Here is a 131,552-nt window from a genome sequence, read left to right on the forward strand (position 1 = left end):
CCCTCCCTCATGTCTCAAAAAAGATCTCTCTCTCCTCGTGCTGCAAGGCTGCCCTACCCGAATGCTGTGCTATCACTTAGACCATATCCTGGAGGAGTTTTGAGTCTCCCCCTCTCTCACATTCAGGTCTGTTGCTTTTGCTACTTGGGGTTTGTCACGCATCTCCTCCAGGCCCCAACTACCTCTCCTCTCCCAGCTCATGTTTATGTAGCTGCCTACTTTAACAGTACATGCAAGGATCTCAAGCCTAAGTGTAAACCATATATTTCATATTCTTCATTTTGTTGACTGAGTTCAAACTGCATTTTCTGATGTTTTGAGGCTTCTCCTAAGGCATATGCCTCTAGGAGATGAAGAAATACAGGATTTTTCTAACGGTGCCTGATGCTGCTACTGTCTCACTGCTCACCTGCTATTCATTCCTTTGCTTTCCCTCAACACCTAACTCCATCTTTCTGGAAAACTGGGATGCTATGAATTAGGTAGAACCAATGCAGTATAAGGTGGCAAAAATCTAGATAGACATAGTTTATTGATAAAATTTGTGGATCAGGCAAAGCTGAGGGGTATCCCAAATTCTTTAGAAATCAAGATTGAGCCCAGCCGGGCATGGCTCAGAGGTTGAGCGTTGACCTAGGATCCAGGAGATCATGGTTCGATTCCCGGTCAGGGCACATGCCCAGGTTGCAGGCTCGATCCCCAGTCAGGGGAGTGCAGGAGGCAGCCAATCAACGGCTCTCTCATCATTGATGTTTCTATCTCTCTCTCTCTCCCTCTCCCTCTCCCTTCCTCTCTCTGAAATCAGTAAAGATATTTTTAAAAAAAAAGAAATCAAGATTGACACGAAATAAGAACTTCATAGATCAGAAGTCATCCTGGCTTTAAAAATGCCATGATAAAGTACTAAATAATAATAATAATAATAATAATAATACACAAAAAAAATCTTCACATGGAAGTTGAGGGAGTTTTCCTCTAAGGAAGATTTATAAGCTCAGGTAAAAAAAAAAAAGTGAAGAAAAAATTCTACAATGCCACTCGACTCAAATATAAAATATATTAAAGTGAAATTAACACTGTGAACCTGTTATTATGGAAGTTTGTATTAATAGCAACAAAGTCATTAGTTTAGAAGTTCAAATCGTGGCTTCTCCATTTGCTGGCTGTATGACTCCAGGTAAATCACTATCCCTCCTTAGCTTTATTTTCTTCATCTGTGAAACTGGAACAGTGCCATTCATACAAGGATTTTGTACAGGTTAAATGAGATCGTGTAAGTCGGTGGCTCTCAGACAGGGACAATTTTGCTCCTCTGGGGACATCTGGCAATGTTTTGAGACATTCTGGTTGTCACAGCTTGGGGGTGCTATTGGCACCCAGTGCGTCAAGGATGCTGCTGCACATCCTACAATGCACAGGACAGCCCCCATAACAAAAAATTATCTGACCCATAATGTCAGTAGTGCCGAGGTTAAGAAACCCTGGTAAAGTACATAGCCCACCACCTGATAGGTGGTAAACATGGAGAAAATTGTAGGTACTACTTTGTAATCATTGCTACCTCTGTAAGAGTATAGAGATCTAAGCTTTATGGGAAGGGGCAAAGGAAAAAAATTGTAGGGTTGAGAAACATGCTGAAAGTGATCCTGGGTATAACCACTGAAGGTCTTTGTGGGACAAACTAAAGTGCTCATTCTAAACTTTTTACTTTAAACACTAAAAATAAAAGGTAAAAGTTTAAGCAATTAAAGAGTGATAAGACCATTAATTTTTTTCTATTGGTAGGGTGATGAGAAGCCCTTAGAAAAATTTAACCTATACAAACAAATAAAACTGGATTAAGCACATTCCAGGGTATTAAAGCTCTTAAGGTTATTAGACTGTGAAATATGCTACCAAGGAAGTGCCAGATCCACCACCTCTGAGACACTTAAAACTCAACTAACAAAACATTACAAAGTATATATCTGGGCAAAGGGAAGCAACACAGAAGAGGACGAAGCTACTAATTCAAGAGGCCTTTTTCTTTTCTTCTGATGTTTGTGCTTCAGCACTTACTTTTCAAATGGTAGGAGGCAAGATGTCAAATTGAAGCCAAGCTTCATGGGATCAAACCATAATATCCGTTACTTGATCAGTTTGGCAAAGATCACGGAAATTGGCAAAAGCTTATCTATTGAAAAAAAATTAAGGCTGTTAAAGAGGAAGAGATCTAATATATCAAATTAACTTTAGCATCTGCAAAGTAGACAACAGATTTGATTTTGAGGAAAAAATTCTTCAGATATTAACAAAACAACGTGGAAGTGGTTACATAGAAGATAACAATTTTTATCCCATCCTAGTTGCAGAGTTATTTTTTTGTTTTGTTTTTTGGGTTTTTGTTTTATTTTGCTTTGTTTTACCTCAAAAATGGAATAAGAGCTCACTAACCTTTGAAAATGTTGAAGCATACATTTAAGAAGCAGTTTGTAAACTGTAAAGTAATAGTGCACATACAGATTGTGTCTATATTCACTAAACTATGCTGCATTCTCCTTAATAAGAAAATCATTTGACAAGCATCACCTCAACTGATTAAAACAAAACAAAATGTACACAAATTTAAGAGGTAGGCAGAACATAGAAAATGCAGCTGAGTCAAGCTAGGTGACTTGCTGAAGGCAACTTAATATGTTTACAAGAGCTGGATTGACAAAATTAGATTTTGCCTCCCTGACAACTGGGTTAGTGCCCTTTCTGTTGCTTTTACACTCCCCTCCCACACACACGCTTTCAAATGAGTACAAACGAGTACAGGCATCTAAATGTTTGTTTCTCTAGATCTTAGGCTCCTAGTTCATGATTGTGTCCTACATGTAGCAGTTGGCATTTAATGAATATGCTGAATTAATTAATAAAGTTCGAGCTTTTACCAAAGAGATACACCACTGAAATTTAGATGAAATTGATATATTTTCTTAAGAATTTCTATTAGTCAAGACGATCTCTGTTGCAGGTTAGGTCTCTTTGAATTATCAACTATGAATTGCCAACCCTTAATTGTCTAAACTAAGAGTTATAATATGAGAAAATGTTTTGAAATAGAAAAAATTTATACTGATTTGTTCCATTTTCATCACCATATGCTGAAAGCCAGAATCTGTTAGTTAAAGAAAATATTTCTGAATGCACAATGGAGATGACAAGGAACACCCTAGTAATTTCCCACTGTTGGGAAAGTTGTCCTGTAAAGAGGCAGTAGGTTTACTCTATGCAGTCCATAAGGGCAGAAGTAGAGCCAAGTGCTAAAAGATTCAGGAAATTTGTATGAGGAAAGGTTGTCATCCCAAAGTGGGAATGGCTTCCTTTGGGAGAAATAATAATCTCATTTTTTGGAGTGTTCATATGGAGATGGACATTCACTCACTGGGAAAGCAGTGCAAAGATCCAGACATTGAGTAGAAATGGAGCTTAACCTAAAAAATTCCATCTGAGATTCTATTATCATGATGGAAAACTAGATATAAATTCATGAAATTGCTACCCAGCTCTTTGCCTCAAAAACTAGTCCTAGCCAACAAAAGTTGTGCTTAAAGAAAATTGTATAGACTATGTTATCAATGGGGTCACACTTTATCAAAACAATGCAGTCAAAATGCACTGATGTTCCGCCAGTCTTTTGCTATTTGGGCACATTCTTTCTAATTGAAAGTAAGATAGATGGGGTACTGAAATCTAAACAGCACCAGTAATGGCATCTAATTATTTTGTTGTAAAAACATAGGCATTCTTTCTCTTTTAATGGCTGTGTTTTCCTGCTGTTTGCAATTGAAACAGCTTCTTTCAGAAACTATGTGAAATATTTCCTAGGTACTCATTTGGCTAGCCCCAAATGAGCAATTTATGCAAAATATGCTAAATAACATCGCTAAAACGCAATGGTGCTGCCCAGTCACAGGAAAAGCGTGTGTGTGATACACTGCAATTTAACTCTCTCTGCAGGATCATTGGCGTAATCTCACTGTTGGAGAGACTGCTGACTTTCTAAAAAGGTTTGCAAATCACTGAATGACCAAGGGAGTGATAAATTCAACCTGCCAAATTAAAAGGTGAACACAACGTGGGAGATACTAGGGAGGGCTAGAAATGATTTTTCCCCCAAAAGGGCAGTTTTTCTAATAGCATACATATTTGTTAAAATACCCTTTCATGGGTTCCACTCCAAATATTCTAATTCAGTAACTCAAGGATAAGGCACACAAAAAATCCATATTTTCAACAAACAGTGTGGTGGAAGTCCAAAACAAGCGGAACATAGACTATATTTTGAGAAACACTGATAATCCTGCATCTTATACTTTCGTTTCCCCTCAGATTATGAGTTGTAACATACATGTTTTCCATGTGTGGAGGGTTTTATTTAGAGTTCTGCTCCTTAGAACACTTAAACATAAATATAAACTATTCTTTTGGAGTTGACTGCTATTTTTATATCCATTTCTTAGAGGAGAAAACTGAGGCACAGGGCATCGATCTCTATGTTCTACGGGGCCCCAAAAGAACACAGAATTGCCTCTGGCTAACAAGTTTGGCTTTTGTACTGCTAAGACTCTAGTGAAGCCCTGTCTAATAGAATTTTCTGTGATGATGGAAATATTCTTAGCTATCCAGTATGGCAGCCACTAGCCACATGTGGTTATCAAGCATGTGAAGAAATGTGGCTGCCGTAACAGAAAATTTATATAGGCACATGTGGCTAGTGTCTACTGTTTGGGGCATCACAGCTCTAGACAGGATTTCTGGGAGGTGCAGTTTCTGGAAGTAAACTCTCAGAATTGTTTCTGAGACAATGGGAAGAATGGCAAAGACATCAGGAAGATGTTGAGGGTGAATGTAGTGCATCTGGAAGTTTCTTTTTTGCCAGCCAGACGCTGGCCATTTGCCCAGTTGGGCTAAGCTACTGCGCATTCTCAGCAATCTTATATAATAAAACAGATGCCTTTAGCTTCTCTCCAACTAAATTTAGTCTGTTTTCCTGTGCTCCCTTTCTTTTTACAGATGCCGGCATTTCTGCACTGAATTACCTTTAATATACACTTACTGAAAGCACACATCCTCGCAGCTGCAAAAATTAAAATAAAGTATATTTCATTACAGTTTTAGTGACATGTCTCTGAGCAGTAGATCTTGTAAGTTCCACTTCCCAAGTCATGCTGCTTTTGATCACTTTCTCAGCTCTTTCGATGAAATATTCATTGGTAATGAAATGTCTTAGTAAGGCAGGTTTAAGAGAGAAGACGGAAAACAGAAGCTGAACCGTGATATAAGAACATCGTAAAAATGAAAAAAATCAAAAAGAGATGGAAAAAGGTAGTGTGAGTTTTTAATTAATCTATAAAGATGTTAATGATTTTTATCACATTTTTTCTTGAAAGACGTTGGTCTTTACTTTCGCCTTTTCCATTCCACATTAAGTCACACTATGTAGAAGGTTCTTCAAGTCCAACAGTTAGCAACTCTGTCTGAATATTAGAATCACCTTGGAGCTTTTAAAAGATGCAGCCATATCTCGTTTTATTGCTCTTTGCTTCATTGCACTTCACAGATGTTGAGTGGGGTTGTTCTTTGTTGTTGTTGTTGTTGTTGTTTTACAAATGAGGCAAGACCCTCCACAAGCAAATGATTGGCTTACTTTATTGTGGTACTCGACGTATTATGATACTCACTTTATTGCAGTGGTCTGGAACTGAATTCACAATATCTGCAAGGTATGCCAGTACTGATATCCACACTCCACTCTTGGAAGTTCTGATTTGATTTATTTGGGGAGGGCCTGCCATAGCATGTTTTAATATTTCTGTATTTTAGAAACCGCAAGAATTTAGAAGAGGAGGGAAATTAGAAATCAACAAATCAAGTCCTCTTGTTTTGCAGATGAGGTCCAGAGAAGGGCAGTGAATAGCCCCAGCTCATATAGTTATTTGTGCTTGAGTTAAGGCTAGAGCCAAGGGTCTGAGTCCTTGTAAAATTCTCTTTCTAGAACAGCACACTGCTTCCACTGATGTGTTTCCAACCCATGGGTTCAACCTAACTGTATTTTGACATGTTTACCACTGGTCCTACTCTTCCTAATTCCCCTTTGGCTTTCTCTATGGTATCTATTTCTAATATTCTTAGGTTCTATGATACAGTTGTACTTATTGAAGGGATTGTTATAATTACCTTTGGACAGCTTATATCTAGTTAGAATATCATGAATAGTAGGTATATAGTTGGTTAAAAATATAGCCAAAGGTATAAAAGTGGTCCTCGACTTCAGCTGCACATTAGAATCGTCTGGAAGATTGTTAAAAATACTGGTGCCTTGGCTCAATATAAATTAAATCAGTATCTTCATAGATGGGACCTTGGCATTGGCATTTTCAATGTTCCCCAGGAGATTCTAATATGCAGCCAAATTTAAGAACCTCTGATTAAAAGAAGATGTCCAGGAAGACTTAAGATTATTAAAGACTAGATGGTCAAGGGACATAGTAGTTACACTGATTATATCCACCTTGTCATTTCCTCCAGCTAATTTAATATGAATCTGCCATATTGGCTTTCACAAGGCCTCACAACTTAGGTAGTTGTCATGGTTGTCACAAATGCAAGGTCATTGTTGGGAATACAGAAAATCATTATTTCCTTCACACCAAAATGTGAGCTAGGCTGACTTTACAGACCCAGTGACATTTTTTCAGTATTTTTGAGAGGACTGCTTTATATTAGGTTTTGTTCTAGAAGTATTGTGTAGACTCTGGAGCCAAACCTGGGAACTTATTTTAAAATCTCTTTTGATGTGTGTGTGCTGGTGGTGGTTGTTTTTAAGAAATACACTTTAGAGAGTGGCATTACCAAGACGGTGACATAGGCTGTTCCTGACTTTGCTCTCCCTCACGAGAACAACTATCAATTATTCATGGACAAGACATCAGTTATTCATGGATAAGCCTTCTAGAACATGGGAGTAAGGCTGAAGCACCCTTCTTCACCATAGAGACCAAGACAAATGGCATTTGAAGGGTAAGAGGAATGGCTGCATGCTGACTGCATTGTCTCTCCCCACGGCCAGCACAGCATCATGCAGAGAGGCCTCTCCTGAGCCTATGGTTTCTACGAGGGCAAAAGAGAGCTCAGGGGTGACATCCAGCCCCCACCCCAGTACTGTGGGTTACTTCATAGGAACTCCTACTCCGGTTTTGCTCCATGGGGATTGCAGAAGAATCTGCAGTGCTCAACTGCTTGGACTCTGATAAATGACAGAGAAGGGAGAAGGTGCTGACACTTGGATATTGGCAGACCAATTTCAGAACCTCAGTACTCAAGTAGTAGTTAGTCCCGACCAGTGGCTCTGGGCATCTGAAGAACCAAGTTGGTAGTGCAGTCTGACCACAAACTTGGCAGGGTGCAGGTCTGCCTGATTCAGGCCCTCAGAGGACTTCTGTGGTGCCAGAGCCTGGTGTGACCACACCCAGGCAGAAGAGCTGAGTCATAGCGCCACCCCCTATAAAACATGGTCCCCCAGCCCCATCTGACATGAAGGGCTGAGAAGATAACCTAGAAGTTGTATAACCTAGCAAGCTGAAGCTGAGAGGTGGGTAGACAGAGCTGATCCCCGTCATAGCAAAGCCAGTGGCCCTTGTTTGACCAGGAAACAAGGCATGGTGTGGCTTAAGTCAAGAGCACGAAGAGCCTTGGTGGCCTTGGAGCTTCTCCTCCTGCTGTGCCCAGGCAGAGAAACTAATTCCTAGTCCCACTTATTGCCGAAAACAGTCTTCAGCCCTCTCAATCCGGGAAACCTACCAGAGCACACGGGAAGCTGCATAGCTTATCTAACGGTCCTGTTTAAATGCCATGATAGAGAACTTTATATAAATTCAGGTCATGTACAATACTATGAAAAATTCTTATTGAAAAAAATAGGTCCTAGAGTCATATAGTTAGTGTCTACACAGTCCCATAACAACCCGTGAAATAAGAAACACTCAAGTGGTTAGGCAGGTTGTTTCAGCTCCATTAAACCAAATGCACAATGTACAGATAAATCATTTAGGTTCTTGATTACATTGTTTTCACATTTGGTCTGGTGACATGACTTCATGATAGTAAAGCACTGGAACTCCACTGATTCTCTCAGAATGGTGCATTTATTTCTGAGGAATAACAATCTCTTCAGGTTAATCTTCCAGCGTTTCCATAATGATTGGCATTGACCTTGACTATGTTACACTTTTACATTAATTGATCATTGCAAAATAATGCCAAACTCTCATTTAAAGATGAAGAAATGTTTAAAACAGAGATTTCTGACTATTCTGAAATGACATTAAACAATGCAAAGTCGTGCCAAACTTGGGTTTTTTTGTAAATATAAAGGCTGTGTTCTTTTTAGAAAATAATTTGAAAAACTCACTTGGACCATCTAATGAGAATCATTGCCAGATATGACATTTTATAAACTTGAACAGGTTGGGTGGTTTTTCTTTGGTTGTCCACTCCAACTCTCTCTGAGTGTTTCAAGCCTGCATGGATTTCCTCGGCGTCTCTGCATGTGCCTTTTCCAGGATCGTCTGATGGTACTGCTGTGAAATGTGATTAGGGAATTTGAGAGACAAAGAAGTTGGCTGAAGGTCATTACCAATTAGATGAAAACTAAAGGCTACTGAGCTACTCAAACAGAGTAACGAATAATTATCCGAACTTTTTGAAACACATTTAGAATGTAATTTCACTGTGGATTTTCATTAAATTGAAAAATGGCAGAAATATCAAGTCTACCCACACACCCAAGTACACATGCCTCCATGGCAAGGCACTTTCCTATAACCAAGGAGGAGTGGGGAATCGGCTGAGATTGGAGGGCTGTCATCAGCAGGTACCTCAATGGATAAGACAGGCTAAAGCTAAAGCCCAAGTATGGCCCTTTAATTACTGATCCCACTGCCCTCATGGGGCTAAGAATGATAGTGGGAAGCTCTCCCATATTTTTTTTAGTTATTAGAGAAAATAAAAGGGTAGCCATCTCCTGAGACTAGCATTTGCCTCAACCTAATGGAGAGGGATTAGGTTCTTTGCTTGTTTCTCTAATGGGCTGATATAAAATACTAATTTGCCCCAGTTTAAAAGTATATTGCAAATATTCCCAGTGAGCATATAAGTGCATAACAACAATTTAATTGTTTTGAAAGGTAGAATAGAGAGTAAACAACTCTCCACAAAATCAGATCCTTTTCTCCTATATTTAATTACAGTCATTTTAACAGTTTCACCAATTGCATCTCCTATTTTTCTCAAAAGCAATGTAATTATATTTAAATAATTCAAGAAAAGATGTTACCGTGCAATCCCAGAAACATGAATAATACTTAATACTTATAATTAAGCTCTGTAACCAAAAGTGAAAATAGAGTAATGTTAAGTCTTCAGCATTAAAAAGGGAAAAGATATTCCAATACCACCAGAAGAAATTGCTTTACTTGGAATAGACCAAGAAGAGAAAATAAGAGTCAAAGAACTATCATAAAATCCTCCCTTAGAAACTGGAAATCTGAAGTTCAGACAGTGTTCAGTGATTTGGCCCAGAACGAGTGCAAGATTCTATGATGATGGTGGATATTATAGATCAGTTTTTTCCTGTTTCTGAGTTACTGAATGCTCTGTGAAATTAGGCTGTGTTGTGTCTCAGTTAGAAATGCATTGAAATGTCCAAACACATCTGAGCTGGAACTTCTAAAGAAGATAAAGCAGCCAAATGCATCCAGAGAAAATAGAAAAACTAAATTACACATCCATTCTGTGAAAGGAGCTCTCAGGCAGCTATGAATCATAAAATTAAAATTAGTTCTGTTTAACTGCAAGAAAACGAACTCCAAATTGAACTAATTTAGCATCGTCCTTTTTAAACATTAAACAAATACTGTAAAGGTAACAATCAACAGAGAGAAAAGGCAACCCATGGAATGGGAGGGGGATACTTGAAAACCGCATACCTGATAAGAGGTTAATATCCAAAGTATATAAAGCACTCCTACAGCTCAATAGCAAAATTCTATAAACAACTCGATTAAAAATGCGTAAGGGAACTGAATAAACATTTCTCCAAAGAAGACATGCGAATGGCCAGCGGGTATATGAAAAGGTGCTAATTTTTAGGGAAATTCAAATAAAAACCACAATGAGGCATCACCACACACCTGTTAGGATGGTCATTATCAAAAAATGAAAAGAAACAAAAAGTAACAAGTGTTGGAAAGGATGTGGAGAAATTGGAAACCTTGCACACTGTTGGTGGGAATGTAAAATGGTGCAGCAGCTATGGAAAACAGTGTGGGAGTTCCTCAAAAAATTAAAAATAGAGCTACCATATGATCCAGCAATTCCACTTCTGGGTACTTACCCAGAATAATTGAAATTGGCATCTTAATGAAATATTGGCACTCCCATGTCTTTTGCAGCATTATTTACAATAGCCAACGAGGTAGAAGCAACCTAAATGGATATCGGCAGGTGAATGAATAAAGAAAATGTGGTATATCCATACAATGGAATATAATTCAGCCTTAAAAATGAAGGAAAGCCTATCATATGCAACACGGATGAACCTTGAAGACATATAAGTGGAAATGAGCCAGTCACAGAAGGATAAATACTGTGTGATTCCACTTCTGTGAGGTATGTGAAATAGTCAAACTCATAGACTCAGAAAATAGCATAGTGGCTGCCAGGAGCTAGGCAAAGGGAAAAGGGAGAGTTGCTGTGCAACGGGCATGAAGTTTCAGTTGTGAAAGAGGAGTAGGTTCTAGAGGCCTGCTTTACAACATTGTGCCTGTAGCTAACACCACACTGAAAAATTTGAGTCAGTCTTGTGGTTTTTACCACAATAACAAATATTTTTAAGTGAATTCATATCAACCTATTTTGAAATCTTTTGTCCTTGGGATATAGCAGTTTTCTGGCACAAGAATATAGAAAACACCTGAGCGTCACTGTGATTGCCAGAAAAGGAAGCATGATAGAATATACGTGAGCCTTTAGTTTGGCCTCTCATTTGATAATTTATTTTTCATTTATATTGAACTATAACATATACGCAAAATCAATGTACAGCTGAATGAATTATCACAAATTAAACACACCCAGGTAACTACCGTTCAGATCAAGAAAGGAAATCACCAGCCTCCAAAAAGGCACCGTCATGCCTCCTCTCACTTGCGACCCGTTTGTCCCCAAATGTAACCACTATCCTGAATTCTAAGAACATAGGTTAGTTTTGCCTGTTCTTGAACGTGAAGAAAATGTAATCAGACAGTATCTATTCTTTAGGGGCTGACTTCCTTCAAACAACATTATTACTCATTCTTTAGTTGATGCACATTTGGTAGTGGTTTCTTTTCCAATTTTTAGTTATTTTAAATAAAGCTGCTATAAACATTCTGAACATGTTTAGTACAAATATGTATCCATTTCTATTGGTTATGTGGCTGAGAGTGGAATTTCTGGGTGATGGTATATGCATGTGTTCAACTTTGGTAAGCACTGACAGAGTTTTCTCCCAGGTCACTGAACCAATTTGATCTCCCACTAATAGTGTACAAATATTCTCCTTGCTCTACATTCATGCCTATGTTAGACATTTTAGGGGGTTTTAAATTTCTAGTCATTCTGGTAAGGGTTTAGATATTTAGTTTGCCATTTACCACTTGGGTAGCGTATATTATGAAGTGCCTGGTTGAGTCTCACGCCTGGCTTTCTGTTAGGTTGTCTTTTTTTACTATTAATCCATTAAGTATTCCTTTTGTATTCTGTATATAAGCCTTTTGTTGGAGATACGTGTAAATTTCTTCTCAGTGGATAGACTTTTTACTGTCTTAGTGTTTTCTTTTTATAAATAGAACTCTGCTTTTAATGTGGTTCAATTTACCAATCCCCTTTTTATGGTTAGGGGTTTTTGTATCTTGTTTATAAAACCTTTGCCAACTCAAATGTCATGAAAATATTCTCCTATATTTTCTTCTAGAAACTTTGTTATACCTTTCAGATTAAGACCTATGATATACCTGGAATTGATTTTTTTAAATTTATCTTTATTGTTGAAAGAATTACAGATGTCCCCTTTTTTTCCCCATTGTCCCCTTCTACCAGCACCCCCCCTACCCCCCACCCCCACCCCAGGCCTTTACTACACTATTGTCTGTGTCCATGGGATATGCATTTATGCATATAAAGTCTTTGGTTAATCTCCTCCCTCCCCCCAATCCAGAATAGTGGGGAAGGAATCGTTTTTTCAGTAAATTGTTCTAAATCAATTAGCTATCCATATATCCAAATAGCCATATTTTCAAGATGAAACTATGCCCCTAATCCAATGGAATTGATTTTTAGTTTTGGTTTGAAGTAGGGGCAAAGTTTCATCTTGAAAATATGGCTATTTGGACATATGGATAGCTAATGATTTAGAACAATTTACTGAAAAGACTTCTTTTTCCAGTATTCTGGATTGCCATCTTTGTTTTATATCAAGTATTCATATATATTAATTCTAGATTCTCTATTCTGTTCAAGTAGTCTGTCTTCTGACAGAAATCCCAGGCTTAATGCTTGATATTTTATAAAGCAAGTCCTCTAAATTTATTATTTTTCAAGAATGTCTTGGCTGGTTTTGGTTTTTAAATCTACGATTCAGAATTGTATTCTGTCAATTTTAACAGAAAAATGTTCTAAGATGTTCATTTAAGTTAATTATATGTCGATTTTGCGATTATTAACATCATTGTAGTGTTTTATTTCAATCTGAATGGTGGTAAATCTTCAGTTTGTTGATTCATTTACTTTATTTATTGAAAGAAATTTTCAGTAACATTTAAAAATTTTCTGTGTACTGGTCTTACACTTCATTAGGTCTGTTCCTAGGTGTTTAATTTATCTGAGGTTACTGTAAATTACATTATTTTCATTTCATTTTAATTATTTACTTACGTTGAAATATAATAGGTTTTTGTATGTTGACTTTGTACGCAGAATACCTGAAAATATATTAATTCTAATCATTTATCTCATTTAATTTTCAAATTTATTAATATAAACTCAGGAGGCATCTGTAATACTTTATACAGTAAAGGTAAATTTTTTAAAACATTTTTTCCAGTTTAATTACATCCTCGTCAACACCTGAGTTGACCAGTCTTTTTAATCTTAGTCATACTAATGGAGATGTAATGGTATCTCATTGCAGTTTTAATTAGCGTTTTCCCAGTAAGTTATGATACTGAGCATCTTATGTACTGATCTGTCATTCGTATACTTTCACTGGTGAAGTGTCCATTCAAATTTGCTCATTTTGAAATTGGGTTGTTTTTTACTTTAAGATTTGAGAGTTCTTTATATATTTTACATATAAGTCCTTTCTCAGATACAGTGGTGCCTCGGTTTTTGAACATCTCCGTGGACAAACATTTCTGGTTACGAGCGCCGTAAACCTGGAGGGCAATGCTTCGGTTTTCGAACCCGCCTTGGGAGTCGAACATGCCCCGCGGCTCCGGCTGAGGGCGAGGCCCTGAGGCCCAGCTGTCGGCTGTGGATCCCTCGGTTTCCAAACCTTTCAGAGCTCGAATGGGCTCCGGAACGGACTACATTAGAAAACCGAGGCACCACTGTAATTGGAATTACACACTATGTACTCCTTTCAGATTGGCTTCCTTCACTTAGTTATGTGCACTTCAGTTCCTTTGTCTTTTCATGACTTGATTGCTCATTTCCTTTTATCACTGAATAAAAGCCCATTGTCTGGGTGTATTAGAGTTTATGGACCCATTCGCCTACTGAAGGCCATACTATATTGGTCGCTTCCAGGCGTTGGCAATTATAAACAAACTGCAATAAATATCCGTGTGTAGGTTTCTGGGTAGATGTAAGTTTTTAACTCCTTTGTGTAAATGCCAAGGAGTGTAATTGCTGGATCCTCTGGTCAGAGTATGTTTCATTATGTAAGAAACTGCCCAACTGTCTGCCGAGGCGCTGTACCATTTTACATTCCCACCAACGATGAACGCAAGTTCCAGCTGCTCCACATCCTCGGCAGCGCTGGGCGTTATCAGCGTTTGGGATTTTTGCCATTCTAAGAGGTGTGTAGTGGGATCTCGTTAGTTTAATTTTGCGTATCTCTGATGACATATGATGTGAAGCATCTTTTCAGAGGCTTCTTTGCCATTTGTATATCTTCTATATCTTCTATTACAGTCTTTATGTGTTCTTTTAGAAATGTTATAGTTTTAGGTTTTACACTTAGGTCTATGATTTCTTCAAGTTAACATTTGTATGTAATGTTAGATAGGGATAAAATTTTGCATCTTTGCATATTGATATTCATATGCGGTTTTCAACCCTCTTTGTTGAAAAAACAATCTTTCCTCCTTTGTCAAAAATCACTTGTCCATGTATATGCAGGTCTCTTTCTGGATTCTCTTTTCCATTCCATTTATTTATTTGTCTATCTTTGTGCCAATACCACACGGTCTGGCTAACTGCATCTTTATAACAGGTTTTAAAATCAGGTAGTTTTTTCTAGTCCTTCAACTTTTCTTATTTTCAAAATTGTTTTGGCTATTTGAGATTTTTTTCATTTCCATTGTAGGAAAGAATTGTAGAATCAGCTTGTCAATTTGTACAAAAGAGCATGCTAAGATTTTGTTTGAGACTGTATTAAATTTATAGATCGATTGGGGAGAAGCAACATTTAACAGCACTTGGTCTTTTGACCCATAAAGATAATATATATCTCCATTTATTTAGGTCTTTTTAATTTCCCTCAACAGCATTTTGTAGTTTTCAGTATACAAGTCTCTCACATATTTTATCAGACTATCCTGAAATCTTTCATATTTTATGCCAGATGTCAGGCAGAGAAACACAAATACCGAATGACCTCACTTATATGTCAAATCTTAAAGAAAAGCAAGCTCAGATACATAGAACAGATTGGTGGTTGCCAGATGTGGGATTTGGGGTGGGCAAAATGGGTGAAGGGTTTCAAAAGGTACAAACTACCATTTACAAAATATACGAGTCATGGGGATGTAATGTATGGCATGGTGAGTATAGTTAATAATACTGTATTGCATATTTGAAAGTTCCTAAGAGAGTAGCTATTAAAAGTCCTTATCACGCAAAAAAAAATTTTAACTACAGTGTAGGATATTTACTAGACCTATTGTGTTCATAGTAACTTTGGATTCAAAAATTCCCATTTTACAGACAAAGGTAAACATATTTAATACGAATGTATGCATAGCAATTTCCAGATGTAGAATTTCATAAATTTAGTTCTATCACTGTTCTCATAGCTTATATAAGATATCTGCAATTACTTTCATAATAAATGAAATGGTGTTTTTTTCCCTTCACATACTAGAAAATGCAGCTCTAGACACAGCTCTCTTCAATGCGTAGTATTCTGGTTGGATAATAGTAGGTCTGCTTCATTATTTTCTTCAACTTGTTTCTCCTTTTTTCTATTTTTTATTGGAAAAGTTTCAAAATGCACTAAAGAACACAGAGTACAAATGAACCCTAATGGATCTATCATGTAATTTAAATCACCATATTTTGTAATTTTTAAAATCTATTCTCTTTTATAATCTATCTTGCTATAGCCTTTTTAATAACATACCAGAATTTACCCCTAAAGACTTCTTTATCTATCTCCAAAAGTAACATCATTTTTTTATACTTTTAAAAGGTTCTACCAAATATGTCTTGCTCAGATCAAACTGGAGTTCTATTTTTTTTAAAAAAAGGATTAGCCTCCCAAAAGTTCCATTCTAGGAATATGCTCAAGAAAATTGGATGCATATGGCCACCAAAATACATATATGAGAATATTCATAGCAGCTATATTCACAACAGTCAAAAACTGAAAATTACCCAGTTTCCAATAGTAGTATAACTAAATTATAGTATATTCATACAATATAGCAGACTACTGCTGTGTGCAACATGAGTGAGTTGCACTGACATAATGTTGAATCAAATTAACCAGATTAAAAATACATACTATAGTTCTCTATATAAATATCAAAAATAGGAAGAATCAATTCATGGTGATAGCCTTTAGATAAATGGATAACTTTGGGAGGGAGAGTTTCCTGGGAGGGAGCCTTCTAAGTACTGGAAATATTTTTTTGTTTTTATCTGAGTGGTGGTTATACAGATGAACACATGTATAAAATTGCATAGAATTTGTACCCTTTATTGAAGTACTACATTATACTTCAACTTAAAAATTAATTTTTAAAGAGGAGAAACAAATATGCTCTAGATCGGGAAATTTTTTGGCAAATTTTTTTTCTGTAAAGAGCCAGAGGGTAAATACTTTTAGCTTTGTGGGTCACAGGGCCTCTGTCACAGCTACTCGCCTCTGTTATAGCGTGAAAGAAGCCATACATGATACATTAACTCGTGAGCATGACTACGTTCCAATAAAACTTTATTTATGGACATCGGCATTTAAATTTCATCTAATTTTCACTTCTCATTAAATATTCTTCTTCTTGGAACTTTTTTCAACCATTTAAAATGTAAAATCATTCTTAGTTCATGAGACCAAAGCAGGCAGTGGAAATTTTTGCATTTTGGACTACATTTGGATCCCAGGCTCTAGTTTGCCAACCTCTGCCCTAAGTGTGTGTGTGTGTGATATTAGAAATGTATAGATGAATATGGGCTTGAGAACTTGGGCAGTTATGGAAAAACTGGAGGTCAAGTAGACGTGACATTCGCATGTGGAAGATTTCTTTTAGACTTTCTGCAATTGTAGGGAAAGATAACAGGAGCCAGTGCTCCATATTGATTGGTGACAGTGGTCAGTAGCAGGAATGTATATTGTTATTTTCACACTATGATTTACTGGGAAAGTAATATTGCTCTGGGATTGTTATCATTAGGCCACTCTATATGCACTTAACATTTTCTCCCCGCTGTGCTCTTTATTTACCTGATCATTTTACTGCACACAGTGGTGAGAGTAATAATTTGGGATTTCAGGGAGATGGCACTAAATGCAGGCAGCTTGTACATGAAATATCTCAAGTGAACTTTTCTCACCAGCCTATTTCCAAAGCAGATTTTTTTATGAACATGTTTTTCTGTGGCTTGAAAGTATACATGGCAGTGATCATAATAATAAGACTTGGCACTTATATGGCGTTTTCTCTTTTCAAAGTGCTTTTCTCTCAAAAAAAACCTTAAGGGTGTGTTTTAAGTCCATCTTCTTTTCAATGCAGTAGAAGCTACAATTTTTACTAACTCTAGAGAATTACGGTAGCCTTTTCGAAAACATGTACTTAGCTTGCTATCAGAAAATCCTGGCTATGGCCCGCATTTTTCCTTCAAAAACTGTGAAGTTCACCTTTTAAATTTTGTCTTTTCTGTTTTTCCGTTACACAAATTGCAACTAATTCTATAAACGAAGGTTTCTTCATGAAACCCAAGTCTCGTTGTATACTTTGGACTACTTGAATAGTTACATTAACAAAAACATATTGTTTATCTGCTTAATCTGGATAATTTTTTTACCATGCTGCCAAAATTTATTTAGTTTCATATACAGTGAGCACTAGGAGAGTGAGGAGGAATTAGATAAGAGCTTCCTCAGGGAGCTCACCATCTTGTGGGAGAGACAGGCATGGGGGTTAGGTCCCATCTCTGTCCATTATAGTTGGCTCCTGCTAACACACTACCACAAGGACATAGGTGTTAACTCCTCAAAAACGGGGGCTGTTCCAAGAATTGCCTGGGATAATGCCCTGCTTTCTTAAAGTGGATTTCTCTTCTCCCTGGCACCAAATCCCTGTCATTATCTTCTAGCCTTTTGGGTTTAACCACCTGCTTATGTTTGGCTTCTCTGGCTTACTAGAGTCAGCTTCCTGTTTAACTCAGCTATGCTTCCTCCTTGGTTTCAGCTCTGTTGAAGTGTCAGGGCAAAGAATCGCTGCATCAGTTCTCGGCGTGAAGGACTCTGATAGCCTCACTGACCTCTGGCCTGGGGAGAAGGTTCTGTACATATATCACAAATAGGGGTAATATAATTGAGTTGACAGCTCCAACATAAAAGCATAGAGGAATGAGCCAAACTTCCCTGTGTAATTGTCCCAACTTAATGGCTTCCTCAGAGAATAAATGCCTTCATCCAAAATAGAGAAAATGTAGGCAATAATCATGATTTTTTTTTACCTATTTCCAAATTCAAACATATAGTGATTTTTCCTGTACATACATAAGCAAGTATAGTTCAAACTCTTGTAATCTATAGTCTGCTCTTCCACTGATCATTTCATCAGTTGCTACATTAAAGTTTTGAAGTCTGGTGCCCTAGATGTTTGAGTAGATGGTCATTCTCTTTCTTCGAGTTCAGGAAGTTTCCCACAACTGAAAAGCTGTGTTGTCTTCCATAGGCACAGCCTACTGTTGATTGAGCTGAGCGGAGCTAGCTAATAGAGCATCCAGAAGGGTAACAGCAGTGACGTGTTCTCTTTGTGGGGCTACATCAATTCAAGCAGGAAAATCAATGCGCTTGGGGGGAGAGTACAATACTATTCCAGCATCATTAATGCTCAGGAGGCAAACTCACTCGATATTGGCCATGCAAAGAAACAACAGGAGAGGGGGCTAAGCTTGCCCTCAGACACTAAGAAGATAGTGCCCATCTGAGAGGCACTGCCATGTTTACTTGTAGTGACTAGCTACTGAAAGAAGAGCCATGTATTTAAAAAGCCATGTACTGTGGGGTTTTAAAAGTCTTTTCCATCTTTGTTTTTATCACACTTACTTTGGGAGGAAGGCTAGCTAGTGATGTTTTCCTTGCTTTCCTGGTAACAAAGCTTGAGAGATGGTGAGTTCATGAAAGAGAAAGTTGTGTCATTGAAGCCAGAAATAGACCTTGTTGAAGTGAAGAGTTCCACTCAGCTACCTTGTCTCCTGAGCTGTACAATTTCTATTACACAAAAGCTTGACTTAAAACTACTGAAAACTAACTTGAAAGCAATCCCTCTCTTGTCTCCCCCATGTTAAATGTAAAATCCAGAGCGAGCTCAGAATTATGGAGGCTAATTCAGCCTCACTCAGTAATGTACAAAGTCCTCCAAGAAAAGAGAAATTCTTCTTATATTTCCTCTCGTTTTAGTCAGCTATGCTACAATAATGGTGAGTAACAAGTTGACCAAAATTTCTGTTTCAAAACAAATCGGCAGATTGGCTCTACCTCAGTTGGTCTGGGATGGGCTCCGGGCTCATGGTTTTAGTCTCTGGATGGGACTGAGATCCCTTCCACATATCTCCACATTCTCCTTGGACCACTGGCTACCCAGACTAGATTGTTCTTATGGCCACCATAAGAAAGCAAGAGGCTAAAATCAGCCATGCCACCAGACTTGAAGTCTGCGCTTAGGTCACAGCTGTTAACACTTCATTAGCCAAAACAAGTCACATGGCTGAGTCCAAAGCCAAGAGGTGAATAAATACACTCAGCTCACCACGAAGACAAGGCAAATATGTGGATATATAAGGAAGGAAATGAACAATAATAATCCCTTGGTGTTGGTTTCCAGGACCGTCTGCAGATACCAAAATCCACAGATGCTCAAATCCCTTAGGTGGCCCTCCTCATCTGTGGGTTTCACATCCATGGATATGGAGGGTCAACTCTATTATGAGCAGTGTCTCACCTTACCCCCCCAAGTGGAAGGTATTGTCCCTCACTGGAACTGGAGAATTGCTACAGTAATAGGGAGTGATTCTCTTTTGCTCGTTTAGGGAAAAATACCTAGTTCCTCACTTGACCAGTCTCATTCCATGTTTAATGTCAATGGGGATTGACTGCTTTCATGGATCTTCATACAGTTCATCTAAGTTAAAGAGAGAGGGAACATTTTCTTCTGTGTCTTCTAAAAAGGCTAGAGCCGTGCTTGTCCAATGTGGTAACCACTGGCCATTTGTAGCTATCTGAATTTAATTATGCTCAGTGCAATAAGCCAGACAGAGAAAGACAAGTACCATATGATCTCACTCCTATGTGAGATCTAATGAACTAACAAGCAAGATAGTGACAGACTCATAGACAGAGAGCAGGCTGACAGCTGTCAGGGGTTGGGGCTGGGGGTGGGGGGAGGGATTGAGCAAAAAATAAAATAGAAATCTCATAGGCACTGACAACAGTGTGGTGATTGCTGGGGAAAGGGAGGCGGAGGAGGGGATGGGGGGATACATGGTGATGGACAGAGGCTTGACTTGGAGTGGGGAACACACAGTACAGTGTGCAGATGATGTTGTAGAATTGTGCACCAGTGTCACCCCAGTAAACTCAATAAAAAGGGAGAAAAGACTTTAAAAATAAAATAAAATAGAGTTTACTTAAGATTGAGCTCCTTAATCACACTAACCCTATTTAAAGAACTCAGTAGTCACGTGTGGCTTGTGGCTACCACACTGGACAGTGCAGCTCTATCTTATTACCCCAGTAATTGCCTTCATAGCACAAATCACACTTTAAAATCATCTTGTATATTTGCATACCTGTTTACTTTTTTTTTGAGAAATAAATTATTTTTTTTCTATCTCCATTTATCCCCTCTATGCCATCTTCCACCTCCACCCGCTCTCCCCACCTCAGCCACCACACTGTTGTCCTGCCCATGAGTTTCTCTCTCTCTCTCTCTCTCTTTTTTGCTCAACCCCTCCATATGGCCAACATCCACCCCCGAGCTGTCTGGCTGCTCTCCCTATATGAGTCTGTCTCTATTACTTTCTCTCCCTGTGGTAGACTGAATATTGACCCCCCCCAGAGATGTACACATACTAATTCCCAGAACTTGTAAATGTTACTTTTTATGAAGAAAAGGAACTTTGCAGATGTGATTAAGAATCTTGAGTTGGGAAGATTACACTGCGCCCACCTAGATAATCCCTATAAGAAGGGGGCAGAAAGGTCAGAGTCAGACAGAAGGTTATGTGATAATGGATAATAGAATCAGAGAGTCAGAGGGAAAGATATTTGAAGATTAACACATTCCTGGCTCTGAAAACACATGGAAAGGGACATGAGCCATAGCATGTAGGAAGCTTCTAGAAAGGACAAAGAAACAGATTCTTACCTGGAACCTCCAGAAGAGACACAGCCCTGTAAACCCGTCAGAGACACCTGACCTCTAAAACTGAGAGATAGTGAGTTTGTGGTAATTTGTTATAGCAGCAATGAGAAAACAATCCATTCTCCATTAACATGTGAGATCTACAGGGGAGTGACCTTGTCTGTTTTGCTCACTGTTATATCTACAGCACTAAGCATAGTGCCTCTTGAAGAGAGCGGGTACCCCGAATGAGTGAGGACTAATGGGCGTGCGCATAAAAAGCTAACGTCATCGCCAAAAGGGCCTTCTAATCAAGATGCCTTCCACAGTCATGTGCCACATATCCGCAGTCCTCGCCACTGGAGGTCATCATATTTTGCATGTCAATTCCAGAAAATCACTACTGGGAGACATCAGATCAAAATGGAGAATATTGAATGAGCAGCCACCAAAATTAATTTATCAGTTAAGCACAGAGCAGGACAGATGCGTGCAGAACAAAGCATAGTGACGATTTCAAAACACAAGAGGGAGGGAGGGAAGGGGGGAGGAGGAAGAGGAAGACAGAATAAGCCGAGTGCTTTGTGGGGGCACAGCAACAGCCGAAAGAAGGCGCCGCGCACTTCACAGCTGCAGTTCACCTTTATTTTCTCTTATGTCATTGAAACTCTGAGCGCTCTTTTTAAGTGAGCAGGCAGGTATTATTCTGTACAGACACTGAGGCTCCGAGGTGTTAACTGTCATGCTCATGGTACTGCAACTAGAAAGTGCCTTGTGTTCAAATCTCATGACCTGAAACCTAGTTTTCTTCCTGCCACACTTGAAATGACATCATGTGTAAAAGAACTGTGAAAGCACCGGAAAAAATCCACCATTTCTGTTTGCAACTTAATTTAGCATTTGCCTGCTCAGTTTGAGTCAAGGTGTCTAGAAACTGTCAAGTGGAAGACGCCTGCAAAGAGAAGCAGGCCCCACACAGAATGGCTAAATTCACAGCCCCCCCAGTCCCTGTCTAGAGAAGCAAAGGCACGCCAATTTCAGAGCTGAGAGCAGCAGCCCGCATTGAGGGGCGGCCTGCCTGCGGCGGGATAGTCGGAAGCAAAGAGGCATGATTGCTTTCAACAAAATATCAAGTTTGGTCCAGATATTTAGCCAATAAAAATAAATGGCTATATTTTAAGTGGCTATATAAGTTGCTGCGTCGTCGCCTTGATTTTGCTTCTTAGCCTGAGACGATAATATTTATTATCTTGGCCTTTAAGTAAAAGTTTGCCAGTCCTTTTCTAGATGAAAAGTGAGCCCTAGGCACTTGCTGTTTCCCTTCAGCCCTGCCAGAGGAATGAAGGGTAGAGGCCCATACCAGTCAGTACCCCACTCTACGATTTTCTATGTGCTTCTTTATGATTCAGCTCCTTCCTTCATACAGAAAAAGGCTTCCATCTCCCTGTGGGTGGGGACAAAATGGTAAGGAAGTATTTGAAATTTCTGTGGCACCTAAACTGAAGACTTAAGCAGTTTAGGAATGGAATGCCTGACACATCTCTGTCTCCGTGCTCTCTCCAGCATGGTGGCTTCAGTTTAGCCACGCTTCTTTCGTGGTTGCTCAGTGTTCCAAAGGTAAGAGTGCAGAGAGCGAGAGAGCGATAGAGAGAGCGCGAGCGAGCATGCAAGGTGGAAATTGTACGGCCTTTTTCCCTGTAACCTAGCCTTGGTAGTCATATTGTATTTCTGTGCTCATTTTCTATTATTATCATATCAAATTTAGTGGTTTAAACAACACAAATTTATTATTTTGTGGCTTGTTCCTCCACTCCCGGTCCCATCAACAATGTCTGAGAGTTGCAATTTATCCACATGCTCACCAACACAGGCATTTTTTGGGGGGTGGGGTTCATTATTATTATAGTAATCCTCATGAGTGTGAAGTGGTATCCCATTGTAGTTTTGACTTATATCTCCCTAATGACTAATGATGTTGAGCATCTCTTTATGTGTTTATTTGCCCATCTGTATATTTCATTTAGAAAAAAAAGTCTATTTAAGTCCTCTGTTATTTTTTAATTGGGTTATTTATCTTTTTTATTGTTCAGTTATGACATTTCTTTACATATTCTTGATCCTGGACCCTTATCAGAGAAATGATCTGCAGATATTTTCTCTCAGTCTATGGGTTGTCTTTTGCTTTCTTTATTTCCGGTTTTATGGAGATATATTTGACATATAACATTGTGTGAATGTAAGGTGTACAATGTGATGATTTGATGTGTATACATTTCAAAATGATCACCACAATAAAGTTAGTTAACACATCTGTCACCTCACAGAGTTACCATTTTTTGTGATGGTAAGAGCTCTTAATCTACTCTCTTAGCAACTTTCAAGTCTCCAGTACAATATGTTAACTATAGTGATCATAATGTACATTATATCCCCCAGGACTTATGCATCTTATAACTGGAAGTTTGTACTCTTTAACCATCTTGACCCATTTCCTTTATCCATTCATCTGTTGATGGACACTTAGATTGTTTGCATGTCTTGGCTACTCTAAATACTGCTACCAAGAGCATGAGAGTGCAGATATCTCTTTGTAGTGATTTCGTTTTCTTAGGCTATACACCCAGAAGTAGAATTGCTGGATAATATGAAAATTCTATTTTTAATTTTTTGAGTAATCACCTTACTGTTTTCCATAGTGGCTGTACCAGTTTACAACCCCACCAATAGTGCACAAGGGCTCCCTCTTCTCCACATCCTCACCAGCATGTTGTATCTTGCCTTTTTGGTAAGTGCCATTCTAAAAAATGCGACCTCACTGCATATTGTTGTTCTGATTTGCATATCCCTGATGATTGGTGATATCGAACAACTTTTCATGTACGGTTGGCCATTTGAATGTCGTCTTTGGAAAAATGTCTATTCAGGTCCTTTGCCCATTTTAACTGGATTATTTAGCTTTCTTGCTATTGAGTTGTATGTTTTCTTTATATATTTTGAACATTAACCTCTTATCAGGTAGACGATTTGCAAATCATTTTCTCCCGTTCCATAGGCTGACATTTCGTTTTCTTAACTCTTTTAACGTGCAGAAACTTTTTAGTAATTGATGTAAACCTATTTGTTTATTTTGTTGTGCTTTAGGTGTCATATCTAAAACATGATTGCCAAGACCCATGTCAGGGAGCTTTTTTCCTATGTTTTCTTCAGGAGTTTTGTACCTTACATTTAAGACTTTAACCCATTTTGAGTTAATTTTTGTAAGTGGTCTAAGATAGCAGTCCAGTTTCATTCTTTTGTATGTGGAAACCCAGTTTCTCCAGCACTGTTTTTTGAAAAGACTATCTTTTTCCCATTGAATATTCTTGGCTCCCTTGTCAAATATTACTGGACCTTGTATACGTGGATTTCTGGGCTCTGTTCCTTTGATCTATGTGTCTGTTTTTCTGCCAGTACCATGCTGTTTTGATTACTACAGATGTGCAGTATAGTTTGAAATCAGGAAGTATGGTGCCTCCAGCTTTGTTCTTTCTTAGAATTGGTTTGGCCATTCAGGGCTTTTGTGGTTCCATACAAATTTTAGGATTTTTTTATATTTCTGTAAAATATGCCATTGGAGTTTTGATAAGCATTGCATTGAATCTGTAGATGGCTTTGGGTAGTATGGACATTTTAACAATACTAATTCTTTTGTTCTATGAAGACAGGATATCTTTCCATTTATATGTGTCTTTTAAATTTTTTTCATCCATGTCTTATTACAGTGTACAGATCTTTCACTTCTTTGGTTAAATTGATTCCTAAGTATTTTATTGTTTTTGATACTGTTGGCCTTTTCCCTTTCTTGATCATCTCCTTTGAAGAACAAAAGCTTTTAATGAAGTTCACGTTGACTATTTTTCTTTCGGTTGCTTGGGTTTGGATCTCATATCTAAGAAATGGTTGCTTAATCCAAGGTCATGAAAGTTTGTGTTTTCTTCTAATTTTAGTTCTTATATTTAAGTCTTTGATCCATTTGAGTTAATTTTTTATTTATCTTAATTGCTGGAGTTAATATTTTATATGGTATGAAGTAGGTATCTAACTTCATTCTTTTGCCTCTGGATTTCCAGTTATTCCATCACCATTTGTTGAAAAGGCTATTCTTTTACCCACTGAACGGTCTTGGTGTCCTTGTCAAAAATCAATTGGCCCTATACCCTGGCTGGTGTAGCTCAGTTGGTTGGAGCATCATCTCCTACACCAAAAGGTGGCAGGTTTGATCCCTGGTCAGGCACATATGAGAGGCAACCCATCGATGTTTCCATCCCCCCTCATCTTCCAATATTGTTTTCTTTGAAGATTGTTTTTAGCTTATCTAAGTCACTTATATTTCTCTATAGATTTCAAGATCAGTTTGCAAATTTCTGCAAAAAAAAAAAACGTTTGCAGTTGGAATTTTGATACGTATTGAATCTGCAAGTCAATTTGGGGAGTATTGCCATCTGAAAAAATGTAAATATTCCATTCCATGAAATTAATAGCCTGTTTAAGGGGTTCTGCTGAACTGTATATTTAGGCCTCCAGAATTTTGACTATAATCACAAACCTCAGGGTCCTTTTTTCCATAGCTACCTCCATATCCTGTCAGTTTCTGTGACTGTAGAAGGATTTTATAGTCTAGTGGCTCCTTAATCAGTGAAGTAACATAAATTTAAAACTAACTCTGATACATTGGTGGTGGGAATGCAACATAGAACAGCCACTATGGAGTGGAATTTGGTGATACCCATAAAATTTACAAGATGTCATGGGAGACTTTTTCCTACCCAGGCCAGGACAGCAAGTTTATTCTGTGTCTCCCTTTTCTCCATCCTTTAACTTAGGATGTAGTCCTTTGAGAGTCGCAACTTTATGTATGTGTATTTTAGTTATTTTAATCAACTGCAATGACTTAGTAAGCCCACAGCCTTTTCTCCTATTCCCAAGAAGGCACTAAAACCCAATTTGCTAGGTTACTAAGACCAGCATCCATCTCATCTTCATCCAGGCACCTTCAGCCTCAGTTCAGGTACTTAGACTCTGGTTTTCAGTTTTCTTTTGGATTTTTTCCTCTTGAAGATTTCCCTTAATTTGTTACAAATTCAACTACCCATTTTATAAAGGTATTGACTCCCCCTTTACAACACTTCTAAGTGCTTTATAGGAAGATGATTTTTATAGTTATGTAAAACAAAAAATGCCTAAATATTCCTAAATATAAACATATAGTATTATATTTTATACATAAGTACAATAAATAAGCCTGATTGACAAATTTTATATTCCCTATGTTATTTTCTATTTCCCTCGCACAATTTTTTGGAAAATCATATACAGATCTTACTTTTGTTCACCCCAATAAATTCTAATGGTGGCCTCTTGCCTACTTAAACAAGGGGGTCATTGAATTGGCTTAATGTATTGTTGAATTTTTTTTCTCATGGAATTCTCTGAGATTAACATTTTTGGAGGTTTTTGGACATGAGTGTATTTTATCTGGAAAAATACAGAGGGTTTTTTAACTCAAAACCCTAATTATAGTAACAAAGAATTGGATTAAAATCATGTTAAGTGTTTCAATCAAAAAACTGAATGGAACACAAGGAGTAAAGACAGCCTCTTCAATAAATGGTGCTGGGAAAATTGGACAGGTACATGCAAAAAAAAACAACAAACAAAAACTAGATCACCAGCTTACTCCATACACAAGAATAAATTCAAAATGGATAAAAGACTTAAATGTAAATTGCAAAACCATAAAAATCCTGGAAGAAAACATAGGCAGTAAAGTCACAGATATCTCATATAGTGGAATTTTCACCAATGAATCTCCTAGGGCAAGAAAAACAGGAAAAAATAAACAAAAAGCTTCTTCACAGCAAAAGAAAACATCCTCAAAATACAAAGGAACCCCACAGTATCGGAGAACATATTTGCTAAGGAGACATCTGATAAGGGACTAATTTCCAAAGTGTACAAAGAACTCATACTACTCAACAAGAGGAAGACAATCCAATTAAAAAATGGGCAAAGGACCTATATAGACACACGGATGGCCAAGAGACACATGAGAAAATGTTCAACATCACTAATCATCAGAGAGATGCAAATTAAAACCACAATGAGATACCACCTCACACCTGTCAGAATGGCTCCATCAACAAATGACATATTGGCGACGGTATGGAGAAAGGGAAACCATGGTACACTGCTGGTGAGAATGCAACTGCCTTTTGACCCAGTGATCCCACTTCTAGGAATATACCCTGAGAACCCTGAAACACCAATTAGAAAGAATATCTGCACCCCTATGTTCATAGCATTATTTACAATAGCCAAGATCTGGAAGCAGCCCAAGTGGCCATCACTAGATGAGCAGATAAAAAGCTGTGGGGCATTTACACCATGGAATACTACGCGGCTGTAAAGAAGGATCTCGTGCCCTTTGGGACAGCATGGAGGGACCTGGAGAGTATTACACTAAGCAAAATGAGCCAGGCAGAGAAAGACAAACATCACATGATCTCCCTTATATGTGGAAGATTCGGTGACATGGAAGCATGGATTAGACTGATGAATCTCAGAGGGAAGGCGGGGGTGGGTGGGGAGAGATTAACCTAAGAATTTACATGCATATATGCACAACCCAAGGACATGGACAATAGTGTGGGGAAGGACTGGGGAGGGGGTCAATGGGGAGAAAGGAGGACATCTGAAGTATTTTGAATAAAACATGAATATTTTTTGTATATATATTAAACTTTTGTAATAATACAGAACATATTTATAGAATAAAGGGTTAGGAAACAAACAAAAAACCACTTTATAGACCAACAACAGTATGGTGATTACCAGAGAGGAAGGAGGATGGGGATGGCAGGTAGAAGAGGGGAAAGAGGGAACAAGTGGTGATGGAAGGAGACTTGACTTTGGGTGGTGAGCACACAATACAATATACAGATGATGAATACATCAAAACTATATAATTTTACCCCAATAAATTCAATTTAAAAAGAAAATGAAAACTGAATGGAAATGTTTCTGCTTTCAGTTCCTTTCCCAGGTGGTTTTCAACGAGATATATGACTACAAGGCAATGAAAGGCACTATATAAAGAAGAGCAGTGTCTCCAAGACAAATCTCATCTATTTTATGTCAAATTGGTCAATCAGAACAAGTGAAATTGAGCTTAACAGAGTTGCAAATACTTAAGAAGTTGGATTTAGCTCCTTACTGAGCACCTCAGCTTTTGATCATCCTCATAAAAATTCATAACTAAGAAGTAGTAAAAACAATAATTCAAGTAGAAAATATGACACTTGATTCTATTTTTAGAGCCCCATGATAACCACAAATTTCCAGTCTGTCAAACTGAGCAGGCAGTTTTTAGAATTATTTTTTTAATGTCATCTTAAAAAATAACATCTTAAACATGAAAATGAGAAAGCAGAGGATGTCAGTCAAGAAGCAGAGTCATGAATAAAGACATTGCTAAGAATTCACCAATGTTGGCAGTTTTTTGCCTTTGGGCCAAAGATGGGAGACAAAGCTGTAAAGTTACCCAGTAGACAAATTAAAATTCAATAAATATTTGATCCAATATTCTAGTTTTATTATAAATTGGTTGTAGCTTTATGTATGTCTTATATATTGTCAACTAAGCATAAATAATTCAGTAGGCTTTGGCTAGAAAAAAAAAAAATGACAAAGATTTATTCAAGGGTCTTAGAGGAGGCAAACCAGGGAAACCACCAGCCAATATGCAGAGTGTTCAGAGAAAGAAAAGTTGAGAAGAATCAGTCCTGAATTCTTAGCCTCTGGATTGTTCTCAGATGGTATTCCTCTAAGTCGCTGGTTGTCTGGATACTCGAACATTTTTTTCTAGTCCTTCAGGAAATAAACGGAGGGTTATCTGGAGTTTTGATGTATATCCAGGCATTGATGCAGGGCTGCAAAATTCAAAAGTTTAAGTTCCCAGGCTAGTTAAATCTAGAATAGAATTGTTTCCTCATGCCTTAACCTATTTGACTTTAATCATTTAGCAGCTTGACTATAGTGGTTCCATTTTCATTCTTTATTCTATTCCTCAATTCAATAAGTTAACATCAGTTGAATGGAGATGGTACTAAGGTTTATGATTATAGCCACTCGAAATTTATTTTTTTAACATTCGTGTGTCCCCACCTATCATCTCACTGTCTATTGCTGGCAAGAGTTGCTGCCCAAAGATTACTTGTGACAAAGATATTTACACAGTTCCACTAGAATATTTTATAAACCACACCATATATATCCAGTAATAAAAGGGATATCATAAACAAATTGTGGTACATCTATAAGACAAAAGGTTATGCAGCCATTAAAATGAAACGTGAAGAATACAGAAATGTGCTCTTTGAGTAGCCCCTCTGCATTTTTACATAAAACTCTTTTCCTGGGTCTCACCCATCTATATTGGAGGTATGCATGTCAAGAAAGTTGTGGGTTTTTTTTATTACAGGGGAGTCCCAGCCAAGAACCTAGAACAGTAGAGGGAAAATTAATTTTCCTTACTGACACCATGCTCCCTCCATTGCCTGTAGATGGAATCCTTGACAATTGGCAGAAGCTGGCAAAGGGTAAGAGTTCTTACCTAAATGAGCTCTCCTGAATCTCTCTCCATATAACCCAGTCAAGAGAGAAAGGTAAAAAATTTCACCTTCTCCCTTCCTTTCCAAGTTCAGATTACCAGGAGAAAATACTTATGTGAACGCATTCCTTGGGTATAGCTTGAAGTACTGGCAGGCACCATTGTTCCTTTGTTGAGCCCTTCCCCGCCCAGCTGGCAGGCGCAAGCAGGTGCCAAACCTGTGCTCTCTATTAACCTCATTAACACCATTCACCCAGCCCTGCGATCCCCTGAGACACTGACCCACCTAGCTGGGTAGCGCTGCCTGAGCCCCTTCCAGCGGCTCCTCTACACAAGCAGCCTGCCTGGGCTTGTGCTACAGACCTTGCTAAAATCTTGTAAAGGTCCCCAAACCCCAAACAAGTAGTGCCTAGCCTTGGAATGCCTTGTAGCTCTTGCTAAGTGGCTCCAAGCACAAATGGTGACTGGTCTCAACTTGCATTGTATCTCCCATTAGGTGGCCCCAAGCCTGGCATAAGCAGCAACCAGACTTGATCTGGAATGTTGCAGCTACTAGCCTTAATCTGGATACCCAACTAGTGTCCATTGATAGATGACTAGGTGGTAAACGTAGACAATGGAATATGACTCAGCCATAAAAAAAAATGAAATTTTGTCATTTGTGACAGCATGGATGGGCCTCGAGGGTATAATGCTAAGTGAAAGAAAGACAAATACCATATTATTTCACTTATATGTGGAATCTAAGAAACAAAATCATAGAACAAATTGATGGTCACCAGATAGGAAGTTTGGTGGGAAGGGTGAAAGTTAAAATGGATTAAGAAATACAAATGTCCAGTTATAAATAATAGCCATGGGGATGTAAAATACAGCATAGGAAATAGTCAATAATATTGTAGTAACTATGGATGGTGTCATATGTGGTCTAGACTTATTGGGGTGATCGCTTTATAAGTTATATAAATGTCTAATCACTGGGTTGTACACCTGAAACTAATATTGTATGTCAACTGTAATTGAAAAATTAAATAAAATCTACTAGGAAGGTCAAAGGCAAAAGTAGCAAACTCAACTGTAACTACAAAAAAGTATGTCACAGAAATAACCAAATTGCCTTGTCAATAATGAGCTCTCACCGATCTTTAACCATGGCCACATTAAAGTCTTGTTATTTACTCCGATGCTATTGCAAAAGTGCTTCATCTTCAGAGACATTCATGGAAAGGACTCCGACAAGTCAAGTGTTACATGTGACTGAATGATCTAATGAGTGTAATTATAAAAATTTTGTGCCTTTTTTTCTTTAAAGCATGTTGGTTAATATTTTGTTTTTCTGGATTTAAGGAAATCTTCTCTCTTGAGCTATCTATGCCTTATAGTAATTTGGTAAAGTATAATTTTGTGAACAAAGATAAAACAATTACTTTTTCTCCCTACCTGATCCTGTCAGGATTTGGAAACTGTTAATGAGCATTCTTACTTTCATGGCAATATCATTTTTTAATTTTTTTAATTTTTCAATTACTTTTTACATCCAATATTATTTTGTTATTTTCAGGTATAAAGCATAGCGGTTAGATAATCATATACTTTACAAAGTGGTCCCCCCAAGATTTCAGGTACTCACCTGGCACCATACATAGTTATAGCAATATTATTGACTACATTTCCTCTGCTGTCATGGCAATACTAGTATTTGCATAAATTCAATAAAAATCTGTTCTCCTGGTAACAGGACATCATTGGAAACATTGGTTAAATTATCAAGGCTTTGACTGGAATGTCATATGTAAGAAAGATGTGCATGGACTCAGATATGACCAGACAGCTTTAAGGAACTAAAGTTGACTTTATGGAGTCAATTATGCCCCTCCGAGAAACCATGTGGTACTGTGCTTACAGGGTTCCCGGCAGCCTAACCAGCTAAGTAAGGAAGTTCACTTCCTGGCAGACAGAGGAACCTCAGGATATTTGGGGAACCTCAAAAAGAAGAATTTACCCAAATCAATGCATATTACAGGCAAACTCTGATGGTGAATCCTTGGCTTAGCTTCCTGAACTTGAGTGGCGTTTAAAAGTCCAATCTGAGGTTCTTTAGGAAAAGTTCTAGGAAAAGTTCCAGCAAAGCAGACTTAAAAGAGCCTATATGATCAATCACTGTTCTTGTTCCACTTATGTAAATAATCAGGCCAAGTTTATTGAGACTAGACTTACCTTGCAAACAAATTAGTCTTGCTTTGATGATCTCTGAGAGAACGGGGGGGGGGGGGGGGGGGGGGGTGTGACTGTAGGGGGAAAATATGTTTCAGTAGAAACTATAATACACACTTGTGGATATCAGATTCTACTTCTGTTAACTGTCTTTGAGATTTTGTTATTTCCCTGTAAACGACTAGATCCTGATTTCTGGTTTCCTGCCATATCTGAGTACAGCTTTCCAAACTACCATTTCCAATTTTCTGCCACCTTTTTGACTTGGAATCTCTAAAAACAAAAGCTGCCCTTTTCCCCAAAACCCTGCAAACTCATTATGAACTGATTTGGATAGAAACATCAGAAAAATCACCACAATGACTCCTGTTTAGACAGTCTTCATGCCTGTTTTTGTGTGAGCCTCTGAGAAGGTTTACCTGAACACCCAATGACATCATCAAACTCCAAAAGATTTTTCAACCGCTGTCTAGAAATCTCTCTGACTGGCTGCCCTCAGGACTCATACTGGGTTTATAGTCTGCTCCAACCATTAAACTTTATTTTTTCTGTTGTTTCCATAGAAATGTCTTACTAAATACCTGATTGCTCATACCATATAGGCCTAACTGTAGGATCCTACCTGCATTATTGCCTCCTGAAATGAGACACAGCGTTTAACTGAACTGACCTATTCTCAAAATTAAGAGACTGGTTCAGTGAAATATGGAGCAACCTATCAACTTAGAATCTGGACTATGAAACTTCTTAGGGAAGTTTCAAAGGCAGGACTGAAGGGGAGCAGAATCTGTCACCCCAAAATGTGCCTCTTTGGCATAAAGATTATTTAGGCTGATTATATGTAAGAAGTAACTGACATGGGAGAAACTCTGAAAACTAAGTACAAGTTACCCTTTTTGACATTTGCATTTATAAGGAAATCTCCATTTGTCAGGGTGTCTTCCCATCTGTACCAGGAAGAGAAGGAAGACTAAATCTGTAGATCTTATCGATGGACTTAAATCTTCATAACAGCTAAAATAAAACGCAGGCAACAGAACTAGATTTATGGGGCAATCTCAACGTAAAAATATGCTCAGAGAAAAGTGGGAAAGGAAATATAACAAAATGTTAACGTTTGGCTTCAGATGGTAGGATTATGGATATGTTTCTTTTTTGTACTCATACATTTTATAGTTACTATACTGTATATCTGTATTTTGTAATTAGAAAATAACTAGTAAACTTCTTTTTAAACCAAGTGCACCTACACATTTCCCTCTCTTGACCTGACGCATGATTGTGACTTTTTTAACAAGTGCAGTTATGACGACATGGGGATAGTTCAAAGAGGCTTACCATGTTTAGGCTGCCCAGCTGGTTAGCAAGCTCTTCAACAATCCGTCATTTATTTTTCCCAGCAAATAACACCTCTGGACAGCATAAAGGAATCCCATCAACTATAGTCATTTGAAAGCACCTGACCAAAATAAATGAGAGTTGCCCTATTAATAAAAAGTGACTATTGATATGCTGTAAAAGGAAACTCCTATTGATCCAAAATCTTGCACTGTTACTCAGTGAGCATTTCCCTAGTGTCACTATTATTCCTAGGGGGAAGTTTGGTCTAAATACTCAGAAACCTAAGCATATACATTCTTTTTTACAGGCAAAAGGAAAGAAACCATTATGTGTACAGTTGATCCTGGAAAATATATGGAGTTTGTATGACGCTGTCTTTTAAATGCCGTCTTTTAAAGGTTAACCCTGAGTTAGGTACCTTCTCTATAGAAGCCTTACACTTCACATTATGAGGTGTGCACAGAAGTGGTGGTTTAATGCTTTCTAATGCCATAAGCCCCTTATGGGAAATCTGGGACTATGTATACCATTGATAATTATGACACAAATTCTGGAAAAAAACTGCTTTTCAAAATATTCCAAACACTAGTCCTTTCTAGTTGAAAAGCAGCTGATAGTTGATTTATTTTCTTTGCTTCTTTCAAGGTGACAAAATTTTCTATCACCCTTACATTTTCCGGAGTTCCCAATTTCAACCTGTTTTAGGTTTGTAATAACCTTACAGAAGCATTTCAGGACTCTTCTTGGCTAAATATGCAAATTGCAGTTTCACTTTAGATATTCAGACTCAGCAGTGGGCATCATCAATACCTTACTTAATGGTGGAAAATGTATTGTCTTGCTCTATATTTGCCAGGCAGGCATGATGGGGGAGTCAGGTGGCATGGCCATGAAAAGGACAGTTTCATTAGGTTTTGAGATTCTTAAACAAATCTACTTGGAACATAAGCTTGAACCAACCAAGTCTCTAGGGAAGTCCTACAGAAAATTAATTCATTTTTGCATCTTAACCTCAGGCACATAAATTCATAAAATTGAAAACTGGATATCCCCTTTGCCCCATTAGGGAACCTCAGTCAGGAATTTAAAAGGGAAACAATGGACCTTCTCCATCACTAAGCTGCATAATATTTTTTCTCTTTGGAGGAATGGTACATTGCAGATGATTGGATCACATTATAATCCCAAAATTTTGTTTCCATAAATTGAGCAAACTCTCAGTGAAGAACGGTCTGTCTGTGATGATTGGTCATAACTGCACTATTTGTATTACAATGTCATGTTCACCATTATGTCGCTTGTGGCTAGCACAGGACCTGGCATAAAGAAGGCCTTCAATAAATACTTGGAAAATAAATAAACTCTAGTTGCGTTCGATTTTTAAAAAGTTAGCCTGAAAACACCAAAATGGGGATAGCATGCACTGACACAAACCATAAGTGAGAATGACAAAGGAAACCAATTCTAACCTTCTATAGAAAAGTTATCACCTAAAATTGGAAAAGTGTCACCAATGGCACCAGCTGCTGGTAAACCATTTAACTTTCATTAGTTCACTCATCTGAAAAATGAGAATGTGCTAGGTCTACAGTGCTGTAATTCTCCCTGGATTTCTTCCTCTACACCTCTCAGCCTACCCGATGGGCCAAAACTTATTTGAGACAACTGATTTGAGTGTTTTCTTGGTCAGTTTCCACTCCTAGGCTCAAGCTATTGCACTGGCTTTCTTGAAGATCACTTCTGTGTTCCATTTTAACTGCCTTTTACATACAAAAAATACAAGAGTCTTGAACCATCCTAGTTAGCTTATAATACAACCTCAAGTTGCCTACCTGATGTTTTCCCCTTTCTGCCACAGTTTCGCTTCTCTTCCCTGTCAATGAAACTAACATGCAAGGCAGCTACCCAAGATTAAGACCGAAGTCTGTGATGATATTTAGAATAAAGCCTCAGAGAATTTTAATTCCAATCATTGGCCTTACCAACATGGTGGTTTAACAACTCACAAACCTTGGACAATCTCAATAGCTTAAACAAATAAACTCTAATGTAGCCTTTAAGATGACTGCACCTTCTCAAGCCCCAAGATCTAAATAGAAGAAAAACTGGAAGTCCTCTCAAGCTAAACCTAGGCTATCTATCAGTTTGTTTGTGACTAATCCAGTGCCTGACACACACAGGCATGTTACCTTCCAGAGACTTCAGCAGCGTTCATCTGCTGTTCTGTTCCCTTATCCACGAGGAGCTTTTCCCCTCTCGTTTGCTTTTATAACTTTATATTCTCCTCACATACTCATACAAATTTAGATACTGCATGAAAGAACTAACTCTGACTATAATCATAAGAAATATAGAAGCAGAGTAGAATAAACCATATGGAAATATGAATTTTGTGTGAATAAGAATTTATATATGATTCCAAAGCTAATGGTTGGGTTTGCTCAGAGATATGATGACACAGGAAGATTTTACCAGAAAGCAGACACAAGAAGATGAGTGGAATCCAACACCAGTTAACTAAAATTCTTCTGGAATGGGATTTACCAAATAATTTACATTCCTGGATAATAGTAACTAGACTTTGTACATTTTTAAAAGAGTTCATGTTATTTATTTGATTCTCACAACTACTCAGGAAGGCAAGTCAGACATAACTATTGTCCCAATTTCACAAATGACAAAACGAAGGCCTAGAGAGACTCAGTTCTTTATCTAAGATTATACAACCAGGAAGTGATTAGAAAGTCAGATCTTCTAACAAAAAATTCCTTCAACTTTTCAATATACTCTATAAGATCTGAGTAGCCAAGAAATAACCTGAACTGCTTTTTAGAAAATCCTGCTAAAAACTGTTCTAAAGCATAGTTATATACTTGATTCAGGAAGAAACAAGTTATGCTAAACATATGTAAATCTTGTTGATAATATAGATAATGAAAAAAGAAATAGGTCTAGTTGGTTACTGTTATACATGAGATTTATTTTAGCAAAGATATTAATAAGAAAGAACCATGGAGTGGAAAAACGGTGCTGAGTTTTCAGTGCAGGTGCACTTCAAAACATCAAAATGTTTGTTTTAACAGCCTTTGCACACATTATAAATAAAATTTTAAATCACATCCTAATTACACAAGAGAAGCCTGTACCATAAAAAAAAATAGGCACACAGACCAATGGAACAGAATTGAGGGCCCAGAAATAGACTCACCTGTATATGGGCAATAATTTTCAACATAGGAGCCAAAAACACACAATGGAGAAAGTCTCTTCAATAAATGATGCTGGGAAAGTTGGAAAGCCACATGCAAAAAATGAAGCTAGCCTGTTATTTAACACCATACATAAAAATTAACTCAAAATGGACTAAAGACATGAATATAAAACCTGAAACTAAGGAAATACATAGAAGAAAACATAGGCACTAAACCAACGGACCTTGGTCTCAGAGGGGTTTTTGTGAACTTGACCATAAAAGCAAAAATAAAACAACAGGACTACATCAAACTAACAAGCTTCTGCTCAGCAAAAGAAATTATTTTTAATGTGAATAATCCAATTATTTATTTTGATGGTTGAGGTTTTCTTTTACTGGCTTTCTCAGAAGAGCTTCACAACAACAAATTCCGTTTCTTAAATCTGATAGAAGTCTGTTTTGTAATCTAGAGTCATCTGCAGTCAGAAAGATGGCACCAGTACTGGCAAGACAGTTGTACCTCCCTGCTTAAAATTAGCTCTGAAACTAGTTTTCATCACCTAGCCTAAACAAAATACCTACGTGCAAAGAAGATGCACACATAGTCAGATTCTGACGTATTTTTAAAACCAAATTACCCAACTAATTGGAGAACTTAAAAGATTTGGGAAAAATGAAAGAGTCACAGTTCTAACATTAGATGAGTATTTGGAACATTCAAGTCTCTTTCATACCTGAGATCCTAGGAGTCAATGAATCACGTCTAAGTACAGTATTACCACTCTCCCTGATAGTTTGATGTCTTGCTAAGTGACCTTCCATAGCCACGCTTATTTACTGAACAATGCCTGCGTACCTTGGGCTGGGATTCAGGGCCCTTCAAACACTGCTCTCAACAACCTTTCCAACCTCTTCTCTATTAAACGCAACCAGTGATGTGAAAAACCACCTGTCAAGAGTTTAATCCGTGACTTGCCAATTTTAATTGTGTTAATATTCCCACCATGACCAATTTCAAGCTACCGAAGATTTAAAACTGGCTCACAAAAATTCCTAAATATTTAACGTTGACCTAGCCTGTAGGAGTGCATCCAGTTCAAGCACACCACCGACACACCCGATATTTCAATCAGATAAATGTATTGCAGCTCTATAAATATCCCTTACCATTCCCTATAAATAACTGTGCCTCCAGATATATTAGAGTGGACCCCATTTCTTTCCATGTCAAATTCCTAGCCTCTCTTTTTTATTTGTCCTCCTAGATGCTTAATTTCCAACCTAAATGCTACTTCTTTCTAAATTTCCTTTATTTTTTAGCCTGTTCTTCTTGTTGAACATAACACATTGATTTCAAAGTAATTTTTGTACAATCATAATTTCCTAGTCAACAGAGATCTATTCTTTTAAATTATATATATATGTATCAATATATATCAATATAGATAGATGATAGATAATTGATTTCACAGAGAGGAAGGGAGAGGGAGAGAGAGAGAAACATCAATGATGAGTCATTGATCAGCTGCCTCCTGCACGCCCCCTGCTGGGGATCGAGCCCGCAACCTGGGCATGTGCCCTGACCGGGAATTGAACCCTGAGCTCCTGGATCCTAGGTCAACGCTCTACCCCTGAGCCACGCCCGGCCAGGCTATTCATTCTTCTTAATATTAGTGGAGGCTAGTAAAGTGCTTTACACATAATGATACTTCTTAAATTATTGGTTTGGGTGGAGGGATAACTGGGACTTTTTTTTTTCAGTGACACATCAGGCAATGAATAAAAAGTATAATCTATAAAAGTGTATTTGAGGTTGAAAATTAAAAGTAAAATATACAAACTAAAATTAGTTTAAATATTGGTTCATTTGCAAATAATCCTCAAAAATTACACTCATGATATAAGATAGTTTGGTAGTTAATAGTATTACTTCTGTTGTAAGATTGCTTGGGTTTATATACTGTCTCTATCACTTACTAGCTGGGTGATACTGGGCAAGTTACCTACATCTCCAAGCCTCAGTTTCCTCATCTATAAGTTGGCCATAATAATAATACCTGTCTCATCAGCTTATTGTGAGGATTGTATAGAATTATATGTAAAGCACTTAAAACAGTACCTGACATTTACTAACTATTCAATACACATTTGTTAGGAATAATAGTAGTAGAAAATAATGCCTATTACCAAAAAAAAATCTCCAAAATTACAAATAAAATGAAAGAATAAATGCATGTTAAAGGAAAGAGGAAAAGGGGGAAAACAGATGACTAATAATCACAAGCACAGGATATGATTGCAACTTAGTCCTTAAACTGAACCCAACACTAACTTTCAAAATCCTATTATCTCCTTTTCTGTCCCACCTTTTCACTTACCAAATAAGTTAATCATTCTCCTTCCATCCTTTGTCAGAGCTCCCAGGTAGTGTTCCACTGTAGAATACAAAAGCCATAGCCATGTTTCCAGTGTTCAGTTAAAAAAAAATTAAGATCAGCTTGTTGAAACCCCCTCTAAGCCTGAAGCATTAACGTATCAATGACACAGACAGCCCCAGCTCACATTAGTCTCCACTGGTTCATTAAGTGACCGCCTCAAGTGCTAGACAGATGAACCCTGAAGGACATGGAACTACTGACATTTCTTTTAAGTGTATCACATTTTAAAAGGATTCTGGTTATCCACTTATTCCACATCGAATAAGTATGCTGCCTTCATCCTAAATCCTGATGGGTAGAATGAAATGAGCAAAAGGAAGTTTTTTATCATAACCAAGAAAGAAGAGGAAAATACTCAGGCTCTTTTATCTAAAAGGAGTGCATCTGCCTTGTTGATTCACTTTGGAGATGGCTGAAAATCCTAAAGGGAAAACGTAACAACTGCCCGGCCGGTGTGGCTCAGCGGTTGAGCATCAACCTATATCCAAGAGATCACGGTTCGATTCCCAGTCAGGGCACATGCCCGGGTTTCGGCCTTGATCTCCAGCAGGGGGTGTGCAGGAAGCAGCCGATCAATGACTCTCATCATGGATGTTTCTCTCTCTCTCTCCCTCTCCCTTCCTCTCTCTAAAATCAAAGATATATTAAAAAAAAAAAAATTCTGAGATGTTCTAAATTAAATTACAGTGGCCAGAGAGTGAGATAAAGAGACAGAATTCAGCCTGTTAATGGCTGTGGGCCAGCTAACAAAAAAGACTGCTCACATTCCTTCTATGTCTGTTGGAAATTCAGATTAATTTTCAGGTAGCTGTTTCCACAATTATCCTAGCCAGACATCCTTGAACTCCAGGAGTCTCCATGTCTTATTTACAATAGAGCTTTCTGGACTGCTGCCCACATCCAGTCACAGTCCGCACATTTCTCTTTATGGACTCTGCACCTATGTCAGAGCTGGCCCTGCTTCAGCTTCTCCCACCCCTTTGTCTATAGCTAATGGAAGTTCTTTCAGAAGGCTTACATCTTATCACCCCCCCACCCCTACCACTTGATGTATAAAAGGCTTGCAGCCCTGGCCGGTGTGGCTCAGTGGTTGGAGCATCAGTCCATGCACCAAGGGGTCGCGGGTTTAATTCCTGGTCAAGGGCACATACCAGGGTTGCAGGTTCTATCCCTTCCCCATCAGGGCTTATGCAGGAGGCAACCAATCAATATGTCTTTCACATCAATGTTTCCCTTTCTCCTCTCTCTCTCTCCCTCCCCTTCCCTCTCTCCTTCCCTTCCACGCTCTCTGAGGATGAATGGGAAAAATATATCCTCAGGTGAGGATTAACAAAAAAAATTTTTTTTAATTATGCTTGCAAACTCTGGAACAATGTGCATGTATGTCTTTTCTACCTAGCTATGCTGCTGGTGGTTTGGACTTCATGCCCCAAGACTGAGCTGCTTCTTTTTACTAGCATTTATTTTTTCTTTCTTTCTTTCTTTCTTTCATTTATTTATTTTATTTATTTTTTATTTTTCAATTACAGTTTACTTTCAATATTATGTATTGTTTTTGGGCGACAGCAAAGTGGTTGGCTGGCATTTTTTGGCTCCATAAAACCTTTATTTAAAAAATATTTTCAGCCATGAAAGTTAACATTTTTGTTTAACAATAGGTATAGGAGAAATTAGGCGTGTAAGAGAAATAGTTGGAAATTATAGTCCTACTTGGGGCTGTCAGATTTTTCTTTGCACATGAATAATTCTCAAAATGAGTATATTTAATTTCCGTCTCAGAATGGCATCTAATCTCCCACTAGAATACATAATCTTGACAAATGGAAATGTTTATCACATTGAATCCACTTTCCCTAGAAGTATCAACCAACTATCCTTTCTTTCAAAGACCAATGGTAGACAAGTTCAGACTGCAATTCAGAATGCCTTGAGTACATGCACTGAGCCAAAGCTGGTCCTTTGCCTTTTGGACTTCTGCCTTCCAGAGAAGCCAACTGCTACACCGTTGCTTCCTTCCCATTGTGTTCCTGTCCCAGCCCTGGAGCTCCAAGAGCTCTTTGATCTATTGATCATTGTCTATTGATTTTGTGCCTCCACATCTATTTTCAAAACAACATTGACAACATAATACACAAAGGAGCTTACATGTTATAGGTACCTGTTCAGTGAAACTAGGCAAGGTTTGTTGGTATCTACTTTTCCTTAATTTATGAAGAGTATCTGGGATCCTCTGAAATAACCAGAAAACAGCCTGGTAGACCCTTTTAAGCACCAAGTTCTCCAGCATTTCCAATGTTGCCATGGCCACAGGTGGGAAAAAGTTAGAAAATCTTATACTATTCCAATATTACAATTTCTAGCATATATCCTCTTTCCCCATAGAGACAAATTATCAGCAATCATATCGTATAAGAACCCAAGGCTGAAATTCCTATGCTAGTTTAAGGAAATCATTTGAAAAGTTAAACTGCTATACAGCAATGAGAAGAAACAAATTACAGTTCCCCACACAACATACGTGAATCTCAAAATTGAGTGAAAGAAGCCAGATCACAAACAACACATATGGCGTGATTCCATTTACTTAAAGTTTTAATACAAGGAAAGCGAATATATAGTGTTAGATATCTGCATAGTGCTTACCCATGTAGAGTGGGAGGTGAATGAATGGAAAGGGGAATAAGGGGCATTTCTGAGAAGCTCGTTAAATTATTTCTTGATCTGGGTTCTGATGACATGGGGCTCACTTGGTGACAATTCATTGAGCTCTATGCTTATTATTTGTGTATATTTCTACATGTATGTTGAACTGCAATAAAAATTTCCTAACACAATACAACTAACAGGAGAAAATTTGAAAAATTTTCACCAACACTAAAAATAATTTGAATGTTATTGTATTCAAAATTTAATAAATTTTAGATAAAAAAATAAAAAAGTTTTAAAAGTTTAAATGGAAAGCCACCACATCAAAAAAGTAACAAAATTAAGATAATAAGAGAAAGAATGAATAATAATAAAGTGAGGACCAAAGTCTGAAATACTGTTATAACTAAGGAAAATTAATTCCACACAGAAATGTAGGAGGAAGAGTGATTCCAAAGTGCACAGAATTTTATCGCTCATCCAACCCCTTCATTTTACAGATGAGGAAACTGAGGGACAGAGAAGCTACTTGCCCGAGCTCACCCAGTTGCTCAGCAGCGCTGGGGAAGCTAGAACCCAAGTCCGCTCCGCCCTCCCCCTCCTCTGCAGAGGATGACAGCAACAGTTGGGCTCCACACTGCAGTGTGACTGGTCAACAACAAAAAATAGGTCTGATAACGTGGAACCTCAGGGCGCAGGTAAATGTCTTCTGTGTGGCTGTGCATTTTCCAGGGCCCCAGCCTTTGGGATGTTACAGTAGTGCCTTCCCGGAGTTTGCAGTGAGTCATAAGGAGGCTTGGGAAGGCAACTTCAGCTCACGCTGAGACCAGTGTACGAAACTGAACCAGCTGAACGGGAGCAGCAACTCTGAGCGCTGGAAAAGACCGTATCCCAAGGGTGAGCCGGCCTCATTTTAGGTGGCCTGACAGATCTCTAGGTCAGTGGCTAGAGTTGAATGCAAAAAGTAGTTTCAAAGATTAAATATCGGGGACAGACTTTGTACATGTCTGTGAATACTGTGTGCATTAAATAGGCCAAAGCCTCTTCTCAACAGGCCCCCTTGGTAAACTGATCTTGCAGGAGGAGGGAATGAAATAGATGTAAGAAGCCATTTCCACTTCCTGTGTTCCCTAAGGAATGACTGACACCAGGAAATTCAAACAGATGAGGTTGTGTAGGCAGAGGAGTTAGCAGTGAGAGACTAAGTCACACAGGCCGACGGATTAATTTAGAAGGCAGAATCAATAGACATGGGGTGACAAATGGGAACAGAGAAAAGTTAGAAAAATCCAGCCCAATGCAAAGGATACATCCAGTCAGGAGGGAGGGAGGAACATTGCCTCCAGAATTCTAATTTTTGTTTTCAGCGAGTAGCAGGAAACCATAGAATCACTTGACCAAAGATGGGAACTTAGAATAGCCATGAAGTGATCATGGCAGAGAAGAAAATTGTGGCAATGACTGCAAAATGACTCAGAGAAGTAAATGCCTCCATTAGCATCTGTTTCTCAGAAACGTTTTTAAAGACAAGAATTTCAGACCCATGCGTCCTCCATTTCACAGGTTCTGTTAGGTTTTACACTGCACAGGGCAACCCCAGCCCTGTCACAGAGGAATGTCCCCTGGTTTTCCATCCAACAAGCTACGCTTGCTGTGAATGTGGGGGGGTGATGGCTGCCTGCCAGTTCCCTGCTAGGGAGCTCATGGCTGCAACTCAGCACTGCCTTAAAATGCCAGTGTGTTCAAGCAATTGGTTTGGGGATCTCTTCCTTTGAAAACTTGTCACAATTCAAGGACTATGGAAATTAAGAACCCACTTAAGGAGACAGTCATGAATGCACAAAATGGTTACGTGGTGTTGGTCTTTGGGCAGAAGCTCTCAAGTTTGGGAGATCAGGGTTGGAGGAAGATCTGTATGTCGGTCTTCCGAGCTGCGGTCCTTGTGGGAGTGGGCCAAGTGGGTTAGCTCACAGCCTGGACGTAGTAATAGTTTTCTAAATAAATCATGAAAATACCAAAAGCCCTGCCTGCTAGTTGATACACGATTCATAAACCGTTGGTAAGTTGCAGGATGGGTGCCCTCTAAAAACTTCCCAGTCAAATCAATACCCAGGTGCCCAATTCTCTAGGTCACCCTCCCTATTCACCCCTTCCCAATGTATCTCCTGGGGTGCTGAGGTACAAGAGAGTGAGGTTTCACTGCTTTGTCTTCAGAAAAACAGTCTCCCACAGAGTGGGAGGAAGCTCAGACAGCAGTTACCATGCCCCTATCAGTTCTGTAACTGAAACAATTTCATATAAACTATGTATCTTGTAATCGTCTGGCAAAACTCTAAAGCAATAACATATATACATGTGTATCTACATACACATGTGGCATAAGTCCATCAATTGGATTGCTGTGATCTCAACACTGCAAAAATACTAACTTATATAGGGCTTCTTCTCCCAAATTTCGCCTCCCCTGGTCAGACAGCCTCTCTAAACAAAATTAAAAGTAATAAACGCACCACCTGGAAGTCATGCCTTATCCTTCTCTTATCATTGTGGCCTTAATCCAAGACATTATCTCATCTGGCCCATCTCCCAGACTTCTGTCCATCCACCGTAGGGTTGCATCAATCTGGAAATGTTCCTTTGCATGCTTTTGACTTTCACCGAGAGTCCCACCTCAAGGCTGTCGGCTGCTCACCTTTCTCTCCAAGGCCTTCCCCAATTATATGAATACTGAGGTTAGATAGACAAGTAAAAGAATACTTGAAAGTGAGAGCCTGCTATAAAGATATTTAATTGATGAGGACCATATCAATGTGGCCAAATGGAGCCAGATACCAAAATTTAATTTGTATACATCTACATAGCTGGGCAACGTGGCAAGGATCTGAAATAATAGTTCTGTTACTTCCATGCCAGAAACTGTACCAAATAAATTCTGATAGTCCTGTGTTAAAATTTTTCCAATTCCAAAAAGACATACTACATACTGTTCAAGACCCTAAACCTGAGTGCTTTGTCTTTCTCCTCACTGTTTATTATAAATAAGTCACATAAAAGCCTGTCTACACTGACTCACCCAGAGACTTATCCATGTGTACCTTTCTTTCTAGTCCAGTCCCTTCTTCATCATGAGACATTCGTGATCCTTCCTTCACAGGCAACTCCAACCCCAGCCACAGCCCAGTCCTTCAATAGTTGTCCTGTGAAATTTCTTCAAGGCGTTTTGAAAAGCTAGATGTCAAGGGACCAGATGTATGACTTGGGTAAATCGCTTAATTTCTGAAGCCCTCAATTTTCCAATCTGTTAAGGAGGAACCTAGAATAAATTATAAGGTTCCTTCAAGTTCTCAAATGAATCCAAAAATAGATAAATAATAAGCTTGTCTTGGAGCTATGAGCTGTCCCCCTTCCACTGTCCCTCTCACCCTAAACTTGCCTGAACCTTATTTTCTCTAGCAAAGCATATTCTCAAAAAAGAATTTAGTGTCAGTTATTGCCCTACACAATAAACTCATTCAAATCAGAGACAATCTTTGTGTTCTCAATGGCTAGAACCTAGCTCTAATCCTCTCAATTATTCTTAAACTACTAAATGTGATGCCTCTTTCAGGCATTTTTTCAATTAAAACCTTCTCTCTAAATAGAATGAAAGATATCATCTCCAAATAACTTATAAAAGAAGTAGGGGGAAGTAGAGGATATTTTTTACAAAGCATCTTTCCAGTATCCCTGAAAATTGGTTGACTTTTTGTTTTTTTTCGTCTAACCATGAAGCAGGTTAGAGAGCTGCAAGTAGATCTAGGGAAAGGAAGCCATGGGAGAATGTGAGGGCTCTCCCAACTGCTATCATTCAGGATCCTGGCAGGAAAGAGAAACACTCAACTGGGGGTGACTTTAACAAAGGATTATTTAAGGGAATCTAACAATGGATAATCCAGTACTCTGAGGATAGCACAGCAGAAAGCTCTTACTACACTTAAACATGAAAAGGCAACCTGGCCGGTGTGGCTCAGTTGGTTGGGCTTCGTCCCGTGCACCGAAAGGTTGCCAGTTCCATTCCTGGTCAGGGCACATGCTCGGGTTGCAGCCTCAATCCCAGGTAGGGGGTATGCAGGAGGCAACCAATGGATATTTCAGTCTCACATTGATGTTTTTTTCCCTCTCCCTTCATCTCTAAAAAAATCAGTAAAATTATTATTATTTTTAAACCTGAAAAGGCAGGACACAGGCCACCTAACAAGAATTGCAGCCTTCAGCAGAAGCAGCCAACCCACAATGGCTGTACTGGATGGGAACTGAGGGAATAAAATCCCTGATCTTACTTTCTTCCTGCCCACCCTGCTCTTACTGGGGCCTCACATTAGCCCAAACCACCTAGAAGCCAAAGGACAAGGGAGCCTATTGTGACAACCCACAAAAGCCTGCTGTGACAAAGAAGGTTGGAAGTAGACCTACAATTGCAAGTGGAAAAAATCCAGCCCACTACTCAAACAGCTGTTGACAAGCACGGCAGCTGCTACCCATGCAAGCCAGAGCCAGAAAGGCCCGGTTCTGACCTCTGTTTTACAAAACCTTGTGTGTCTCTGTTCCCCACAGGTCTGCCCCATTAGAATAAAATCAAGAATCTCATGCCCAGGAGTTTAACATTTCCTTTGAAGCCACAAAGGAGCACCTCTACCATGTTTGAGCCTTGCCTGAGGTGAGAGATAATGTCCTTTGAAACCCTGTTATGTATATGTTTCGGGTAAGGAAGTCTCTTCACTCCAAAGCAGAGCTGAGTGGGCGTCTGATTCAGTGGTCTTGCCCAGCTGAAAATATCCAAGCTCTTCACAATGACCAAATCTGCTGAGCTCCACCTCCATAGCTTTTCCTGAAGACAAAAGAACTTCTCAGATTGGATTCCTCTTTTGAAGAGGAAGCATTCTGCTAGATAATAGTAACTTCCTGTTGGAGCCACAAAAGCAGAATCTTTCCCTCTCTCTTTCTGTTCTCTTTTCCATCTCATTTTACTTTGGCCATTAAACATGAATCAGATTGTAAAAATTAAAGTTCCTTCTTAGCTTTAATGAAGTCCAACATCAATGCTGATGAAACACTTGACAGCAATGTGGGCTTGTTTACTCTTCCCTGAAATGGACGCTCCACCCGAATTCATGGGGAAATTGCCCTTTCCAAGAAGCTAATGGAATCATTTTTTTAATCCCTTTGAAAAATATGCCAGAATAATCACAAATTCTATATTAGCAAGGGGCCTAAATAATACCCTTTTCTATATAAATATCCTTCTTGCTTGGGAACAAACCGTCAAAAGACTGTAGGTTTCAAAAAAAGGATGGATTTAAGACAGGCCAGAATGATTTCAGATTTCATGGAGTCCAGATGGGTCTGTCAGGCTTGTCTTCGGCTGCTTGGCTTGTGCTGATTTTTTTTTAATTCCGAGAACTAAGTAGATGCGGGTGATAGAAACGTAGCAAGCAACCCTAGGAACACATCCGAACAACTGTAGTAAATGCTTTAGAATGTGTGCCCACCCTGATCTTTACTTCTTTGACAACCCTCCTTCTAAGAGGTAAGACTCTGAAGCCAGGTCAGTGCTATGTTCTCACCATGCACTGACCCCAGATGATTGGACCAAAAGTGGACACTGACTCAGGGAAAGCAATTCAGAGTCTAGATTGGCAGAAAAAATATCTTCCACCATTTGGTATTGGGGCACAGAAAAGTCAGGACAATTAACTGTAGGCAGTCATTTTGTAAATTTTACTGAAGGCCACCATTTAGAGGCAGCAATGACATGCCACATATAAATCTAGCAGCAGGATCAGCCTTAATTAAGAACAAGAAAAATATGAAACAAGTAACAAATTAGCAAATATAAAGACTGTGTGTTTCCAACAAGAGAACTGATAGGAGGGCTGTGCCTTAACTTACATTGACTTTCCGGGGTCTCTTTCCAGTCCTTAGTGAGGTGTGAATGCATGTCTTGCCCTTAGGGTCTTAACACACACTTGTAAGACTCCAGGGCATGTCCTCTTTTAGATTAACCCACTTTTGTTCTTACCACCAAAGTTATCTGTGGACATAATTAACTCTGGAAAACTTGAATCAGAGCTTAGGCTTCCAGAAGCAATACCATGCTGGTGCAGGGATTCCTACAAAAGTGTTGAACATGGTTCTCTAATACCAAGTTGGAGGACATCAAAGGAAATCTTTCTGTAGGATCAGAGGAGACAGAGAAGATGCAGTTCCCTGAGGCAGCTATCAGTGCCCTGGCCTGGGGGGTGGGAGGGGACAGAAGCAGAGGGTTAGAGTAAGGCTTCTTCGAAAGACTTGCCTCATCACTCTGCCCTTTGTCAACACATTACACTTAGCAGAACTCTAAGAGGTGTGTTTACATTTTGCTGTCACCTGTAGCACTGACTGTTTTATCCATCAGCCTAATCTTCATTTGAAGCACACCAAGCTTATGACGTCGTACTGACCCTACCAAATCATACTTGTTTAATTCAGCAAGGATACAACATTAAAGTTAATTTTTAAAGCAGTGCCTTATAAAATATGTAACATGTTCTACGAAATGACATGATGTACCTACATTTTTCAAAGCCCTTGCTGATTGATCAGGGAATATCTTCAGGTAATGACTGAGTTTTGGGTTATGTGCTATAGAGGCTTTTAAATATTCTACTTTAGTCAGTTTATCAACAATGGATGCATGCCCACAAGAGGATGTAAATTCCCAGGCCCTTTGGTTCTTTAGCAAAGTGGGTCCTGGCAGCTTGAAAACAACCTTTTAACAAACACACACAGATGCTGGCTTCTGGGAATAAAAACACACTGGAGTCCTGTGCACAAAAAATTGTCCCACTGCTCACCAAATATTTGTTGAATGAAAGAAACAGAGGGAGGAAGGGAGGGAAGCAGGAATAATGTATCCCAGGTGCTCAGTAATATTTAAGCTAAATATTTTGGCAATCTTTGCAGAAAGATATGTTTTTCTCCATTTTACTGATAAGGGAGCTGAAGCTCAGAATGGTTAGGTGATTTGCCTAAGGTCACATAGCTTGTAATAGTAGATCCAAATTCAGATGGTTCCATCTAGCTCCAAAGCCTCCGCACTTTCCACCACTCCGCTCTATCACATTAAGCTGCCATTCACATACTGACCGACTTCCATGGGAACTCTCTAGCCTGCCTTTTCAACTCACCAAGAATGAGTTCCCATGGGTCATGATTTGGGTCACATTGCAGGATCCACATTCCTTGGTCCCATGCATGTATCTTCTCTTATGCCCTCAGATCTTGTCCATTTGAAATGGAATCAGAAAAGAGAGTTGGACATACAATCAGCTAAAAAGTGTTGACCCATTGCCTATGCAAAAGCACTGAAAGATGCCAAGTCTTAATGAAGAGTGCAGTCTCCTAAAATCTCCTGGCATTTTCAGCAGACTGCAGTTTTTTGAGAATGTCTGTGTTTTCCAGAGCATGTCTGCTCAGAATGTATGAGCCAAAACCTCCTAGGGATTTTCCATCACTTGTTTATATTGTGCCTGGATCTACTCGAATGAGTTTATTATAAATAAGATAGAGTGACGGGTTTTTTTCTCATGAATTGAGAGTGAAAATTGGTTTTAAATATTGTTTTCTTCTCTAGACTAACTATAAATGGCATTTAGACTGATTGCACTATTAGTAGGTGAAGGGTGCTGAGTTTTTAACGGATTACAACCTGATTTAATATAATTATGAAACCAAATTATAATCACAGAGGTTTGGTAGGAGGTTATAAGAAGCAACCGTTTCCTTTTTCTGTATAATACTCAAGCCTATCCCATTAAGTGTACAATTCCTTTTCAAAGGAAGAGAAAAGGAAATAAAACTGCAAGGGCTCCCAAAGCTTAGTGCTCTAGTTGCGGCATTAACTAGCTGCTTCTTTCTTCCAGAATCCTTCTATCTGTAATATTTTCCCCACCAGTCTCCATCACATCCATCCAGTTTGTCTCATTAAACATTCTAACCGCTCTCTTAACTCTAATTCTATAAAAGGACTAGTCTAAGGCTAACAGGGCTGGATTGGGTCTATGATGGGTCTCCTCTTGGGCAAAACTGTAAAATCATATTGAATTCCACCTTTACCTTCCTTTCTTGGGGCCCCTTAACCTTTCAGTTACCCCCTTTCTCCACCAGGCTTCCCAGAGTGCTCACACCCTAAAACACTGATGATGGATAATCACTTAAGTTTTGAAGCTCTCTCAAAGGCACTGACTTTTATAGGAAACCAAACCAACCAAACAAACAAAAATGCTTAACCTAAAGGGAGACAGTGTGGCAATCTCATGAGGACATTTGTCAGGATAAAGCTTCTCAAAGTAGTCCATACAAGCTGTAATCTAGTCCATTGATGGGATATGTAAACAAACAAACAAAAATGCCTGCTCTGTAGCATCTCCCTTTAATAAGAAATTTAATCATTCATTTTATCATCTGATCTATATAAAGTGAAATTGGCTCCTCTTCAAAATGGAAAAAATATAATCCTAGCACATATATCTTTAAAAAAAATTTTTTTAAATCCTCACTCGAGTATATATTTATTGATTTTAGAGAGAGGAAGGGAGGGAGAGAGAAAGGGAGAAACAGCGATGTGAAAGAGAAACTCCCATCAGGTGACCCCTGCGTGCACCCTGACAGGGGATCAAACCCGCAACCTTTTTGGTGCATGGGACCACACTCGAAGCAACTGAACGACCCAGCCAAGGTGCACATATGTCTCTTTTAATCTCCCTTATACACATCAAAATAACTTCAACTTTTTCTTAGCTGCCACACAGCTAACCACAGAAGCATAAAGAAGATCCACGGAGCCTGGCTTAGTTCAGAAGAAGTATCCAGCCAACCTGTATATTCATGAGCAGTAATCAATAGCTATTGTTTTAAGCCACTAAGTTTTGGAGTGGTTTGTTATGCTGCAACAGCTAACTGATACAGGCGTTGCCCTTAATCATAAATAAATTAACATTATTAGAAGGCTTGCACATGCGAAAAACACATGTTCCTGTACTACAAATAACTAAGCAAACCGCACACACACACACATATCTCCCGATATAGTATGTTCTTTTATTATTTGATTTATCAAACATCATGAAAAAGATAAGTTCGGACACTGCCTATGATTTATGAAAAGTTAGCTTTTATGTTCTGCTATATGGAGATTGCAGAAACAGCCCACGTCAGCACCCACCACCTTTGCATTTTTCCATTATTAAAACATTCTCTCAGCTATGACATCCTTGACTCATGTGGCCCAGGGATATTTTTCTGCTTTTTACTGCTTTTCAATAATTCTGTATGATAAAAGAAAGTGAAAATGGCAGATCTGAACTTATACTGAAAAATGTACATTCTGTGAGTTAGGCCCAAAGCAAAGACCTTCCCCTTTACCTGATGCCTGAAATTATTCGTAAGGAATGCCCTAAACCACTTGTGCTAGTATAGATGCCTACCACTGATTGCTAGCCAATTTTCCTAGAAATTATCTGACTATGGCTTAGAGGCCTATCTGTATGATACCCATACTAGCTATACTGGGGACTATGAATTTTCCAAACACTAACACCAAAGCCTGGTGATTTTCTAGAAATAATATGTGTATCCTATTTTTCTAATGGATTAGGCCTTCTTACCTCCTACCCTAGGGAGCCATACTTTTAAAAAAAAATGCTTCTTGGAATATCATCTGAAAGTTTTCAAAGTGTTTACAAATCTCGTTTCATCTTTATTCCAGTGTTGAGAGAGGGGGAACTACGAAGTAGAAAATTTAATGAGCCCGTTCATGGTCACACCAAATAGTTAAATGCAAAGATTCATTTGACCACAGATTCCTATTTATTTTTCAAGGCCAATTTTAAATGTCATTACCCACTCTGTGAAGCCTCCCGGATGCCACAGGCAGAGACAGAGGCTCCATCTTCAGTGGTGCTACAGCTCTTTAAGGTACTACTGTGTTTCAGTTATTGGTGATGATGCCCTAGCTAGAAGGTGGTTTCCCAAACCTCAGGAAAATCATGTCTTGTCCGTCTTATCCATAGTACTTAGCATAACACAAAAAGCTTTTGGACACTTGTTTAGTAGATGACTTAATTGATTCACAGATGATGATAATTTTTGGTACAAATCATATGATTCTCTTCTGGCAGCAGTATAGGGAAACAGAAAAATGGTGCCAACAAGGTAGACAGAACTCAGATTGAATCCTTGCTCTGACATTAACTGAGTCACCTTGGATAGGACACTTTACCTCACTGAGCCTCCACTTCCTTACCTGCCAAGGATTTCTTCTACAACCACATAGTTAAGGCTAGTTTCCAAAAGTTTGATGCAACTATAGTCAGAGAATATTTTTTAAATGAGTGGGAAAGAGAAAAGAGGCAAATAAAAGGAACTAGTAGAAAGGGACAGTGGTAAGTTTCATCATGTGACAAGAGCTACATAATTCAGAGGCTCTGCAATTCCATTTCTAACTTAATTTAATCATCTAGGGAATAACTTTCAAACTCCTACAATGTATAAAATGCTAGTCTCTGGGCATGTAGTTGAATGAAAACACAATCTCTAGTCTGCAATATAGCATATCAATTGTTTGGTGGGAAGAGGGAGGATTCTCCTGAATGTCCCATGTTTTACTACTAGGACCTCAATGGAGAAAACAGTTTTTTTTTCTCAGTAACAATACCAGCTCAAACTTGAGTATTTTCCAACTTGGATAGTGGTGGTGATTTTGCAAAATATACAGCATTTCCCATTTCAGAGACAGTGAAGTACAACCTAGGTCTGTATCTATCCGCCCTTCCACCTCATGCACATATATCACTTCATAACCACAGATCTACACAGGTTCCAACCCAAGACAGCTCAAATGGACACTGCCATTCTTTTGCTCTCCATCTCGGAACAGATGGATGCTGACCACACCCTGGTCAGAATGGGAACCTGGGCAAATAACCCACTCCTAGACATCAAACAAAATATTAGAGTTTCAACATTACTGTCGTTTCCTCTACTGCCAGGGAGCGATAAATGAAACATACGTTCCTGTTATCTGCCGACCCTTCAGAGTGATGGATTACCTGAATGGGAAGGGATATTGCTCCTGGGCTCCAGAGAATTATAGATATCTCTTCATGAATGTTAATATCAAATGGTGGGGCAAAATTTCCACAGCAGAGGCAAGAACTATCTGGCAAATCACTCTTCCTTTATTTTGTGCTCCAAAAAAAAATAAGCAATGTCTTTTGCCTTCTCCCAGTTTCCACATATTTTTCTTTAGAAAGTAAGTAATAACATCTTTCCTTCACTAATGGCAGTATTGGCCATAATTTGAGGCTTAAAATCAGAGTAATGTGTTTTGAATAGAGTTTCAAGGAAGCTGGACATCAACACTCTGCTATAAAGGAAGATTGGTAATGTTTCGCCAACCAGAAGGTTGACTTCATCTGTCATAGTGGAAAATTTTAACATGTAGATTACTGCAAAAAGCTTATAGTTATTAACGCTAACAATAAGACTTTGATTTGATTAACTAAAATGCCCTGGAAGTGGAATGTTTGCAGAAAACACAGATTTACCACAAAAAACACTATTTCACCATTTGCAGTTCGAACTTTTAAAACCAGTTTCCCTCCTTTTTCACATTAGTAAATCTGAGTTCCTCCTCATCAGCTGAAGGCTGTATTGTACCCTACAGTCCTCATTGTAAAGGTGACTATACTTCAGATGGAGATGGAAAAGTAAAAAACAACAACATGCGAGCAATTACTCTTAATGGACCTGGCCCAGGACCATTCCCTGGAATTGTTTTATTAACTAAATCCCCAATGTCAATTGGTTTCCTGGCCACTGGGCTCTGTCCTTTAAGTCTCGGCCAAAGCAATTCCTGGCATTTGGGTTCCCTGTCAGGGTTTACGGTAGGAGGAGGCATTGACAGTGCTTTGTGGAGAAGACTGTTAGCATTCCTTTAGGACCCAAACTTAAAAATATATATATATCTAAAGGATATTTTTGAAGGTAGGCATAGAGTGATTTTAAGATAGGGACACGTATTACATCTCTTTGCCTTCTGCCCACCTTGCCCCACCTTAGCAATCTTTAAGGACAGACAAATGGCTTTAAATTTTCAGTCATCAAGGTACTAAACACTGGCTGCTCTTTCGGTGGGCAAAATACTGCTATAAATGTCAGACTGAGGGGATCATTAAGACTACAGACCACAAAAACATATGTTCTCAGAAAATAACCCTAAACCAATTTGGTCCAACGTGATTTATAAGAGAAATGAAACTATTCTAAAAATTGAGTTATGGGGATTTTTTTTCTTGACCCTAAAGGAGTACCATTTATGCTATGAACTAAAATTCCCCAGATTTGTTGCACACAAGTCAGTGTGAGAACAATCTGTTGTGGATTAATTTAAAATCCCTGCTCAGGGAGCACCAAGGATGCCCACAACAGCTGAGCTGGAAGAGTGCTCAGGAAGGGGGAAATAAAAACAATAGGAGTACATTCCCAACTGTATTATCATCTTAGATTCCCTCATGTGAAAGACCAAATTATGCCTTTGTAGATGTTTCACTTTTCAAATTTCACCTCCAAGACTATGAGGGAGAATATACTTTTGTTATTTGAAACAGTTGATGACTTTTTCAACTTTCCAGATACAAAGAGCCAAGCCAATGTGACACTGTGGATGCCTTACAGGTTTCCTTGTAAGAAGCCACAGGTGGAAAATATACATATTTTCCCCAGCGAATCCAATCTATACTGACAGATGAACTGCTGCTTAAATGTCCATTCACTGGCTGTCTTCAAGAATTGGAAACTGCTGTTTCCAGGATGAAAGATCTAATATTCACAATAACAGTTCACCACATTAAAAATGAAAAAATGCGTCTAGTGTATCAACCTAAATTAAGCTTCGGCAAATGCTCAGGCTTACATAAATCATCTCTATTGGAACTGAAGAAAAATCCTTCAATATCTGATCAAGACCAAACTTGAGTTGCATATGCAAAGTGAGCCGGCACTCACTTCCTTGGGGTGCTCATGATCTTTTGACAGAATGTATCAGAACTTGAAAATGTATGACTTACAGTGATTACTCAATGGTTTTATGAAATCACATTTTTGGGCCTACTCAGAATCTCTGTACATTGCCACTGGGGTCCCCAGCTGCTTGCTCTGCCTCAGCCACTTCCATGGTCTATCAACTCTGCTCAGAGCTGTATCGTTCCACCATCTGAGATCAATTACTTGCCTCAGGAACACTGGGTGCTTTGCCCTGTTCCCTGCCATGCAGCCTGGTCACCAGACATTTGCCCTTGTGTTTCTGACTCCTACACTGAATTAGAGTGGAACCTCACTCCATAGGGCATAGGATGGAGCATCCTCTTAGATACCAAAGGATCAAGATGGTACAACCCAGAAGTGTCAGAGTTTACTTCCTTTGGGGCAAACCCTAACCAATGTGAAACAGGAGATGGGAGGGAGCCTCGTACATGAATTCTCTGTCTTCCTCCCTGTGAGCTGTACACAGCTTGTACACACACATCCACAGACATCCTGACTAAATGGACACATCCGCCAAGTGATCTGCTTTGCCTCTTTGTGGCTCATGGCAGAGCCCTGCCACGCATCGCCTTGCTTTGCCTGCTTCCCTCCCTGCCTTAGCTCCTTTGTCCTTCCTCTCACCACCCTGGGATTGCACCTCCCCAGCAAAGTGTCAGCACTAGTTCTTGCCACAGGCTCTAGGGAACCTGAGCTAAGGCAGCTGGTTAGAAATCACCTGCACATTTTCACATGAACGTATTGCTCACCCAAATAATGGGGCACGGTGAGTTCCCAAAGGCAATAAGAGTCAAGTTATTAACACACATTTGAAATTTTTGTATTAATATAAAATGAGAAAATAATGTTGCTCCATGTAAACTCTAAAATGTCAATGAGGAAATCAATATTGACTTCTCGTTGTACTGTGTTCAGAGGGAAGAGGGCGGTAAGATTTTATTTTTTCAGATCACTTAAGTTCTGTGGTGGTCATGGGATTTATGTGGATGGCATCTAAGTTTTTTATCACCTACTCAGCTGTGAGATCTAAATTACTTAAATATTTTGAGTTTTGTTCCCCCCTCTATAACATGGCACTAATATACATACTTCACAATGTTTTAAAACACCTTGCCCTGTGCGTAGAGCATTGAGAGTGCTCAGCAGTCAGTAGCTATCTACATTATTATGACATCTTTACAATTAAGCAAAAAAGAAAAAGTCAAGTTTTTTCCAAAACTTTTGGAAGAGCTGTGGCATATTTGAATTATGAAGAAGTATTTTGCTTACACGTGGTAGAATTGCAACTCAAGCTTAAACAACAAAGGGAAATTGCTGACTCAGATAATTAATATGGGGGGGATGGATCTGGCCTCAAGCTTCAAGAGGTCAAATGCTTTGGTCTGTGCCCTCTTACTCTCCATCTAAGAGGCCTAGTTCCCTCCACACATTGGTTCCACTTTCTCCATCACAGATGCTCTTCCATGATGTCCACTAGCATGAAATTTTTATATTAATATAAAATGAGAAAATAATGCTTACCCCGTCTCAGCTGAGCAACCCTAGCGAAAAGAGGAGCCTTTTCTCTACATCTACATATCTATTCCATAAGGAAGGACACTAAGGCCCCTGCTGGTTTCACATGACCACCCCTTGGACCAATCATAGTTGTTAGGGTGATGGCATACTAGGATTGGCCAAGTCTGATCATTTGTCCACCCTGGTAGTTAAGGGGACAAACTCTTATATACATTAAGAGGGCTGAGAGCGTTTCCTAGGCATACATGTGTGCATGCGTGTGCACACTCAGACCACTATGCAGAGATCAACAAACTTTTTCTGTAAAGGGCCAAATAATAAATAGTTTAAGTTGTGCAGGCCATATAAGTTTCCAGTGGCATATTTTTCTTTGTAGGCTTTTTGTTTGTTTTTGCAACCCTTTAAAAAAATATAAAAACCATTCTTAGCTGGCTGGCTGTACAAAGGAAAACCCCAAGCCATACCTTGCCCACCACTGCACTAGAGTATAATGCAGCAAAATGAATGTTAAGGACAGTTCTTCATGGAATTGGTGATATGTTGGATACAGGCATAAATGTTTAGACTTTCAGAATGCTACCTTACTGAGGACGTACATGGAAGAGTGGGGGAGTAAGGAAGCCATTTCTATCCAGCAGTCACACACATTTTTTGAGCACCTACCCTGGAAATTCCAAAATTAACAGCACACTCATAAATTGGGCAAAGACCGCAAGTTACCTGTATTTTGTATATTGGTATATAATTAGAGGGAGAGAACAATATAATAGATATTCTAGAACTTTAAAGGAGGCAATAAAAAGGACAGAAGAACAAAGGGAGAGCTTTTTATACAAATGTCTATCCTTCCCTATAAAGTATTATGAATATCAAATAATGGAAGTAAAGGCAGATTTCACTGTTTGCTGCCCTCACGAATTCAATTCCCAATCTGTTTTAATATTATACATCTTTATGAATATTAATGCTCTTTGACATAAGTAACTAGAGAAAAGAATATTCAGATCCTTTCACCACTCCACCCACTTCTTCTTTCATTGCTCCTATGCCCTTCTAATGTGATTTTCTAACAGTAAGATAAAACATTGACAAGCGTAAGGGTATTGCTCAGGATTAAACAAGTATAGCAATATTACTCACTGTTTAGAAGAATCCGTATCACTGAATGCCATTTCTGAAGATCCATCTTTTAATATCAGGCCAGTGATTTTCAAATCAGAGTCTGTGAACATGCATGGAATAAAAACATGTCTTTATTTTTACTAATCAGTAACTGAAATTTAGCATTTACTTGAGTTTTGAACATAGTCAACAAACCATAGTAGTATTAGCAGTACCTGTGACTTTGTCACGAAATCATAGATATTTCCATACTACATCTTATACAAATTACACTTTCATATTACATCTTCCATATTACACTGAGGATGTTTCAGATATCTCAAAATATCTCCACTGCTCATCACTACTTAGAGATTACAATACTTACTAACTCACCGCTAGATCTTGTTATAGACAATGTTAAAAACTATATTACTATCAAATTTGTTTTTTTGATATTTTGACAACTCTTCAACATAATTGGTTTTCTTTGTAATCGTATGTATTTTGTTTTGTGCATTTAAAAACGTTTTTCTGAGAAGTGTTCCATAGGTCTCAACATCCCACAAAAGACATTATGGCGTAAAAAAATTCAAAAACTGCTTTAGACAAAGTTGACTATACCCTCCTACTGGAAATATTTTCTTCTAGTGGGTTTCTCAGCTTCACACTCTCCTGATTGTCCCTCTGCCTCACTGGCCAATCTCCTCTGCTGGTTTCTCCTCTTTGACTTCTATATTGGAGGTTTCTAGGGATCACTCCTGGGTCCTTCTCTTTCTCTATCTGAACTCTACCTGGTGATATCATTCCATCCATGGCCTTAAAGGCCATCAATAAGCTTATGATTCCAGATTTCCTTCTTCAGTTTCTTGTATCCAGTCCTGACATCTCTACTTGAAGATCTGATAGGAATCTCATGCTTAAGATGGCCATCAGAGAACTTTTGATTACCCTACCACTACCAAAATCTGTGCTTCCCCCAGTTTTGCCCATCTTAGTAAATGGAACCATCTTCTAAATCAATTGCTCAATCCTGAATTTGTCTACTTCCCTTCCTCACATCTGCTGCCACCCTAGTTCTAGCCACATTTATCTATCACCTGAAATTACACAGTGGCCTCCTAGATCATCTCCCTACCTCTGTTATTGCCCTCTAACAATTAATTTTAAACACAGTAATAAGAATTATCTTAAAAATATGAAATATTGCAGAACTTCAAACAAAAGAAAAAGATTAACATAATAAACATTTAAATCTACCACCCTGTAATCCTTTTTATAAGAGTGAATCAGATCGTTATTATTCCTTTGCCTAAAATAATTACTATTCACTGTATTTAGAAGAAATTATCAACTCCTTACCAAGGCTTACAAGACCTTAAATGATTTAGTCCTTGCCCGTACCTATAACCTGTCCCCCACCCCACGTCCCCTCTCCCACCACAGGAAGTCACAGTCGTTCTAAAACCCACCGAGCTTACTCCCGTCAGAACCTTGGCATTAACTAATCCCTCTGCCAGCAGTTCTCTCCCACCAGATCTTAGGATGGCTGGAGCTCTCTTATCCCAGCTTAAAGCCTCGTGAAAAGACCTTTTCTGTTCACCCAACCTAAGGAATCCACCCACTAACCCCTCTCTAGTGTATCAGCCCGTTTTCTCTTCATCACCATATTTTAAATGCTATTTTATTATTTATTTGCCTGTTTATTTATGTAAACATCTCCCGCCTCACGTACATGGGCACAGCCATGAACATACTTTATATCTATAAGCTCTGTGCTATGTGGGATGTTGTCAGACTTGGGTAACCTTTTAACTCTGGCTCCTAGTAGGTGCTCAATAAATGAGTGTAGAAGGGGAGAAGGAGAGAGGGAAGGGGGAGAGGACGAGGGAGGGAGGAGAGGACCGGGCAGGGAAGGGGGAGGGAGGAAAAGAAGGAAGGGATTTCATATTTTTAAGCACTCCATTTTAAAAATATGTCTTAAACAGATTTCAAGCACCTCACTGGACATTTCTAGAGGATGAAGTTCGCAGCACCTGGTGACTTTTTAAGAAAATCCTGCTCAGCTCTTAAGGAAAAGAGGCAATTGTGAAAGATGATGACTGAGTAATTGCTATTAGAGCTCGAGGCCTAATTGCAAAGTGTGCCACCCACTCATCTTTCCACCACTCTTGTCTCCACCCACAATGCCAAGCTAAGTATGAAGGGAACAGCGTGGTCACTCAGCCAGAGAACAGTGCTCTTTCCACCCAGACGAACTGACCATTTCCTAGAGAAAAATAAGCATTCACCAGCAAATGTTTAACTGGAAGCAGAGCACAGACGTGATTCCTACCGGTGAGGGTGAGAATTCTAACGCTATTCTGTCTCATGTTTTAAAAGCATTAAGCATTGATGGACATGGTCACCAGACCTCAAGGGAAGGTGCCTCAAGCTACACAATCGGAGTTAGGCTTCCTATTCTGATCGTCCACATGAAGAGGATTGCTTTAGGAAGCAGGGTTGCACTCAGAAGTACTCACGCTGAAACATTCTCTCTGGGTGGTACCAGCCTGGGCCTCACACACTGACTCGAGAGGCACCTTTCGGCTGCCTATTATGTGCTGGTCTCTGCACTGCATGCTGGGGACTGAGATCGTGGTTCCACCAACTACTCACAGTATGCCTTAAGAAAAGAAACTTAGCATCTGTAGCTACAAATTCCTGTCTCTAAAATAGGAACAAGGATAAGACTTCTAAGCTCACTCAGGTCACTGGCAGAATTTATTTCCTTGCAGCTGGAGGACTGCTGGCAGCGCTTCTTCAGAGCTACCAATGAGAGTCTTTAGAGCGAGCCTGCTAGCAAGACAGAGTTTATACAGGGTGGGGAAAAAGCAGGTTTACAGTTGTGTGTATGCAAAAACCAGAGTTTATTCTTGTATTATTATTTATTAGTATATTCTTTTCCATATGAACTACTGTAAACCTACTTTTCCCCCACCCTGTATAATGTACCCTAATCGCGAGAGTGCCATCCCATCATGTTTGCCATAGTCCATTGGTTAGAAACAAGTCAGAGATTCCAAAGTCAAAGGGAGAAAATTATTCAAGAGTGTAAACACCAGGACATGGGGATCATGGAGGCCACCTTAAAGTCTGTCCACCACAGGTGGGAGTAGAAACAAGCAAAAAAGCACTTACAGCAGCGTATGATAAATGCTACGATCGTCAAGTACAGAATGCTGTGTACATAACTTTTACTGGGTGGGTGAGTGGGTGGTGGTGGTTAGAGACTTCCTATAGCAATAACCGTTAGCTGAGACAAAGAGAATGTGTACAAATTTGCCATGTCTGTATTGGGGCAGAGAGCCTGAGAGAATGAAAAATACTTCATGAGTAAAAAATAATGCCTATGGTCAAACAATGTTTCAATTTTATTTTGTATTCTACAAATTGCTAATATCTTACCAAGAGATGATTCTCCATAATGGGCGCAGGGTCACGCTCAATAAGTTTAAATACTTTCTTAAGTTAGTATCTAAAGGAAAGTGTATTAAATTATGTTCCTCACTCTGAGAGAAAGATGTTTACAATTTGTCTAAAATAGAAAAGATTTCCATTTTATGAATTCCCATTATTAATTAAAATAGTGATCTCTTAAGACATTAGTACATCCTTGGTCTTAAATAATACCAGCTCAGATCCCAGCTCTTTGTCAATCTCTGAAGTATTTATCTTCAGAAAAGAAAGGCCCCATGGATGGGGGAGCACCAGCTGTTGAACACTTAATACTATGTGCCAAGTGAACAGCCAGTTGCACAAATAAAATAGGTATCTAAGCCAGGTGGAATTGTTTACTCTAATTTGCTCCAATTTGAATATGGGAATGTAGCCAGTTAGTTTTGTGAAATGTGCTTGCGAAATAATAAACTATTACTGATTGCTAGACAACATCCTCCTCTATGATGTTTACACTGAACTCCCACTTCAAGAAAACCCCCTTTTGCTTTCTGCTAAATCCCCAATGATGATCGGATTTCTCAGCCATATTTAGTGTCAATTCATGAAAAGTCTATAAAACAGGTCTTGAGAGCACAACTTATAGATAATAAAGCATGATTTTTATTAAATTATTTTCAAAGAATAACTTCTAATAGTCACATTCCTATTATGCCTAAGTTTGCTCATAAGGATGCCTTCTGGTATCAGAAATAGAATTCCTCATATATGCAGGCTAAAACACAAAAGAGAATTTAGCAGCTTATGCAACTGAGAAGCCCATATAGTATCAGTTTCAGGTACAGCTTGATCCTGCCTCTGGCTCTACTTCTCTCCTAAATTCTAAGCAATTTTCTCAGCCTTGCCTACCTTCTTAGTGTTCTTTTTTGCAAGGACAAGTAAGTGTTTTATTTATTTACAACAAAACATTTATAACATAATTCTTCCTCTTTGAAACAGAGAACCCTATAAAATACACACAGCAATCTCTATTTGTATTTACCCAGGTATATTAGCAGCTGGGCGGGGTTTTGTGAGTGCAAGAAAAGCCAAGGACTAATTCCATTTAAAAACACACACACATACACACACACAAAAGAAACTGTTTTTTATAAAGCATTTTTCTATTTGTCAATAACGACACTTTCCCCTACTATGTGTATGAAAATGTGAAACAGAAAACAGCACCTGTGAAAACACAGATCACCAGTATCCGAGGTGAGGCAAGGCCCAGAGCTGTGGAATTCCAGCCCCTCTCCCAAGCAGGCCACTGTGACACAGTGTCCCCTGGGGAGTTTTCTTTCCAAAAAGACAACCCCCCCACTACCGCCCCACCAATACTGATGGAAAACTCCATCAGCCTCACTTCTCTTGCTTGTAGTTAGTTGAAGAGTCTTTAATTTTCTCCTACTGTAGAGCCATTATCACAACAAGTGAACATTCAATGGCACATTTCTTTCTCTTTATCTGTGTAGTCCCTGTAATAGCTGGCCAGTTTCTTCAACTCATTATTGATGTCATGTTTGAAGGGCTGTTCCTTCTGGGCTCAGACTAGAAAATCCCAGGCCTTCTGATACTCAGTCATGAGGAGACAGGCCTGCCCACACCAGGAGAGGGCTTTGCCATTCTTTTGCTCAGTGATCAGAGCCTTCAGGTACATGAAGGAGGGGTTAAGGAGAACAACAAGCTTGGCAGCATCCACCTGGTGCTGTTCTTCAGAGGGTGCTGATTGTTGGCGGAGAAGCAACAAGGCCCATTTATATCTCGCTTTGGCATCACGGAAATGATGTTGGCGGAAAAGGTAGTTGCCAAACTCCTGTTCAGTAGCTGCCACTTTTAGGACCTTCTGAAGTGGAAATTGATTTTGTTGCTCAGATGACAGTGCACAAAAGTTGTCTGAGTCAACAGAACCCAGGAAGTTGAGTAGCTCAGTCTCAAACAGGACAGTGGTGTTTGGGGAATCAAGGGCCAGCAGCCCAGTGTTCCATAGGCATAGGTCAGTTTGAACAGAAACCTGGCCAGCTTTCCCCTCCACATGCTCAGAAAGCCCAGCTCCATGACCCAAAGTGTTATATCTTCTCCAAGCTTCATGAGCTGAGGAGTTTTTCTAAAGCAATTAGAATCGAAAGTCTTGCCCATGAGTTCCAGTTATCCAGAATATTTCACTAGCACTGAAGCATCCAGTGTCACCAGCTCACCAGTATGATCTCAGATGATGTCCTTCAGCATGCCCTGGTCCCCGGAAATGTCCAGCATCCACTGACTTAACCTCTGGTACAGAGACCAGCCATCTGCTCCAGACCCAGGCAGTCAGTTCGGGGGCCGCGAGGAGGATTCCCTACCCTCTTTTAAAGGCTGATTTCAGATGTGATTTCACATAGCAATTTACATCCAAGAGGAGGCTTACTTCAACCATTTAACAAATCCCTGACCTTTGAGCTAAAAAAGCTACATGCAAACCAATCCTTATGGCCAGGGCAGTGTCATTTGTTAATTGACTTAGTTGCATGATTTTTCAAGGTAATGTGGTTATATACATCCATCTCTGTGATGCTGGTGTGAGAATGCATGTCCCTTAGCTAGTATATGATTTTTATAGACTATCCAGCATCTGCATCTAAACATGGCTGTCTTTTCTCTATTCTACATTATGCTCACATTATAGATGGATTTATGAACACAGGGGTGCCTGAAGGTCTACTGAAGTACATAGGAAATGTTAAGGGCCCGCTCTTTGGGGTTTGATAATGTATCACAATGGAACAACTCAGAGCTATTCCCAAGTAGATCAAGCTCACAACTTTCCCTAAAAATTGACCTCCTATAGCAATTCCAGGATAGGGGAAATGACCCCACCTGCACCAACAGCCTATACCTGACCAATTTATAGAATAATCTTGGAATTCTACTTAATCATTGCATTTCAAAATTCCATTTCAAAACCTTCTTTTTGTTCCTCAAATTTTCCAGGCCTGCACATCTCTCAAGATATCAAATATGATAGTTTTAAGAGCCAACCAAGTTATACATAATGCATTTTTATGTTTCTAAATTAACAAAGTGACTTTAGATCTGTGAAGGGTGTTAAAAATTATATAAGCTATGTAAGTATTTTTATTTGTTCAAACATTTTCAGTTTCCTTCAAGGCTTAAAAGTTTCTGAGAACTTTGTATTTCCAAATAGGCCCAGCTTGTTATGTATGGGGAAAAGGTACTCTAAAAACATATCCATTTTTTATGAGGGGCCTCACAGCCAGTGTTTTTTTTGCATCTTCTAAAATACAAAAAAAAAATAATAATTTGGATATATTTATCTGCAAGCCATAGAGTACTTAGACCTCTTGCTTATTTCTAGTCATCATTCAATGAGGTCAAACAGAACATGAGACAAGGATTTGATTGCAAGTAGTTTATTTACGAGGTGATCCCAGAAAACACCAGTAGAGAAGAAGGGAAGTGAGATGGGAAAAGAAAGCACCCAATTCAGGATGTATTGCCAGTGATCAAGTGTGTTGTGGGCTCTTGAGGCTTAATCCTGCTGGGGAATTCTGAGAGAGGGGGAGGAGAGAACATGCTTGAGAGAGAGAGAGAGAGAGAGGGAGAGGGAGGGAGGGAGGGAGGGAGAGAGAGAGAGAGAGAGAGTGTGACTACGTGTCTGTTATCTCACCCGAGGGGTAAGTAGCTGGGGTGTACATTCTTTAAACCCTTTCCATAACTGGTAGGGGGACTGTCCCCAAGGGGGGAATTAATGCCTGGATATTTCTATCCTTCCCATGCAAAGGTCAAGAAAAAGCCCATAAGCAAAATGTCACAGATGCCTATTAGAAGGATGGTAATAGTATGCACTGGTCCAGTGAGTGGAGGAGATATGGGTGGGGCACCAACATATATGCAACAATGCCTAAGGCCAAAGGATTAATTTGTACTTCTTGATACTAGTCATAAGCATTGCTGGGTATTTTTGGCTGTAAACTTTAAAAAAATATTGCATTGAAATTTCTATTTCTCGGGGCTTACTGAAATCATTCCATTTACATAGCAAGGGTTCATGACAGAGTAAAAAAATAAAAAGCCCTGAATTCAGAATGAGCAAACCTAGGGTCTATCCAAGACTCTGTAGCCTTACATACAATGATTCATGACTCTAGATCTCAGTTTCTTAAATATAGAGGTGGTAAGCTAATGATAATAGAAAACACATATATGGCCTTATTACATGCCAGGCACTACACTGTTCTGAGTGCTTTGCACATACTAACTCACATACCCTCATGACACTCAGTGAGATGAGGACTATTATTATTACAGTGGGACCTCAGTTTTCTAACGTGACCCGTACCAGGAGCCCATTTGAGTTCAGAAATGTTCGGAAACCAAGGGATCCACAGCCCACAGCTGGGCCTCAGGATCTTGCCCTCAGCGGGAGCCGCGGGGCATGTTCCACTTCAGAGGCCTGTTCGAAAACAGGAGCATTTCCTTCCGGGTTTCTGGCATTCGTAACCCGAAATGTTAGCCCACGGACACATTCGAAAACAGAGGTACCACTGTATCTCCATTTTACAGAGAAGAAAACTGAGGCACAAGGTGGTTAAGTAACTTGAATGAGGTCACAAGTTACTTAGTAGGTCTACTACTTAGACGTAGTAAGTAGTAGATCCAGTATTGGAACCCAAGTTATATCTGGCTCCAAAATCAGGACCCTTAACTATGATGAGGCTTTTTCTTAATGCAATAATCTCATTATTAGTAATTTGTAATTTCTGACCTCTGATAAAATCAGGCAGGAGAATGGTATATTCACCTGCCCCATGTTTTGACTTCTATTGTTTGACACAAGCCCAACTTATGTCATTCCTCTTGTGGAATAATTTACAAGATATATTTATAGAACTTAGCAATAAGCAAAACATATCATGCACCCAGTAGGTCCTAATATATCCCCTCTGGAAATGGCAATCCATGTCTGCACCAGGAAGAGATGTGATTTAAATCCTTTCCTTAAAAAAATGAATCATTCTATCTTTCCAATATGCTTGCAAATATTTCACCAACTGTGGAAGCTTTAGACCATCAAAAACTGATCTTCTGCCAGTTTTATTACCATAGTACATCCTTTCAAAATTTAACCTACATTTGTTCAAGTAAGATGCCAATAAACCAGCCATCATCACTATCAGGCTAGAATTTTCAGTTTCCACTGGAGAGTAGTAATAAATATCAGCTTAAGGTAATCATTAGAGGCCAATTTCTAGCATCTCTTCAAGCCTGATCCAAAAAATCTCTTAGAATATTACTTTCAATGTAGGAAAGTTTCCTTTTGAAGTCATATTATTATGATGAAAGTAATATAATTCATTTATAAAACATGTGCTAATTTCCTACTACCTACAGTCTACTATGCTAGGAATTGAGACTTGAGGCTAATGGTATTTATTTAATATCCCTCCCTTTAAAATGCTTAAAATATAGTAGGTGAAATACAAGAAAGTTAATGACATGTATGTAGTGAGCTAGACTCTTAAGTGTAAGGTGAATATGAAATTGGCCATCCTCAATGGTCTAAATTGTTGTAATGGTGTCTAGTGGTTATGGTTGAAAGTATTCATTCATTCATTCATTCATTAAATAACTATTGAGCTCCTGCTATGTGCAGGAATTTTGCTGTAAAGAAAATAACTTTGGCAATAGAAAAGACAGATATGGATCCTGACTTCATGGAGTTTATAGTTTAGTTGGGTGGTTGACAGATGAGTTAACAGCTGTTAATTCATGCCTTTGTCATGTCTCTCAAGTCCCTTACCATAATAACCTTCAAGGAGCCGATTCTGACTCCTCAAACATCCACTCCTAATTGATTTTCTTCACTTCATGCCATTACTGGTTCTCCCTATCGGGTTAAGAAGGATGTGTTTTTAAAAGAAAAAGGTCATCCTTTCTAACTATAAATCCTACAGCTAGAGCCAAAGGCACCCAGGTGCCAAAAAAGGAGGCACATGGAGAGGGAACACAGCCATGCAGAGAGTGGAACAAGTATGGAATTTTCCACATATTGAAGGGGTTAAGGAGAGAGGTTTGATAAGCAATCATGCCAATAAACATTAGAAGAGATTATAGGAACCTACCTTCCCCTTCCCTGGGGTCACCTTCAGATCATATCTTCTTTTGAGGCTTTGGAGGCAAATTTGCCGTTAGCCTTTTTTTTCCTGTTATATAAGAGAAAAAGAGAAAAAAGTCTGAGGAGAGAGGAGGTGAGAGGAAAGAATGGACCAATGGTGCTATAAAATGCAAGTGATAGCCATTATAAATAGCAATGGTAATGAAATGAATTATGCCTTTGACATTCTTTAAAGTTTCTGGACATTCTTTAAAGTTTCTGCCCACCCTTATGAACAAGAATTCATTTGGTTCTTTGCTAACTTTACACTTAGATTTCTCCCAATGAACAGCAACTAAGAATGTGAGTCTGGCTATGATAACATGACTCAAGCAGACCCCTTGGCACATACCTTGGTCTTTTATCAGGTGACCTGCCTAAACCTGACAGCTTTCTCTGCTTCAGGACAATATGCAGGATGGAGTTTAGGTATACCCAGTTCTAATTCCTTTTATCCCCAAAGGCTCCCAAACAAGCAATCTTGGAATGATCCATGCCTTGCAATTCTCACATTTCTCTTATCTCTAAGACTACTTCTCATGTTCCCTTTGATGCTACTGGAAAATATTCTCACCTTGACCTCCAAAAAAAATAAAATCCCCAAATATATCTTGACCTCTTCTTCTGTCAACTCTTGCAATGCTACCTCCTAATACCTTTCTAAATCCTTTTTGAACATGTGAATTCTATTTATTGTAGCCACCTCAAACTCTCACTCATCTAAACTATAGTTCTTTTAATCATTTTTTAAACTCCAGATTTTGAAAATTCAGCATGTATCACTTCTTATAGTTTGGTTTATAGCCAAGGGTTTTTATCCCACTTATGTCAGTTTTCCACTGTAAATTTTAATTGGAAATTGAGGCAAAGATATGGATAATCCAGGTAAGAGCTTAAAGATAAAAATAAGAAAATGAAGTGGTTTTACCACTAATATTGGCTACTCTCCCACCATTTTTCTACTTTTTGCTTTGAGTTAGAAGAGAAAATGAATTAAGACCAAGAAAAAAAATCAGTAAGAGAAGGGATATTAGAAGAAGGACTCTCAGAATCTGGCTAATAAAGAACTAAACTTTGCTTCCCATCTTCCCCAGCCTTCTATCAAGTGCTGCTCTGCATTAGACTTTTACCTTAAAGGTGTCTTGAAAATAACATGAACATAGGGGATGGATGAACTTGGACTCTAGTCCAAGCTCTGTCACTTACTTGCTGTAAGACTTTGGACAACTTACTTATCCTTTTCTGAGACTGTTTCCTTATCTACAGAATGGGGATAATAAGTGCTTCCCCATAGGATTGTGAGAATTAAATGAGCTGACCTATAGAAAGCATCTGTCAATGGAACACACTTATGATATGGTCTGTCTCTTTCATTACCCTGGACTAAAAGGTTTTTTATCAACACATCCAGTAGCCTGCTTTAGACCACACCAGAACACCACCTAATTAGCTCCACAAATGATACAACAAAAGGTGGAATTGGCCGGTACCAAAGCCCTGCTAAAGTGAATCCCACTCCATGGGGTCAGCCAAGGTACAACAGCTTATCCACAATAGTCATGGTCAGTTCTCACAGCCAGTCAGCCTGAGGATCAATTGTACCAACTATGTGCCAACAGAAATCAAGGCTCAACTACAAGAGGAAGGCACACACAACCCATACAAGGGACACCCCTAGAGCACCCAGCTCAGGTGCCACTGAGACCCGTTGGCCGTCTACTATATAAGGCCACTATGACAAGACTGAGAGGCGTAGCAGACCTACCTAATATATAGGAACAAACACAGGGAGGCAGGGAAAATTAGGAGCCAAAGAGACATGTCCCAAAATGAGAGAAAAGGACAAAACTTCAGAAAAAGAGCTAAATGAAATGGAGGCAAATAATCTACCAGACACAGAGTTCCAAACACTGGTTATAAGGAAGATCAATGAATTTAGGGGAAGAATAGATGAACTCAGTGAGAACTTACACAAAGAAATAGAAACCATTAAAAAGAATGAGTCAGAAAGGAAGAAGACAATAACTGAAATGAACAATACAGTAGATGCAATAAAGAGAAAATTGGATGAAGCAGAGAATAGAATCACCAACTTGGAAGACAAGGTAAAAGAAAAAATCCAATTGGAACAAAATAAAGACGAAACTCAAAAAATGAGGATATGTTAAAGGACATCTGGGACAACACCAAACTTAACTATTCACATTATAGGAGTACCAGAAGAAGAAGAGAGAGCAAAGAATTGAAAACCAATTTGAAGAAACAATGACTGAAAACTTCCCTAACCTGGTGAAGGAAACTGACATACAAGTCCAGGAAGTACAGAGAGTCCCAAACAAGATATACCCAAAGAGGCCCACAGCAAGACACAGAGATCCTAGAGTCCTAGTACAGCTGTCCAAGCCAAGGTGTCAGATATGTAGGTTCATTCATCTCAGATATACCAGCTCCAGTTGCTATCTGGCTTGAGAGATACCAAGAGAACCCAGTAGAACCACCCAAACCACAGAATTGTGAGAAATAATAAAAAGGTTGTTTTAAGCAATTAAGTTTTCAACAATAGAAAACTAAAACAGTCACCAAATTTGAAGGGTCTTGAAAGCCATAATGAGAGGTCTGCACTAAAATAAATTAGCAAAGCAGCAATCCTGATTGGAGTTCAACGAAACAGTTTTGGAGACAGAGGATAAGGATATAAAAGGGCAGGCAATACTTATCAAGCGCCGACTATGTTCCAGATACTCTGTAACTATTATCACATTTAGGTATCACAAAACACTATGAGGTAGGCATTATTATCCCCATTTTATAGATATAAAATTGAGAATCAGAGAGCTTGACAAGCTCACTGCAGGTCATAGTGTTAGAGCTGAGACTAAGCTCAGGACCCTCTGGTTCCAAAAGCCTTGTTCTTTTCATTACTCCACCATGATGTCAAGAGAGGGGGAGAGAGACAGAGAGAGAGAAAGAAAATGTTGTATTTGAGAGATACTTAGGAGGTCGAATTTACAAATATGGTGAATGACTGGGATGTATCTGGGTCATGGTGTACATTCAGCAATGATATTGGCTTCTACCTCTGTGCATTATTATAAATGGTGCATGGTTGCATACTATAGAATTAAAAATAATCAGGTAAAAAGTGACTAATTCTACATATAAAGGAGCAAGTTGAATATGATGGCATTTGGGAGGTTTGATTTTGGATAGTGTTTTGCAGAACCGATGATAATATGTATAAAGAAGATCTAGGAAAATAAATTCTAAAACATCACACATCCAAAGGACAAAATATTTCAAACTCAGCCCTCCAGGTTTCAGGTCAGAAGCTGCCTTACTCCAAGCCCTCTGAGGTTTTATACTAGTGCTAGAATTTATTTACATAAAAACCATTGAAAGGAAATATGTCTTTACTTCATTATCCAAAGGAAGGTTTTTTAGTTCATCAGAATTAGAAGGGGAATGTTCAGCAATGTGTTTTTAAGAAATACAATACCACCATAAAATAGTGTATTAATACCATTTTTCAAGAACTGATAAATGAAAAAAGATATAAAAGTGAGAACTGTATTCACCAGAAAACCACTATCCACACATTCATCCATTGTGAAGCACCAAAGTTAAGATAGAGAATGTTCCTCCGAGGGCCATGGGTACTCAGAAAGCAACCAATATCAATCAGAGATCTCATAGCAAACAGTAGCTTTATTTTTATTGTTTTAAAATTAGAAATAGATTAAATGTCTTCTACTTTAAAAATTAACAAAAGGGAGGACAGATTACTATCCAACATAAAAATTTTATATTTATTTTATTTAAAATAAAATTCTATCTCTCTTGAATCTGTGCTATGAATACAGAAAACGAAGAAACTAGGGGAGCTCAGGCCTTGCTGATTCCACAGCCCATGGACTCTCCATACACCAGGTTGCCTATTACAGGATCAAAACTTTTTCCCCTAGAATACAGTTCCTGGAAAAGGAGAATTAAACTGAAGTTTCCCAGGGGAACAGTATGCTTCAGTCCGAGTTAACTTTCTGTTCCTTCAAACACACCACACTATTAATATGGTAGGTGGATTGCATTTTTCAAACATAGCCACAACGGTATCTGCATGACTTCCCAGGGTCAGAGGAAGCCTTGCAGGTCCTTAACCGGAAGCTCCCTTTTGGATGCTCTCTTAGGAACCCACTCACCATTCCGTGAGCAACGCAAGCCACATGGAGAAGCCATGTGTAGGCCTGCTGGTCAGCAGTCCTACCAAGGCCAACCATGGAGTCATCCCAGCCCTGGGAGGGAATAAGCCTCCACGGGATTCCAGCCGCCGGCTCTGAAACCACCCCAGCCAACTGAGCCTTCCCACATGAGGACCCAGACATTGGAGAACATAAATAATTCCTCCCTACCATGCCCAGTCCCAGTGTCTGGTCCAAAGAATCTGTGACCATAAAAAAAACAAAAAAAAAACCAGACTCGTTTTACACCAATAAGTGTTGGGGTAGTTTATTACATGGCAACAGATAACCAAAATATATGTACTTGGCAAACACTGTTCCTTCTTCCTGGCCTAGTAGCCTCCTATCATATATTTTCATGTCTCATTTTACCCACCATTTTCTCCAGGAAGCATCTATCATCCACCCTCCAGCTACCAACACAAGCAAAAACAATGGGCTTGCAATGATTATACAAGTTTAAACAAGTCTCTGTCCCCTCCCTTCCTAATCAGATTGCCCCTCTATATAGAAATTCTGGAGCCACCACTGTTCCAACACCTACCCATACAGAAGACATATCACACTGTGTCTTAGTGTCTGTTGGCCTCTCCCATTATAATTCTGTTCTCTGAGATTGAAAGGTGTCTTGCTTACTATTGTCTTCACATAGTTTAGTACAATGTGTGATAAAAAATAGCTGCTCCATATATATTTACTGAATGAATGAGTGAAGAATTGAATGAATCTATACATGGCACCAACCCTACAAGCAGTGCTCTAAGGCTGGGCACACAACATTGGCACAAATGAGCTAAGGGAGCCTGCAAAGGCTGAAATGTCCACAAGTCTGATCCTTCCATCCATACCTAGGAGGACAGTTAGGAATATATTTTCCCCAAACTCAAGAAGAATAAAAATAATAGCTCACATATAGCACTCACTGTCTGCTAGGCATTGTTCTAAGAGCTGTATACAAATTTACCCATTTAATGCTCTAGAAGACAGGTAGTTATTAATTCCATTTTACAAATGAAAAACAAAGTGAGGCAATAAAGAGATTGAATGACTGACCCAACATATCACAAGGTTATGAAAGGTTATCCCAAGTTTAGAAAATCAGCTCAGCTGCCAGCACTAGTGCCACCAAAATTCTGGATGTATGGCAACCTGAGGAGAAACCATATCCCATGGCTACCCGCTACTGCCCTTCCATCTTCTTCCCCTTTAACACAATACACAAAACAGACTATGAAGCCTTAAAAAATTCCAAATATATTGTAATAACACATTCAATGCTATCACTAACAGTAAATGCAAGATGCCCATAATAGCAGAAGGTCCTAAGGGAAAAAATGAAACCCTAAATCAAGAAGCATATTAATAAAAACACTGGCTATTCATAGCCTTAACATGGATTTTAGCTGTAAATGATATTATGAAAATGACATGTGCCCATCAGTTTTAAGAATAGTAACTAACAGCTTGGAGAAACAAGATGGCGGCGTAGGGAACAGCCACACCCGCCGCCTCCGGCAACCACATCAAAATTACAACTAAAACAGAACCACCATCGCTCAGAGCCTCCTGAGATCGGGCTGAACAGAAGCCCCACAACCAGGGAACTGAAGCAGCACTGAGGCAGGGAGGAGGGGCAGAGACGCGGGCAGATGGGGGCTGGATCGCAGACACACGGCCCCAGGCCTACATCCGGTGCCACAGGGTAAACCCGGGAGGGAATCTCGGCGGAGGAGGTTTCCCGGAGGAGCGAGGGGTCCCAGCCCCACAGCAGGCCCCAGCCCAGGGCTCCAGGGCCGGGAAGAGACATCCCCCCAGCTTCAGGCTGTGAAACCAGCGGGGACTGTACCTGAGGGTCGCGGAGGCCGCGGGAGCCCCGGCAGCTCCTCTAAAGGGCCGCGCGCGGACTCACTCAGACGCTCCCTCTGAGCCCAGCGCCGGGCAGCAGCCTGAAGGGACCTGGGACACTCGGGGAGGGACTAACCTGTCTGAAGTCGGGCAAGAGGTGGAGGGCGGCTTCCTCCCGGGCAGAAGGGCTGGCGGAGGCCATGGCTCCTGTGGCGAGTCCTCCCCGCACAGCCGGCAGGCAGGCACCATGTTTGAATCGCCAGCACCTGACCCTCACCCTTGGCCCCGCCCCGATTCCCGGAGGCCCCACCCCTCCCCACCTGCAGCTCATCCAGGCCATTTCCAGGGGCTTTTCTGTGCAAGTGGCCTCTCCAGCCTCAGGCTTAGGACTTTCCTAAAATCTCTCAAACAAGCAGCAGCTGCCCCATATGGCTTGATAGGTGGTCCCAGGCCTGGCACTAGCGGCAGCTGCATTGGCTCATAGCTTGGCCTCTCCTAGGCACCTCCAAGCCCAGCACAAGTAGCAGCCAACTACGGTTTGCTGTGTAGCTCATGCTGGGTGGCCCTGGGCAAGGCACTGGCACAGGCTGACTTTGCACCTCCCGGGAGGCCCCAGAGACAGTGCACCTGGTGGTCAGACTCGACCACAGCCACGAGTGACACACTCAAGGGGTGCACTTGGTGAACATCAAAGCTCCACTAAAGTAAATCCTGCTCCATGGGGGTGTCTCCAGCATAGCAGCTCTTTGGCTGTAGTTGACACTGGTCCTCACAGCCAATTGGCCTGGGGGTCAATTCCTCCCAGGGACGCCAACAGCAACCAAGGCTCAACTACAACAGGGCAGTGCACACAGCCCACACAGGGGAGCACCTAGAAGGCCCAGCTCAGGTGACTGGGGAGCCTGAGCCACTGGACCCTTCAGGACACCCACTATACAAAGCCACTCTGCAAATTCCAGGAGACAGAGCAGCTCTACCTAATACATAGAAACAAACACCAGGAAGCAGCCAAAATGTGGAGGCAAAGAAACATGTCACAAAGGGAAGAACAGAAGAAATCTCTAGAAGAGGAACTAAATGAAATAGATCCAAGCAAGCTAACAGATACAGAGTTCAGAATTTTGTTTGTAAGGATGTTTAAGCAGACAATTAGGGAAGTAACTGAGAAAATCGATAACATAATAAAGTACCAATCTGAAATGAAATCTACACGAACTGAAATGAATAATAATTTATAGGGAGTCAACAGTAGAGTAGAAGACGCTGAGAATCAAATCAGCAATTTGGAACATGAGGAAACAAAAAACACCCAACCAGAACAAAAAAAAGAAAAAAGAATCCAGAAATCTGAAGATAGTATAAGGAGCCTCTGGGACAACTTCAAGAAGTCCAACATTCATATTATTGGGGTGCAAGAAGGGGAAAAAAGAGACCAAGAAATTGAAAACCTATTTGAAAAAGTAATTACAGAAAACTTCCCCTACCTGGGGAAAGAAATAGATTTACAAGTCTAGGAAGCACAGAGGGTCCCAAACAAGAGGAACCCAAAGAGGCCCACAGCAAGACACATCATAATTGAAATGCCAAAGGTTAAAGATAAAGAGAGAATCTTAAAAGCAGCAAGAGGAAAGCAGTTAGTTCCCTACAAGGGAGCACCCATGCGACTGTCAGCTGATTTCTCAACAGAAACCTTGCAGGACAGAAGGGAGTGGCAAGAAATATTCAAAGTGATGAAAAACATGGAACTACAACCAAGATTGCTCTACCCAGCAAAGCTATCATTTAGAATAGAAGGTCAGATAAAGAGCTTCTCAGACAAGGAAAAGCTAAAGGAGTTCATCACCACCAGACCAGCACTACAGGAAATGTTGAAGGGTCTTCTTTAAGAAGCTAATGAACAGAAGAATATGACGAACTAAATAGATCCAGAGACACTGACTCATGCAACAGGCGATCATATTTCAGAAGAAAGCGGGAAGGTGGGTGGAGGGTGGGAAGAGATTAACCAAAGAAGTTATATGCATATCTGCATAACCCATGGACACAGTCAATAATGAAGTGAAGGCCTGGGGGGGGAGCAAAGTGGAGGGGGTCAATTGGGGGGGGAAATGGGACACCTGTAATATTCAACAATAAAGATAAATTTTTTTTTAAAAAAAGGATAGTAACTAACAAATTAAAAACTCACTCCTGAAATCAAAATTGGCCATCTCACATCGATCTTCTTACCCTATCCAACATTTCAGCTGCAAATTTTAGCTGGGTCCATCCTAGCTATACATTACACCTTGGGAACTTCTGGTTTCCAGTCTGGCATGGAAGTCATTTGGAAGTCATCATTCCCATGCACTCGACAAGAAAAAAAAAACAGCCAAAAACTGGAAAACAACTTTTCATGTATCCATCAGAGAAGTGCAGTCAGAGGGCAAACTGCTGCCATCCGAAATTGGAGAGGCACACAGGTGGATACAGAAAATTACAAATCGAGAGCAGAAATGCACGAGCAGAGACCTCTGAGGGAACCAGTCTGCTGTAGGAAAGAAAGCCTAAACTGTAAATGTCCGGTTGCTGGAGGCTCACTGTGGATAAGTTTGAGAGTTACAAACTCCAAGGGGCCCAGTCTTACCGGGGCTCCCACTTTTGTCAGTTTTACCTCCAGATCCCTACCAGCTTCACATAGTAAACACTGGGGAGAAAATCTCCTGGTGCTTCCAGCAAGGGGAGGAGAAAAGTAGCTGTTTTGAAATACACTGGAGAACTCTGCTCTTAAGGAGTCCCCTCGAAAGAAATAATTTCATGCCAGATGATTTCACTTACATGTAGCATCCAAAAAACAAAATGAGTGAACAAACAGAACAGAAACAGACTTACAAATACAGAGAGCATTTTGAGGGTTGCCAAATGGGATTGGAGTTGGGGGACTGGGTAAAAAAGGTGAAGGGACTGAGAAGACAAATTGGTGGTTACAAAATAGTCACGGGGATGTAAAGTACAGCATAGGGAACGTAGTCAGTAATATTGTGGTTACTATGGTATCAGATGGGTACTAAATATATCGATCGGGGTGATCACTTTATAAGTTATTGAAATGTCTAAACATGGGTTGTCCACCTGAAACTAATATAATATAGTATGTTAACTGTAACATAAAAATATTAAAAATATTTTTAAGAAAGAAATTATTTCACTAAAACCTAAGTGACCTGGGTGAAACCAACTCCAGCCTTTCCTACCTGACCTAAGGGGGTAGAGGGTGGGTAACTGAAAAGGACTAGTGAAGTTCACAATCAGGGGGACAGGCTTACTAAGAGCCTTAGACCTAATCATGCTTTCCCTACCTTCTACCTTCCCACTGTATCACTAAAGTGCATCATACTCAGCTTTCTTTCTTTTTATTTTTAAATTGAGTTTTAGAGAGAGAGCAAGGGAGAGAGGGGGGGAGAGAGAAGGAGAGAGAAAGAGAAAGAAACATTGATGTGAAAGAGAAACATCGATCTGCTTCCTCCCACATGGGCCCCAACCAGGGATCAGACCCGAAACCTGGGTATGTGCCTTGACTGGGAATCGAACCAGCGACCTTTTGGTGCACAGAACAGCGCTCAACCAACTGAGCCACACCAGCCAGGGCCATATCCAGCTTTCAAAAAAATTGCAAGGTGTAGTAAAAGGCAGGGTAGAAAGGCAGTTTGAAGAGACACAGCAAGCAACAGAACCAGACCCAGATATGGGAAGGGCGTTGAAATTGTCAGACCAGACTTTAACTTTGATTAGCATGCTAAGGGATCTAATGGAAAAGGCAGACAACATACAAGAACATATCGGTAACGTAAGCAGAGAGAGGCAAATGTTAAGGAAGAATTTTAAAATGCTAGAAATCAAAAGCTCTGTAAGATAAATGAAAAATGCCTTTAATGGGTTCATTACGAGAGTGGACATAGCTGAGGAAAGAATCAGTGTGATTGAAGATATGTCGATAGAAACTTCCAAAATTGAAATGCGAGAGAAAACAAGAGACTGAAAGAAATGGAGCAGAATATCTGAGAACCGCCAGTTACATTACACTTTGGATATAATAACAGCATTCTCATCCGTCATCCGTATTTGTCAAGAAGTTAATCACAGATGATTAATCCAATACTTATATGCATATTCATCCATGTAGGAGGAGGCCTGAATTATGATTCACTTGTGTACACAGACACTTGAAATGTTGACAAATTCTCAATATTTTGAGTAATAGAAATAGCATTTATAGAGTATATACTTCCATGAGGAAATACATCTAAGAACAACTGTGTAATTTATTATTACAAATTTTCTTCTGGCTGGAGGTGGATTCTCAATGGATAGTGTGTTTAAGGGAACTAGGGTAGTTTTCTAGAGCAACACTGTCCAATAGAAATATAACTTGAGTAACATATATACTTTAAAACTTTCTAGTAGCTTTATTAAAAATATAAAAATAAACAGATAAATTGGATGTGGTACTACATTTTACTTAACTGGATCCATCCAAAATAGTATCATTGCAACATATAATGAATATTCCAACATTATTAATGACATATTATCCTTCTTCCTGCCACACTAAACTTCAAAATCCCACATATCAAGTGTTCAGTTGCTACAGTATTGGATAGCATAGCTCTAAGCCTTATATCTCAATGTGTGGTTCCCAAGCCAGAAACATCAGAATAACCTTTGAACTAGTTAAAATTCAGAATCTTCAGTCTCATCCAGATCTACTGAGTCAGAATCTGCATTTTAACAGCCCCCACCCCCAGGCAATTCATGCACATTAAAGTTTGAGAGCCACTGGTGTCCTATGATGGGCCTTCAAGAGCAATGAGGGAAGTATGGAAGAGCAATAGGACAGTGTAAATTTTGATGTGCTCTAACAAGCTCCCAGGTGATGCCGATGTTAATGGCCCTTTGGCCACAGTTTGCATGGCAAAATTTTAGAGGGTTTAGTTCAGAAGTATCCATTGAGCATTTTCTATTTTCCTGGAAGTATGTCAGATAAAAATGTGCTCGATTTAATCTAGCCCCAGAACAACCTATGTCTGCTTGGAAAGACAAGACCATTGCAAATGAAAACACCAGAAATCAATAAAGGGCAGCATTACTAAAACAGCAAAATATTGAAGCAGACAGAGAATGCTATGAGCTATCAGGGATATGAACAATTTGAATATGGGTCAGAGTTATCAGAGAATGAAGCTTCCCTGGGTACTGGAGAAAGTCAGAAAAAGCTAAGCATCATATGATTTCACTCATATGTGGGATATCAAACTGAAACTCAGAGACAGAAACAAACAACAGTATGGTGCTTACCAGAGGGAAGAGGGTGGGACTGGTAGAGGAGTAAATTGGGCCAAATATATGGTGATGGAAGATGATTTGATTTTGGGTGGTGGGAACACAATGCAATATACAGATCATGTGCCATCGAAATCTACACTTGAAATCTCTATGACCCTACTAACCAATGTCACCCCAATAAATTTAATTTTTTTAAAAAGGTAAGGTGAAAGGGTGGATTGGAGAGTCTGGGCTCTGGTTACAGTGTGCAGTGATTCTTGGTTATTTACTGTTTTCTTTAAATGATTGCCAAACATTTTTATTTTATACATATATCAGTAAAACTATTACCACATCTCAGATGATGTATATTTATTTACAAGCTATATACACATACCATGCCAATCCATAAATTAAGTATTAATGAATATTTATTTCTTAATTCTTAGTATACAAAAATATGCATACATATTCTAATACCATCTTCCTGCTCTCTAATAGGTTTGGAAGCCACGACTCTGAGCCAGCATTTTATTTTCAGGAAAACATCTTAGCACCCAGTACAGTGAGATTTAATAAACTAGTGGGGGTGGGGTGGGGAGAAAAGGCCAGGAGACTGGGACAGTTGTCACAGTTTAACAGTGCAGGGGTAGGTCTCAGCAGTGGAAAGAGTTCAGCCCATCTCTAAGTGCTGGGTGAGCCCCAGCAGAGTTTTAATAAATTCCTTATCCTTTAGGTTTCAGTTTAAATGTTCCCGAAAGGTTCCTTTCCAGACTTCACAGTCTAACTTACAAACTTGTCCATCTAACTCATCTCATCATGTTCTTTTCTTATATAATATTCATTAAAACTTGTAACTCTTCGCTGATTTGGAGGACCATGTCTTTTACAGCTGTCTTCCTCGCTGTACTGCAAGGTCCGGGAGAGCAGTGACTTAGTCACCACTGTGCATCCAGCAGTCAGCCCCAGATCTGACATACGGGAGGCGCTCGACATATTTGTGTAGAATGAATGAGAAAGGAAAGGAAATATGGGCGTTATAGTCCTTTTAGTACATATATATGCTAAAATTTTCCACTCCGTGATGATATGCTGCCTGAACTAACTTCTCTTTCTCGAAGGGAAAGAGTCGGAGAGAAGGAACTGGGCCTGATCCACTGGAGCTCACATAGTGACTAATTTACCACACTGCTGTATAGGCTGGATACAGTGTGAAAGTTCTCAGTTAGCCCCGTTTTAGTACATTCTTAATTGCGACTCATTGTCTATAAATGCTGGCCTGTTATGCCATAACAATCTGTCATGCTTGGGCGTGAGATCCACATCGGGCTTAATGTAGAAGTGTTGGCTACTATCAGAATCACAACTCCAGGCTGAGGCGGAGGGAATCCGAACAAGTGACACGTGGTAAACGGAGGAGGATTTGTTCTCTGCTTTCTCTGGGTTATTTTGTTGCTTATAAAATTCACCCAGTTGGTCATAGGTTGTTTGAGTCAGTTAAAGCAGCCCATGTAAGCTGAGATCCCCCACTCACTGTGTCTGTACAACAACAAAACATGTCCAGACTTCAATTACCGACTATGTCTGACATGCAAAAGATGCCAAAGGCCAAGATCCCCAGTTACCGTTAGACTTAATATTATCTCCTTCTCCGTCCACATATTTCAACATTGTACAGACTTCCCTTTGATGTCATAATTAAACCGCTTTTATACAATATTAGAGTCAGGTTGGTTTGCTTGGCTGACTTTAGGAAGCACTGTCTAATTTTAGCTGAGCACAAGTTTGCATCTTGCCGTTGCATGTGTTTTAATAAATGCATTTAGAATAGCCTTATATTGATGTAAGTTTCATAAATATGCTATTATTGATCCTTGTACAGCTGCCTTTAATCAATTCTAGCATTTTCTTCAATAGATTCTATGCATGTATCATTTTGTCATTTCTCAATTGAGGGAGTGCTCAGAAGTTGCCAGAAGCAGCAAAAATTCACATTTATAGAATATCTTTTCTCTGTATTGAGATTTTTCATCTTTCATAACCTTTCTGGAAGACATTTCTGAGGGATTTCTCAGAAGACAGATTCATCGGTTTCTGTGACTGATGACAGTCTGACTTCACAAGTGGCCTTTTTGAGAGGTTACCAAGACTTGACGCGTTAACATCGCATAAATCTCCCATGTTCTAATTCTAAAGCATACATTTGCTTTCCACTAGCCAGAGCACAGAGAAATGCTTGTGTCCCTTTCACCGTCATGCCTAAGAACGGAAAAAGGGGAGCCACTTTTGCATAGACGTAAACCTGCGAGATGTCTCTGATATTTTATATGCACACACTACTTCTCTCTTGCACTCTTCAAGAAAACATGTGTGACCTTTGATAGTTCAGAAAAATCTTGTAAATCTCTCTCTGATGTTTAATAATTTCATTATTCTTATTGGAATGATGTACCAGCCGGTAAAGACAGCTTGTGTAACTCAGCTCATGGGTGAATGTTCAGTCTCATGCTGTTTTAACAACATTGGCTCCATCATCAGTGCAAATAGAAACAGTGGAAAGAATCTGAGGAGTGAGATATTTGGAATTTCGGCTGTGATTATGTTTCACCAGGCACTGCAATGAAGGTGCACTTTCTGGGTGATGAGGCACCAGCACAGTGTCACCAAGTCCCCTGTGAGAGCTTGCTCAATATTTCCTGGTAATGATTATGATGTAATTCTATGAGGCAGCCGTCAGTTAACGAACCCCATGAGTCTAAATCACCCCTGATTTAGTTTGCCCTTCAGTAAGGATTAAAATATGGAGAAACTCAAAATAAACATTTTTTAGAAGAAATATACTGCAGTTTTTTAATGAATGCACAAGCTATATATACCCTTTGAAAGGAATATGTTCAATTTTTCCATTATTCCTCTCCAACTATGAGTATCTCCTCTCTCCCTGGGCAAATTACACAGATATAATTTATATGCAATTTATATATAATGTATGCAATTTACATATAATGCAATTTGTATATTATATATTATATATCATATACATGATATATGATATATTCTATATATAAATTATAGATAAATGTGTATGTAATGTATAATTTATATATGTATAATTATACACATATATCAGTATAATTATATACAAATAAGATTAATTCTAGAATATAATGCAACTGTCCTCCTCATCATAAAATAGATGGTGTACAGGATATTTCTTGCAGTTGGTTCATATACTTGCCACATTTTCAGAATGGGCTGGTGCTTCTAACATGAATTATTTGTGCTTCATTTCTTTCTTCCTATTGTATTGATGGTTTACTCAGTATGTTAGACCTCACATTATGACCAACATCTTTCAGGTCTAGACTTACAAATGTCTACACTAGTGGTTCTCAACCCTGGTTGCACATTACAATCACCTGGGGAGCTCTTAAAAGTCACCATGTGAAGCTGCACTGTAGGCCAATAAATCAGAATTTGGGAGGCATGGAACCTGGTGTTAGTACTTTTAGAGCTCCTGAAGTTACTTTGCTGTATAGCCATGGGTGAGAACCAATGATCTACACAAACAAGTGGTTTCATCAGTTACTAGGCAGTTCTGAATTAAAAACCTAAGTTCCATAAAGCCATTAGAGAATTGACAATTATATAATCTAGAAATATTTTACAAAGCAAAACCTTGTAAGGATGGAAAGAAATAGGACTTGTTAATGTGACAGGCTTAGCAACCACTGCATTCTCTGAATAACTTTCCAAGGCAGTTTGTGATAGACTCCCTGAGTTCTATTCTGTCTCTCCACCTCTTACTAGCTGTAAGACCTTGGGCATATTGTGTATCATCTCAGAGCCTTGGGTTCCTCCTCTGTGAAATGGAGTTATTACCAAAATCTACTTCACATCATGAAGATTAAGTGGACTAAGACAGGATTGGCAAATATTTTCTAAAAAGGGCCTATAATTTCAGTTTTATAAGTCATACAGTCTCTGTACAACTACTCAACTTTGCCATTATAGCATAAAATGTAGCCATAAACATTAGGTAAATGAATGGGCATGACTTTGTTTCAATAAAACTTTTTTTACAAAAACAGGGACAAAATTGAGCCCACAGGCTGTAATTTGCCAATGCCTGGACTAATACATACTACATGGTTGGTACAGTAGGTTGCCATTTTTGCTGTTGTTATGAAGTATGGAAAGTAAGCCATCTCGTTAAAATCTACTCCTTTACCCTTCTCTCTCAGCTCTACCTAAGCTTCCTTTCAAACCAGCCAGACTCCAGCTTGTATAATAGACCTACAATGGCTACAGTTCCTAGAAAAGGAGAAGACAGCATGTCTCCTCTGTTTATGAGTGTTTTCTCACCTTATTGTCACCATGGTCACAGAGCTGGGGAAAAACAAAACTAAGGCCAGAACACAGGACCAGAGTTCACTGATCCCAGTGGTGCATCACTTTACAGAAGCTCTCAGAGCAAACACCACCGACACTAAAGCCATTAGGAAAACTGTGAATTAAACCATGAGTCGTATGGAGCTGCAGAAGTCCCAGAGATGCAATAAATCATTACTGTCAACTGCTCAGCACTGGTAATAAAAAAAAAATCAATCCACTTAGCTAGAAATGAATTTGAAAATTGTGCTTTAAACAATAGTAATGTGTGAGCAAAATAAACAGAGAAGCAGTTCTGCTATTTCATCTTTCAAGGAAGGATAGAGGAGAGTGATACCAGGGCTTAGTTTCTAGTTTCTTTTGCATCAAGAGAGCAAGAATCAATGAAGAACAGCTGCATGAGTCAGCAGTTAGAAGCAAAACTGAAGGTGAAGGTTCACTCCTTCCTGGGCATATTAAAACCATCATTTTTTTACAAGTTGTATTTCAAAGGCCAGATCCTTCCCAAGGCCCAAACTGTTCCTTGAATACTTTCAACAAGTCATTTATTCTCTAATCATTTAATAATCGCCTCACTGTGCTTAGGGCTGGAAATGCAGAGCCCAGGGAGCCTCTTTCCTGGCCCTGAAGATCTCCCTCTGCCACTTTCAATTCACTAATTCAGACACCCACATTCCTAATTTTCTCCCAGGAAAAATGATAAAGACCCAATCACATCCGTTTTCTCAAATGCCTTCAAAGACCCATGTCATTGTCTGGTGTCATGTAATTCTTAGCTGATGTACTTTCATTTTCAAATTTTTCTTTCTTCATGGAGCTGTCAGAAACAGAGTATGGGGGTGTCTTTCTCATTAAATCATTTCCCACAAAACTCTGGGGTGTTACCATCATTTAAGAAAAAATAAAAGCTATCTGACTTGTTTACATGTGTGGAAAGACTTATGGAGAAAGGGAGAAAAAGGTGATGAGAACAACTGGTAAGAATTTGTCACAGTTACTATCTGAAAACTCATGTAAAAGTAAGGAAGGGAGCTGGAGAGCCAAATGCCTGGTGGCACTGAAGTTCTTATTCCAGAGTGCACCTGTGGTAGGTACAAGGTACAATAATGCCCCCCAGAGATGTCCATGCCCTAACCTCCAGGACCTGTGACTATGCCTTGTAATGAGAACATGGCAAAAGGGACTTTGCAGATGTGATTAAGTTAAAACTCTTGAGATTAGTAAATTATCCTAGATTACCTGGGTGGGCCAATGTAATCACAAGTAAACAGGAAAGTCCAAGTCAGAAAGAAAGACTTGAAGATGCTACGCTGCTGGCTTTGAAGACAGAGGAAAGAACCACTAGACAAGGAATGCAGGCAGCCTCTAAAGCTGAAAAGGGCAAGAAACACCTTCTCTTCAAGAGCCTCTGGAAAGGAACGCAGCCCTTGGGCCCATTTTATACTTTTGACCTCCTGAACTTAAAACAATAAATTTGTGTTGCTTTAACACACTAAGATTGTGGTCCATCCAGCGTGACTCAGCAGTTGAGCATCGACCTAGGATCCAGGAGATCGCGGTTAGATTCCCAGTCAGGGCACATGCCTGGGTTGCAGGCTCCATCCCCAGCAGGGGTGTGCAGGAGGCAGCCGATCAATGACTCACTCATCATTGATGTTTCTATCTCTCTATCTCTCCCTTCCTCTCTGAAATCAATAAAGATATATTTAAAAAAAAAAAAATACACTAAGACTGTGGTAATTTGTTACAGCAATGATAGGACACTAAGACAGCATACCTGCACAAGTATATTGCTAACAGACACAGAAAGGGAGGGGGTACCTTTTAATTCAAGTGCCCTAATTTGCGACCCTAGTTGATTAGTTTATAGTCCTGATACAAGCAAAGCAGTTTATTTTTTTCACACTGCTTCTCTGTTCTAAATAATATAAGACCGTCACAGTTGTTTGTCAGGAATTTGAGGATATTTTAATGGAACGGCATGTTTTTTACATCAGATTATTTGTTCCAACTAATGATTGAAAAACACAAGAAAATATGAACTAGCACCTGGTTAACTGGAGAAATCTCTAAGAGACAGGAACAATTGTCTTTGTGGGTATTCATGGGCATGAATGCAACCATATTTTAGCTCATGAGAATGTCAAAACTCATAGAAACACATGAATAAATTGTAAATAATTTTCTCTTAAAAAGTAAATGGCCCTGGTTTAAACAGAATGCTATGTTTACATATTCCTAATTTTAATATAGAGTCCATGTTAAATCTCTATTTAAAAGAACCTAATTTATTATCAAATTACATGTTCCAAAATAAGGATATTTTATAGTAGTGCTTATAACTGCTCAAGTAATCAGGGTCACTATGGGTCGTGCACCGTAGAACAGGGTTCCAGCTTTGAGTGTTCTAAGCTCTCAGAGTTTTGATGGCAAAGGCACTGCTCCAAGCACTTTAAAAATATTAACTTGTTTAATCCTCACAGTAGCCTTTTAAGGTAAACACTTTTATTATCTCAATTTTGCAAACTGAGGCACAGAGAGGCTAAGTAACTTGCCCCAAGTCCTAGAGGGTTTTATCCCCCTGGAAAATATCATGAAGGGGACTTGGAGACTGCTGGCCAACTCCCAGGATACCCCAGGAACTCTCCAGCAGTGAGACAAGGAACTCGCCCTGATATAGGGAGAGCAAGGGTCATGTGTCATGCCATATGGAAGACGACGTGACAAGCCGTGGTGGCCCAGTCACAGAGAAAGATGGTATAAGGCCCTTGACCAAGGAAAACTACCAAACTTAAAGAGCAAAGCCACTGTTGATGGTCAAAAAGAAGCATAATCAATTAGGAGTCACATTATGTACCTCTGGCTGAAGGGGCTTTCCATCGGAAGGGAAAATCTCCTTCCTCTTGAGGCTAAACTGGCTCAGGTTATCTCTGAGCTGAACAGAAGTGCAGAGCACGGCGGGAGCAAAAGAACTCCACACAGGCCAGATCACAATGGGAAAGTGGCACGATCACCAAAGAGGAGGGGAAAGGATGTTGCTAAAAGAGTACATTGTAGAAGTTCTCATCACAGGAAATGAAAGAATTTGTAACTATGTGAGGGGATAGATGTTAACTAAACTTGTTCTGGCAATCACTTCACAGTATAAAAACATGTATGAAATCAGTATGTTGTATACTTTAAATGTACACAATATTATGTCAAGTATATCTCTAAGGAAAAAAGGATGCTGGTCCAGTTTCATCTACATAAGAACATCATAAACATAACTTCATCACATGGGCCCAGGAGAAAAACATACCATTATAGTAAATAGCAAATTGTCATAACAAAATGCTTTTTTCACTAGCACCTGTTCCATGTAATTAGTTGTTTTGCGTTTTTGTTTTGTTTTGTTTTTGTTAATCCTCACCAGAGGATATTTTTTCCATTGATTTTTTTAGAGGGAGTGGAAGGGAGTGGGAGAGACAGAGAGAGAGAGAGAGAAAAACATCGATATGAGAGAGACACATCGATTGGTTGCCTCCCACATGTGCCCCGACCAGGGCCCGGGATGGAACCTGCAACCAAGGTATGTGCCCTAGACCGGAATCGAACCCGGGACCCTTCAGTCTGCTGGCCGACACTCACCACTGAGCCAAGCTGGCTAGGGCTGTAATTAGGTGTTTTTAACATCCCATGATTACCTCCAAAGTAAAGTGTTTTTCCAGTTCCTACTGAACAAAGTGTTTTGTTCCCCATCCTCCAAAAAGCAAACTGGAACCCAGAAAGTTTGATTTATCAGAAGGCTGACTTAGAACTATAAAGAAGAAGCCAACACGTTAAAAAACAAAAGGAAGAAACATTTAGTTTATTTAAGAATGAGTACTCAAATGTGTGCTTAAATTTCCTGAGTTTTCAAATCTTGGCCCAAAATATCTTGGGAAAGCAGCTACCAAAGATATTTCTTGGCATACACCTTTATGAGTTGTAAATAATAAGAGAATAACATTCCTCTAAATAATTTTGGCACATTTAGTGTCAAGAACATTTAGAACAGAACCCGATTCCATCAGAGTTAGTGTCGAACTCTAATTTCAATTAAATTATGTAAACTGCTAACTTCTGTCACCTTATTTATTTGCATTTATTCTGCCACAAGATAGGAGATAGAGATGCGGTAGTGGTGTCTATCTCCTCACACCAGGGTACTAGAAAGCCAGGTAAGCACCCAGGTGCAGGTCCCTGACGGCAGAGGCAGCCTGCACTTGAAGGCAACAGCGCCACTAGATGGCGCCATGAAAGACCACTTATTTATATAAATACATCAACTTTTCTCCACAGTCCTGTTTCCTAGAGCAGAGCTGATGAAATCTCCTCTCTTTTGTACTTTCTTCCCCTATGCCACCAATGTTCATAAACTTATAAACTCACAGAATTTAATAGTTGAAGCCTCTTTAGCTCTTAAGTCTTTGGGCAACAAAAAGCAGTGCACAAGGCATAAATTCTGTGGGTAGAGTGCAACCTGGCCCAATCCATGCAGAGGACAGAAATATTTACTTTGGAGAGATTAGCGCACAAGTGGGGAAAGATGTCTGCAGAAAGCTGTTTACTGAAGCGCTGTTTATAATAAATAAAAAGTGAAAGCAAAACACCCATAAATAAGGGAACAGTTTATGTATGGTTGAACCATACAATGGAGTGCTGAGTGGTCATTAAAAGCCATGCTGTGGATCTATATTTGTTGCATGAGACAATGTCCATAAAATAGAGATGGATAAAAGGGGCCAGTTATAATATATGTGCAGTGTGGTCCTATGTATGCATAATTGAATATACACAATGCATTTTTGTGTATGTGCAAAGAGATATCTTACAGGAACTAAATTATAGCTGTATTTATCTTAGGATGCAATTTCAGGTGATCATTATGTCCTTGCTTTCACTTTCACATACTGAGCTTTTCGACAATGACTATGTAAGATTTTTATAAAAAATAATAAAGCTGGAACTCTGTAGAGTAGTTTGAGCCAACCAGCCATGCATACCAGGAGTGATATGGATGTATCTTAAAAACACAGTGCTGAGAACACAATAAATAAACTGAATAAAATACATGATAAGAAAATAGCAATTATGTAAATTAAAATACATGCATATAATACAAAGCACATTTTACAAGAGCAAACCTGAATAAAAAGATACAGATTAACCATTTTTCAGTGGTTGCCTCTGGTGGGGGCTGGAGGAGGGAGAATGAGCGAGTGGAATGGGGACAAAGAATAAACTGATAATTAATTGCCTGGACCAATGATAATAACTTGCCCTACACTTGAGGTCCACAAAATGTAGACACAAATTTAAAAAAACGCATTTCAATATATAAAAATATACGTACACTGCCCTGGCCAGTGTCGCTCAGTGGTTAGAGCGTCGGCCTGCACGCTGAAGGATCTTGGGTTCAATTCCCGGTCAAGGGCACATACCTCGGTTGTAGGTTCGCTGCCTGCCCTCAGTTGGGTTGTGTGTGGGAGGCAACCAGTCGATGTGTCTCTCTTACATCAATCTCTCTCATCTCTCTCTCTCTCTCCCTTCCCCATTCCTCCCTCCCTTCTACTCTCTCTGAAAAGCAATGGAAAAAATATCCTCAGATGAGGATTAAATATATATAATTGATAGCTTATTAGCTATTTTCAGAGAAGCTATGTATACAGATTTTAGAACCATTTAGACCTGCAGACATATTATCTTAAACACATAACTTCACTAAAGCACCATTTGCTTATGTGTAAAATAAAGAAAATAACTATTTTTCTGAGGTATTAAATATTTGTGGTAATGTCATCCTCAAAAATAATCATGATGACTTTCAGTTTCAGCTCTGGCATGTAAATTGCTTAAAAGTCATCAGTTTCATCCTTACAACAAGGAAAAGCTGGACAAACTGAAAATCAATGGCTTGCCTGGGACCTGTCAGAGAACTAAGTTTTCAAGGTAAACCACCACGCTGAAATTTGGAGAGAGAAGCAAATCGAGAGTCACAGCCATGATCCGCTTACCTGAACAGAAGCCACTGGAGCCATAAACCAGTTAGAACACTTAAGTAGTAATTTCAGTGGATTCTTTAGAGCCTGAGTGTGGACTAGCCTGAGACTGAGAGACTCCTGGGAGCTACAGTCTTAGGAAGCTCTCTACACTTTCATGGGCATTATATCCAGGATCCTCACTAGGTTCTCATGGTGAAGAGCCAAGAAAGGTTCCCTCATGGCTTAGGCAGGGAAAACAGCAATCTTGGCAAAATATGTCCAGAGCCTTCTCCATAACAAAGGCCTAGTTTTCAGGGGGAAAGACTTTACCAAAGCCTTGCCCCACAGATCCTCTCACTAGAGCCCCATCTAGCACTTCTATCTCACATAACTGGGGGGGGGGGGGGGGAGATATACAAGAAAAAAACACTTGTGATGACCACAGGTCAGTTGCAGCTTCACTAAAAGCTGAGATGTAATTGGAAGATTATAGAATGCTTTATCACCAAACTAACGGGGCTCCAGTATAATAGTAGATTGCAGCTGGAAGTGCTGAAAGACACAGATCCTCTCTGAGAAGTACTTAGGGAAGTCCAAGTCAACAGGCAAGACCAAAACAGTAACACCAGAGGGATTTGAAGCCTCTGCACCATTAGCTACAGGAAACAAACACCAAGCCCAACTCCTAACCAGACTAACATAAATCTTCAAAACAGAGGCCTTTTACCTCAGTCCCTATTAACCATACAACATATCCAACTTTCTAATTTAAAAAACACAAGCGATGCCGAAAAACAAGCAAAACAGTCTGAAGAGACAAAGTAAGCATAACAACCAGATTCAGAGGTGACAAAGATGTTGGACTTAAATGGTAGGGTATTTGGAATAACTATAACAAATATGATAAGGGCTCTAATGGAAAGAATAGAAAACAGGAAAACACAGATGAGTAATGTAAGACGAGATATGGAAAGAGTAAACAGGAAATGCTGGAAGTCAAAACCACTGCAAGTAATATGAAGAATGCCTTCAGTGGACTCATCAGTAGATTCAAAACAGCAGAGGAATCAGTGAGCCTGAAGATAAGTCATACAGAAACTTTCTGAATTGAAACAGAAAGGGAAAAATCATTTTAAAAAAGAAAACCAGAATGTCCTCCAAGAACTGGGGAGGCTTCAAAAAATATAATGTGTGTAATTGAAATACCAAAAGGAGAATAAAGAGAACAGAGCAGAAGAAATTTTTGAAATAATAATGGCTGAGAACTTTCCAAAATTAATGACAGACAGCAAACTACATCTAGGAAGCTCAGGGAGTACAAAGCAATATAAATACAAAACACACACACAGAGGCATATCATATTCGAACTGCAAAAAACCAAAGACAAAGAGAAACCTGTAAAGAAGCCAGAGAATAAAAGCAAATATTAACTACATCTGACTTATCAGAAATCACAAAAAGAATCTAATGAAGTGTTTAAATTGCTGAAAGAAAAAAATCACCAACCTGGAATTCTACATCCAAAAAAAGTATCCATCGAATATGAAAGAGAAATAAAGTAGTTCTCAGATAAAAAACAAGTAAGAAAATACAACCCCATCACACCTGCCCTGTAAGAAATGTTAAAGTATTTTTTGAAGGTAGAAGGAAAATTATATAAGTCAGAAGCTAGGTTCTATACAAAGATAGGGAAAGCATCAGAGAAGGAATAAAGGAAGCTAAAATAAAATAGTTTTGTTTTCCTTAATTGACTTAAAATATAACTGTGTAAATAATAATAGTAACAATACATTGTGTGATTAAAATCCCAAGGGAAGGGAAGGAGGAATTGAGGACACACTATTATAAGGTACCTGTACTACACATGAAATACAATAGTGTTATTTGAAGATAGACTTATATTAGTTAATAATGTATATTTTAAACTTTAGTGCAACCACTAAGAAGTTTTTGTTAGTATAATTGCTACACTAAAAGAGGAGATTAAAATTAAATTATATAAAATGCTCAATTAAAACCAGAGAAGGCAGAAAAATAAGTCCCTGGGAATAAAAAAAAACTTACCAACATAGTTGATATTAACCGATATATATTAATAATTAAATGTGAATGATCTAAACATAGCAATTAACAGATAGTAATTGTCAATTCTCTAAAAAAGCACAACATTGTTAAACATGTATGCACCTAACAATAAAACACCAAAATACATGAAGCAAAAACTGACAGGACTGAAAGGATAAAATGAGAACTCCACTATCATAGCTGGAGATTTCAGCCCCCAGCTCTCACACCTCATCAGTAATTGCTAGATCAAGCAGACAGAAAATCAATAAGGATATTGCTGGCCTGAATGGCACTATCAATCAACTTAATCTAATTGACATTTATAGAAGAATCCATTGAACAGCATAATACACATTCTTCTCAAGCTTACATGGAACATTCACCAAGACAGACCACATTCTGGGCCATAAAACATACCTTAACAACTTTAAAAAAATAAAAATCATACAAAATATGTTCTCAGACCACAATAAAATTAAACTGGGAACCAATAAAAGAAAGACAGCTGCAAAGTCCCCAAATATTTGCAAATTAAACAACACACTTCAAAACACCATATGGGTTATAAAAGAGTCTTGAGAAATTTTTAAACTATTTTTTAACTAACCCTAAATAAAGATGAAAACACAAGTTGTTAAAATTTGTAGGATGCAGCAAAAAGTGTTTAGAAAATTTGTAGCATTAAATGCATATATTAAAAAATTAAAAAGCCAAAAATCAATAACTTAAGCCTATACCTTAGGAAACTAGAAAAATAAGAGCAATTTAAGCCTGCAGCAGATGAAAATAAATAATTAAAACTGGAGCAAAGATCAATAAACTTGAAAACACAGAAATAGAGAAAAATCAATAAAACCAAAAGCTGGTTCTCTAAAAAAATAAATAAATAAATAAATAAAATTGATAAACCCATAGCCATGCAAACCAAGAAAAAAAGATAAGACACAAATTACCAATGTTAAGAATTAATAGATTCAAGAAGCAAGATGGCGGCATAGGTAAAAGCTGCACCGCCGCCTCCCGCAACCACATCAAAATCACAACTAAAACACAGAACCACCATCGCTCAGAGCCTCCTGAGATCCGGCTGCACAGAAGCCCCACAACCAGGGAGCTGAAGCAGCACCGAGACCGGGAGGAGGGGGAGACGCGGGCGGGGCGGGGCTGGATCCCGGAGACTCGGCCGCGGGTCCACACCCGGTACTGCGGGGAAACCCGGGAGGGAATCTCGGAGGCGGGGGTTTCCCGGAGGAGGGAAGGGTCCCAGCCCCACAGCAGGCCCCAGCCCAGGGCTCCAGGCCGGGAAGAGACATCTCCACAACTTCGGGCTGTGAAACCAGCGGGGACTGTACCTGAGGGTCGCGGAGGCCACGGGAGCCCCAGGCTTTCCTCTCAAAGGGCCCGGCATGGACTCACTCGGACGCTCCCTCCGAGCCCAGCGCCGGGCAGCAGCCTGAAAGGACCCGGGACACTAGGGGAGGAACTAACCTGCCTGAAGTCGGGCGAGAGGCGGAGGGCGGCTTCCTCCCAGGCAGAAGGGCTGGCGGAGGCCATGGCTCCTGTGGCGAGTCCTCCCCGCACAGCCGGCAGGCAGGCACCATATTGGAATCCCCAGCACCTGACCCTCACCCTTGGCCCCGCCCCGTGATTCCCGGAGGCCCCGCCCCCCACCTGCAGCTCATCCAGGCCATTTCCAGGGGCTTTTCTATGAAAGTGCCTCTGGAGCCTCATGCTTAGGACTTTCCTAAAATCTCTCAAACAAGCAACAGCGTGCCCTATACCTCTCAATAAGTGGCCCCAGGCCTGGCACTAGCGGCAGCTGCATTGGCTCATAGCTGGGCCTCTCCTGGGCACCTCCAAGCCCAGCACAAGTAGCAGCCAACAACGGTTTGCTGTGTAGCTCAGGCTGGGTGGCCCTGGGCAGGGCACTGGCACAGGCTGACTCTGCACCTCCCGGGAGGCCCCAGAGACAGTGCACCTGGTGGTCACACTCGACCACGCTGGATTACAACCCTACCACATCCACGAGTGACACACTCAAGGGGCGCACTTGGTGAACACCAAAGCCCCACTGAAGTAAATCCTGCTCCATAGGGGTGTCTCCAGCACAGCAGCTCTTTGGCTGTAGTTGACGCTGGTCCTCACAGCCAGTTGGCCTGGGGGTCAATTCCTCCCAGGGACGCCAACAGCAATCAAGGCTCAACTACAACAGGACAGTGCACACAGCCCACACAGGGGAGCACCTAGCAGGCCCAGCTCAGGTGACTGGGGAGGCTGAGCCACTGGGCCCTACAGGACACCTACTACACAAAGCCACTCTACATATTCCAGGAGACATAGCAGCTCTACCTAATACATAGAAACAAACACCAGGAAGCAGCCAAAATGGGGAGGCAAAGAAACATGTCACAAAGGAAAGAACAGAAGAAATCTCTAGAAGAGGAACTAAATGAAATAGATCCAAGCAAGCTAACAGATACAGAGTTCAGAATTTTGTTTGTAAGGATGTTTAAGCAGACTATTAGGGAAATAGCTGAGAAAATCGATAACATAATAAAGTACCAATTTGAAATGAAGGAACATAAACTGAAATGAGGAATAATTTACAGGGAGTCAACAGTAGAGTAGAGGACGCTGAGAATCAAATCAGCAATTTGAAACATGAGGAAACAAAAAACACCCAACCAGAAAAACAAAAAAAAAAGAATCCAGAAATATGAAGATAGTATAAGGAGCCTCTGGGACAACTTCAAGTGGTCCAACATTCGTACTATTGGGGTGCAAGAAGGGGAAAAAAGAGACCAAGAAATTGAAAACCTATTTGAAAAAGTAATTACAGAAAACTTCCCCTATCTGGGGAAAGAAATAGACTTACAAGTCCAGGAAGCACAGAGGGTCCCAAACAAGAGGAACCCAAAGAGGCCCACAGCAAGACACATCATAATTAAAATGTCAAAGGTTAGAGACAAAGAGAATCTTAAAAGCAGCAAGAGAAAAACAGTTCCCTACAAGGGAGCACCCATACGACTGTCAGGTGATTTCTCAACAGAAACCTTGCAGGACAGAAGGGAGTGGCAAGAAATATTCAAAGTGATGAAAAACATGGAACTACAACCAAGATTGCTCTACCCAGCACAGCTATCATTTAGAATAGAAGGTCAGATAAAGAGCTTCTCAGACAAGGAAAAGCTAAAGGAGTTCATCACCACCAGACCAGCACCACAGGAAATGTTGAAGGGTTTTCTTTAAGAAGCTAATGAACAGAAGAATATGACGAACTAAATAGATCCAGAGACACTGACTCATGCAACAGGCGATCATATTTCAGAAGAAAGCGGGAAGGGGGGTGGAGGGTGGGAAGAGATTAACCAAAGGAGTTATATGCATATCTGCATAACCCATGGACACAGTCAATAATGAAGTGAAGGCCTGGGGAGGGAGTGGGAGCGAAGTGGAGGGGGTCAGTTGAGGGGAAAAATGGGACACGTGTAATATTCTCAACAATAAAGATAAATTTTTTTAAAAAAGAATGAGGAGTCATCCCTACTGTTCATAACATAGAAGGATAGCATGAATATTTTGAACAATTCCATGTCCACAACTTTGATTATTTAGATGAAATGGACCAATTCCTTGAAACACACAAAATACCAAAACTGGCACAAGGAGAAATAAGTATATGGCTAGTAAGATTAACTATTAAAGAAACAGAACCAATAAAATAACCTCCAAAATAAAATCACCAGGCACAGATGGTTTCACTGATAAATTCATTGATAGATCCTGCTTCACCAGCCATCCCTATTTCTCAGAAAATAGGTCAGTTCAACATGTGGACATCCCAGACATGCCCCATACCCACGCCTGTACACACAAGTGCTTGAATTTTGTTCACTAGACTGACAGATGATTAAGTGATAATTATCTGGTTTTGAAAAAATGAAATAGATAAAAAGCAAAATCTGACTATTTTGTTCTACCTGTGAGTTGTGTTCCTTTGGTCCTATCACTATTACAGGCTTGGTTAGTATTGTTCTTTCTTTCCTTCCACCACCTATCCACCCACTCACTCCAGCTGATCCTATTAGGTGGTTTAATGGTTTAAAGGTAGGGCAAAGGAAGGAAGAGAGAACACTTCAAGAGAGGGGAAATCCAGAAGCTGAGCCCAAGCCTCTAAATAATATTTAACTTTTAAAATTTATCTTTAAAAAATAAAAAATAAAAATTTATCTTTATTGTTGAAAGTATTACAGATATCCCCCCCTTTTCTCCCCATTGATTCCCTCCAAGCCAAATCCACCCCCACTCCCAGGCCTTCCCCACACTATTGTCTGTGTCCATGGGTTATGCATATACGCATATAAATTCTTTGGTTAATCTCTCCCCTCACACCCCCCCAACTCCCTTCCCTCTGAGATCCCTCAGTCTGTTCCATGTTTGAATGTCTCTGGATCTATTTTATTCATCAGTTTATTTTGTCTATTAGATTCCACATATGAGTGAGATCATATGTTACTTGTCTTTCTCTGACTGGTTTGTTTCGCTTAGCATAATACTCTCCAGGTCCGTCCATGCTGTCTCAAAGGGTAAGAGATCCTTTTTCTTTACAGCTGCATACTATTCCATGGAGTAAATGTACCACAGCTTTTTATCCACTTACCTACTGATGGGCACTTGGGCTGTTTCCAGATCTTAGCTATTGTAAATTGCACTGCTATGAACATAGGGGTGCATAAGTTCTTTCTTATTGGTGTTTTGGGTTTTCTAGGATATATTCCAAGAAATGGAATCACTGCGTCAAATGGCAGTTCTACTTTTAATTTTTTGAGGAAACTCCAAACTAGTGGCTTTCCATAGTGGCTGCACCAGTCTGCGTTCCCACCAGTAGTGTACTAAGGTTCCCTTTTCTCCACACTCTCGCCAGTACTTGTCATTCCTTGACTTGTTGATGGAGCCATTCTGACAGGTGTGAGATGATACCTCATTGTGGTTTTAATTTGCATCTCTCTGATGATTAGTGACTTTGAGCATTTTTTCATATGTCTCCTGGCCATCTGTATGTCCTCTTTGGAGAAGTGTCTATTTAGGTCCTTTGCCCATTTTTTAATTGGATTGTTTGTCTTCCTTTTGTTAAGTTGTATAAGTTTCTTACATATTTTGGATATTAACCCTTTATCAGATGTAACATTGGCAAATATGTTCTCCCATACAGTGGGCTATTCTTCATCATAAATTTCCTTCAGTCTTGGCTTCTTACTTTACAGATGACTGGCACTTTTAAATTGTGAGAATGGCTTACCTTCCTGGCTGAGCAATCTCTCAAATATTTCATTGGGGGGAAAACAGGGCTAGAAGCTCAGTGAGTTCCCTCTTGGCAGCATATCCTTTCATTTCTGAATTTTATTGTGACTTGTTTGCCTTGTCCCTCTGCCACCATCTAGTCTAACATCCTAATAACAGTCTATAACATGTAATTTGGATTTTCAAAGCTGTATTTTCAGACATGCTCTTTCTAGCCAAATCAAAAATGCCATTGCAATGTCAGATGGGGAGATAATTATAGAAAACACACGCAGGCTCATGTGCATGCATACAAACATGCACACACAAGCACGCATGTGCACACTCACACACACTCCCCCACACATTAATATTCACACAGTTTCTGGTCAGAGTTCTCACTGAATTATAGCTCAAATATTTTCTGTTTTTCTCTTTCCTCTGTTTCTGAGCATCTAGCTTCCTGAACTGTAAAGGAAGTTTGGGGTTTGGGTTATTTATATTATTCAGTGACCTTAAATAGAGTCCAGACCATCATATTTTCAAATCAATATTGAACATTCTCCTACCTAAGGTACAAAGATCTTTGCAAATAAAAGCATTCTGACCTTCCAGAACATTTAATTTAAGCACACAAGCATCTTGGATTATTGCTTGAGTCATTGTATTTTCAACTTTATTCATCTGTTCTATACTCCATGCCAATAGTGATTAAGTTAGTAAAACTTACTGTGCTTAGTGTCATCCAATAGAAGGATGAATTGTTTTTACATCTCTCTACCTAGTTATCTCATTCCACAAATGTTCCCACCTATTAAAAAGAAAGAATGTTTACAAACAGCATCAAGGGAAAGTTAGTATATCTTTTTAGCTGTTGAAATTTTAGAGTTATAAGTGACAAAAATAATTAGTCCAACACTTTCCTTTATATATAAATAACTTGTAGAAACAATAAACTAGAATTATTAGCAAACACATGCCATAGTATAAATTATCTTACCCTTTAAGTTGGTGACTCTGCTAAAATTCAGATCATTAGAGAAGGCACAAATAATTGGCAAAATTCCTACTAAGCATGTATTTATACTTTTTAATGTATTAAAAATATGTACCACCCGGCCAGGCGTGGCTCAGCGGTTGAGCGTCGACCTAGGATCCAGGCGATCGGGGTTTGATTCCCGGTCAGGGCACATGCCCGGGTTGTGGGCTCCATCCCCAGTGGGGGTGTGCAAGAGGCAGCCGATCAATGATTCTATCATTGATGTTTCTGTCTCTCTCTCCTTCTCCTTTCCTCTCTCTGAAAGCAATAAAGATATATTAAAAATATATATATATGTACCAAGAAATGGCAATTAGCAAGTTAAAAAATTGTGTTGTAATAATTAAATTAATGTAGCTGTTCTACTATAAAGTTTTACTTTGATTTCCAACTTACATTTACATCCCGCAAGTTTCACATGCCATAAACTACATGTACATATGTGAATATATGTACACATTTTTATCATATCTTGATACACATTTTAATCTTACTAAAAAGGCCTTCCTTTCAAGCCATTTACAAAATGTCCTATAATGTAACAAAATAAAAACCTATTAAAGTAAGAAAAATATGATCTGAAGGGCAAGTAATCACAGGAAACTAATAGGAAGCCAGAAATAAAGTTGGAACACAATCACTTTTGTGTCAAAGTAGACAGGCCAACATTCCTGGCTCTAAACTTGCCAAATGTCGATAGAAAAATGTATGCAATTTTCAGTTTTACAGAACTTATGAGGAAAGCATAAATCATTTGTTCAGGAAAAGCGCTACTACTGCTGAGAACAGAGGTCAAAATAGCTCCCAATTCTGTTTAAGAAAGGTTAGAGTTTAACTGTACTGACAAAAATACCCTTATGGTAAATATACTGAAAAGTTTCGTAGAACCATGATATTTTTAAAAAATTAATACTAGCAATATACAGATTTAATGCAATCCCCATCAAAATGCCAATGACATTTTTTTAAAGAAACAGAGCAATCATCAGATCTGTATGGAACTAAAAAAGACCCTGAATAGCCAAAGCAATCCTGAGAAGAAAGAATGAAGCCAGAAGTATCACACTACCTCACTTCAAATTATTCTACAGAGCTACAATAATCAAAACAGCATGGGAAGGTGAAGGAATTAGCTAAAGAACATATATGCGTAGCCCTTGGAAACAGACAATAGTGTGGTGCGGGCCAAAGGAGGGGGGCCAAGGTAATGGGTAGAGGTGGGCAAAGCCGGGGGGTGGGAACAAGGGGGGGAAACAAACAAGAAACAGCATGGTATTGGCAGAAAAACAGACATGCAGACCAAAAGAACAGAATTGAGAGCCCAGAAATAAAACCACATATATGTAGGCAAATAATTTTCAATAAAGAAGCCAAAAACACACAATGGAGTAAAGAAAGCCTCTTCCATAAATGGTGCTAGGAAAATTGGAAAGCCCCATGCAAAAAAATGAAACTAGAGTGCTGTTTGCCCCATATACAAAAATTAACTCAAAATAGATCAAAGACCTAAATATGAGACCTGAAGCAACAAATTACACAGAAGAAAACAGATACTAAACATGATCCTTGGTCTTAGAGAAGATTTTATGAATTTGATTTCAAAGGGAAGAGAAGTAAAGGCAGAAATAAATGAATGGGACTGTATCAAACTAAAAAGCTTCTGCAGAGCAAAAGAAACTGCCAACAAAACAAAAAGGCAACCAACAAAATAGGAGATATTTGCAAACAACAGCTCCAACAAGGGGTTAATATCTAAAATATATAAATAACTCATACAACTCAACAGCACACAAACAATCCAATTAAAAAATGGGTAGAGGATCTGAACAGACCTCTCTCCCAAGAAGACATACAAATGACCAAAAGGTATATGAAAAGATGCTCAACTTTACTAGCTATTAGGGAAATGCAAATCAAAACTACAATGGGCCCTGGGAGGTGTGGCTCAGTGTTTAGAGTGTCCACCCATGCACCAAAGGGTGGAGGGTTCAATTCCCAGTCAAGGGCACGTACCTGGGTTGCAGGTTCCATCCCTGGCCCTGGTTGGGTGCAGGAGGCAACCAATAGATGTGTCTCTCTCACATCTTTCTCTTTCTTTCTTTCTCTCTCTCTCTCTCTCTCTCTCTCTCTTTCCCACCTCCCTCCCTCCCTTCCACTCTCTCTAAAAATCATTGGAAAAAATATCTTCTGGTGAGGATTAACAACAAACTACAATGAGATACCACCCCACACCTGTTAGAGTGGCTATTTATCAACAAGACAAGTAATAAGTGTTGGAGAGGTTGTGGAGAAAAAGGATCCCTCATTCACTGCTGCTGGGAATGTACACTGGTGCAGCCACTATGGAAAACAGTATCACAGGTGCTCAAAAACTTAAAAATAGAGTTACCATATGACCCAGCAAGCCCTCTTCTGGATATCTACCTGAAAATTTTGAGAACTATTTGCAAATATATATGCACCCCTATGTTCACTGCAGCATTTCTCATGGTGGCCAAGCCATGGAAACAAGCAAAGTGTCCTGCGATAGAGGACTGGGTAAAGAAGATGTGAGACATGGACACAATGGATACTACTCAGCCATAAGATAAGGTGAAATACTGCCATTCATAACAACGTGGATGGGCCTTGAGAGTATCATGCTAAGCAAAATAAGTCAGAAAAAGTTAAGAACCATATGATTTCACTTATATGTGGGATATGAAACTGAAAGCAACAAATGAACAAGCAATCCAAACAAACAAGTATTCACAGACACGGACAGCAGTATCGTGGTTACCAGAGGTAATGGGTTTAGGGGATAGTAAAGGGTAAAGGGCATCCAACATATGGTGACGGAAGGTTATTTGACTTTAGGTGGTGGGCACACAATGCAATATACAGGTGATGTACCATAGAATTGTACACTTGAAACCTATATAATCTTATTAACCAATGTTATCCAAGAAATCTAATTTTAAAAAATAAAGTATCACCTCATTCTCAAAAAAAATTAATACTAGCTAAGATTCTATTGGATTGTCTATATAATCAATTCAGGTATTCATTTCTCAGAGTTATCAATTAGCACATTTAAGATTTTCTAGCAATGATACCTAACCAGAGATGGGATGTTTTTGGAACTGCGGGAGGGGACTTGTTAGTTGTTATAATGATGGAAGTGGACACCACTGGCATTTAGTGAGCAAGGTCTGGGGATTTTAATATACTACAATGCATAAAATAGTGGCACACAAAGAATTCTAATGTTCCAAATGACAATTGCAGCCTCATTGAGAATTACTGAGAGAAATGAATTAATTTCATGTCTTTCAAATAATCCTTCTACAGATACTGTTCTCTTGGACAATGCATTAAAAGGTATTGCATTGCATGGAACTTAAAATCATACTTCTTGGAAAGTACTCAAAACATATTTTAGGTTGATACCTCTTACCATGGCATAAAGCTTTATTTAAATAACTTTCCTTTGAAAGAAACTTTATCCACAGACAAAACAATAAAATATATTTATCATTCCTCATACTGTAGCCATAAGTCAAAGACTGAGAATAGCCATCATGTTGTCTATCTATAGTATATTCATACATACATATATCATACACACATATCACACACACATCATACATGTAATTGTATGTGCATGTGGTTGGTACATGAGTAATAGTTCTTTCCAATTCTTGGATAAACTTGGAACTTTTTCATACTTGACTTTCTTTGTTAGCTTAACACCAAAACCTGGTATAATGGCTCTGGCCTTATCGTTCAACCCACTCAAAGCTTGTTTCATAAAATGCCTCTTCATTTCAAATTCCTCCACACAACGGCATTCTCATTTATTTTGATAGTTTTATTAATATGGTTATTATTACTTTTAAAATTTTTTATTTACTACAATTCAAACTATGTCTCTTATCTTCAATCTTGGGTCCATATCACAACAATAGGATAATATTTTGATGAATAAACCAGTATGTTGCTTGTTCTAAGAAATTATTTTTTTACCTAATTATCACCCTCCACCCTCACTCCATAAAATATTCCACAGCCACTGAGGCTTTGGGGAGATCGGACACAGCCAAATGCAAAGAATTCATATTTTGGGCTTTGAAACTCAAAACAGAGAATATGTCTTGAAATCCAAGATGTTTGATAAACAAGAGCTAGGAATTGTGGAACTAAAAGGCAAACCCTTAAGAAACAAGACAAAGTTTATGCCTTACTCAAAAGAGAATCGAGAAAAGGCCAGATTATTCATTTCAAGGATAAGACAAGGGCTGCCCAGGAAAAGTAGAGAAAGAAAGAGAGAAACAGTACCCAGGAGCGAGGCTGGTTGGAAAAGGGATGAAAGGACTAGACTTCAAGTAACCACAAAGAAAGGAGCCAGCACTAGAGAAACAGGGTGTCTGCTCATGTGGCAGCCATCTATTGCAGGAACCAGGAGGCCATAAGGAAGCTAAACTGGCCCCTAAAACTATCCAACATGCTACAGGAGGATCCCCCACTTCACCCCTGCACCAAGGAGCTGTAATAATTACCCTGCCTGTCAACAAGCGGCAAGGACCTCCCATACATCATTCATCAATCACCAAATAAGAATGACATAATGCCTGTATCCAAGGAAACATTTTTGGATTCATCCATGTGGACAATTGTCCCATCAAGAGCCTATTTTAATTATCAGACTCTCCCAGCCAGAGGGAAACCAGAGGGGAAATGGTGATGTGGGAATGAGAACCCATGACACTTACATTTGCATTACATTAAACAAATCCAGCCTGAGATCTCTATGTCAGGCCTCACTTTACAATATCCCACAGCTTTTCTGTTACCATCTATCCTCTATACAACTTGTCTGAGTACGTATTACCTTAATGCTACTAAGTACAAGTCCAGGATATTTGAACATTTTTTTAAAATACAGTCTAAGACATAAAAATGGAGTTGTTCTGTTGAAATAGGGCTAGAGACTTCAAAATCTTTGCCCTTTGGCCTCCCTCTTACCACTCCCTCCCCTACTGCCAGTTCAAGTGGCCCTTGCCTACCTTCTATGAAAACACAATGTGCAAGCTATTCTTCTAGAATTGTCCTGTAAGGATTTGGTTTTGTCTCTTAACATGCAAAGATGACTTCTAAATATAATGCTGTACTCCTGTTACATCAGACTCACTTGGGAAGTGTTTGTTTATGTATTTATTGTCCCTACCCTGGAGATTGTGATCCATAGATCTGAGATAAAAACAGATTTCTGGGCCCTAATAAGCTTCCCAGGGGACACAGGTGTTCAGGCAGGTTTCCAATCTACTGAAAGAAAGCTTACAGGTGGTGCTTTAAGGTTAGAAATCCCTCAAAGACTCTCAACTGGCACCAAGCTTCACTGACCTTCTCAAGGATATGATGACTTAATGCTATTTTACTCATTTTTAAATTTTTATTGAATTGACATTGGTCAATAAAATTATATAGGTTTCAAGTATACAATTCTATAGTACATCATCTGTATTCTGTACTGTGTTCACCACCCCAAGTCCAGTCTCCTTCCATCACCATTTATCCCCCTTTACCCTCTTCTACCTGCCCCACCCCCCTTTCCCTCTGGCAGTCACCATACTGCTGTCTGCGTCTATGAGGTTGTTTTTTTTCCTTTGCTTAATCCCTTCACCTTTTTCACTCAGCCCCCCAAACCTACCTGACAAATTCCCAAGCGACTCTTCAGCCATCTTGTTGTGATTTATTTGGAAGCTATGTTTTACACTATCTAAGGAGCAGACACAATTCCTTGTCATCCCTCACTTATCTTTTCAAAGTGACTTTCTGATGTGTCTTTCCTATCTTATTTTCATTTTATTCTGTAAGCAATGTATATATGTGTGTATGTGTGTGTTTTTACTAAAATAAACAGCTTTTCTCCATAGAAATACCTATATAATCAGTATCCATTAGGGTTTTTATTAGAGTGAAGATTAGTACAAGAAAGTTTTATAAATGAAATAATGCTGACAAGCTTGTCAGAAGCTGCTTTTTAAATATATTTTTTCCAAAGAGGTCATGGTTTGAAGCAGGACTTGAAGTAAATGAACCCATTAATCAGGCACTAAAATGCTGCTACAGCAGTTTAAAACTATATCAATGGAAGTGTGTTCTGGGACTCTTTTGCCAAAACTGTCCAGCTTGATCGATTGTTTTGTATATACGTATATCTTTTGTTCCCACAGTGCTGCTATGTTCCTCAATATAGGCAATATTTAACATTTATTTGGCATAAGAGGGAAAAAAGAACACATCCGCAAATATCTAGTCTTAATGGATGGTCGTATGGCAAACCAAGCATTCCACAATGAAAGGAGATACATTTAGGCTGCACAGGCCTCAACCACGATAGCAAAACAGGTGAATTGCCATGGACCACTGCGTTTGGTTCTGTAATCCCACCAATCTTTTCCTGTGCCATGGCTCAGAACTACCCATCCCAACAAAGGCAAACTCCTGAGCTCAGCTTCTTCACCTTCTAGAAGCTTTCTCTAACCATCTTATCTAAGATAGCAAGCCCCTGGCCACAGCACGAGAGCACTGTCTATTCTGACAACCTGTTCTATTTTCTTCATAACACTTATGACCTTTTGTTTAGCGTTGGTCTCCTCCACTGGAATGAAAAATTAGAAAGCAAGACCCTGTCTGTCTTGTCCTCACAGAATAACCACAGCCAAGGTCAGCACATCATAGGCACCCAAGAAATATTTGTTGGACTTAATAGAAGCAGCCCAATGTGCTGAAACTCGATTTGCCAAGTATCCAGCTCTCCAAATGGCCAAATAGAAGTTGATGTGCTACTTGCAAATTTAATTTAACAACCCTAAATAGAGATCAAAACAAGATGGCGGCATAGGGAACAGCTTCGCCCGCCACTTCCCAGCAACCACATCAAAATCACAACTAAAATACAGAACCACCACCGCTCAGAGCCTCCTGAGATCAAGTTGAACAAAAGCCCCACAACCAGGGAGCTGAAGCAGCACCGAGACAATAGGAGGGACAAAGACGCGGGCGGGGCGGGGCTGGATCCCGGAGACGCGGCCTCGGGCCCACACCGGGTGCCGCAGGGGAACCCGGGAGGGGATCTCGGCGGCGGGGTTTCCCGGAGGGGTGAGGGGTCCCAGCCCCACAGCAGGCCCCAGCCCAGGGCTCCAGGGCCGGGAAGAGACGTCCCCCCAGCTCCAGGCTGTGAAACCAGCGGGGACTGTCCCTGAGGGTCGCGGAGGCTGCGGGAGCCCCAGCGGCTCCTCTTAAGGGCCCGGCATGGACTCACTCGGACGCCCCCTCTGAGCCCAGCGCCGGGCAGCAGCCGGAAAGGACCCGGGACACTCGGGGAGGAACTAACCTGCCTGAAGTCGGGCGAGAAGCGGAGGGCAGCTTCCTCCCGGGCAGAAGGGCTGGCGGAGGCCATGGCTCCTGTCGCGAATTCTCCCCACAGAGCTGGCAGGCAGGCAGGCGCCATGTTTGAATCGCCAGCACCTGACTCACCCTTGGCCCCGCCCCGTGATTCCCGGAGGCCCCGCCCCTCCCCACCTGCAGCTCATCCAGGCCATTTCCAGGGGCTTTTCTGTGCAAGGGGCCTCTCGAGCCTCAGGCTTAGGACTTACCTAAAATCTCTCAAACAAGCAGCAGCTGCCCCATACAGCTCGATAAGTGGCCCCAGGCCTGGCACTAGCAGCAGCTGCACTGGCTCATAGCTGGGCCTCTCCTGGGCACCTCCAAGCCCAGCACAAGGAGCAGCCAGCTACGGTTTGCTGTGTAGCTCATGCTGGGTGGCCCTGGGCAAGGCACTGGCACAGGCTGACTTTGCACCTCCCGGGAGGCCCCAGAGACAGTGCACCTGGTGGTCAGACTCGACCACGCTGGATTACAACCCTACCACAGCCACAAGTGACACACTCAAGGGGCGTACTTGGTGAACACCAAAGCCCCACTGAAGTAAATCCTGCTCCATAGGGGTGTCTCCAGCACAGCAGCTCTCTGGCTGTAGTTGACGCTGGTCCTCACAGCCGATTGGTCTGGGGGCCAATTCCTCCCAGGGATGCCAACAGCAACCAAGGCTCAACTACAACAGGACAGTGCACACAGAGCACACAGGGGAGCACCTAGAAGGCCCAGCTCAGGGGACTGGGGAGGCTGAGCCATTGGACCCTACAGGACACCTACTACACAAAGCCACTCTACATATTCCAGGAGACATAGCAGCTCTACCTAATACATAGAAACAAACACCAGGAAGCAGCCAAAATGGGGAGGCAAAGAAACATGTCACAAAGGGAAGAACAGAAGAAATCTCTAGAAGAGGAACTGAATGAAATAGATCCAAGCAAGCTAACAGATACACAGTTCAGAATAATGGTTATAAGGATGCTCAACCATATTAGTAAGAGTTTTACGAAAACAATTGAGAAAATCAATGACATAATAAAGTACCAATTTGAAAAAAAGGCTACACGAACTGAAATGAAGACTAATTTACAGGGAATCAACAGTAGAGTAGAGGACGCTGAGAATCAAATCAGCGATTTGGAACATGAGGAAACAAAAAGCACCCAACCAGAAGAACAAAAAGAAAAAAGAATCCAGATATATAAAGAAAATGCACACTGGAGGTTCCAAAGGAATTCAATATAAGCAGGAAAAAATCACACTTGAACTTCTGAAATGCTGCACAATGAGAAAATACATTTTTCTGATTAGTAAATGTATTTGTAATAATATCAAACCACCATATCAGTCTTAGTTTGGAACGAACTGACTATCCCTTAAAATACTGTTACGAAGACAAAATGAAAACTAGTCACATAAAACTTCACTGAAATCTTCCAAAGCTGTTAGGACCATCCCATTCATTATTAAATGCAGTGAGCTTTAAATTTAATATGAGGACGTAAGATTTTGGTAAACTGATGAATTTGTTCAATTGGGCTAATTGGTCACTTGAAAAACATTGTTATTTAACAAATCAATTAATTAGACTATTGGTTTTACCTATTAGCTAGAATTTTATTTTGGCCCAAGAACCCTATTATTTCCACCTTACAGTGGATGAACTAGGCAGTAAGTGGCAGAGGCAGGCTTCAGATTCAAGTCTTTCCAAATCTGGAGCCTGAGCCTTCAACACTAAGTTGTACTGCATACCCAGAAGACCTTCAGTAGTGTAGGATTTAATATCTGTTTCCATACTTCTAGAATGCTTCTGCAGATCTGAGACGGGAAGTAACTTGTAACTTGTATAAGGCAGGAATTTGAATCTAGGCTGCTTAGTGAACAAGGAACGCGAGCGGAGGAAGTATCTGAATGCTTATCAGGCTATTATTTCCTGCTCAAGATTGCTCCAGTAGTAACTCTCATGAGGAGCCTGAATCTTCCTGAGAAAAGAGTATGCCATAGACGTGAAAATCTCGTCATGTATGTTCAGCATCTTGTGACAGTCAGCTTCAAGGTTCTCATGGGTAGGAAGAGCATACACATTACAATGATAACCTTGGGTATTCATGGATTTTCCCCACCGGTCCACGCTGGCCTCTACATTTTTCTGAGTAGTATGGTACGTAGGACCATTAGCTAAGGTAAAGAGAGAGCAGCTGAGTGCTGTGTAGCTACATGAGATGGGTCTGAGACAAAGATGATTTCTCCATGTTTGTCACATTCTAGACATTTATTTACACCAACCTTTGTAAACATTTAAATATTTCCCAGAATTTCTAACTCTCACATAGTTTCTTTTGGCCTCTTTTCATGCTCTTTAAAAAAAATGTACTAATTCAGTTTTCTCTCATTTCATAGATTTAAACTGAAGCCCCAAAATTGTAAGTGATTTTTTTCAAGGTCAGTGAACTCATCACTGGTGGAGTATGGATGTGAAATCAAGTCTTAATTTTCCCAGGCCATAGTTCTCTCCTCTATATTACCTATGGTTTTTAAGTATTTTTAAACAATGGAACTATTTTCCCTTTTAATCAAATCTTATGTAACCTCATTATATATAACTGATAAAGCCTGCATTTTATTAGTATAAATTATTTTATGAGTATTATGTGCAGCATTTACTTATAATATCAATCAAAGAGAAAAATGAGATTTTTGAAAAATGTTGAAATTGGGGGTTATGGATGCCAACAAATCAGTCTCAGCATCCAATTTTTCTTTATTTTATTACATGGTACTGAGAAAATCCTGACTCGGTCAGAAAATTAATTTCAAGTGCTTAACAGTTTTGTTTAATAACTCCCCTTGCAACCTCAGAATGCTCTTGAATCAAACTTGCTCTGGAACCAAACTCTTGAAAACACTTTGCAAAACTATGCCTGCAACATAGTTTGGAAACTGCTGCAATTAAACTATGTTCTTTTTTCCATCTTTTACACATTCCTGACAATTACTTTATTCAGTTTGATACCAGAAGTCATCATCACCAAACTCAATGTCAACTGAGGATGGTTAAGAAAAGGAGCCTATTGGAGGATTGAAAGTGGGGGAAACAAAGAGTGCAGATTTCACTCTAGTGCAATTCATTGAAAATTAATTCAACAAACGAGCAGTTTGCCCAAGTTGTTGATTTAATCAAAATGTGTTTCTTTTGAATATGTAGTTCAGAGCATTTTGCATTGAATGTGATGCTTTTAACAGCCTTTTGAAAACTTCTGCTAAATTTTAACTGAGTGGTTTTTAATTTGCATTTAAAGCAGTGTTTTAAGGAAAGCACTATTCAGCCCGCAGCTCAACCGTGGGAGGAAGACCCAAGCGCACAAAAACCCCTCCTGGGCTGCCCACCTCAGAGAGGGGGTCACTAATGGGCAGAGAAGGGGAGACTAAGGGGTAGATGGAGAAAACATCGAGGGCAGAGCGAATAAAGAACAGGAAGGCTGAGTGACAGAGTGAGCAAGGAGCAAAAGGGCGAGCCAAGGAAAGCTGACAGGTGACTGAGGGGGGCGAGGTGTGCATCCCAAGGCCCCAGAATCCAGGGACATTCTAGCTGCTCATAATCCTCCTGCCAACTCCTCCAGTGTGCATGGATGTAAACTTTATAAGAAATCAAGTTTTGGAAATGGGTAAATTTGCTGAATATAAGACATGCATTCCTAAAATACTTAAGGGAAAATAAAGATACTGCCAAACCCAAAATACAGAGAGTGTACATGGCAGGAAGTGAGGGAATTAAGCCTGGAACGCCAAAGCAGCTTTCCTGCAATTTCAACTAGAGGCAAACCTTGGATCAAAACCCAGATCTTCTTCATTCTAAGACTAATGCCTTTTCTACTGCTATATAGAGCTTTTGAAGGTAAATATTGCCTGTCTGGACATTTACCTTCATTTGCTCTTAGAGGTTCCCCCTCCCCAAATCATACCAAACTAAAGTAAAACAAAACTACATTATGCAAGTTAATTGTTTTTAAGTAACGAAACACACTAGAGCTTAAATCAGCCCAAGAGACATTACCTTTATAAAAATGAAGTCTTTCTTAAACATAAATTTAGTCATCAGGTTTTTAGGCACTTCTATTTAAACATGCCTAGATTTTAGAGGTTTAGAGGTAGTTAAGCTTTTTCCCATTCTTTGAAGAGTTCCCGCAAATGAGACATGCAGCCATTTTATAAAAATGATAAATTGGCTTGTTAAAAGTAGCCCGGGACCCCATTCCTCATGTCTATTTCTCCTCTCACACTGTATAATATCCTGGAAGTATTAATAGTTGCATTTCATTTTCCTATATAAATATTGAAGGACTGTAATTCTGCCCAGTTGACATTGGAAGTGCCTGTGCACCGCAATGTTTCATTACCAGCTCCTCGTATCAACATAATCTTGTCAAACTTTGTTTCCAATAAATAGGGCAGGCTGCATTTGAAACATTTTAATAACCCAGCTCAGTCATATTGCTTTCAATCATGGCCTGCTTACAAATCCGCAGCTAAGAGGTGCAGTTACATGGAACAATAACCCGTGAGCAGTGTGCCAATATATTTTCATTAGTCAATGACACCCAGCTGCAGAGGGAAATTAGGCTGTGTCCTTTAAAGCTCGTCGTTCCCTTGTGGCAGGGCCGCAGCAGGCCAGATTGGCTTCCCCAGGCCCTCCTGCCATTGTTCGGGAGCGCTCCAGCTGGGCTGTGTTCATCATAAACCCTAAGTCTGCAATTTTTCAATTCCATCTCAGGCTCCGATTCAAAGCCTATTGTTCCGGCGTTGGGAAGGCAGACAAGGGGAAAGTCATTGAGTAGCTATTGTCTAAAGCACATCTTCTCCCCGTTTATTCTGGGTCATTAAAAAAAAAAATAACTTACCTATAGAGACCTTGGAAACGATAATTCCTTTGGCATTATGAAATTTTCCCTAGTCTTTTCGCTCTTTAACAGTACTCTAGGGGCAGTCGTTTCTCAGACTTTCCAGATCAAAGCAGCCCAAATGGGGATACTGGGAAGGGAAAAAGCCCACTTCACCTGGAAGCAGCTTCCTCTTGATTTATGATCTCATCTTTATTTTACTACCAGTTTAGTTTTCGGTCTTTCATCAATCATCTTAAACTCTAAGCTATAGAAACCACATTTCCCCCTAATAGACAGATTGACATGTAGATTGGAGGGACACCAGCACCCCATCTCTCCTCCTCTTGTCTCTCCCCAGTTTCCGCCTCTTCCCACCCTGACCCCACCCGCACATGCGCGCAAACACAGGGAGGGCAGGATGGCTCAGTGAGCTGGGCTGGAGGCGCCCCTCGCGGATGCTACCAGGGGTGGTGGGACCCCGACAGACGGACAGCCCAGCTCCTGCGGAGGGAGGCTGTCCTTAGGCGCGGTTTTAGTGACTGCGCGGAGGTTTTAAACGGGCGACGAATGGCTGCCCAGGCCTCCTGAGGAGCTCTCCGGGGAAGGACGGACTGGCGCTGGGTCCGCAGCTTTGACAGCGGCCGCACCCGGAGCGCCTGTTGCGGTTTGTCTGGTGTTTTCACACCCTGATGCCTGGGCCTCTACCCCAGAGATTCTGATGTCATTTCCCTGGGGTGAAACTGGGGACATAGGCGTGTTTTCGAACACTCCCCAGATGACTCTAACGGGTAGCCAGGGCTGAGAAGCACCTCTCAGGGGTATTTGTGAAAACCGCGGACCAACACGGCAAAGGCCTGCTCGCCCTGTTTGCTTATCTATTTTTGAACAATGCTTCGACCAACTGTGCTTTACACTCTCGGAAGTCTAAGAAAAATAAATGAGAAACTGAGCTGCACGCCTGCGCAGGGTCACATCACACTGAGGTTTCATCGCTGGTGTTTCCAGCCTGGGCCCCCCTATGTCGGTCCAACTGAAAGAGCTCCGAGGACTGGGGCGCGACGCGGGAGGTGTGCAGGGCGCCGCACAGCAGCCCCGCAAGGGAGGAACCGGGGCGAGCTGCCTCTGCGAGGGAAGCTGCTGCTCACCTCCAGCCTCCTGCCGCCCTGAGACCGCCAGCCCCGCCTGGCCGGGTGGCTCAGCTGCTTGGGCGTCTTCCCACACACCAAAAGGTCGTGGGCTGGATTCCCGGTCAGGGCACATACCCAGGTTGTGAGTTCGATCTCCAGTCGGGGCATGTGGGGGGGGCAACTGATAGATGTTTACCTCTCACATTGATGTTTCTCTTTCTCCTTTCCCTTCTCTAAAATTCATTGAAAAATACATTGTTTCTTTTTAAAATTTATCCTTATTGTTGAAAGAATTACAGATGTCCCTTTTTTCCACACTGACCCCCTCCACCTCACCCCACCCCCACCCCCACCCCCAGGCCTTCCCCACACTATTGTCTGTGGCCATGGGTTATGCATATATGTATACATATAAGTTCTTTGGTTACTTTTAAACAAAGAAGAAAGAATGCCAGCCTCATGCAGCTAAAGAACTTGAAATTTTTTTAAGGAAAACTAGAAATCTACAATTTTATGTGAGATCTCCCAATTTGAGAACTTTGGCTCACATTAAAAAATATCTTGAGGGACAAAAATACATGTCAACATCGACCTCAGATCCCAATTTCCATAAGACAAAACAAATGAGCAGATCTGTCATATTCTGTCTGAATATTAAATCATGAATAGAAGCATAAATGTTATAGCTAAAATAAAACTAAAATAAATCCAGTTTAACCCAGTTATTTTAAAAATAATAAAAATAGGAAAAAACATAAGAAACTTAAGCATTCAGAGATAACGTGAACTTGCTCATGATGCTGCAAACAGACGCCAGGATTCCAAACTCCTGGTCCAGGGTTTGTGTTGACATCAAAGTAAACCATTATTGACTCTTTAACTCAGAACATTTCTAGACTGAAATAGCAGAAGCCATGGTTTGGATAACAAAAGCAATGACAGATAAACTGAAGATATCATACAAATTGTATGGTGAGACTTAAACATCTATAATATTTAAAGATATTAAGGGAAGTACTTTCAGACGGGGATTTGTGCTGCGTGTTGAGGAAAGAACCTCTCTGGTATAGTACTGAATCCCTACTATGAACAGCATGCTGTGCAAAGAGCTGTGGGTCTACTAATTTACAGTCAAACGAAACAAAACCTAATCAGATCTACTGCTCTCTATAATCCTTCAATGGCTTCCCCAAGCTTTAGAATAAAAGCCAAGTAAATAAAAATTTACTGTGAGAACTTAGGCAAATGAACGGACAAAAAGAAGTTGGGAGGGTGTATAATTGTAGTTACAGATGTTCTGCAGTTAATAGAAGAGATGTTGCCCTGAAATATATCTCTTTCCAGTAAATTATGTATTACACTGAATCATACAATATTACCAATGTTTGACTTTTTAACTACAAAAATAGCAATTTCAAATGACTCAATCTAATACACTGAATCCTAGCTTGACACTGACTGTCATCACTGAGTCCTCTCTGGAGAATTCTACACTAACAACTTCTCTGTCCTAAAATGTTATTTTATTGGCTTCCACGATGCCTTCTTTTCTGATTTTGCCTGCTCACTCATTGGACACTGCTCTTCTACCTCCTTTGCTGGCCCTTCCTTCTCTATCAGAACTCTAATTGCCTAGTTTTTGCTTCTCTTTTCTAAGTATTTGCTTACAGTTTATTTTAAAATATCTATTTGCAGACAATGCCCATGTGTACATCTCTAACCAACATCTGCTTTCTAACCACCAGTTTGATACATCCAATTGATAACCTGATACTTCAAGCTGGATCGCTTCTCCCAGGCATTCCAAATGTATCATGTTCAAGTTCAAGTTCTTGGTCTTTTCCAAAATATGCCCATCCTTTCTTTTCTATTTCAGTAAATGATACTTCTAATCACCAAATTGCTTAAGCCAGAAACCTTGGAGTCATCCTCAACACCTCCCACACTCGGACCAAGTCCTGAGGATTCTGCCTACAGGACGTTTCTCAAATATATCTGCTTCTTTCCGTCTCTAATGTGCCCACCGCAGGCTGAGACCCCTTTGGCTGGTGGACTGCTGTAGCTCCCTAGCAGCTCCCCGCCCCCGTGCTTCTGATCTATTCTCCAAATCAGAAATAACACGGGTTTTATTTTTTTATTCATTCTTGAAATATTTGAGGGCCTATTATGAGCCAGACTTCGACATATGCTAGAGAATAAATGCTGGACATAAAGCCCTGATAAAGCAAATACCAGACCATGACACTTTCCTACTTGAAACTTTTAAATGGCTTCTCATCCCACTTTGAAAAGTATCCAGACTAATTAACATGATGACAAGTCACATACGACGAGGCTCCTGGACGTCTCTGGCCCCATCCCTGTCTCCCTCGCTGTCTATACTCTAGTCACACTGGTTTTCTTTAGTTCTTCAGATAAGCTAACATCTTCCCTGATTTTAGACCTTTCTTCATGATAATTTCTCTGCCTGGCATCACTCACCTCGTCATCTCACCATCTCTCCTCTATCACCCTGCTTAAATGAGATGGATTAAAGTCATTCCGTTTCTGTGAGAATTAAGTACATAAGAAATGAGTCCCCAAAGCCTGGAACTAAAGCTGAGAACGCCATGTGCTTGTCCTGGGTCTGCGGAAGTTGTGCCATCAGCTGTGTCACGGGTAAAGTGCGGGGTGAACGGCATGGCTCACCGGGGCTCAGAATTAAACATTATTCATCGAAACTTCCATCTTACTGGTGTGGAAACCAAGACCCAGAATAGTTGAATTAATTTACCACGGTACAAAAAACAGCTCTTTGGGTTGGGAAAATCCTTTTTTCTAACACTATGTGGATGCTATCGGCCTTTGGAACTAAACAGTTGTTTTGTACTGAGGGGGGGAAAACAGGCATGTTTAGCCAAGATAGTAATTCAAAATGTCTGTATTCATAGGTGGGCAGAAAATAAAAGTAAATGAAGAACCTGGGATGCTTAGTTATACGTATTAAAATGTGTTTTGTAAGGATGTAAATACTCTGTGCAGCAGATGGACACACTGTTCATAAAACCATTCCCCTGATCTATAAATTCTGAACCTTCCAGTGCCACAGTACTTCCATTAGTAAACTGGTTCTGTGACCAATGGGAGAAACAAAAATGTCCATCTCCCTTAGGAGACAGTGAAGCTAATGCTGTGTGTAGGTTCTAGAGAATCTTCTCACATGAATACCTCTGACCAAAGAATCTGTTTTCTAATTCAAAGCAAGTTCATGAAACTGAATAAGGAAGGATTATACCTTAGGATAAAAAATAGCTGGCTGACTTTGATGGCTAAGATTCAGACTAAATAAACTACTTCCCCAGAGAGCTTAAAAATTAAAGTTTGCAAGCCTGGGGACAGAGGAATAATATGACAGGTGTCTCAGTAGACATGTTCGTTTAATTTCTGGGGCAAGAGTATATCTCCAAGGCATCTCAAAAGGTAGTGACAAAGAGAGACAAATATTGATTTTATCAACACACTCTGAGTGGTACCATCACCATAAGTAGACAGAGAGATAGTGAAAAAATTGAAAACAATGAAGTCAGCAACAAAAACTGCAGGAAAAGATTCATTTACACAGTTTAATTGGTAACAATTTATGAAAATTTACGTTTCATCATCTTTCATAGTTAAGCTATGTAGAATCCATCACATGCCATGACTATAAGCCACCTTATTCAACACACAAGGGATAAAATTGAACAGAAATATTTTAAATAGAAATATTATAGCGGATAAAGATTTAACTGCTATAAAGTCTTGTTTACAGTATATTTGAAATGTAAATGAGACAGCATATAACAATTCTCCCATTCTTGGGAAGAAAAAAAATGGAGGATACAAAAGCGTCTTTGAGGAAAATAACTAATCTAGCTACAAAACAGTCATTTTAAAAGCTTTTTAAATGCAATTATTTTTACCTACAATTACCAATTGTCTCTTCTAAGCCCACCTGAGTCTCTCTTGTCTTTCAAGGTCAAATCCATCCCCCACCATAAAAATATGGAAAACACTCAACTTTATCAAATTATAAATTAAAGCAAGATTTGATTTTTTTAAAATTTTCGAATTAACGAAACTTTTTTTTACATAATAATACCAAAGTTGGTGAGGGGACAGTGAAGCAGATCTCTCATACACTGCTGGGAAGAATGGTGGGTAACACATCAAGAAGCTTAAAGAAATCATATTCTTTGACTTAGTAGTCCCATCCCTGGGAATATATACAAAAAGATACCATAATAAAGAGAAAACTTCTGTATAAAGATATTTGTTTCTCTGTTATTTACAAAGGAAAATAGGAAATATTGATATGTCCAGCAATAGGGGAGTTGAAATTATGGTGTACCAATGATTGCCATTTTAATAATTTTTTCTTCCTAGCTCTTGTGCTTTAGAATTGTATATGCTATATTACATCTGTAATGCTATTTATATTTTATAATGCTGCATTTCTTTTATATTGCTGAATTACTTGTTTCTTTTCACTTATGTCTCTATAGGGAAGTCCTGGGAGTAATCAGCGGGAGTAGGGATAACTAACTCTTTAATGGTTAACTTAGAATTCAATAGCAATTTGACCTTGGTTTAGCAGAACAGATAATATTGTGGAAAATACTCTTGGTACAGAATACCTAAAGAGGCTGGAAAATTTTAGACAGACAGACAGACAGACAGACAGACACACACACACACACACACACACACACACACACGCATCTCCAATAGATGGTAGACTGCCAAGTACCCAGCCAGATACATAGAATCAGTGGATGGGTAGATGAGCTGGCAAGAAAATGAAGGAAGTCTTCACTGGTCAAAAAGAAACAAAAGAAAGAATCCAGACAGAACAAAATGCTAATGCCAGAAGCTGCCCTGAGGTTATCTCTAGAGCTTTGCCTGCCTAGTTTTCTGTTTTAAAGGAACAATGACTGGGCCCAAGCAAAGCGAGAAGTTGGGTAGGGGATTCCTTTATAATGTGTGGTCCCTCAGGAGCTGTACTCACTGTGAAAAGATGGAAAATTCCAGCTCACATAGAGTTATAACGAAGTCATTTTGTCTTTCTTAGTTTCTTTCTTTGGTGGCAGGGTCTCTCTCGAGAATGTATAACTGCAAGCTGCTACTCGTGCAAAATTGGATCTAGAAATAACACAACTTCCAAGAACTGCAAAAAACACAGGCAGAGATTTACTTTCAGAGCTCCAGAAATATCACAGAAGTAAAGAGTTCTTTCTGGAGAAAAGCACATGAAACCCAGGTTTCAAAGAATTCTTACAGATATGGTTTCTATAAATGGTACTTTCCACAAAAGAGAGGGAGGAAGTGAGGAAGAGAGAGGGGGAGGTAAGGGGGAAGAGAGGAAAGGGGGGATGGAGGAAATAAGTCACAAAACAGAGTGAAGTAGGCCACTGTTTTGCACCATTTCATATCCTCTTGCACAGGCTGCCACTGTGACCACCAGATTTTCATAGATTCCAACCAATTGAAATCTATGCTCCTGAAGGTAGGAGCAGCCTGGCAGTGCCTCACTTCATACATCATCACTGCACCTCTTCCCTCCCTCCTGAAGCTACCTGCTAGTATCACCCAGTCACCTCACTAGGCACAACCAGGTTGTACGAGAGCTAACACCTTGGGGGTCACACTTAGAGCAATGGGAGCTAGAAACTGGGGCATGAATTGCTCTCCTTTACCCTCACCAATGGCAGTCTTGGGCTACAGTTGATTTGGCTCATGGGAAACATGATACTCAAGACAAACACTGGGTATGCTAGCAACAGACTTTCAATAAAGAAATTCTAAAGGATATACGTTATGATGTGGGAAGATGGTCACAGAAAGCAGGTGTGAGGAGCAGTAAGAAATGGTGAGCCAAGGCTATGGAAAACTGTGAGTAACTGCAAACAAATACTGTACATATAAAGCAAAAGTCGCTTCTTGTTTGTGATATTGAAAACAAGATATAATTAAAATAGTGAATAGTGAAAGGATAGTTAGGTAAGGAAAGTTAAAGCTTTCCAAAGTCTTCATATTCTTTTTTTAAAATGTATCTTTATTGTTGAAAGTGTTACGGATGCCCCCTTCCCCCCCATTGACCTCCATCCCACTCCTGCCTCCTCCCCAGGCTTTCACTGCACTATTATCTGTGTCCACGGGTTATGCATACATGCATATAAGTACTTTGGTTAATCTCTTCCCTTCACCCCCTTCCCTCTGAGATTCGTCAATCTGTTGCATGCTTCCATGTGTCCAGATCTATTTTGTTTGTCGGTTTATTTTGTTTATTACATTCCACATATGAGTGAGATCATGTGATGTTTGTCTTTCTCTGCCTGGCTTAGTTCACTTAGCATAATACTCTCCAGGTCCCTCCATACTGTCCCAAAGGGTAAGAGATCCTTCTTCTTTACAGCTGTGTAGTGTTCCATGGTGTGAATGCCCCACAGCTTTTTTATCCAGTCTTCATGTTCTTCAGTAACAGGGAAACTATTACTGAATCTTAGCCTTCATTAAGCTAAATATACAAGCATAACTGGTTGTTCAGCTGGACTCTTCCCAACTCATTTTTAATTGAGACACCAATAAGGAAATAGATACCAAGGTAAGTGGGTAACTGAAGCTCCCAAGTACTTAATTTACAAAGGAATACTTAAGAACCAGCCCAATGACCTTGGATACGCCAATCAGATCAAGAATTTAAAGAAAAGTCAGAATGTGGAAATGGAGCAAGATTCAGTGGAGATGTTTCATCTAAGAAAGCTGTTGCCAAGTTGTGACTTCCCACCTCGTGGGGCAGGACTGAGGTGGTGCCACCTTTCACTTCAAGTCTAATCTGAAGGACTTCCATGGTTCCGCCAAGAGTGCTTGAGTATGTTTCGCGTAATTAGAAGACACAGGAGACTTGCAAGTGTCTCATGCCTCAAAAAGTTAGAGCAACCTGTGATGGAAATGGCCACATAGAGGTCCCAGCAACAGGAAGCTGGTAGCAACTGCTGGATTCCTCTAAAAGCCATAAAAGAAAAAACCTATGGCAAACAGCACCCTGTGAAAGCTTAAAAATAAAATAAAATAAAATCCCCTTTGAGACTGGGGACAATAAAGAAAAGAATGCTTCTTATCATCACATCTATTCAATATTTTCCTGGATGCCTTAGTCAGACAATTAGACAAGAAAAATAAATAAAAGTTGTAATAACTCAAAAGGAAGAAATAAACCTGGGAAATGCTATGAGTGTCTATGTAGAAAAACTAAAATAATCTACAAATAATTAGTCTTAAGAGAGTTTAGCAAGATTGTAACCACACTACAATGCACTAGTAATGAGCAGCAAGTATAGGTTTTCAAAAGATACCACTTAAAATAGCAAAGAAAGAATTTGAGACACAGGAATAAATCGAACAAAAGTTGTTTCAGATACTCACTGAGAAAATTATAAGATAAAACTATTAGAAAATATTAATAACAAGTTAAATAAATGGGGAAATATATTCATACATAAGAGTAGTATTTCATAAGGCTCTCTCTTCTCACCAAATTCATCTACAGATTCAATTAAATGATAATAAAAATCTTAACAAGTTTTTAAAAAGTATTTAACAAGCCAATTCTAAGATTTATATTGAAGAACATCAAACCAAATAAAACCAACATGCTTTTGAAGAAAAACAAGGAATGGAAACTCCTATCAATATCAAAACTTTTAATAAATTATAGCAATTAAAATGTTGTCGTTTCGGCAAAGGAATACACCAGTTGACCCCAGTAATGAAACAGGAAGCCTAAAAACAGACTCATCCCTAAGCAAAAACTTGGTACATGACTGAAGGGTCATTAGAAATTGGGGGAAAGGTTGGACTCTTGAACAACTGGTTATCCATATGGAAGAAAATAAAATTGGATTCCTTCCTTGATTAAAAAAACCAACTCCATGTAATGTAAGGGCTCAAATGTGATATGCAGTACCTGAAAACATTTCAAAGAAAACATAAGAGCTATCTTTATGCCACTGGGTTAAGGAAAGATTAAAAAAGATCACAAAAGACCAACCACTCAAAGGTGTCTAAAAATAAAGAAATTTTTAAAAAACGCCTCCACTTCTAAACATCACACCCTAGGAAGAACAGTAACAAAGAGATTAATGTCCACACGAGGACACACAAGAATGGTGAAGAGCCTGGAAACCTCACATATAGAACAGATGCATAAACTTGGGGGTGTTAATTTTTTAAAAAGAGAAAAAGATGGTTTACAGGTCAAATAATACTTACTTTCAATTATTTAAAGCATAAAAATATTAAGAAGGCTTCATGTGTGCTGAGGAATAGGAACGTATGACCTCACGCCTCCAGGTTTCTCCCTTCTCCCCGGGAGGGACCATTATGGAAGGAACTGAGTTTCTCTTCAACCCGCCCCTCCCTCATATGAGAGAGGAGGGAAGGAGGCTCGGGCCGTGCAGACTCCCGCCTTGCTGGCTTCTTCTTTTCGAGCTGATGGTGAGTTCTGTCTGCCCACAGGACGTGGTAGATGCGCTCACAGAGATGGCTGCTGTGCCCTCCCTGCCAAAGTCAGTCCAGTTCAGAGGGACACTCCAAGTTGAAGCATATTTCCAGTTGGCCAAAACCAAGGAGGAAAATGGTCTGAGTAGTTATCCACATGATCAAAACCCCCACCAGACTTTTGAGTTGTATAGGATGCCCCCCAAAATGTATGCACACTTGAACAGCTGATAGCTGTAAGAGTCAATGAAATAAAATAAATGCAGGCTTAAAGTGTAACTTTGTCATTTAAGGTACCAGAGAACAAGCGCAATGCAGATGGTTTCTCACCGATATTCCTGAGTTGCCAAGGAACTTTTTCAAAATTGTTATGCTATTTCCTTTATATATTTCATCATCAGATTCCCACAGGAAACTTTTTGACAGAAACTTTGAAGTGTGAAAACCACAAAAGCAAGATCATTCCTCACAAAAAGAAGAATGTTCTTACCTGGAGAATTAATCATCGCTCGAAAGGTCCTGGAGACTGCCAGGTGCCTGTAGATAGAGCAGAAAGCGTTCTGTACGGGTAACTCACCTTACCTGCCTTTCGCCAAACACCCACGTTGCTGTGTTCTTTTGTCAGCGCCATCTCCTCCTTTCCTTTTTTGAAAATGGTCCCATATAAGAGAGTAGGTTGATGAGGGTTCCCTTTGCTCCACGACCTCTCCAACACTTACTACCTGTCTTGTTTAAGCAAAATAAGTCAGTCAGAAAAAGGTAAGAGCCATGTGATTTCACTCATATGTGGGATATAAAACTGAAACTCAGAGACAAACAACAGTATGGTGGTTGCCAGAGGGAAGGGGGTTAGGGGGTAGTAAAGGGTAAAAGGGCCCAAATACATGGTGACGGAAGATGATTTGACTTTGGGTGGTGGGCACACAATGCAATACACATTTCATGTGTCATAGAAATCTACAGTTGAAGCCTATATAATCTTATTAACCAATATCACTCCAATAAATTTAGTTTAAAAAAGTATCACTGGGAAGGTTTTGAAACAATGGTCAGGACATACCCCAAACCAATTCAATGAAAATCCTGGAGGTGATTCCAGTGGTCAGACAACAGTGAGACCCACTCTGCTGGCAAACATCAGTAGTTCCCAAACTCGAGCGTGCATCAGAATCTCCTAGAGGACTTGTTAAAACAGATTGCTGGGCTCCCCCCGCAGAGTTTCTGATTCCGCAGGTCTGGAGTAAGGCTAAGGATCTGCATTTTTACAAGCTTCCAGGTGATGCTGACGACCACGCTGTAATAACGATGCACTGTAATAACGGTGTATACTTTCGTCCATCTGGTTCTCAAATAGGGAGACTTTAGGATGAAAACCGAGTTTCTTAGTGATGTTTCCATTGTACACATACATACAATAAAATGATTCCTTCCCTCTAGGTGTTTTCTTTTCACCCAACTTTTTTTTATTGTTCAAAATATTTCAGATGTCCCCTTTTGTCCCCATTGACCCCTTCCACCCCTCACCCACTCCCCACCTCAGGCCTCCACCACACTATTGTCTCTGTCCATGGGTTATGCAACTATGCAAATAAATTGTGCTTTTACTACCCCAGGCAGACTCAGCCTAGAGCTCACTTTTAACGGCTTTACCACTGTGGTAGCCAAGGAGATCCAGAAGGCTTTCCAAACTTCCAACAACCCTGGTAGAAACAGGTTGAAAAAAAAAGTCAAATCCAAAACCCACAATACCACCTCTTTAAGGGGAAGGAAAAAAACAGACATATGCATTATACATATGTATTCCTTTTCTTTTTATAACAATATTTATAACAAAAATCATGGAACAATTTTTTTTTAAGTGTAATAGTTGACCTTGCCATTGTCAGGCAAGCCAGATCCTAGCAGTTTGAGACGGACAAACCTACAATGCTCCCAGGAACACATCATTCTCTGCCTCTTTCCCGGGGTATTCGGGAGCTCTGTCTGCAGGAAAATGCAAGGTGCATCTGACTTTCCATCTGTTTCAAGGCTTGATAGTCTTTTAGTGTTTCGGAGATTTCGTTATTGAAGAACATGGGAACAAAAAAATTAAGTTACTCCTGCGAAATTTGAACAATCAATCTCAGCAACCTGGCCACATCCTTGGATCTATCTTTTCAGGCAGTTCTGGCCTCAAGTTTCAGATTCATGCAATTTCCCTGGTTTTGACAATCGGCAGGTTGCCTCAATATCAAACTCTACGATTAGAGTGCCAAGACCATTATTTTCTTTAAATTCAAAGGCAAGACTTCCATGTTTCCTGCTTTATATTCAGCATTTGCTGCCACAGTCTCAATGTCTTCATTGCCTTTCACAGTCTTCTTTCAAGTTGGGAGTGAGAAGCTAATGAAATTCAGGAAGAACAACATAAATGCAATCTCATCCCTGAGGAAAACTTCAGCTCGTGTTTCTTGAAAATGTGCTTGCAGACCATCTTCATCATTACCCTCATTCTATTCTGGGTAAAATGAGAAAATATGTGTGAAATACTTGAGAGAGCTCAAAACACTGTCCGAATATAAGGGTTGGTTATTGTGATACCCAGACATAGGCTGCTACTCAGGCATGTGATCCCTTCCACAATGACTCAAAGGTTGGTCAGTCTTCTTACAACTGGTCCAAGAGTAATAGTTATCTGGCTCTTGGTCTGTACTGCATGCAGCTGGGGAGGAGAGTCACATGGAGACTTAAAATTAAGTACTGTTTGGAGTATCTAAGTACTAAGTACTAAGTAACTACATACTGTTTGTTGATGTTTGGAGTATCAAACCAGAATTGGGTCTATAATTGAACTCATACACCTGGGCAGGGCTAGGGGCATTTTTTAATGTAAGGCCTGACTCTAGCAGGTCTCACATTATAACCAAATTTCGAGGAGAGAGGGTGCATCTAATTCAACTTAATCTACACATGGGCCAGAGAAATCTTGGGACATTAATTGACTTGCCCAGTATTTAGCAATGACTCAGAACCAAGCAGGAGCTCTGTAACAGCCTGGATGCAGCTTCATATGCAGAATCATACTCCTTAGCCAAAACACACTGAACATAGGCCCAATGATTACTAGATAGGTAGGAAGATGGATTCTTTTAAAACAATATTTATGGATCCACAGAGGAAGCTGGTCTGAACACTGAGGATTTTGTTGGCATGTCTTTTGAAAAACAGTCTGCAAAGTGTTTCCATCTGTAGTAATGTAGCCCTCAGACCCATTAATAATTCATAAAGCTCATTCAATGGAGCAGAGAACAAACCCGATCATTAGTGGAAGCTACTGTCAGCACTAATAAAGGTAATTAACATTAATGTTTAAGTTTTTGCTTATAGAGTAATTGGCAAGAGACTTAAAAAATAACTTTATGAGGAAATTAACCAGCCATCCCATAACTCTGTACTTTCGTTCCATTGTTTTAAACATCTTAATTGCCAGGAAAGCTTAACCACACAAAATTTTTAAAAAGAGGTTAGGAACTCAGGGAGTGTGGTTTATGATTTTCCACAGCTTACTTTCTTCATTATAATACATTTTCCATTTCTAATTAAATGAATAAAATAGCTGTGTTGCCTGTGAGATTATATACATTTCCCAAATAAAGCTGCAGACATCTCTCTCCTTAATGTGCTTAGAAAAGACTGTGATACTCTCTTTTAAATAGAAACATTTTGTTCACTTATCTTGTTTTGAATATATACTGGCTTATAAAATCACAACAGATGTTTCCTGTGGGTACTAGGTACCAAATAAATTATACATCGGTTTTCTGTTGGTTTCCTTTCTTAGTAGTCATGAGATGCTTTTGAGCTCAAAGTTGAGTCAGTCAAAGTCAAACCTGTCTTCTGTCTCCTCTGTACTTCTGCATGGAGTATGAAGACCAAGTCAGCAACAGGAACTTAAAAAAAAAGTAAGAGGAAAAAGTTGACTAGCTGCCCATTTCCCATTATATCAAAATTTAAACATTAATACACCAATACACCACCAAGCATTTACTTTGTGTTGGACACAATCAAGGACAGAGAATGATGAGACATGGTCTCCAAAGCAGGAGACTACCATCGAAAGTAACCACGTTCAACACAGGAGTGATACATTGAGGGGAATCATGGAGTTCCCTCCTCCAGAGCTTGGAAGAGGGAATTGTTAGTAGGTAGGTAGTCATAAACAAGATGGCCACCCAAGTTTTCTTAAGTCTTAGAGCCACACTTCATGCAGTTCAAAGTTGTGGGGATTTCAAATATTAGGCAAAAAATACTAAATTTCAGCAGTGACACATAAGCTACAAGGGACAACTTTGAAATAGGCTCTGCCACACCCACGCATCATTAAACTCATATGGTACAATGATCACACTTTGATAGAGAGGAAGAAAGTGAGAAGGCGCCAGTGGTTAAGTCCCCAGTGACTCTCCAAGAAGTGCGAAGATAATGATGCGAAGAAATGGGTCCCAGGAATGACTAGTTGCTGTGAACTTTGGGTGGTTTCCCAATGAGAGAGAAAGTGCAACGGACAAGCCATCTATAGGTCCTGGGGCCCAGAGGAGTGGTTATAATTCATAGCACTGCGTGGCTATAGTTTCAAGGAGGAGAAGGGGTCCTTCTGTAACTAAATTAAATGCATTCATTTACAATGGAAACGTGCAGGAGGGGAAACTGAGAAGTGGTGAAAAGTGAACTAGCAGGGGAATGGTAAACTAAAGGCCAGGACAGTCCCAGAATGGATAAAGGAAATACCAGAGAACATGGAGAAGTAGGAGTTGTACCTTTGGTGAATGAGAAACAGAGTTTCTGGAGACAGAACCATGAGGCTACAAAATGGCCCTCCTATGCCCTCATTAACTACCTAAGTCTGGAAAGATTTGTGTATCCCAACTTATAGAGGTAAGGATGTTCCACAAAGACTGACAAACTAAGAAATGAACACTTGTATCAAATATTGTCATTATTTTTACCGTACAGGCCTCAGTAAGTGCTTACAATGTAGATCATATCTTCAAACTGCTCGCATCTTAGCCCAAGGAACACATACCCTTGTTACTTCTCCACTTCAGAGTTTGGGTAACTCCCCTCCCCAAATCTGGATGGATCTGGAGAGCATTATGCTAAGCCAGTCAGAGAAAGACAAGTGCCATATGATTTGGCACTTGTCTCTCATATATAGAATGTAATGAACAAAGTAAACTAACAAACAAAATAGAAACAGACTCATAGATACAGAGAACAGACTCACAGCTGTCAGAGGGGAGGGGGGCTGGGAGACTGGGTGAGAAAGGTGATGGGTTAAGAAAACAACAACCTCATAGACAGACAGCAGTACGGTGACTGCCAGAGGGAAAGGCGGGTGGGCAGGTAGGAGAGGGGAAAGGGGGGGTACATGGTGACGGAAGGAGACCTGGTTTGGGGTGGTGAACACACAATACAATATATAGTTGATGTATTGTAGAATTGCACACCTGAAACCTATATAACTTTATTAACCAATGTCACCAAAAAATTCAATAAAAATAAAGAGCCATTATCAATGTCATTTATAACTATAAAGGTGGTTGATGTGAGAGCCTAGAAATTATCATTGTTGGTCTGACCCAGGTTTTGCAAGTATGGCTATGGCCTGTCCCTGTCACTTCTGAGATTGCTTGTCACTACTCAAGGCAATGTATAAGTGGTGGCAGCTGCAACTGGAGCAAAGAATTTCTTGCTGCTCATCATAAAAAGTGTTCTGAAAATGTGTTCTGCAAGGCAGCTCTTTTCTAAATGTGGCCCATTTCTTGAATTTTAACCATTCTCTTCTAACAAGTTGAAGGAATAATAGGCCAAGGAGTGAGTGTCTACAGAGCTGGTGACAGCCTGGCTGACTTCTCATGACCTTTCTTGCCCTCCATAGCTCATAAACTGAGCTAACAGCCCAGACTGAAGCCTCTCCTAGTTTCTGACACATACCCAGGTTTGGGATCTACTGGCCCAGACACAATAGCTGGGCTTCTGTGCTGCAACGTGGATGTTCTTGACTACCAACCATACCTGAGATCTTATATCTTCCCCACCAACCACCATGCAGGACAATACCTGAGCACATCTGTAACTTGATCCACAGCGTCCCTGCCATCATTCTTATTTTCTTCATGATCCAATCTGCTTTAATTGACTTGCTTAGCTCTCACTCTCAACTAATCTCCAGTCAACCCCCAGATTTGTGAGCCAAATACCTACTTTTCGTTTGTTGAGGTTTTGTGGTTGCTTGTTATATGGCATTATTGTGGCTATAATTAACTGATACACCACCCAAGCTCCATCTCACCACAGTTAGCTGTCACATGGCCAACAGTGCCCTCAGATATGCCAGGTTGGGACAGCACTTTCAGCCCATGTCTTCAGGTTAAATGTCCTGCTAACTTTATGGTAAATCCAAATGTGGGCTGCATTCTAGAGTCCATGGATGCCCCACAAGAAAGACAGGCATTCATCCTTGGCAGCTTATTAGGTAAACGATGCTGCTAATAGTATCATATTCAAAATTTCATGACTCCTAACAAGTTTTACAAAGAAGCAGATGTCATCTTGACAGGATTTCTTTGTTTTCTCAATAGATGCTACAATAGGTGCCCGTGCACTCTAGAGCAGGCAACTTATCAAGAGATCAAGATTATTCATTGTGTTTTATTAACACATATTACGCAGTCATACTGATTTCAAACAAAGGTGTCTCTTGTCTAATTGTTTTTGCCTCTGATCTGATGGGAGAATTATTTTAGAACAATTGTATCAATCCAGAAGTTATCTTGAGCATAAAATGTAAAGAGACTGCACGAAGTGCTTCTACCTATAACAATGTGTCAAAAACTTCCTGAATCTGACAGCTTTACCTAAAAATTGAGAACATTTTACCTTCTCTCCCTCTCTAATACCATTTTCCTTTTTAAGCAGAAAGATATTAAATACCACGGAATTCTCAGAAGAAAATAGTAAAATCGGCTGCAAATCAAACAAATCATTTTAACAGGCAAGTGGCAGGTTCAAACGTTACCAACATGATGATCTCTGAAGTGCCCTTACCCTCTCATTTCTACCAACGAAAGTCCCTCCCTCTTTGTGAAACCACTTTCATGTTGTGAAACCTTCCCTCTGAACCACTGAATGCAGTAAGCAAACAAAGGCACAGATTGTTGGAGAGTCTCAAGAAGTTTCGATCAGGCCCTGGCTCACTAGCTCAGTTGGTTAGAGTATGATCCCAACAGGCGAAGGTTGTAGGTTCGACCTCCAGTCAGGGCATAAACAAAAATCAACCAATGAATGCATAAATAAGTGGAACAATAAATCTGTTTCTCTCTCTCTCTCTAAAAATCAATTAATTTTTTTTTTAAACAGAAGTTTGAATCATGTACATTATTGAAGCCCATAGAATGCACCTCCAAGATTTCCAGGCACTGGGGGTCTGGGCCCCAGCTGCCATGCTCTGAAAGTTACTGCTGCATTTGTGTGGGGCCACATCTCCCACGGGGTGCTCACAGCCAACGACTGAGTATGTCAGGGGGATTGAGTAAGGTAGGCCCACTCCTAGGAGACAGGGAACACCTCTCATGGCTAACATTGGCAGGGGGACACACTGACAACCTTGCCAAACCTTTGTTTGACTGCACATCAGTCTAGGATGCTTCCACCCAACCTTTCACTCTCTCCTTCACTCCAGCTCACACTTGCATTGTGGTCTGATGGCTCTCCAAGCCTTGCCCAGCTCCCTTGCCATTTTTCTCACAGGCATTTCTCTTAATAAAAACCTTGCACATTTAATCCTGTCTTGACATCTGCTTCTTAGAGAACTGGGACCAACACATACATATGCCCATCCTAACTTTCATGCCAGCTGCTCAGAGGAGAATGGTCTCTCTGCTCTTAAGGAAACCTACTCTTAAGGAAACCCAGTGAATTTTCTGGCTGGCCTAATATTAAACTCTCTACATTTGCTTATTATAATGTCTCTATGGTGAAGACTATTTCCCAGAGGAGAGGGTCCTTCAGTTTGTGGGGATGAGAGGGTGAGGGCAATTCAAGGGTTAGTAAATACCTGAGCAGCTTGGTCAACATTCGATCATACCACAACCTAACTTCAAAACTTTAAAGTCTCATTTCTGGACAACAAAAGCCAAACTTCTTGACATGATATTGAACTCTTTTATGAGAGCCAAAATCTTTCCTAAATGGTCCCCTTCCTAACCCTCCCACCTCCTGTCACTTTCCAATTCCGCCCTCTAGGCGCCTCCATTCTTACTACAGTCCTGCCCTGCTTAATCCCAGCAGTGACGAAGGCATGTGGGCGGAGGGAAGGCAACACTGGTTGTCTAGGAAGAGTAAGGGAAGGAGAGTCAGCGTCCAAATATGGCCCACATCTAGGCTCTCACAAGCTATCTTTCTAATTAAAGCAGCTGGTCATTTCAACATAGCTTCTTCCCTACAAAAATAACATTTCCCCCCTGGATATCGGTCGCCATACTGACAAATACCTGTTTTCCAAATGATTTTTCGTTATCAACTCACAAAGCAGCATCTTTATCACAGTCTTCAGGAAAGTAACTAAAACGCGCTAATAATGATTTGCCTAACCAGTGTGCCGGGGCTCCCCAAATGAAAATGCTCGGTGGAACCTCGTCTTGGACCCTGCCTTAGCCATAAAACCTTATCTGGGGTGCCCTATGGCAGCTTATCGAGGTTTGCTCTACGTAAGACTCTTGTTGCTCTGTTAGAATGCCATATTCCATGTATCCCCATTTCCTGATGTCACCACAATCTCTACCCTGAATTTCCAAAGTCACATTCTACTCTATGTCCCAGCGATAAACTCCTCCTAGTTCTTGTACAATTGGTTCTTGATTCTTCATTGGCTATTGGTCTATACAATATTTTTGAACTGTGATTGTTTGTCCCCTTACTGCCCAACACAACGGGGCACTGAGGTACCACTGGCAAATGGCCTCAGATCAGGGCGTAGAATAGGCTAGAAATAGGCAAGAATTGGAAGGAGATTGAAACAAAGGCACCATCCCATCCGTCCCATAGAACCTTACCTAGCAACACTAAGAGCATCTGCTGCATCTCTAACGGTCCAACACCAGCCAGGTAATCTGTGAATGACACCTCAACACAGAGTGTGAGCCTGCAAAGATCAGACAATGAGAACAGGCTTTAGTGAAGTATTTCTTCGCTGGAGCCTTTATCCAAGAAATATATTTCCCTAGAGTGTGATCCATAGAAAAACAGTTCCATAAGTCACTAAGAGGTACTGCATAAAAGAATTGTGTCTTAAAGTTAGTGATTTTCTTTACTACAGGACGTCACTAGGCTTTTACTTCACTAATAGGAAATATGAATCAGCAAGAAGTAGATGCAGGATGCAACAGTTCTCAAAATTATTTGGCCACGGACGCTGCATTTGGTTTTGTTTTAAATGAAGACCTATTGATGTCTTTTATTGCCTAGTGTTTAGAGGATCATGGTTTGGGAAACACTAATCAAAGATAATGTCTCTCAGTCACAGATTACATAGGGGAATAAAAATGATGAAGGATAGTTTCTGAAAAGCCATGTTCCCCCACTACCCCAAGTGACCTCTTACAGTCCTTCCTCCACATGGAAAATTGATATTACTCTGGGTTTCCACACTTGTGGCAAAATAGTTTGGCTGCAGTGACCTTGAGAATGTTACAAACCTATCTCAGGCATGGTCCCTTCATTTACAACAACTGGCCATAAAGATGTATCTTCCTACTCTAGTTCCCAAAGCTGTGAGAATTAATGGAGCCATTCCTAAGGAGCGATATGAATTCCTTGGAGAAAGTCTCTATGTAAATATGAGGTCTTGTCATCTAAAATGCTGTGGCTTTATGCCCTGGACTACACAGTGACAACCAGACAGAGAGAGCACCCCATTATTTTTCAAAGCCACAGAAGTCTGAGCAACATATAAGCCTTTCAGCCATTTTCATTTATAAATACCATCTTTCCAAACACAGCCTTTTCACATGAAATTCGTATTTTTTCCTCTGTGAACTGATAAAATGTGGCAGCAATGTACCCCTGAAAGCTAAAACCCTTTAGTATCTCAGCATTAATATTTCTAAGGAATAGAAAAGGTAAAGAATTTGCAATGTGGGCTGCATGTATATTGTAACATTTACTTCCACAATAGAGGGGAGGGCCAACATGAATAACGGAGGGTGAACTGGGTTCTTGATTATATATGCAAATTGGCCTTTGAGAGCTAATTCTTAGGTGTTCGGTTGCATGAAGGAACACTGAAGCAAGATTTCAAATTAACTTGACATAAAGAAACATTAACTGTATCCATGAATAAAAAAGGTTTTGGTGATGTGCATTTGTAGTATTTTAAACACTGGTTCAAAGTGACATAATTTTTTACTGCAGACCAGTTTTTTTTTAATGTTAAAAAGCAAGCCAGACAAAAGAAGCACAGATAGTAAGATAATCATAAGCATGAAGATTTTTAAGTAGCAACAACAAAGATAGAAAACACACGATGTTGACTGACTAATGTAAACTTGGCCAACTGTGTTGGTTGTAGGTGATCATGGGTTAAGTGGATATGGAATGTCTGGCTCAGAGAAAACAGCTGGTTACATTCACATTACAATTTTTCAGGGATTCTTGTGCTTTGTACCTAATTTATTCTTGTATCTTACCTGCTCCAGGGAATTCTTTGCTAGAGCTGAGCTCTTCCTTCTATATAAATGTACCCTCCCACGTTGAGATCTGCCATCTCCATTACCACAATCTTTCCTCTGCCCAAAAAGCTTTTTATTTTCTAACCTACAATTTTACTTTTGCTCCCACTCTACCTCAAGAAAAGTTTCTCAATTCTTTGGAGATAAAATGACAACTGAGAAGCTTTAAAAAAAAATCTTTCACTGCCCCTTCAATTTTTCTTAAAAACACTCACCCAGTTCAGACTCCAAGGCAGTTCCTGGACTCTGCCTTGTCACTTCTGCATGTACCTCAAGCTATTGATTTTCATCTAAAATCCCAAGTTGCTGCTTCAGAATTAATGGCAGTTTAAAACATTCATTCTCTTGCTTTTGATTCTCTGAAATACCTCCATTAAGTAGTCGCATAGCCTATAAGAATTATGAGATGATGCAGGTAGAGATGAGTGGTACTTTGGGAACTTTTAATCTTAGCCTATTTATGTAATCTCTCTGACCTCATAAGCATTCAAACATACTACCTGTGATTAATTAATTGTGACAAAGTAGTGTGATACCAGCACGAGAGATGTCTGCACAGAGCTCTCTGGGAGCATCCAAAAGGGAGTCAGTCACTTGACATGAAAAATACTGAAGGAGACCACTCATAGAAAGTGATATGTCACCCAGCCAGGCGTGGCTCAGCGGTTGAGCATTGACCTGGGATCCAGGAGATCGGGGTTCGATTCCCGGTCAGGGCACAGGCCCGGGTTGCGGGCTAGGCAGCTGATCAATGACTCTCTCATCACTGATGTTTCTATATCTCTCTCTCCCCCTCCTTTCCTCTCTGAAATCAATAAAGATATCTTTTAAAAAAAAGAAAAAAGAAAAGAAAGCGATATTTCAACATTTCCCTGTACATCATGTTTCTATGCAATGAAGTTCTATTTACTGCAAAACAATATAAGTATATTGTTTTGACCTTAACTTTCCAGCTAAACTTATGTTAACCTCTTTAAACTGTAAAATCGAAGCTCTACTTCTGACTCCCAATTGTGGTGTAGGGAGTTTGGAGAGTTGAAGTCACAGAACCACCACCAAGTGGCAGTGCCAAGGATAGCATCTCACACGTTGCTGATGGGAATGCAGAATGATAAAGCCACTTCAGAAAATAGTTTGACAGTTTCTGATGAGTTAAACCATCAGTTAAACCATATGTACCAGCAGTCCCAGTCCCAGATATCTACCTGAGAGAAATGAAAACTTATGTTCACACAATAATCCGTACATGAATGTTTATAGAAGCTTGATGCATAATCACCAAAACTTGAAACAACCCAGATGGCTTTCAACCAGAGGATGTATAAACAAACTGGCACATTCATGTACCGGAATACTACCCAGCAACAGTGATTCACACACTGACATCGACTGACCTTAAATGCATTTTGCTAAATGAAAGAAGCCAGAGCCAAAAGGTTACATGTTGTATCATATATATATGATATTCTAGAAAAGACAAAACTATAATAGAAAACAGAGCCACAGTTGGCATGGGTTGAAGAGTCAGGGAGAGGTGACTTTGAAGAGACAGCAAAAGGAACTTTTTGGAGTGATGTGACTGTTTGGTGAGGGACTTTGGCAGTGGACACATGACTCTATGTGCTTGTCAAAACCCATGGAACTATACACTACCAAGAGTGAATTTTACTGTATGCAAAAAAAAAAA

At 39.8% G+C, this 131,552-nt stretch overlaps 1 pseudogene; it reads right to left on the reverse strand.

The window, feature by feature from the left end:
* Window positions 1-62,230: 62,230 nt before the first annotated feature.
* On the reverse strand, window positions 62,231-119,730 carry LOC107543206 (inactive peptidyl-prolyl cis-trans isomerase FKBP6 pseudogene; annotated as a pseudogene).
* Between the last annotated feature and the right edge of the window lie 11,822 nt (window positions 119,731-131,552).

The sequence above is a fragment of the Miniopterus natalensis genome, chromosome X, assembly GCF_054644295.1.
Source record: "Miniopterus natalensis isolate mMinNat1 chromosome X, mMinNat1.hap1, whole genome shotgun sequence".
NCBI lineage: Eukaryota > Metazoa > Chordata > Mammalia > Chiroptera > Miniopteridae > Miniopterus > Miniopterus natalensis.